General features: G+C 44.8%; 3 protein-coding genes across 12 annotated transcripts in view; all 3 read right to left on the bottom strand.

Annotated features, from left to right (window-relative positions):
* Positions 1 to 962, bottom strand: part of ZNF229 (zinc finger protein 229) — a 22,970-nt gene extending 22,008 nt beyond the window's left edge. For 3 of the 5 annotated variants that reach the window (XM_050768329.1, XM_050768333.1, XM_050768330.1), the window contains exons 1-2: positions 794 to 962; positions 39 to 126 (exon numbers count right to left, since the gene is read on the bottom strand). The gene's annotated coding sequence lies outside the window, so the exon portion shown is untranslated. The remainder of the gene's footprint in view (positions 1 to 38; positions 127 to 793) is intronic. The other 2 variants (XM_050768332.1, XM_050768331.1) reach the window with 1 other exon arrangement.
* A 19,630-nt stretch (positions 963 to 20,592) lies between these two features.
* Positions 20,593 to 45,112, bottom strand: ZNF180 (zinc finger protein 180). 2 transcript variants are annotated; one of them, XM_050772113.1, is made up of 5 exons: positions 44,865 to 45,112; positions 41,922 to 42,015; positions 28,946 to 29,020; positions 24,218 to 24,344; positions 20,593 to 23,080 (listed from the first exon to the last, which is right to left on the bottom strand). In XM_050772113.1, exons 2-5 carry the CDS (start codon positions 41,970 to 41,972, stop codon positions 21,336 to 21,338), a joined length of 1,998 nt encoding a protein of 665 aa, XP_050628070.1. In that variant the 5' UTR covers positions 41,973 to 42,015; positions 44,865 to 45,112; the 3' UTR covers positions 20,593 to 21,335. The 2 variants fall into 2 exon arrangements, with proteins under 2 accessions (XP_050628070.1, XP_050628071.1); XM_050772114.1 differs by lacking the exons at positions 41,922 to 42,015; positions 44,865 to 45,112 and having other exon boundaries at positions 24,218 to 24,552; positions 28,946 to 32,535.
* A 1,164-nt stretch (positions 45,113 to 46,276) lies between these two features.
* On the bottom strand, positions 46,277 to 76,247 carry CEACAM20 (CEA cell adhesion molecule 20). 5 transcript variants are annotated; one of them, XM_050772129.1, is made up of 12 exons: positions 75,919 to 76,247; positions 70,960 to 71,103; positions 69,841 to 70,116; positions 68,692 to 68,970; positions 66,529 to 66,807; positions 63,012 to 63,290; positions 58,867 to 58,984; positions 58,567 to 58,652; positions 57,721 to 57,782; positions 57,343 to 57,378; positions 56,736 to 56,861; positions 46,277 to 46,381 (listed from the first exon to the last, which is right to left on the bottom strand). In XM_050772129.1, the coding sequence occupies exons 1-12, from the start codon at positions 75,968 to 75,970 to the stop codon at positions 46,361 to 46,363; spliced, it is 1,758 nt and encodes a 585-aa protein (XP_050628086.1). In that variant the 5' UTR covers positions 75,971 to 76,247; the 3' UTR covers positions 46,277 to 46,360. The 5 variants fall into 5 exon arrangements, with proteins under 5 accessions (XP_050628086.1, XP_050628085.1, XP_050628088.1 ...); XM_050772128.1 differs by lacking the exon at positions 46,277 to 46,381 and adding an exon at positions 51,671 to 51,724 and having other exon boundaries at positions 75,919 to 76,134; XM_050772131.1 differs by lacking the exons at positions 46,277 to 46,381; positions 63,012 to 63,290 and adding an exon at positions 51,671 to 51,724 and having other exon boundaries at positions 75,919 to 76,134.
* Positions 76,248 to 127,578: the final 51,331 nt, after the last annotated feature.

Here is a 127,578-nt window from a genome sequence, read left to right on the forward strand (position 1 = left end):
CTGGGCATTGCCACAAAGAGAAACCAAAGTTCCCTCACCTGGAGCTCTAGTGTCAAGAGATGTGGGGTTATTTCTCCCTCTTTTATACAATTCTCTCCGAGAAAGGTACAATCCCAAGAAGGAAGCCTGTGAAAGAAAAATGAGCACCGGGCTAACATGATTTAATCCCAATTCCCACTATGCCACAGGGGGAATCTCTCAGTGCCAGCTGAATGTAATCTACCCCGCTACTTGCTTGAGGAGTCGAGGAAAAGAACCTCTTTTCCTACAGGACTCAGAGTAAAAGGTCCACGCCATTCCAAAGCAGCCGTCTACAAGCCTACTCTCACTGCCCCTTTCAGGAGACAAAGAGAATCAAGACAAAACCTCAAGATTTGAATTCAGAGCTATCTGACACCGATAGTGAAATTCTGCCTGTGCGTGCTTAGGCGGCTACGAAAAGCAGAGCCAGCAACGATACAGCAAACCAACTCTTAGGACTTGCACAGCCCTTAATACATTTCAAAGGATAAAACCAGAACACAGGGAATCAACTTTCTGTTTACAGAAATGACTTCGCAGAAAACTCTGAAATTACTCCACAAGTGGGTGGGCGGCTACCCTGAGAAAATTTATGTCATCGATCCGCCACTGCCCGCAGTGGACGCTCTCGCACTGCAGATCTCATCTCAAAGCCAGAGCTGGCCTCAAACTGCTTTTCCAAGCCTGGACTGCGAGGGCTGCCGACCCGGGCCCACCCCGCCCAGGCGCTCAGAAAGTTCGATACATGCGCCTCCTCACACCCCTGCCTCACCAGGCCGAGCTCATGGAAATTCGTGGGCTTCGACACTCCGCCGCACGTTGTCCTTTCACGTTGGTTCTATAGAGCTAATCCTAAATCCCGTGGCCGGACACTACACCCACATGGAGACGCACGCCTCTAACACGCCTCACCACTGCCTAAGAAGCAACCAAGATGGCCCGCCCAACGGAAACGGAAGTGGTCGACTCGACGTGTGGGACTACCTTTCCCAGAACCCTCCGCGGCGCAGTCCGCCCCTAGGTGCGATGGTGACGTAAATGCGCGTCCACCTCGAGTCCCGCCCACTGCGAGGCGGCAGGAGGTGGCATGCAAGGTGTTCCTGAGTTGAAGTTTTGGGCGCCGCAGATCCTTTTGAAATGTTTATTTCAAAAGTAGTTCACATTACATGTAAAGAATGGTAAAATAATAATATAATAATAATAAATTCTTACTTAATCCCTGGTTTATGTGAGTAAATATGATTTCTTAAAAATCCCATTCTCCCAAATGGCATCATAATATTTCGTAATCATTTCTTGCCCACAGGTCATATATCATGGATAGTTCTCTGTCACTACAGACGTAGAGATACGTAGAGATAATAATTAAAAAAAAATTTGCAATGCTTGCCTAGGATTCTTTAGCTTTTAGGGAAGTTACCCCCTTGTCCTCCATTGAACTTACGCTTCTAATTTTAGCATATCAAAACTAGACACAATCACTTTCTTTAATATTTTCCCAGTTTGATGGACAAAATATCCTGTCTCATTTTCCCAATTTGACAGACTAAATATGCTGTCTTATTGCCTATTGCATTTCATTGTCATCTTTTATTTAAGTACTCTCTGTGAATTAATGATATCGCTTCTGTTATGAGTGAACTGCTCCCCCAGTTTCAACATTTATAAAGTAGTTTAGGAAAAAAAAAAAACCTTCATCTGACAAGGTATATCAGTCTTTTCATTTGTGGCTTTTTTTTTTCCTCCAGTATGATCAAAAAGACATTTCTTAGCCTGATTCCCAATAAGTGCATCTCTATATTCATTTCAGATGCTTTCATTGTTCTTTTGAATCACCGTGTGATTCGTTTAAGTGTATGATATGAAAGAAGATGGAGTTTCCTGTTTCACCAAAGGATTGCCTACTTTTCTTAACAAAATTTACATAAAAAGTAATTATTTCCTTTCTGATTTAAATGGCATCCTAATCACTTACCTTGCTATATATATAAAATGAAATATTTTCTGGGATAGAAGTGTGTTCCGAAGATAGAGATGTCTTTTTCTGTGCCGTGATGAAAGGTTTCAGTTACAGTGAGAACTCATTTCCTTATCTCTCCCTCCTTGTTGTGTTTCAAAAATTTCATCCTGGAAGTTCTAGAACTCTCCCTTACAAACAGAGTATCGAATTGTTTTGATAAATTCTAAAAAATTGTCAATGACTCCAAAGCATCCAAGCCCGTCAGGCATTTGGTTCCAAACCACTCCTCTTTGCTTGGGTAGACACAGTCCTAGTTCTCAGCCCGTGTCCTCCAGTTTTACAAATGTCTGAATTTGCTGCTATTGTTCTTCCTTCTGTAAGTCCATCCTTTCCTGTGCTATTGAAATCTTACTCAATATTTAAGACACAACTTGAATATCATTTCCTCTATTGAGTGTTTTTGAACTCTATATCTATAATTCAATGAGCAGATCAGTCTGTGATTGGGAGAATTTCATGTGAGTGTGGTGGATGTTAAATATCATTCTCGGAACTTTCTCATTTCCCCGAGAAATCAATAAATTATATTACTCTGGGATCCAGCAACAAATGGTTTAAATCGCTGGTTACCACGTTTCACACGTGCTCCATGGTCAGATCTCTAAGTCATCAAAATAATTGAGTCTTCTTTTTCTTTATTTTCTTCATTTACTTTTCATGGCTCTGGCACATGGGAAGCACTTAAGCAATTCTATCAAGTGTCTTGGCCGGGCACGGTGGCTCACGCCTGTAATCCCAGCACTTTGGGAAGCTGAGACGGGCAGATCACGAGGTCAGGAGACTGAGACCATCCTGGCTAACACGGTGAAACCCCTTCTCTACTTAAAAAAAAAAGAACAAAAATAGCCAGGTGTGGTGGCAGGTGCCTGTAGTCACAGCTAGTCAGGAGGCTGAGGCAGGAGAATGGTGTGAACCTGGGAGGTAAAGCTTGCAGTGAGCCGAGATCGAACCGCTGCACTCCAGCCTGGGCGACAGAGCAAGACTCCGTCTCAAAAAAATAATAATAAAATTTAAAAAATAATAAATTTTTTTAAAAAGTGTCCTGACCTGGAAGCTGAGAGCCAACCTGGACAAGGTGTGGGTAGATGAATCCATTCCAAGGCCCAAGATGAACATTCAGCCCTCATCCTACCTCAAACAAGCTGCAAAAGATTGTAGAAACCGTGTGTCAACTGAATTTGAAACTGCTGTAATTTCCCACTCCCTAACAGTTTTGTTATTGTTGAGAAAAAATAACCAAATTTTAAGTAGGCAAGGGATTTCAGTAGACATATCTTAAATGAAAATAAACAAAAAAGCAAGAGACACATGAAATGACTCTCCACATCCTCAGTCATTAGAGAAATGGAAGTCAAAACAATGGTGCCGCTTCACACTCACTAGAATGGCAAGGATTGAAAAGCAGAAAATAGGCTAGGTGCAGTGGCTCACGCCTGTATCCCAGAACTTTGGGAGGCCAAGGCGGTCGGATCACTTGAGGTCAGGAGTTTGAGACCAGTGTGGCTAACATGGTGAAGCCCCGTTTCTCCTAAAAATACAAAAAATTAGCCAGGTGTGGTGGCATGCAGCCGTAATCCCAGGTATTTGGGAGGCGGAGGTTGCAGTGAGCCGAGATCACATCATTGCACACCAGCTTGGGCAACAAGAGAGAAATTCTATCTCGAAAAAACAAAAACAAAAAAGCAGAAAATAACAAATGCTGATGATTATGTAAAGAAGCTGTAACATTCCTGCACTGCTGGTAGGAATTTCAAAATCTACAGCCATATAAGAAAATAATCTGGAAGTTCCTAAACATGTTAAACGTAATAGAAGTTTCCAAATGACCCAGAAATTCCACACCTAGGTATGCACCAAGAGAAAACATTTGTCCAAACTGAATATTGAGGAAGGAAGATCACTTGAATCCAGCAGATTTAGACCAGCCTGGATGACATGGTGAAATCCTAACTCTAAAATAAAATTTTAAAAAAAAATAGCCAGTAGTGGAGGTAAGCACCTGTGGTCCCAGCTATGTGGGAGGCTTACATCAACGGTGTCACCGCCAGGTAGGAGGGTCATGCTAGCCATGTCACCAGTATTGTCGCCCAAAGGGACGCTGACATGCTGGAGGTCGGTGTCAGTACGGGCGCTGGCAACCACGTCGGCAAGCAAGAGGGTCCCGCTGCACAGCTGTGGGGCGATGATAGTCTGGGTGGTGATATCGGCCGTTAGAGGAGCCTCTTCTGCTGGCAAGAGTGTGACAGTAGCAAGCAGATGGACAGGCCTGTGTGTGAGGACGGAATGCAGGAGGGGCTCTTCTGCGGCTGGGTGTGGGGCCCTCACCAGAAATGTGGAGAAATGGCCAGGTAACTGTGTCATGTTGGCTAGTAGATTGGCCAGGCCTTCGAACTGAAGGACAATAACAGGGAGTAGCTGTCAGGCCCTGGAAGTGTCTGAGTGTAAATGGAGATGGGTTCGGGGTCACTGAGGGATACGTGGGAGCCATCCCTGTATAAACACAGGTCACAGGGAAATAATCTCGTGAGGCCTGTGAGTTTCTAGGGTTCTCCTGGGTGCCTGGGGCTGACTGCCGCAGAAATCTGGGGAAGGCGGGAGAGAAGCTGGGAGACACCGGAGAGTCCCTGAACGCTGGAGTTGAAGAGGTGAAAGAAATGGGGGAGGGTTGCAGTAAGGTCTGTGAGTTTGTAAGTGATTCTTGGGTGTGGGAAACTGACTCTAGCTGAAATCTGGAGACGGTTGGAGAGTAGCTGAGAGAGACAGAAGAGTCCCTGAGGGCTGGGGGTGAAAACATGAGAGAGACTGGGGAGGAATTCAGTGAAATTGGTGAGTTTGGTGGTGTGTCCCGGGTGCCTGGAATGGACTCCAGCTGGAATCTAGGGATGGTTTGAGAGTAGCTGAAAGAGACAGAAGATTCCCTGTAGGCTGAGGGCAAAGACCTGAGAGAGACTGGGGAGGATCTCAGTGAGGTCTGTGAGTCTGTAGGTGATTCCTGGGTGTAGGAGGCTGACTCCTGCTGAAATCTGGGCGTGGTTGGAGAGTAGCTGGGACAGACAGGAGAGTGCCTGATAGCTGGGGGTGAAGACATGAGAGAGACTGTGGAGTAACTCAGTGAAATTGGTGAGTTTGTAGGGGATTCCTGGGTGTCTGGAACTGACTCCCGCTGAAATCTGGGTGTGGTTGGAGAGTAGCTGGGACAGACAGGAGAGTCCCTGTGGTCTGGTGATAAAGACATGAGAGAGACTGGGGAGTAACTCAATGAAATTGGTGAGTTTGGTGGTGAGTCCTGGGTGCCTGGAACTGAGTCCCGCTGAAATCTGGGCGTGGTTGGAGAGTAGCTGGGACAGACAGGAGAGTCCCTGTGGGCTGGGGGTGAAGACAAGAGAGAGACTGGGGAATATGTCAGTGAGGTCTGTGAGTTTGTAGGGGATCCCTGGCTGCCTGGAACTGAGTCCCGCTGAAATCTGGGTGTGGTTGGAGAGTAGCTGGGACAGACAGGAGAGTCCCTGTGGCCTGGGGATGAAGATGTGAGAGAGATTGTGGAGTAACTCAGTGAAATGGGTGAGTTTGTAGGGGATCCCTGGCTGCCTGGAACTGACTCCAGCTGAAACCTGGGCGTGGCTGGAGAGCAGCTGAGAGAGACAGAAGAGTCCCTGAGGGCTGAGGGTGAAGACATGAGAGAGACTGGGGAGTAACTCAGTGAAACTGGTGAATTTGGTGGTGAGTCCTGGGTGCCTGGAACTGACTCCAACTGAAATCTAGAGAGGGTTGGAGAGTAGCTGACAGAGACAGAAGAGTGCCCGAGCGCTGTGGAGGAAGACATGAGAGAGACTGGGGAGGATCTCACTGAGCTCTGTGAGTTTGTAGGTGATTCTGGGGTGTGGGAGGCTGACTCCCCCTGAAATCTGGGTGTAGTTGGAGAGGAGCTGGAACAGACAGGAGAGTAGCTGAGGGCTGGGGGTGAGCTGCTGGATGATGGCAGTAAGAACATATGGTATATTATTGAGGAACGGGGTGACTGTGAAGAATCTCCAGAGGAGGACACGGGAGAGCACAATGACATCAGTGACTGTCCTGCTTGGTTAGCCGGGGGAAATGTAAAGTTGTGAAATTCCGCTGATGATGGATGTGCGCGTGGTGAAGTCCTGAGGGATGATGAAAGGTACTTCCACATCCCTGGTGAGGAGCTGCCCCTTGGGTCTGAGTTTCTGGGAGGGGAGAGGGAGAAGCTGGGAGAGGCAGGCATGAATCTTGAGGAGTCAGGGCTGGGGGACCGCTCAAAATCTCCTGAGACCTGTGAGTTTCTGGGGGACTCCTGGCTGCATGGGGCTGACTCCCGCAGAAAGCTGGGGATGGTTGGAGAGTAACTGGGAGACACAGGGGAGTCCCTGAGGGCTGGGGGTGAAGAGATGAGAGACACAGGGGAGGAGCGCCCTGAGGCTTCTGAGTCTGTATGTGATTCCTGGGTGTGGGGGGCTGACTCCAGCTGAAATCTGGGGTTGTTTGGAGAGTAGCTGGGAGACACAGGAGACTCCCCTAGAGCTGGGGATGAGCTGCTGGGTGATGGCAGTAAGAACATGTGGTATATTATCGATGAACGTGGTGACTGTAAAGAATCCCCAGAGGAGGACACGGGAGAGCCCAGTGGCTTCACTGATTGCCCATCACGGTTAGGAAAGGGAAATGGGAGCTTGTGGGTTTCTGGTGATGACGGAGGTGAGTGGGGTGAAGCCCTAGAGGATGGTGAATGGTAGCTCCAGATCCCTGGTGAGGAGCTTTCTCTTAAGTCTGAGTTTCTGGGAGGGGAGAGGGACAAGCTGGGTGAGGTTAGCATGGATCTTGGCGAGTCCGGGCTGGGGGACCGCTCATAGGAAGAGCCAGAAGAGACGCCACTGTTCTTAGAGGCAGACATGATTAGGAAACCTGCAGCTCCCAGGGCCCCCTACCAATTTTCTGACCCCCAGAATAAAGGAGTGTGTGTGTGTGTGTGTGTGTGTGTGTGTGTGTGTGTGTGTGTGTGGTGTGAGGTATGTGCTCCTTAAGTTAATGGAAATAAACAAACTAATGAGACAGACAGACAGAGATTCACTTACCCAAGTGTTCCGTCCTGTCGTCTGAATCCGCTTCCAAGTCGCAAGACGCTGCAAGCTCCAAGTCCACGCAGAGACCGCAAAGCGATCCGCAGGCTGCTCTCCTCTGCGAAGATCTGAGCACAGGCCCGCCAGGGCGGGCTTAAGTAGCCTGGGGCGCAGCCTGTCAGCGGAAAGGGCGGAGCTTCACTCCTCCTTTCCAGGAGTCTCCTCCAACTTTCCCAGGCTCCACCTCGTAGGAAACTGCTATCCTGTTGTGATGTCATATCACGCATTTGGAACAATCTAAGAACCTACGCGTTTTATTGACCAAATAGAGTAGGAATTAAATGCACTTAAATCAAATGTATTCATCTGATGAAGGTGATTGGGTTAGGAATATCAAGGTGTGGTTCCAGATAATTCAATCATCTAATTAAGTTTTCAGTTAAGCTAACCTGTTTTAAAATTCCGTTTGTGTAAATCCTATTACTCAGACTGAGAATGGCAGTGCCCCAACCCCAATTCCCAGGGAGGGTTGAGAGCCTGAGGTTGAGTTGATCACCAATAGCCTATGGTTTAACCCATCATGCCTATGTAATGAAGCCTCCATAAAAACCCAAAAGGACTGGGTTTGGAGAGCTTCTGGATAAAACTTCCTGGAAAGTAGGGTGCCCCTCCCCCTGTGCCAGGCCCCATGTATCTTTTTATCTGAATTTTTTGCGATATCCTCTATAATAAAATGGTAAATGTAAGTGTTTCCCTGCGCGCTGTGAGCTGTTCTAGCAAATTAATGCAACTAAAACAGGGAGTGGTGGAAACCTGATACGTAGCCAGTTGGTCAGAAGCACAGGTAAACAACGTAGGGCTTGCCGTTGTTATGAGAGTGGGAGGCCAGTTTGGCGGAACTGAGCCCTGTGGAATCTAATGCTATGTCCAGGTACAAAGTGTCATAATCGAATTAGAAGACACCCAGCTGGTGTCCACAGCAGAATGGATTGTGTGCTTGACTGACCGAGAGAAATCCCCAGACAGGTGGTCACAGAAATCTTCTGTGTTGATTGTTGTGATGTGAGAGCAGAGGAAAAACAGTTTTTGGTTTTTTCACTCAGCCTAAAATGTAAACGGGTCTATTTTCTCACACTATGGAGGATCACGTGAATTTATGATAACCATGTTTAATCTTTGTCAACTTGATATATAAAAAAGAGGTTGGTTTTCATTTTATTGCTAACAATCTAGGTGGTCGTAGTTGATGTCTTTTTGCCATTTTTCTTTTCACTGCCTCGTCATGTCTTTCACCCACTTTTTAATTATTTAATTTTTAATTTAAAAAAGTTTTTAGGCCGGGCACAGTGACTCACGCCTGTAATCCCAACACTCTTGGAGGCCGAGGTGGGCGTATCACGAGGTCTAGAGATGGAGACCATCCTGGCCAACATGGTGAAACCCCGTCTCTACTGAGAACACAAAAATTAACTGCGTAGTGGCGGGCGCCTGCAGTCCCAGCTACTCAGGAGGCTGAGGTGGAAGAATCGCTTGAACCCGGGAGGCACAGGTTTGAGGGAGCTGAGATGGCGCCATTGCACTCCAGCCTGCAGACAGAGCTAGATTCTGTCGCAAACAAAAAAAAAAAAAAAAAAAAAAAAATGTAGAGACAAGATTTTGCTGTGTCACCCAGGCTGAACTATAGTGGGCCAATCATAGCTCACTGCAGGCTCCAATCCCTGGGCTCAAACAATTCCCCTGCATCAGCCTGTTGAGCAGCTGAGGCCACAGGCACACACCACCAGGCCTAGCTGTTCACCCATTTTTCAAGTGTTCATTTTCCTCCCTTCATTGTTTTGTGACCATTCCCTCTTAAGGAAATTAGCTATTAACCGTCGTATGTGTTGAGAATAATTTTTCTAGTCATTTGCTATATGTTTTAATTGCAATATGTAATCAAATTCTTTGTCTTTACTTTATGGCACCTGGGTTGAGAACAATTATTTGAACCAAAAATTGGTCTGTCACTTTTTCAGTTTGAGACTTTGTTTATTTTGCCACTAGTGTTTTGTTTTTGTTTTATTTTGTTTGTTTGTTTTGTTTTTATGTTCTGGGGTATATGTGCAGGATGTGCAGATTTGTTCCATAGGTAAACGTGTGCCATGGAGGTTTGCTGCACCTATCACCCCATCACCTAGGTATTAAGCCCAGGATGCATTAGCTATTTTTCTTAATGCTCTCCCTCCCCCAACCCCACCCCATGTCAGGCCCCAATGTGTGTTGCCCTTCCTGTGTCCATGTGTTCTCATTTTTCAGCTCCCACTATGAGTAAGAACATGTGGTGTTTGGTTTTCTGTTCCCGGATTAGTTTGCTGAGGATAATGACTTCACATCACTAGTGTTTTTTTTTTTTAATGTCTGCATATTTCTAGGACTTTATTTCTCTGTTTGTTAATGCAAATTACATATATGTTTAAGATAATATTTGCTTATGTTTTAATTTATTTAAGTTGAAATGAATGTCCCCATTGCTGTATCAACCTCCTCTCTCGTTACTTTCATTTCTCTCCCAAAATTACCATTATTAACAATTTCACCTTCGTTGTTTCAGATCGGATTCTATATATTTACACACATATTTGTTTATAGTTAGGAATAGAGTTTGGGTTTTGTGTGTTTGTTTTTACTTAAGTGGTGCCATATTGACTATCTATTCTGCACCTTGTCTTGGTTTGGTTTTTTACATTGCCTCGGAGATCGTTCCACGTTCATACATATACATTACCTTATTCTTTTTCACTGTGCATAACATTTCATACTATGGGTATCTTAGGTTAATAAACTGCTATTGGTGAACATCTACTCTTTTATCTTAGTAACTCTGCAGTGAACTGTTTTTGTACATATTCCTATAAATGTGTATTTCTGTAGGATCGTTCCCTAGAAATGGTAAATTTAATAATTAAAAAGGAATTTTATTTTATTGTTTATTTTTAATTTTTACAATTTATTTACTTATTAGTATTATTATTTGAGACAGAGTTTCACTCTTGTTGCCCAGGCTGGCCTGCAATGGCATGATCTCAGCTGACTGCAACCTCCATCTCCCAGGTTCAAGCGATTCTCCTGCCTCAGCCTCCCGAGTAGCTGGGATTACAGGCATGTGCCACCACACCTGGCTAATTTTGTATTTTTACTTAAGATGGGGTTTCTCCGTGTTGGTCAGGCTGGTCTCAAATTCCTGACCTCAGGAGGTCTGCCTGCCTCGGCCTCCCAAAGTGCTGGGATTACAGGCCTGGCCACTGTGCCTGGCCTAGGAATTTTCTTTTAAAAGGCTGAACCAATTTATAGTCTAACCAGAGTAGATGAGATGTTCATCTCCTCAAGCACACAATAAAACTGGCTGTTACTTTGGGAGGCCAAGGCAGGAGGATCACTTGAAGTCGGGAGTTCAAGACCAGCCTGGCCACCATGGTGAAACCCCATCTCTACTAGAAATACAAAAATTAGTATAGCAAGGTGGTGATCGCCTGTAATCCCAACTACTTGGGAGACTGAGGCAGGAGAATCACCTGAACTTGGGAGGCGCAGGTTGCAGTGAGCCAAGATCACACGCCACTGCACTCCAGCCTTGAAGACAGAACAAGACTCCATCTCAAAAAAGAAAAAAAAATCCTGGCTCTTATTAATCCTTTTAATTTTTAATTTTGTTCCATCAGGCGGACAATTATGGCATTATATTACTGAGAATTTTTCCAGGTAGGAGATATTGGTCATCCTCCTTTTTTTTTTTTTTTTTTTTTTTTTTTGAGACGGAGTCTCACTCTGTCACCCAGGCTGGAGTGCAGTGGCCGGATCTCAGCTCACTGCAAGCTCTGCCTCCCGGGTTTAAGCCATTCTCCTGCCTCAGCCTCCCGAGTAGCTGGGACTACAGGCGCCCACCACCTCGCCTGGCTAGTTTTTTGTATTTTTAGTAGAGACGGGGTTTCACCATGTTAGCCAGGATGGTCTCGATCTCCTGACCTCGTGATCCACCCGTCTCGGCCTCCCAAAGTGCTGGGATTACAGGCTTGAGCCACCGCGCCCGGCCCTCCTTTTTTTTTGAGACAGGATCTCACCCTGTCTTTAATACAATGGTGGGATCAGAGCCTCAAGCGATCCTCAGCCTCCTGAGTAGCTGGAACTACAGGTGTGCACCACTGCACCTGGCTAATTTCCTTTTAAATTTTTTTGTACAGTCGAGGTCTCACTATGTTGCCCAGGGTTGTCTCAAACTCCTGGTCTCAAGCGATCCTCCTGCCTTGGCCTTCCAAAGTGCTGGGATTACAGGTGTGAGCCACCTCTCCCTGCCTCTTCATCCTCTTATAAGCTTATTTCTTTGTATTTCCCTTGCTATTTACTCCTTGTCTCTTTCTGGTTAGGTATTCATCTTATTTATGAACTCTTTTTGTGTATTTTTTCTAGGTTTTGATCTTTTTTCTTCTGTTATATGCATTAACAAGAAAATTACTTTCAACCTGTTGATTGACATGTATTTTCATGGTGATATGTTTTAGAAAGAAATATTTCTTAATAAGATGAATCATATTGCTAAAAGTAGTAATGATGAATTTCCATGCATTACTGTTTTACTGTAACAATTTTAATATATTGATGGATTTTGTTTGCTGCTTTTCATAAAATTTTGCAGTTCTATGCATTGAGACATTTTCCTTTAGTTTTCTGGCTTTTTTTTGTTCTGTTATGGTATAATTTGGTTATCAAGATCATACTAGGATTTGTGCTACTAATGTAAGAAGTTAAGAAGCTCCTAACACATTCTGCTCTCTGGAAAAGTTGATTATAATCACCTCATTGAAGGTTTGTTTTATTTCTCTCTTAGAGCATTCAGAACAGATTTCCTATTTGGGAATTAACCTTAGGTTTCTTCTGAGGTTGTTGTTTTATTTAGCATTTATACTGCTTGTTAAATATATTTGCTTTCTCTATATATTCCCTGAAAATTATGTTCTTCATTTCATTTACTTCTGTTTTTTCTGTATTATCTGCTTTCCACTTTCTCTGGTTTTGTTTTGCTGCTGCATATCTGAGACATAGATAGTTCAGTGTTAAGAGCATGGGGCTGGGCGTGGTGGCTCACACCTCTAATCCCAGCACTTTGGGAGGCTGAGATGGGTGGATCACCTGAGGTCAGGAGTTCAAGACCAGCCTGACGAACTTGGTGAAACCCCATCTCTACTAAACAGGAAAAATTAGCCGGGCGTGGTGGCTCATGCCTATAATCCCAGCTACTTGGGAGGCTGAGGCAGGAGAATCACTTGAACCCAGGAGGCAGAGGTTGCAGTGAGCTGAGATAGTGCCATTGCACTCCAGCCTGGGCAACAAGATCAAAACTTTGTCAAAAAAAAAAAAAAAAAAAAAAAAAAAAAAAAAAAAAAAAAGCATGGGGTCTGGAAACTTGCTCTCAGTTTGTTGTACTAGATTGTTTAGTAGTTGGTCTGCCTTTTACTAGACATGCTGTTCTCTGTACCTCAGTGTCCTCATGCATGCATCTGAGTCAAATTCTATGTTGACTCTGCATATAATAGATCTGATGCATCCTTGTAAACTGCACCAGCTGGGTCCTGGGGTGGGGTGGGGCCCTGAAATGGGATCTCTGCTCCACTTGGTCTTTTTTTTTTTTTTTTTTTTTTTCGAGACAGAGTCTTCCTCTGTCAGGCTGGAGTGCAGTGGCACTATCTCTGCTTACTGCAACCTCTGCCTCCCAAGACAGGTTCAAGCGATTCTCCTGTCTCAGCCTCCTGAGTGGCTGGGATTACAGGCATGTGCCAGCACGCCCAGCTAATTGTTGTATTTTTAATAGAGACAGGGTTTCACTATGTTGGCCAGGCTGGTCTCGAACTCCTGACATCAGGTGATCCACCTGCCTCGGCCTCCCAAAGCGCTGGGATTATAGACGTGAGCCACTGTGCCCGGCCTCCACTTGCTCTTATACTCCAGCAGGTCACAGGCTCACAAAGTCACAGCAGTCACAATGGTCCGAGAAAATGAACAGAGGTGTGCATTCTGTCAGCTAAAACAAGTCACAATGCCAGCATAGATTCAAGAAATGGAAAACAGTCTTCAGCTTTTGTTGAAATAAGGGGCTACAACATCACATTGTCAAGAGTGAAGGATTTGGTCACTTCTGCCATCTCCCACAGAAAGTAATTCTTGAGCTATCATATGTGCTCTATATTTTCTTGTTCATATTAGTTTCTCAGTGCTTTTTAATGTGTGATTGAAAACTGTATTAGTTTCCTCGGGCTGCTGTAACAAAGTACCAGAAACTGAGTAGCTTCAAACAACAGAGATTAATTATCTCACAGTTCTGGAGAATAGAAATCTGAAATCAAGCTGTCAGCAGGGCCGTGCTCTCTCGAAAGCTCTAGAGAAGAATTCTTCCTTTCCTCTTCCTACCCTCGGTTTCCTGCAATCTTTGGCATTCTCTGGCTTGTATCACTCCCGTTTTTCCTCCATCTTCACATGGCAGTCTTCCTTCTGGGTGTGTCTGTGCGCAAATTTTCTCCTCCTTTTTAGGACACGAATCATTGTATTAAGGCCCATCCTAATCTAGTGTGGTCTCATCTTAACTTGATTATATCTGCAAAGATCCTGTTGGTCAATAAAGTCACGTTCATAGATTCTGGGGGTGAGGACTTGAACATATTTTTGGGATGGGGGCACACAATTCAACCCACAACAAAAGCCATGCATTTTTTCTGGTCTTTGTGATATAAAAATTATGTATATATGTATATTTATAGCATTTTATATTTTAAAACCTTTGTATCGCCGGGCGCGGTGGCTCACGCCTGTAATCCCAGCACTTTGGGAGGCCGAGGCGGGCGGATCACAAGGTCAGGAGATCGAGACCACGGTGAAACCCCGTCTCTACTAAAAATACAAAAAAAATTAGCCGGGCGCGGTTGTGGGCGCCTGTAGTCCCAGCTACTCGGGAGGCTGAGGCAGGAGAATGGCGTGAACCCGGGAGGCGGAGCTTGCAGTGAGCCGAGATCGCGCCACTGCACTCCAGCCTGGGCGACAGAGCGAGACTCCGTCTCAAAAAAAAAAAAAAAACCTTTGTATCTTTTCATTTAATGTCACTGGCTCTGTCACTTTCTTAACGCAAATGATGTTCTTCATCACACTTGATCCCTGATCTACGTGAGTGCATGTCCATTCTTAAAAATCCCATCCACCCAAATGGCATACTATTTGGTATCTGTTTCTTTCCCTGCAGGTCATATATAATGGATAGTTCTCCACATCATTACATAACCAAATCATTTGCAATGCCTGCCTGGGATTCTTCAGTTTTTAGGGACTTTACCACCTTGTCCCCCAGTGGGCTTAACACTTTCCATTTCAGCGTATCCAATGTAGACCTGCTGACGTTCTTTCATTATTCTGTTTCATAGACTAAATTTGCCAAGGCTCACGTGTTCTATTATTCTGTTTATAAAAACTATCCAGACTGGGTAAATCTATGGAGATAGAGTGGAGATCTCTATGGAGCTGTGACCTAGGGCTGCGGTTGTGGTTGGGGGTTTGGGTTGGGGCCCGGAGACAGAATAAGAAATGACTAATGTTACAGGGATTTTCTTACGGGGTGGATGAAAATGTCATAAATCATCTTGCGATTTAAAATGGACTGTGCACAATTATGAATACACTAAAGGCGATACAATTCATCACCTTAATTGGGTGAATCTTATCCACGGCATCCACATGGAGACAGCAGCAGACACAGGGAAAGAGGACGAGTAAATGTCTGAAATGGAGGCCGAAAGAGAGACAAGGAGAAGGCCTGTGAATGGAAGACACCGACTGCAGGGAAAACGGTCATATGTATACATCAGGGATCTGAGAACAGGGGTTCACACCGACAGTGTCACTGCCAGGAAGACAGGTCAAGCTGGCGATGTCGCTGGTGGCGTTTCCCACAGGAACGCAGATAGGCTGGGGGTTCGCGCTGGCATGGGCGCCGGCAGCCATGTCGGCAGGCAGGAGCGTCCCGCTGCACAGCTGAGGGGTAAGATAACCTGGCTGGTGATGTCGGCCATCAGAGTGGCCTCTCCTGCCAGCAAGTGTGTGATAGTAGCAAGTAGAAGGAGAGGTCTGTGTGTGAGGCCAGAACGCGGGAGGGGCTCTTCTGCGGCTGGGTGTGGGGCCCTGAGCAGGAATGTGGAGTAATGGCCGGATGACTGCATCACATTGGCCAGGAGGCTGGCAAGGACTTCGAGCTGAATGATGATAACGGGGAGTGACTGTGAGGCTCTGGGAGGGTCTGAGTGTAAAAGAAGATGGGTGTGGGGCCCCTGGGGAGTATGTGGGAGCTGTTGCTGTGTAGATGGAAGTCGTTGGGGAAGAATCTGGTTAGCTCTGTGAATTTCTAGGGATCTCCTCAGTGCTGGGGGCTGACTCTTGCAGAAAACTGGGGATGGTTGGAGAGTAGCTGGGAGACATGGAAGAGACCCTAAGGAATGGCAGTACAAAGGTCAGAGAGGTGGGGGAGGAGCACAGGGAGGTCTGTGAGTTTCTAGGAGACTCCTGTTTATTAGGGGCTGGCCCCAGGAGAAATCTGGGGATGGCTGGAGAGGAGCGGGGGGACACTGGAGAACCTCTGAGGGATGGGGATGCAAAGATGGGAGATATGGCCGAGGAGCACAGGGAGGTCTGGGGGTTGCTAGGTGATTCCTGGGCATGAGAGGCTGACTCCAAGAGAAATCTGCGGATGACTGGAGGGGAGCTGGGAGACACAGGAGAGTCCCTGAGGGCCGCAGGTGAGGAAATGGGAGACATGATGGAGGAGGGCCCTGAGATTTCTGAGTTTGTCAGTGACCCCCGGGTGTGGGGGGCTGAGTGTTGCAGAAATCTTGGAATGATGGGAGAGTAACCGGGACACACACGAGAGTAGCTGAGGGCCTGGAGTAAAGAGTTGGGAGACATGGGGAGGGAGCCCTCTGAGGACCCTGAGTTTCCAGGTGTTTCCTGGGTGTGGGCGGCTGACTGGTGGAGAAAGGTGGGGAGGTCTGGAGAGACTGGGAGACATGGGAGTGTCCCCGAGAGCTGGGGGTGAAGAGATGGGACACATAGGGGAGGAGTGCAGGGAGGACTCTGGGTGTTACCTGGGTGTGCAGGCATGAATGTTGTAGAAATCTGGGGCCGGTTGGAGAGGAGCTAGGAGAAACCCGAGAGTCTCTGGGGGATGGGACTAAAGACATGGGAGACATGTGGGAGGAGCACAGGGAGGTCTCTGAGTTTGTCAGTGATTCCTGCATGTGAGAGGCTGACCCCGATAGAAATCTGGCGACGGTGGGAGAGGAGCTGGGAGACACAGGAGAGTCCCTGGGGGTTGCAGGTGAAGAGATGGGAGACATGATGGAAGAGAGGCCTGAGATTTGTGAGTCTGTAGGCGATTCCTGGGTTTGGGGAGCTGTCAGAGTAAGCTTGGGATGATGGCAGAGTAGCTGGGAGACACAGGAGAGTACCCAAGGGCCTGGAAGTGTGAGCCACCGCACCTGGCCAACATACGCTATTTCTTGATGTGAGCCATCAAACGTTTGCAGGACATTTTCCCTGATGGCCTCAGACTGCCCCAAGTTTTCCCATCTTTCTTGCTTATAGTTCTCAAGAATAATTGTAGGGCTGGTAAAGTCTTTGGACAAGCCTTGTACTCACTCATTTTTGTGTATTCACTTTGCATAAGAAGTTCTTCCTGGAACAGCCATACTTCAGGCTCTTATAGTTCTTACTGTTGATGTATAGAAGTATTTAAGCATTAACTCCTTCCTACTCAACAGTGAAGTCAGCTACAGGGCTGCTCACTATGCAGTCTAGCATTTGTTATTGTGCCATGGAGGTGACTGCTTCATGCAAATGTTTTTCTCCTGGTCATTCTCAGCCTTTTCTAGTTCTTGGAGATAGAATGACTCCAGGACAGATAATGTAGTTTGTTCTCCTAATTGTGAAGGATCTCAGTCAGTAGTTAAGGGCTGTCCACCTCACTTCAGAGAAATGTACCTGCTGAGGACATCTACTTCCTCCCACACTCCTGCTCAGTTGTTACTGATTTTGCAGTGTTTCCACCTTATTTTGTGATTTTTATCTTTCACTTTATGCCTAGGTTTGACAAAATTAAATATGCTTCTATTGATATTTTTGAGATTTCAGCTAGGAGGGGGAAATCTAGACTTTTTGAAGCTGTTTTTAGAGACATCTTTTATATTTAAAAAATTTAATGGATTTTATACATAATCAATGCCATCTATTCTGTATGTCTCATTTAATGTACTTGGTAAATCCTGTTAATCTTACCTTAGGCCCACAGAACTTTATCTTGAAAAATAAGTATTTTTCCAATTTGTTGATAAAAGTTGCACATGGACTCAGTTTCACTTGAGAAGCCTGTGAGGCGGTTCACAGCACTGATTACCAACTTAGATCTGAGTTCATCAAAACAGAACACACATGCGACAAGTTACATGAGATGGGTTTCCTACTTACAGGCAGCAAGGGGCATCAGAATCCTAAAAGTCATTGTGAGCTGGTCCCCCAAGGCTTGGGAAAGCTGCCTAGGGTGGATGGATGTGCAAAAGCACCAATTAAAAATACTGACAATGACAAATATTATTTAAAAATAAACAGAAAAGATAGGAAGCAGCAGTAATTCTGAAGACTTCCTCCTAGACAACTGAAACGAAGACAAAAGCAATTAAGCATTATGAAAGGTAGAATGTGGGGCTACAACACTTGTCAAACAGTTTCAAAGAGAATGCAAAGAAAAGCAATAGAAGACTGAAGAGGTCACTGCTGAGAAAGCTACATAACCTAGAAATTATACCAAGTTCCTGCTATTAAAAACATACCTGAAAGAAAGAGTATTTTTTTCTATTCTGAGTAGAAAAAAATCCATAGCTTGGATTACTCTATAAAGAAATAATGGATTATTCAAAAAGATTCTCTTTGGCATTAAATACCAGAAGAAAATATATTTTCAAAATGATGTAGGAAAATCATTGTTAGCTAAAATTGTCTTCCTGAGCCAAGTTACCATTCAAGAGTCCATGACCACTGAGGACACTTTCAGGCAGGCGCAGAAGTGAGCACACAAGGAAGACAGGAAAAAACAAACAAACAAACAATGTTAAATAGAATCCCCCTAGAAGAATACAACTCTTGACTCTATTTTGCTTTGTATTATGTTAAGCTTTTACATATTTCCATTTGTTAGTTTTTGTTGCTGTTTCTGTTGGTGTTCATTTATGTTATTGTTTCCATAACATCACCATGGGTCCTCATGTTTATTTGCCTTTCTCCTTTGATAAAGAAGTCATTTAAAGCTATCACCTTTCTATTTTATTCTGAGAACTGCTTTTTCTGTATCTCACAGGTTTGGGCATTAAGTGTTCTGATGTAGTACTTCCAAGGCGGTGTTAAAGTTCAGTTTTGATTTACCCTTTTAAAAAACTGGTTTAAGGAAAGCATTTCTTACCATCCAGGTATTGAAAACATTTTGGCACCTTTTATTTACAATTTTTCTGCAATAGGGTTAAATCTGGCCTATACAATCTCTATAAATTTTTCTATGGTATAGTTTGATTTTTGTGAATTTTACACAGCAAAAAATGTTTAGTCATAAAATGTTATGTATATATTCATGTGTCATATGTAACTAAAATCTAGTTATTGATCCTTTTTAACCCTAAACTTTAGGCCCAAGAGTTTAATTACAAATTTTTGGCCTGTTGATGCCTTATTTTTCATTCACCACTTTTTAATTATAATATCTTTTCTGCAAAGCAAAATTATTGAGCAAATGATAGCAATTACTCTGACATTTTTAATTATTGAAACTGTCTTGGCCACCATAAATCACCATCCACTTATCCCTCAGTATATTTGGGGAATTGGTGCCAGAAACCCCTGTACACCTAAATCCATGCATACTCAAGTCCCACAGTTGGCCCTGTGTAAGCATGTATATAAAACGTTGGCCCTCCATAGGGTGCAGTGGCTCATGCCTATAATCCTAGCACTTTGGGAGGCCAAGGCAGGCAGATCATCTGAGGTTGGGAGTTCGAGACCAGCCTGACCATCATGGAGAAACCCCGTCTCTACTAAAAATACAAAATTAGCCAGGAATGGTGGCGCATGCCTGTAATCCCAGCTACTCGGGAGTCTGAAGCAGGAGAATTGCTTGAAACTGGAGGTGGAGACTGTGCTGAGCCGAGATCGTACCATTGCACTCCAGCCTGGGCAAGAAGAGTGAAACTCTGTCTCAAAAAAAAAAAAAAAAAAAAAAGTTGGCCCTCCATATACTTGAGTTTTGGATCCTGCAAAAACTGTATTTTTGATCAGTGTTTGATTGAAAACCAATCCCCATATAAGAGAATCCACACACTTCAAATACGTATTTGGTTTTATCTATAACTTGTATTTTATATTATAAATTATAGAAAATATAATTTGTATTATATATAACTATATATAATATATAAATTATAATTTATCTATACATCATAGGAAAGAAGCCAATATAGGTCCCTAGCCTATTAGGGCTTTTTACAGTTTTATGTGCCCTTTCCAGGAGCCAATGTATGAATACTTGCTGTTCCCCTACCTGCACATTCATGAACTGACTAGAAATTCTCCTGGGATCGGGAGGCAGTTTTCTAGACATCAGCAACTGTTTTTCCAGACCTGGCACTGCCAGGTGTGCAACAATCTCTGGATTAATCCTCATAGAGATGGCTCCACTTAGGGTCATCTCGTAGGGACAGAATTTTACTAAGGATAACCCCATCAGTTACCCTTTAAGTTTTCCTTCCTGTCCCAAGGGTATCAACCTCTATTATCTGATCTCTCAGTTCAACTTTGAGCTTATTACCTTTCTGGGATCAGAGGCTTCAATATATGGTAATCCACAGGATTCAAGTTCATGATTCAGGGAAAAGGTCAGAAAGATATGTTAATCAAATCTTAAATATCAAAGAGTAACTAAAACCTTGCCTCATTAAAGCATTCTTGCAAGCATAATTTAGATGGTCAGCACTGAGTCAGGGAAGCACCCTTCTATTCAGAGTACTCTCACATCAGGGAACATATCCCAGAGGAAAGAGACAATACTACATGAGAAGAACAAAAACATGAAAACAGAGCTCCTTAATATTGCTTTGCATATATGAAAACAAGCCCACTTGCCCTCTATAGTTCCCACACATTCTCAATTCTTCATAGGAAACCATGTCTGGCCAAAATTTCTAGTTACCTATTTCCAGGGATCTATTTTATTTTCAGTGAGGAATGTTCCTAGGAATCTATGTCCTAAATAGTAATCTGCTCATGCTAATCCAAACATAAACCTCATTATCCTGAGGGATCTTTTGCTATTTGGTTGCTTAGTCTTTCCTAAATAGTCAAAGAAGGAAATCTTTGGATTTCATTTTTGTTTTTGAATAAGTTTTACTCGTTATATCATTTATCATAGCACAACAGCATACGTTCCAAAAAGGCCAAACATAAACCAAAAAACTGAATAGATATATCCATAATCCCTTTCTATTCTAATCCATACACAAATATTTTATCATAATGGTTATAGAAGTCAATATTATTTCTATATTATTTTTCCACATTTTTCACTACATATCGTAGACACATTCCTAAAATTTACAAAATCTTCACATAAAACAGCAAGTGCTGTAAGGAACAGATTACAAGCTATCTCATTGGAAGATCATGTAGTAAAATTAAGCACTAAAATATGGTTTTCCAGCCTAAGTTTAAACACTACAGCAACCTTTCAATCTTCTCAGTAAGTCCATTAGTGTTAGTATTCCATTTACTCTTTATGGAAAAAGGTCTAACACACTGGCAGCTGGCTTTGGCATATGATTTTCTCTGATTCAGGTCAGAGTGCTTTCTGCAAGGAAAAGTGCCAATATTTATTATTTTCGTAGGAATATGTCATAAGAATCAAGTTTAACGTTGTATATGGAATTGCTAGGTTGAAAAGTCATTCATAGATTTTCCCCCTTTCTTTTCCAGAACAAATTTCAGACGCACAATTAACAGAGGACTGGAAGTTTTCTCACATATATTGTTTTTTACAGTAGTTCTTCCCACAACATGTACTACCTTAAAATAAACTTTTTAAAAGAATAAAAGGGAATAAATCCCAGCTGACTTAGAAACTAGTTACATTCATAGAGTTTCTCTTCAGTATGAGTTGCCTGATGCCTGATAAGTTTATAGCTATTAATGAAAGCTTTTCCACACTGAATACATGTAAAGGGTTTCTCTCCAGTGTGAGTTCTTTGATGCACAATAAGTCGAGCACTCAAGCTAAATGTTTTTCCACACTGATTACATTCAAACGGTTTCTCTCCAGTATGAGTTCTCTGATGTTGAGTAAGGCATGAACTCTGTCTGAAGGACTTCCCACATTGACTGCATTCATAGGGCTTTTCTCCAGTATGAGTTCTCTGATGTACAACAAGAACATAACTCTGGCTGAAGGATTTCCCACACTGATTACATTCATATGGTTTTTCCCCAGTGTGAATTCTCTGATGCATAACGAGGTGAGAACTGCGGTTAAAAGATTTTCCACATTCACTACATTCATACGGTTTCTCTCCAGTGTGTGTTCTTTGATGTGCAACAAGCTGAGAGCTCCAGCTGAAGGATTTCCCACACTGATTACATTCAAAGGGTTTTTCTCCTGTGTGAGTTCTCTGATGAGCAACAAGTTTATAACTTTGACTGAAGGATTTCCCACACTGATTGCATTCATAGGGCTTTTCTCCAGTATGAATTCTTTGATGTGCAATAAGTTTATAGCTCTGGATAAATGATTTCCCACACTGATTACATTCATAGGGCTTCTCTCCGGTATGTGTTCTTTGATGTGCAATAAGTTTATAGCTCTGCCTGAATGACTTTCCACATTGATTGCATTCATAAGGCTTCTCTCCAGTATGAGTTCTTTGATGCACAACAAGGACATAACTCTGGCTAAAGGATTTCCCACACTGATTACACCTGTAAGGCTTCTCTCCAGTATGAGTTCTCTGATGGGAAACAAGGTGTGAACTCCGGCCGAAGGATTTTCCACATTCACTACATTCATAAGGTTTCTCCCCTGTATGAGTTCTCTGATGTGCAACAAGATGAGAGCTCCAGCTGAAGGATTTCCCACACTGATTACATTCAAAAGGTTTCTCTTCAGAATTATTTCTCATGCTTTGAGTAACGGAGGAACTCTGAGAGGTTTTACTACACTTATATTGACTCTCTTCAAAAGGAATTCTCTGTTGTTCATTATGGGATATGTTGGGGTTCAAAACTTGCCCACATTCTTTAAAATCAAAGGTTTTTCCTCCTCCATGAATTTTTTCATGTATATGTAGGGGTGTACCATGGCAAAAAGATTGAATACTGTCACTAAATCCATAGGATTTGTCTTTTGTTTGAGTTCTTGTAAACTGAATAAGGTGAATGCTCTGAGGGGGTTTTCCACATTCATTATTTTCATATAGAGTCTCATTCTCATTAATCTTCTGATGACTGTTTACAGCAGAATTAAGATGCCATTTTTTAGCATGTGATACATGTTTATGAAAATGGTTTCTTATGGATATAATTGGGGACGAAAATAGACTGGAATTCAGACCACTCTTCTCCCCAGGTTCATCACTTTTGCAGACTCTCTCATGAATAACTGCATTCCTTTCAGTGAATGCCACTTCCTGCAAAAGTATCTCTTGTTTTTCCTGTTGCTTCTCCAACTGGTCTTTATAATCACCAACTTCTTCACATGAAGATAACCAAGGATCATCCCTTGTAAGCCTTTCTATCTTCACTCCATTAGCTGGTTCTTCATCAAAAATGCTCTGCTTTGAAGTTGGATCTTTTTTTCCAACTGCAGTTGTCAAGTCTGAAAGAAAGCAATATAAGATATCTTAGCCAAAAACTATCAGAGCTTGAAAAATGGAATAAAGCTAACAAGAAAGTATGAAAAATATATATGGATTTGTTTTCAAATACTGATCAATAACCTAGGTTGAAAAAACAAAAGGGTGAGATAAAGCATTAAGTACAGAACTACCACAGCCCAATATTACAATAGAGCATTAAAATGGAACATTGTAATCTTGGTTTAATCTTAGTCCAAATAAATAAGACTCTGGATGTCAAATACCTGCATATTCCAAAATAAGATCATCTACGTAGAACCTACAGAATTGCAACCCAATTTTGCAATATGTAAAGAATAGAGTCTTTTCCACTCTTTAGTGCTACACAGGTGTTCACTAAGAGATTAGTGTCTACCTATCTAGGAATTTCTGAAGGCATAAAACTTGCTAAATACTCTACTCTGTGTCAGTGAGACACGAGGACACTACGTTTGTGAACAAAAGAAAAGGAATGGGGCATTATTATCCAGTTCCCTAAATACCTTAGGAGCTAATATAGCCCCATGAATTTCTGTGATTCCAACTGAAAGAGACTAGAAGTTTGCTCCCAGTAGCCTGGGTGGCTACTAAGTCAAGCAATAGAGAGTATATATGGAAAAAGTAGTCATATATACAGTCCATCAGGAGGTAGGAAATGAAGAAAAATGTGGCATCTTCTATGGGGATTTTTTCAAATGAACCTTCTACACCTGTAATGACCCCTATGTGTCTGGTTCTCACATGAACACATGTATTGGAAAATTCTTTTTATATTCTTTCCCTTGCTCCAACTAGGAGACTGTATCTGGTTCAAAAAGCTGATAAGGAAATATATAGGAATTTGAGTGTTCAAAACTGGGAACAAAAGAAAATTACTGCAGAATCTGGTCCCAGACTTTGGTCTTTAGGAACATGAAGACTGAAAATCTCAAGCCCAAGAATCTGCACTGTTTCTACCCTACAAACTAAAATTAATCTTCACTGAGGAATAAAAAGCACAAACACAATCTATATGCAGCCAAAATCATTCTGGCTGCTGAATTTCACAGTTCTTAATCAATCAGAATGTGAAATCATTTCAGTATATGGATCTTCATTAAAGAGGAATGTATTCTTACTCCAAGAGACTAGGTCCCTGTGGTTCTCCAGGATCACATCTCTGTCCAGGGTCCTCTGAGCAGGGTTCCAAGTACCCTGTTCCTCCTGTGTGAAGTCCACAGTCACAATTTTGAAGTTCACTCCTTCCTAAAAAAGGACACAAATTCCCGCTCAGCTGGGCGTCATTTCCTTCCAAAGTTTATGGAGGAAGAAAAGTCTGACAGACGGAAAAAGGAAAATCTGGTGACCTGGGAGTTGTCCTGAGATTGTCAGTGCCCAAAAGATTCCAGTCAAGATGTACAGGTGCCTTCTGGGTGAGCTCTTTGGGTTTTGGATGCTGGACCTGTTTTTACAACTCCAAAGAGGAACACCAGATAAGAACTGATATAAACTATTTTATCTTGTCCGCCTTATAAAAAGATGCTTATTCTGACTTTTGCACGGTGAATATAGAATTCCCACTTAGGAATTCCCTCGAAATTCCCAAGAAACTAATGAAACAAGGGTGGTTAATTTTTTTTCTGTCAAAGGCCAGATAGTAAATATTACACTTTACCAGTCACACAGTCTCTGTCACACTACTCAATTCTGCTGCTATAGCAAGAAATTAGCCACAGAAAATATATAAACAAATGGGTGTGGCTACATTACAATAGATCTTTATTTACAAAAACAGCCACAGGCTGTACTTTGCTAATGCATGAGACAGAAAATGAAATGTGGACCTCGATGAAAAGCAGTATGTATAGGTGAAGAACACTGGATGTAGAAGATAAAAAGACTTGGCTTTCTTACCTATAAAGGGCATATATCTGGCTTAAAAAATATATCTAACAATTTGTCTTTTTTTTTTCTTTTGAGACAGAGCCTCACTCTGTTGCCCAGGATGGAGTACAGTGGCATAATCATGGCCCACTGCAGCCTCCATCTTCTGGGTTCAAGTGATCCTCCCACCTACTCTCCCAAGTAGCTGGGACTACAGGTGTGTACCACCATGCCTGGCTAATTTTTAAATTTTTTGTAGAGACAGACCCTCATTATATTGCTTAGGCTGGTCTCAGACTCCTGTGTTCAAGGAATCCTCCCATCTCAGACTCCTACAGTGCTGGAATTACAGGAATCAGGGATGAGCCACCACACCTGACCCAATCTGTCTTTTAGTGGTGAGTTTATTCCCTTTCTATATATTAGGCCTAATAATACCTAACTCATTGGGTTGAATGAATAATTACAATGATCTATGAAAAGCCACTAGCAGGGTTTACTGATGAAACAACAAAGGCCAGCAATTACAGGATGAGTATCCCTTAGCCAAAATAATTACAACTAGAAGCATTTTAGAAGCATTTTGGATTTCAGAGTTTGAAATATTTGCATTTACATGATGAGATGCCTTGAAGATGGGATCCAAGTCTAAACACAAATTCATTTATGTTTCATATACACCTTAAACATATAGACTAAAGGTAATTGTATGCAATTTTTAAAAATTTTTGTGTATGAAACAAAGTTTTGACTGTGACTGGTCACATGAAGTTAGGTGTAGAATTTTCCACTTGTGGCATCATGTCGGGGCCCTAAAACCTTCAAATTTTGGACAATTTCAGATTTTTGGATTGGGGTGCTTAGCCTATACTGTTACACGAGTAGGTCTCAGGATCCTGAAAGATTGACTGAGAGTCAAGGTGACCTTTATTCTGAACGCTCAGCCTTCAAATAACAGTTCTGTTTCTATCCATATCCAGCTGCATGGCAGAGCCTTTTAGGAGACATTCGCTGTTATTACTGCCATATAAATGGGGTCTCTTGGGCTGCCTCCTCTAAGCAGGAAAGGGCCTGTTCTTAAGATAACTGGGCAGGAATTTTAATCCAAAAAAGAAGTGCTAAGGGTGATCTGTCCTTATCCAGGAGCAGCAAAGGCAAGGGGAAGTTGAATGCCTCTTGCCACTAAAGGCTCTTTAAATAGACCAGGCATTCTTGAGCTGCAGTTCATGAATAGGATACAGGGTCCTGAATGTCATGAAAACACATGCAAAATACTGCTGTATATGCCTCTTTCTAAGTTTGAGCCTAAAAATGTCACTGAAACCTCAAATGTTTTCATGATTAGCCCAACGTGAAATTCAAAAAATAACTTGCCAACTGCCACCTGTATTTAACATTAATCTTTAAGGTGTTGTCTTTCAATCTGTAATGCATGCTTCTTTTTAATAAACACTCCCCCTTTCTGTTTAATATAGGTCTCTTTAGTATAAAGCTTGTTCAAATGTCAAACAGATAATACTCAACTAGATTAGCACCCCCACTCCACTCCCAACTATATACTCTCAAAGTTCCATGGACTTCTATCATCACACTTTCCTATTTGCATAATAGTCATCTCTGTCACTAGGCCATGATCCATGAAGGCAGAGACAAGGTATTTACAGTTTGCAAATGTAACTCCAATGCTTAACATAGTATTTATATATAGTAGATATTACATTTATATTTAGTAAATTATTTCAGTAAGTGAATCAACAGTATCAATAAACCTTCTAATATATTAAAATAACCCTCACCCAGATTGATTTAACTCATCTTCCCTCACCTGAATCTCACAAGCTGTACCACATACCCATTTGAAAAGTCTCCTCAATGTGCAGATACTAGCTTTTCTGGACTTCTATCCCACTTATTTTATTCTTTTCACTTGTCCCAAACTCCCCATGCCTGAAAACTCCTTCCTAAAACCTTCAACCGTGCCCTCGAAACTCATCTTTTGTAACAATAAAATAGGCCAGGTGTGGTGGCTCATGCCCATAATCCCAGCACTTTCGGAGACCAAGGTGGGTGGATCATTTCAGCCCAGGAATTCAAGACCAGCGTGGGCAACATGGTGAAACCCAGTCTCTACTAAAAACACAAAAACTTAGCTTGATGTGCTGGTGCGTGCCTATAGTCCCAGCTACTCAGCAGGCTGAGGTTTGGAGAATCACCTGAGCCTGGGAAGTCAAGGCTGCAGTGAGCCATGATCACACCACTGCACTCCAGCCTGCAGTTTCAATATCCTTCACCAAACATTCCCTATACATCCCTGTGTTACTGGAGACTTACACTTCCCACTGACAACTTCCCTCCTCCTCAGTCCTCAGAGGCTAAGAATGCTCATACTCTCCAATCCTAGGGATTTCAGCATCGAAGAAGGAGTGCATGCCCTCCCAGTTACTCTGAAACTCAAGCCATTTACCTCACTTCTTGGAGCTCTGTCCTACCCACCTCCTGAACACCACCCCCACCCCCATTCACTGAAGATTCATACTTGGGATTTACCCTCTACTATAAGAACTTGTACTGTCTTGTCTCATATTGTCTATAGCATCCACTTATATACTCAGCTGATGAGAATATAAAAATAACTGACTTTAATGAGTTTGCATGAAGCACCACCACAGTGTCAGGCATTGTGCTAACATGTCACATAGATTATCATTCATTTAATTCTCATAGGGCTCCTGTGAGGAAACACTATTAGCAGTACTACTTTTTTCTTATGAAGACCAAGGGAGTCAGAGAAATTAAGACATATGCCTAAGGTTAGTAGTTGGGATGTAACCTCAAGCTTGTACATTTCAGAGACTGTGTTCTCAGTCATCAATTCATATGGCTAACCCAAGTCTCATATCCTGAAGCTGCTCTTCATCAGCTCACTCTTAGGGGGACACCCCAGACCTTGAAATTATCATAAAACACTCCACCTTTTGAGTCACAAATACAAAACTGCCCATGTTTCACTACAATGTCAGATTGCTCCACTGTATTGGCTCAACTGTCTCCCTTTACTCTTGTTCCTTGATGGTTTAGGGCCATTACGCTACTGAAATGTCTACTATTACCACTACCAGCCTATATTCTTGTCATTTCTACTTAGTGGACTCTTTATCACTTCCATATTAATTACTCAATTTAAGGTCCATGGATCATTCTTTTTAATCTTTCTACTTGAGATATTTTTAAATTCCCTTTCAAATATTCCCTTGATCTTTGGAGGGTCCACTCCATAGGAAGTGGACCTGGCAAATTACAAAAACTAAATTAATTTGAATGTCAATCTGCTGTCTGTGGAAAGTGGACTACAAATTGCCACTGCAGGGAAAAAATCCACAAAAGCAGCAGGATAGAGTATTATAAATTAATGGCCAATATCTCTGAATGAATCTTTCAGATTGACCAGCAATCCTATTACATTTACTGGAGCAGCCTGTTTCCTCTCATAATCCAAAATTGCTATTTTAAGCCTTCTCTACCTTGTCATACATCTCTCCATTCCAGTTCCCACCAACATGCTCATCTGATTTTTCACAGTGAAAGATCAAGCTTTCAAATAACTCCCTCAACCTCACTGTTCCTATACAAATCCTTCTCCTCATATACAGCTAATTTATTCAAGATGTTCTGAATTAATTTCTCTGATGCTAACCAAGGACTCTGCTTTACAGTTTCTCTCTTGTCTCCTGATCAATAACTTTTTTTCCTCTACTAACTCCTTCCTGCAATCATTTAAACTGAATTCAATCTTTTCAATCCCTTTAAAAAGAAAAAACCCTCAATCTCAAAAGTCCTTGAAGTTTTCACTTTCTTCTACCTTTCACACAACAACCAAACTTCTTGAAAAAGTTGTCCACTCTTATCTTCATTTCCTCACTTTCTACTCACTTCCCAGCCATGCACGTTTCTCAGTGCAAAGACAGAGGCCTTGCCCAACCTACCTGAGATGGGATGGTCAGTGACCCAGTGTCTTCTCCCTCGACTTTGATGATAATCTCTTGAGGAAGGAAAGAATCCTGAGAAGGCAAAACAGATGAGAAAAAGGAAGACAATCAGGGAGCTAAGTGGCAGCTCAAATCTCCTGTCAGTGGGCTAAGATTTGACATACCACCTACTTTAACGCCTCCCTCCCACCGTATTTCTGCTCCCTCCTCCCAGTATAAGCTCAGCTAACCATGTGGAGAGAGACAGGAGATACCTGGAGGAGCATCAAGGCCTACAGAGACCTGGGCATGAGGTTTTTCTGGGTCTTCTGGCCCAGCCCAGTTGCAGCTAAATGCAGCTGACTGAGTGATCCAAGACACTAAGGAGCAAAGAGCTGTCCAGCAGGCCCTGCCAAAATTCCTGGGTCACAAAATTATAAGCAAGTAAAATGGAATACAGCATGACCAATGCCAGAATCATAAAGAAAAAGATCAACAAATTAATTTCATAAGATGTTTAGCAGGCCGGGTGTTGTGGCTCACACCTGTAATCCCAACACTTTGGAAGGCTGAGGCAGGCAGATCACTTGAGGTCAGGAGTTTGAGACCAGCCTGGCCAACATGGTGAAACCCCATCTCTACTAAAAATGCAAAAACTAGCCAGGCATGGTGATGCGCACCTGTAGTCCCAGCTACTTGGGAGGCTGAGGCAGGACAATCACTTGAACACAGGAGGCGGAGGTGGCAGTGAGCCAACGTCACGCCATTGTACTCTAGCCTAGGCAACAGAGCAAGACTCTATCTCAAAAAAAAAAAAAAAAAGTGTTTAGCATAAAGTGCCACATGATCAGTTAGAATCTATACTATTAAGACTTTTTCCAAATCAGTAAAAGGTAGCCTCAACAGAGAAACAGACAAAGAAAAATGCACACGCAACCTTGAAGAAACTGCCGTGAATATACAAACAGATGCTCACCTCTTTACATCAGAATCAAACATCTATTTCTGTATCTGTATATATTAGAGACCATAAACGCACTGGGATACCTCCAATTACAATTCAATAACACATTTTGTTCTATCTAGCTTTTCTCCTTTCTTTATGTATACCTTCTTTCTCTCACTCCCATTTTCCTCTTTATATTTACTTATTTGCTTAAGCCCTGTACATAACCACCATCCTGACCACATAGGGTGTTTTTGTGACAGTCACAGTCATTAGTCTGTTGCTAACGACTCCAGCTCTGGCGATCCACTGGCCAAGAGCTTCATATATTCTTAGAAGAAGTATAAATTGATAGAACCATCCTGTATTGGCTATATATTAAATATTTGTATTTATAAATAATGCTTTATTTTGAAATCCTTAAAGATTCACAAGAAGTGGCAAAAATAGAGCCACACTCAGCTTTCCCTGGTAATATCATATATAACCACAGTGCATTGTCAAAACCGGGAAATTGACATTTTGGTCCGATATTATTAATTCATATACAGAGTTGATTCCATTTTTATATACATTCTTTTATTTTTTTTAAAAAGGCAGTATTTTTTAAAGTGTAATGTAACATCCAGTAAGTCTACTTGTAAGTACTTATCCTTAGGAAATAACATAAAGTACATCAGGATGCATGTACAAGAAATCTCACTAGCAAGTTATATTATCATAGCAAGCTGGGAAGGGAGATTAAATGTCCATTAGGAAGTGCCTGGTTAAATAAATTATGCTTTATTCAGATGACTGAATACTATTTAGCAGCCAAGAGAAGAAGACATAAATTTGCATGTACTAACACACACAAATAATAGAAAGATGTAATATATTGAGTGAAAAAATTAAGAACATTATACAGAAGATGAACAGATTTCTATAAAATATAAATATGCACGGAAAAGTCTGGAAGGATGTTCTCAGAAGCATTAAAAGGAGTTATTCTTCGAAGGGGTAGAACTGAGGAGCAGGTTCACTGTCTCTCTTTTTATACTGCATCTATGTTTTTCAAAAGCGCTTATTTTAATTAAATATTTGGAAACCAGAAAAGGTGTTTCCCTCTTTAAAAACAACACAATTCCTTTGTAGTGTCCTCAGGTTTTTTCCTACAGGATACAATAATTCAGTCTGTTAAATGAGAGTCCATTCAAGTACACTTTGCTCCTTCTCAAATCAAACACTGAAAAGCAACTACTGCTAATTTTTGATAACTCATTTATTTAGAAGCCATTGGATCAAAAACTAAAAGAAAATAAAAGTGGCCAGGTGCAGCAGCTCATACCTGTAACCACAGTGCTTTGGGAGGCTGAGGTGGGAGGATCACTTGAGCCCAGGAGTTTGAGGCCAGCCTCGGCAACATAGCGAGGCTCCCCTGTCTATACAAAATATATAAAATAGGCCGAGCATGGTGGCTCACATCTGTAATTCTAGCACTTTGGGAGGCCGAGGTGGGCAGATTGCCTGAGATCAGGAGTTCGAGACCAGCCTGGTCATGGCGAAACCCCATCTCAACTAAAAATACAACTAAAAATACAAAAAAAAAAAAATTAGTTAGGTGTGGTGGCACACACCTGCAGTCCCAGCTACTAGGGAGGCTAAGGCATGAGAATCACCTGAATCTGGGAGTCGGAGTTTGCAGTGAGCTAAGACTACGCCATTTAACTGGGGGACAGAGTGAGACTCCATCTCAAAAAATAATAATAATGAATAAATAAATAAATAAATAACCTAGGCATGGTGGTACGTGCCTACAGTCCCAGCTACTTGGGAGGCAAAGGTGGGAGGATCACTTGATGCTGAGAGGTCAAGGTATAAGTGTGTCCATTTTTTCTCCTTATCTATCTAGAAAATATTTTACTATTACAGTAGGAATGGTTTTAAAAATGGCTAGCATTAATGTATTTAAAGGTAGGAAAGGATTCTCCAAACCTAAAAACACCACTGTATATTTACTGGGTAGGTTGTGAGGGTCACAAGAAGTATCAAAGAGCCAGAGCTACCGCAATGTAAAGAAGGCCCAATGTGAAAGCCAAGAGGTGGTGTTGCTTGCATCACCACCACACATACTACAACAGTTAAACTATCTTTTTATTTTTTGTAGAAGACAGGATCTCATCATGTTGCCCAGACTGGTCTCAAACTGCTGGTATCAGCGCCATGACAGTTTACAAATGCCATGGCAATGTCAGGAAGTTACCCTATGTGGTCTAAAAAGGGGAGGAACCCTCAGTTCTGGGAATTGTCCACCTCATTCCTGGAAAACTCATGAATAATCCACCCCTTGTTTAGCATAAAATCAAGAAATAACCATGAAAATGGGCAACCAGAAGCCCTTGGGGCTTGCTCTGCCTATGGAGTAGCCATTCCTTATTCCTTTATTTTTTTGTTTGTTTTTGTTTTTGTTTTGAGACGGAGTCTAGCTCTGTCCCCAGGCTGGAGTGCAGTGACGCGTTCTCAGCTCACTGCAACCTCCACCTCCTGGGTTCAAGTGACTCTCCTGCCTCAGCCTCTTGAGTAGCTGGGACTACAGGCACATGCTACCACGCCCAGCTAATTTTTGTATTTTTAGCAGAGATGGGGTTTCACCATGTTGGCCAGGATGTCTTGATCTCTTGACCTCATGATCTGCCCACCTTGGCCTCCCAAAATGCTGAGATTACAGGCATGAGCTACTGCGCCCGGCCTACTTTTTAAAAGAAACTTGCCTGAAAGAAAAGAAAAGAAAACAAAAGAGAGAAGAACAAGAAGGGAAGGGGAGGGAAGGGAAGGGGAGGGGAGGGGAGGGGAGGGGAGGGGAGGGGAGGGGAGGGAAAGGGAGAAACAAGAAAGAGAAAGAAAGAAAGAAAGAAAGAAAGAAAGAAAGAAAGAAAGAAAGAAAGAAAGAAAGAAAGAAAGAAAGAAAGAAAGAGAGAGAAAGAAAGAAAAGAAAAAGAAAGAAGAAGGAAGGAAGGAGAGAGAAGGACAGACAGGAAAGAAAGAGGGGAAAGAAAGAACAGAAAAGAAAAAGAAAGAAAAGAAAGAGAGAAAGAAAGAGAAGGACAGACAGGAAAGAAAGAGGGAAAAGAAAGAACAGGAAAGAAAGGAAAGGAAAAGAAGAGAAAGACAGGAAAGAAAGAGGGAAGGGAAGGGAAAGAAAGAGGGAAGGGAAAGAAAGAGGGAAGGAAAGGGAAGGGAAAAAGGAAAGAAAGAGGAGAAGGAAGGAGGGAAGGAAGGAAGGAAGGAAGGAAGGAAGGAAGGAAGGAAGGAAGGAAGGAAGGAAAAAGAGAAAACAAAGAGAAAAGAAAAAACAATACAAAAAACTACTGGTCTTAAGCGATCCTCTGGCCTCAGCCTCCCAAAGTGGGATTACAGGCATGAGCCACCACAACTGGCCTAAACTGCCTTGAAATTGCTGCATGAACATTACAAAATAACCCCAAATGCCAGAAAACAAAAATAAAACTCACAACGCCAAAAAATAGCCACAACCAAACTACAGACGGTACAAGGGAGCCAAAAGTTTTGACCCCAAACTGTTAATGGATTCAATCTTATCTGGTCTGAAAGAAAAATTCCATTCCTGATACACACCCATGACAAACACATCTTTTCTTGAAAAATGCCTGGGAAATGAGAAAAGCTACTCAAGAAAGGAAAATTTGTAAACATTAACCTGTATTTTAAGTTATTACAGACTCCTTCAGATAACATCACACTCTAGGCCGGGCGCGGTGGCTCAAGCCTGTAATCCCAGCACTTTGGGAGGCCGAGGCGGGCGGATCACAAGGTCAGGAGATCGAGACCACAGTGAAACCCCGTCTCTACTAAAAATACAAAAAATTAGCCGGGCGCGGTGGCGGGCGCCTGTAGTCCTAGCTACTCAGGAGGCTGAGGCAGGAGAATGGCGTGAACCCAGGAGGCGGAGCTTGCAGTGAGCCGAGATCGCGCCACTGCACTCCAGCCTGGGCAACAGCGTGAGACTCCGTCTCAAAAAAAAAAAAAAAAAAAAAAAAAAAAAAAAAAAAATCACACTCTGTCGGTTAATTTTAAAAAAAAAAACAACTACTATCAGTTAAGAAATAATACCAAGAATGGGACAACTTAATGTTTTTCTCAGCAGGTACTTGGCAGAAACAAAATTCCAAAATGTTACTATCTGCCATAACTGCTAAAACTATTTTACTTGGAGAATATGGTTATACCTCCTCTTGAATGAAAACTGTTTTCAGCACCTTTTTGTTTAAAAAGTTTTCACAAGAAAACAAAAGAAAGCTCATCTTTCCTCAAGGCAGACTCTGGATGAAATGTCCTTCCTTGCCCCAACCCCAGCAGTCAACTCCATCACTTCACCCTGCTTTCACATCTTCACATCACATATATTCTTCTACCTTTGGCTTTTCATTTAACTCTTCCACTAGAGGGAGCTTCATAAGAGCTGAGATCTTGTCTGTCCTGTTTACTGTGGCTCCACCGTGCTTGGATCGCTACTGACACACAGTAGGCTCTTCATAAATGTGTGCTGACTATAAACAGCCACTAGGAGAAGGGACATGGAATGTGCTACCTGTACCTTTGCATTTGTCCCTGGGGTCCCTGGAGGCACTAAAGCAGAGCTGAGCTCAAGCCCCTCCCTTGGTTAGAGGAAACCTGTGTTGGGTGCCTTTTCTTCTCAGAAAATTCCAAGTGTCAGCATCCAGAACCTGCTCCCAACTTACCCTTACAAACTAAATGCTCAGAAATAAGCTTGTGACAAATGCACGTGAGCCCATGAATGCATGCACACCCACACACCCTCACTTTTTCCCTAGGTTCTACTCACTTTGGATTACTGACCATTTTAGGAATATCTCCTGAATTTACATCTTAGCTTTCTCAGTTTCCTTCAGATAATGTCAATGTAGTCTATCATTTGCCTAGTATTTTTAGTAATACATAGAGTACTTCAACTCAGAATTTCCATCTCACAAAATCATCTAAACTTTTTTTTTTTTTAAGAGCTAGGGTCTCATTTGGTTGCCCAGGCTGGAGTGCAGCGGCACCATCATAGCCTACTATAGTCTTGAACTCCTGGGCTCAAGCTATTCTACTGCCTCAGCCTTCCAAGCAGCTGGGACTACAGAGGCACGCCACCACAGCTGGCTAATTTTTTTGTTTTTATTTTTTGTAGAGGTGGGAGTCTCACTATGTTGCTCAGGCTGGTCTTGAACTCCTGGCCTCAAGTGATTCTCCCACGTTGGCCTCCCAAAGTGCTGGGATTACAGGTATGAGCCACTTTACCCAGCCTAAACTTTTTTGAAGGAAAGAGTAATATGTCTATTTCACCAATGCAGACATTAATGGTAATAAAGTTTAGTAAGCTCATTTAAGTCCACTGATTGCCTGACACAAACTCTTCTGCTTTCCATTGTCTTACCAAGGTCTGTCTAATCACCCAAGTCCCAGATCAAATGCTACCTCCTCCATGAAGCATTCCCAGATAGCGGAAAGCTTCATCTCTTCTTCTCTCAGGACTTCTTAGCTTTGCTGACCCTTTACTATACCAGTAAAATTATTCTTTTCATATTACTTCCATTTCTATATACCTCTCCCCTGGGTCCTGGGTTCTATATTAGAAAGCACTGTATATTTTTTCTTTACATTCTCCTCAGTATTGAGTAGGAGCACAATAAAAGTTCTCTGCATTTGACAAGACTAGAGACACGTGCAGAGTTTGGCACATAGGAATAGAATTGAAAACCTTTACTTTCTGTATGCTCTGGAGCATTTTTAAATTACCTTCTTGCTCAATGGTCACCTTTCTAGGTCATAAAGGAGTATTTCCCTTTTTCTTTGCAGACTTTACAAAATGGGAACAGGAATTAGACTGTTGACTTCCACAGAGAAAAGGGTTGTGGGCAGGAGATAATAACTGTTCCTTCTGTAACGTAGGTGGGACCCCAATGGACCCAAAGCAGGGGAAAAGAGACAAGCAGAGCTATCACGGAGTGACCTGTCCACTTCATAGTGACACAGTGGTCAAGTCAGACCTAGGGCTAGGGCTGCTTGCTCACCTATAAATAGAGACGACCAAATATTCCTTTCCCAATGTGAGGCATTCTTGGGGCAATAAACGAAGTTTCTAAACAAATCACAGAAGTATTACTGGACTCAATTCTCAGAGCTCTGCTTTGGGGATGTACTGGCAGGAAACCTTCTCTATCTGTGAGGACATTTAGAAAACACAGGCGTTACACAGGCAGACTTCTTGGTATGTTTCCATCTCTTCCTGCCCTGGGAGCTGGAAGATGGAGCTCACATTTCAGCTCAAGGGATGTGGCATCCACAGAGCCCATGTGGCAGGTCCTGAGGTTTCTTAATCACCAAGTCTAGAAGGCATAAAACCAACCTTCGCAAACTACAGCACTGGAAAGAAGGTTCCCCTCTCTGATTTTCTCAGAAATCATCCTGACAAGAAGATCCCTTCAGTCCTTATGCACAAGAAAATTCCCTCTCCGGCCCCACCTTATCATCCATGAATAATTCTCACTGTCCTCAAATATACAGAATAGACCATCCACATGGGGCCACCAACAACCTGCACGACTTTTTTTTTTTTTTTTTTGAGACGGAGTCTCGCTCTGTCGCCGGGGCTGGAGCGCAGTGGCCGGATCTCAGCTCACTGCAAGCTCCGCCTCCCGGGTTTACGCCATTCTCCTGCCTCAGCCTCCTGTGTAGCTGGGACTACAGGCGCCCGCCACCTCGCCCGGCTAGTTTTTTGTATTTTTTTTAGTAGAGACGGGGTTTCACCGTGTTCGCCAGGATGGTCTCGATCTCCTGACCTCGTGATCCGCCCGTCTCGGCCTCCCAAAGTGCTGGGATTACAGGCTTGAGCCACCGCGCCCGGCCAACCTGCACGACTTTGAATGTTGAGAATGACAGTGGATGGGTGAGATTCCACCACCTACTTGGCAGCAGTTTTGGTCTCAGTCCCTGAAGGCAGGTAGGGCTCAGAGTTGGCTCAAGGCCTTCCCTGGACCAGCTGCTACTTCCCCTTGTATAAGCCACTAAAATCGCTACGGTGATGCTCCAATATCCAGATGGTTTCTTCCTAGATCGGCTCACTGGACTCATGGCCTTCATTCAAAGCAAAGGCTTGGGTTACCTTGATTTTTCTCTCCTTTCCAGGGTTCTAATATTCTTCAGGTCCAAATCAAGTACTTGTTCATCTTCTGATAATAATTAAAATTAACTAGAGGACATTCAGAGTTGAGAAGTGTGGTAGCCAGACTCTGAGATGGCTCCCAAAGACCCTTACTACCTAGTATTCATGCCTTTGTGTAGTCCTTGTCCAATGGTACCAAGGTGGGTCTGTGTGACCAACAGAATATGGAAGAAGTGATGGTGTGTCACTTCTGAAATCAGATGATAAAAGACACTGTGGCTTCATCTTGATTGTGTGCAACTAACTGTCTTGCTCTCTCTTGCTCTCTGTCTCTCTCTCTCTCTCTCACTGGGATAATTTGCTCTGGCAGAAATCCACTGCTACGCTGTGAACAGTCCTGGAGAGAGGCCTCTCTGGTGTAGAGCACCTCTTACCAAGAGCCATCTAGTGAGTTTGCAACAATATCCTCCCACCTAGTCAAGCCTTCAGAAGTCAGCAACCCAGACAACAACTTGCCTGCAACCTCATCAGGGGCCCTGAACACCAGAAATAACCAGTTAAGCTGACCTGGATTCCTGACCCTCAGAAATTGTGTGACAAAATAAACACTGGCTATTTTAAGCTGCAAAATTTTGGGGTACGTAATAACAGAAAACTAATACAAGAAAGAGGATGTTTCTGCTTTTCCTATGTAGCCTTGGAAAGTATAAGAAGCACATTTCTGGTTGTGAGAACTACGTCATGCAGAGCAGTGTTGTCTGCCTCATCTTTCCCCACAGTGCTTCACACTGGGCCTTACACTGGTTAGGCAGTCAATAAATATGTGACGAAAGTCATATAATGAACAGACTTCTAATTCAGCTCACAAAAAAGAAAATGGCAAAAGGACCATTACGAGTCCCAGAAAACACCTAGTGCCTCACTTAAATTAGAACACCAATGGCCACATCAAAACACATTCTACCAGCCAGGCACTGAGGCTCACCCTGTAATCCCGGCACTTTGGAAGGCCAAGGTGGGAGGACGGTGTGATCCCAGGAGTTCGAGAGCAGCCTGAGCAACAGAGCGAGACCCTGTCTCTACAAAAAATAAAAAATAAAAAAAATTGCTGTGTGCACCTGTAGTCTCACCTTCTCAGGAGATTGAGCTGGGAGGATCACTTGAGCCCAGGAATTCCAGGCTGCAGTGATCTATGTTGGTGTGCCATGTACTCCATACTGGCTGACAGAGTGAGACCCTGTCTCTTAAAAAATAAGATAACAGGCCGGGTGCGGTGGCTCAAACCTGTAATCCCAGCACTTTGGGAGGCCGAGACGGGCGGATTACGAGGTCAGGAGATCGAGACCATCCTGGCTAACACGGTGAAACCCCGTCTCTACTAAAAATACAAAAAAAAACTAGCCGGGCGAGGTGGCGGGCGCCTGTAGTCCCAGCTACTCGGGAGGCTGAGGCAGGAGAATGGCATAAACCTGGGAGACAGAGCTTGCAGTGAGCTGAGATCCAGCCACTGTACTCCAGCCTGGGTGACAGAGCGAGACTCCGTCTCAAAAAAAAAAAAAAAAAAAAAAAAAAAAAAAATAAGATAACAAAAACCCACACATTTTACCTGTAGTTTTGATAAAGATATAAATGTAAACTTATATTTGCATAACTCTTTCTAAAACAATTGCACATGTATACAAGGAATCACATACAAAACATTTACATCAGTGCTATTTGTAACAGCAAAAAAAATTACCACTGAAGAGCCATTAACAATAAACCCGGCCGGGCGTGGTGGCTCAAGCCTGTAATCCCAGCACTTTGGGAGGCCGAGACGGGCGGATCACGAGGTCAGGAGAGCGAGACCATCCTGGCTAACATGGTGAAACCCCGTCTCTATTAAGAAATACAAAAAACTAGCCGGGCGAGGTGGCGGGCGCCTGTAGTCCCAGCTACTCGGGAGGCTGAGGCCGGAGAATGGCATGAACCCGGGAGGCGGAGCTTGCAGTGAGCTGAGATCCGGCCACTGCACTCCAGCCTGGGCGACAGAGCGAGACTCCGTCTCAAAAAAAAAAAAAAAAAAAAAACAAACAAAAAAAAACAATAAACCCATAAAACCTGTAACATATTTAGAAGGTGAAGTATGGGCGCTAGGTATGTATAGTGGTATTGGGATGTCACTGCTCCCGGCCCTCCACGGACAGACAGGCAGTCTGTGTGCACACATACGCACACAGACACAGGCACACATCTCTATATATTTCTAGATTAATGTGTACTGAAAGCCATGAGCCCACATTCAAACCTCCAATTCCCACTGCACACCAGAGTCCACTCAAATGTTCTTTCTTGCCATATCTGTACCTTCCTGATTTGATGGCAAAGCACCTGGCTCCAGTCCCTTATTACACACTTACTTATCTGATCTGGCCCCCTGGAGGTAGCTCCGCTCCCATTTCCACAATGATGCCCTCTCCCCATGGATGCTTTCCCCAGACTCCCTGGGCTCTGCCATTGCACACTAGGCCACCCTCTGCCAAGAGGAGCTCCTCACCCTGCTTAGGCTTTGACTCCCCGGGCTAGGCTGCCCCAACTCTCAGACTCACTCCTCTGCCACTTGGACTTGGACAGCCCACATGAGGCCAACCCACTGTGTCCGTACCCTCCACATGCTGCTGGGCTCTGACACCCCTGCAGGCCACCCTCATGCATGATGCCCCCAACATGCTCATGCTCTGACATGCCACACCAGGCTGCACCTGACCCCCAACGCAGCTGCACATCTCACCTCACTCTGGCTCCAACACCCTATCAACCATGGACACCTGCTCACCGCACTTGGGCTCCAACTGCTCCCAGTGAAGCACCCCATCTCTAGAGGCCTTGCTCACCTGCTCTGACCCCGTCACCCCACACCAGATCTCCATATATGGACACTGGCCTCACCCACTTGGGCTCTGACACCCACATTGGGCTGCCTCGCGTGCACAAGCGTGGGCTCTGACTATGCTGGGATGTCATTCCGTGCAGATGCAATCCTCACCCTGCTTGGTCACTGACCCTGCACAGGGACACTCTCTTCACAGCAGGCAGCCCCGACAACTGTAGGTGCCACCTAGCACTGCCCCCACCTCATGGCTTCAGGGCTGAATTGTTCAGGAAGAGAAAGGAGAAGCTCTAATTTAACAGTTTTAAGAAATTAAGAGTTTTCAAAGAATATTTGCAGTAGGAAATGTTCTAAATTGGGAACTTGTTTTTTAGAGACAGAGTCTTACTCTGTTGTCCAGGCTGGAGTGCAGTGACACAATCATAGCTTACTACATCCTAGACCTCCTGGGCTCGGGTGATCCTCCCACCTCACCCACTCAAGTATCTGGGACTATAGGTGGGCACCACTATCCTGGCTAATTTTTAAAAATTTTTATAGAGACAGGGTCTCACTATGTTGCCCAGGCTGGTCCTGTACTCCTGGCCTCAAGCAATCCTCCCACCTCGGCCTCCCAAAGTACTGGGATTATAGGTGTGAACCACTGTGCTTGGCCAGTTGTTAATGTTTTTACCTTAAAGTGCACTGTACAAAAATATGAAAATACAGGCCAGGTGTGGTAGCTTATATCTGTAATCCTAGCACTTTAGGAGATTGAGGTGGGAGGATGGCTTGAAGACCTTCAAGACCAGCCTGGAAAACATAGTGAGATATCGTTTCTACAAAAAAATTTTAAAATACACACACACAAAAATATTAGCCAGGCTTGGTGGTGCCCAACTGTAGTCCCAGCTATTCAGGAGGCTGAGGCAGGAGGATGGCTTGAGCCCAGGAGTTTGAGGCTGCAGTGAGCTAGGATTGTGCCACTGCACTCCAACCTGGACGACAGAGCAAAATCCTGTCTCAAAAAAAAAAAAAAAAAAAAAAAAAAAGAGAAAGAAAGAAAGAAAGGAAGGAAGGAAGGAAGGAAGGGAGAGAAAAAGAAAAATACTGATAAATGATAAAACAAAGTCACTTATAAAGTAACTACAGATAATGTTTGTTAACTGACTGCTATATTTATATATAGTCTTCTAACGTAATTTCCATATACACAAAAACTATATCCCTTTTTAAAAGGTGATGATTTCTAAGTGCAGTTTACTTTTTTTTTTTTTTTTTTTTTTTTGAGACAGAGTCTTGCTCTGTCACCCAGGCTGGAGTGCAGTGGCCAGATCTCAGCTCACTGCAAGCTCCTCCTCTCGGGTTCACGCCATTCTCCTGCCTCAGCCTCCCGAGTAGCTGGGACTACAGGCGCCAGCCACTTCGCCCGGCTAGTTTTTTGTATTTTTTAGTAGAGACGGGGTTTCACCGTATTAGCCAGGACGGTCTCGATCTCCCGACCTCATGATCCGCCCGTCTCGGCCTCCCAAAGTGCTGGGATTACAGGCTTGAGCCACCGCGCCCGGCCTAGTGCAGTTTACTTAACGTAGGTAATAAATAACTTTTTCTGTCATTAAATTTGCATTATCCTATCAGTTTCAATGGCTACAGTGTATTCTATTTCACGGTCTTACCATAATTCATTCGGCTATCCTCTTGCATCACACATTTAGTATATTTCCAATTGTTCATTCTCCAACAAAGCTGTGAATTGCTGGCCAAAAGGGAATCAGTATTCTAAGGGCTTTTGATTCAGGATGCCAAATTCCTTCCAGAAAGAGTTACCTAGGCTAAAAACGTGAGGCAACCAGCAGGGAGATTCATAAAATATATAGTGTGTAAGTGTTGGAAGCCTGAGAGCCATGAGGGCCCCAAACCCCCTAAAAGGCTGCAAAGTGAGTCAGGGAGGAGCCACAGCCTCCCAAGCCCAGAAGGTCAGGCTGCAGACAGACCCCAAGCTCTGGGTCTCTCTGGGAAAGGTGGCTCCACTTACCTGTGCACAGGCCTTCGGGGGCTCTGGGGGCTTCTCATCCTGCTCTGCCATGCTCTCCTCCAGGCACAGCAGGGTGCTGACGTCTTGAGCTGCACTGAGAGAAGCCCCAAGTACAGCATTTAGATGCAGGTCTGCCAGAACTGCTGGGCCCCCACCCCCATTAGTCCCTGCTCCCAGGATGCAGGATGCATTCCCATAGCAAATGCACTTCTGGAGGTTCCTGCCGGCTTCCTGCCCAAATACCCGTGTATGTACTGAGAGTCCCTCAGTCCCTCTCCCGGGCCAAGTTTCTGCAGCTCCAACCTGGTTCCTCCACTATCTTGGGCCCCTGGACCATCTACCTGTAAGCCCAGCTTATGCCCAACATGGCCTTCTGCCCACCACCAAAGTCTGCAGCACCAGTCCGTCCCTCTCCTATCCCACTGGGCCCTGGGATCCCCACAAATATCAGGCATATCGAGGACCCCCTGGTATTCACCCCATCCTACCCCTACCAACCTCAATCTACAGCCCCAAACCAGCACTTCTTCCTAGGGCCAGAATCACACTCACTGCATGAAGCTGGTGACACAGCTCCACTGACTGCTCCCAGGAACTGATTCAACAACTAAGACTGATCCTACCCTTCCTAAATCAGCCAGGCCTGTCCCTCCAGCAACCCAGCGCAGAGGGCCACCCACTTCCTGCTCAAACAGCCAAGTGTATATGCACAGAGCTCAGCTGTACTCACATCCTGTTCCCTCCACACTTCTGGGGTCCACTGGCTCCTACTCCAACAGCGCCAGCCAAATTCCTACCCCAACACCCTCCCAGGCCCTGAATTTGCAGCTCTAAACCAGTCCCTCCACCAACTTGGGTATACTCAGGCCTGAAACTGTAACAAGGCCTGCATAGGACTGGGGGCCTCCAACAGACACCAGCACAAGTCAGACAAAAGCAGCCCTACCTGCTACCTACAGCTCTAAATCCATGTCTCAGAAGCTCAGGTGTCTCTGTACCAACTAGGTGTTTTGGGATCCAAGGCTAGAGCAGCCCCTGGCAAATCCTACCCTAGGCAACCCATCCCCTGCACCCCATCTCTCCTACTTACTCTCTCTCCTGCTCCCACCATATTCTCACACGGCATAGTGTAGGTTCACAATGGAGCTGTTTCCTGAACTTGCACCCAAACTGTTTCCTCCGCCTTACTCCACAGCCCCCTGCTTGAGCCACACCTGCCCAGACTCTGGCCAAACACCTTTCGGGGCACCTGTGGCTCAGGAAGATCCTGTCTTTCCACCAACCTGGGCACCATTAGGCTGTGATCAGGGTTCCAATCACGCAAAGACCCCAGCACCCTCTGTCTAAAACTCATCTCCGGCCTCCTGTTTTCCAACCAAACACCTGTGTGTGTGCACAACGGGTGCCTGACACAGTCCCGCCCCTCTGCAGCTGCTTCCTCCACACACCTGGGCATCCTCAGGCAGAACCAGGGTCCTAGGACTGCCCATGCCTCCCCAATCTGCCCGAATGCCAGCACATGTGCAGAGTGCTGCTGGAGCAGCCCCTTGTCTCCTAAGACCAGAGCCAAACTGGAGCCCCCAGACCTCTATTCAGCAGCCACTGCACACAGGCCACCCACCTAGGCTCCCTCCTCCTACTGACACAGCCACAGAGCAGGCTCATGCTCACAATCTGCATCCAGGACCTGGCTCCTCTGCCAGACTGGGGGCACACCCTGTTCCTGAGATAAGAAGCTACATCCCTCACCCTGTGTCTCAACCTGCCTGGGACATCTAAGGCACCCACAGCCTCTGTGTGGGTTCGGGGGTCACCTGCCCCACTATTTGCCTGCAGCCAGAACACTACAACAACTAAACAGTAGCTTGAGCATACAGCTCCACAGTCAGCCCCGGGACTTGGGCACTCGCCAGCGTGGGGGTTCTCAAGCCCATGATACAGCAGCTCAATAGGAACTAGGCCCTTTGGCCTTCTCTTGCCCAAACACGAGGGCCTGGGTATCATGCGGTCAGCTCTTCCCAGCACCAAATCTGCAGCACAGACTCTGTCCCTCTACTAACCTGTACATTCTCATGCCTGCAAGTAGCATAGCCCAAGTAAAGGTCTCAGCAACACCTGCTTCATAACGATGCTGGCGGCATACTGCTTCCTCCCCAGCTACCAATTTGATGGCAGCTGTTGCAGCTCTGTCCTTCCTGGACTCAAATTCTGTATCTCCAACCCGGAGTCTCTACCCATCTTGAATGCCCTAGAGCTCTGCACTATCCTACATAGGTCCCTACTATCCGTTCCAGTTTCTGTTTTCCATTCAGACACCCCCAGGACGTGCAGGGTGCCCTCTGCCCACAACCTGTTTCTAGGCCCTGATACCCTCCTTCAGCCTGCAACTCCAACCTGGTCTCTCCACCAACCACAGCGCCCCCCAGACCTTGGAGAAGCGCGCTGTCTGCTCCAGAGGCCCAGGGGCCCAGGGTCACCTGCTCGGAATCTTACCTACCACCTCTTGCTTCCTACCCAAATACTTGCTCAAGAATAAAGGGACAGTGGCACAGCCCTTCTTCACCAGAAACCACAATCTGCAATGGAGTACTCCATCAACCCGGACATCCTCAGGCCTCCACTAAATATGCCCGGCATTGGAGGAGGGGAGTTCTCAAGATGTCCCCTTACATCAATTCATGTGCCCTGTGTTCCAGCCACCTGGGCATCCTCAGGCCCCAGACAAGAGCACCACCTGACCAAGCACCTGCGCATGCACGCAGAGGACAGTCGCAGAATACACAGCTGCCTCGGTAACTCCATCAATCCCGGTGACCCCAGGCTAACGCGCCACCCGCACAGATACCAGGTCTCCCCGCTACACTCACCACCTCTTCCAGCTTCCCGCCTAGACTCTGCGCATGCGCGCATCGGACACCAAGAGCTGCCCCACGCCCCACCAACCTGGGCGTCCGCTGGCCCGCAGCCCAGGCTGGGCCTGTCACCGCCTCAGTGCCTGGCACGGCTCTGCGGCAGGACGAACTCGGGTTAAGCAACCCCCTGCCCCGATTCTGCCACACGGTCGACTCGGGTTAAGCTAGTTCGGTCCCCTCCCCTAGTCAGCATCCGCAAGGTCGCTGGGGGTTAACTCTGAAGGGCCGAGCTGCTCGGCGACAGCAACCGTCCGCGCGCGGGACAATGGCTGCGCTTGTGGCCGAACCCGGAAGTGCACTGAGGCTCGGCGAGCCAGAACTACAATTCCCAGAAGCCTCCGCGGCGCGGGCGGTGAGTGGGCGGGGTTCCGGCTCCTCCAAGGAAGTGGGGCGGTGGACCCGGTCAGAAGCTGAGCGGGCGTCGGCGTCCGGTGCCTGGAGGGGTGCTGCACCTGTGCTTGTGCAGGTAGGTCTAGGGGAGCCCTAAGACCAGACGCGGGACCGGGAGGCCGAAGCCAGTGCATCGACGCGTAGGGAGTCGCTCTGGCATGACTTCAGAACGAATAGAAAAGGCGGGGACCCTTCCTGGGTGCCCCTTCCTGTGAGACGCTGCGCGCGACCCACTGTCTCCTCTAGTCCTGGGGGAAACCTGTGAGACAGTTGCGACATCCCCATTTTACACAGGAGGGAGCGTCTACCGAACCCTTCAGGAATCTATGTTTTTACATTTAATAATAGTAAAATATAAAGAATCATTTTATTTTTAAATTTTAAGTTCTTTGTCTGCCTATAAGGCCTGAATGATCAGTTCCCCCACCTCTCCCCTTTTCTCTGTTTGTTTGTTTTTGTTTTGTTTTTGTTTTGAGACGAAATTTCGCTCTTGTCGCCCAGGCTGGAGTGTAATAGCGCGATCTCGGCTCACAGCAACCTTCACCTCACGGATTCAAGCGATTCTCCTGCCTCAGCCTCCTGAGTAGCTGGGATTACAGGCGCCCAGCTAATTTTTGTATTTTTAGTAGAGACAGGTTTTCACCACGTTGGCCAGGTTGGTCTCCAACTCCTGACCTCAGGTGATCCGCCCGCCTCGGCCTCCCAAAGTGCTGGGATTACAGGCGTGAGCCACCGCGCCGGGCCCCCTTTTCTTTTTGCCCTCATTTCTTGCCCATTTGCTTTGCACATTTTCCCCATTCTCCAACAGATCCAGCAGACTGCAACCCCCGGGCGTTTGCATGTGCTGTTTGCACTCCTTGGCAGCCTGTCCTGAGGGATTCATTTGGTTCTCACCGTCTGCTCATTAGGGGAACATCATCTTCTCATTAGGGATTACCCCACTACCCGTTGTGAACTTGCAAGCAAACCCTTCCCTCCCCATATGCTCCCTGCCTCCTCCTTCATCTTTTATTTTTTTCTCTAAAGAACTTTTCACTATCTAGCACACTATATATTTTAAGTATTTATTTGGTCTACTGTCTGCCTTCACCACTACAATGTCAATTCCATAAGGAAAAGCATTTGTATCGATGTTGATCACTGCTGCATCACCAACACCTAAAAAAATAAAACAGAGAGACCTTGCACATGATAGATGCTCAATAAATGTTTGTTGACTAAATAAAGCTTCCTGTCTCTGTATTAAACACTTTGATATCTCATTATCCAGCCCAATCACCCTATGAGGTAGTTGTGTTAATTTTCGTCCTACCAGGGAGGTAGCTGAAAATTGGAGCCCTGCTGTATGAAAATACATAATCTTAGTTTTTTAAAAATGCTTGTCAAAGCATTCCTGTAGTTTTCTTCACGTAAATTCTGACCTTTAACAATAACGAATTACTACTATTTGAAATGTAATCTATTCCCAAAGCTGTTTTGTTTTGTTTTGTTTTGTTTTTGAGACGGAGTCTCGCTCTGTCCCCCAGGCTGGAGTGCAGTGGCGCAATCTCGGCTCACTGCAAGCTCCGCCTCGCAGGTTCACACCATTCTCCTGCCTTAGCCTCCCCAGTAGCTGGGGCTACAGGCGCCCGCCACCACGTCCAGCTAATTTTTACTTTTTTATTTTATTTTATTTTTGTATTTTTAGTAGAGACGAGGTTTCACCGTGTTAGCCAGGATGGTCTCGATCTCCTGACCTTGTGATCCACCCGTCTCAGTCTCCCAAAGTGCTGTGATTACAGGCGTGAGCCACCGGCCCGGCGCCAAGTTTCTTATTATTAGTTATTGTGGTTGATCTTTTAAAAAATACTTATTTTGTATCTGGTTAACCTACTGCAATGTTATTAATTCTTATAATACTCCAGTTGTCTTGGATTTTCTATTGAGACAGTTATCTACAATTTCATTTTTTCCTTACCAGTATTTTAAATTAGACTTTCTCTTTCATGTTGGATTATATTGGCTACCATTTCAAAACAGTATTACTAAAAGAGGCATTCTTGTTTGTGTTCTTTTAATGGGCATATCTCCGAGGTTTGAGGGTTAAATGTGACGTTGGTTTCTAAATTGAAGTAAGTAGCTTATTTTTTTTAACCTTTTATTTTGTAAATTTCAAAACAAAAGTAGGGACTCAATGAATGACCCCCTATGACCTATGTCATCCAACTTAACTATTTTCACTCAGTCTTGTTTCATCTGTACTTCCACCTATATTGTGCTTTCCACTCTCTTCATCTCTCAGGGATTTTAAAGCAAATTCTACATATTATTTTATTTTGTCTGTGAAATGCTACATTTCAGCGTATGTCTAACGAGAACTGGTTTTAAAAAGAAAACTTCAATACAAAATAGATATATGTTATAACTACTGGGTACAAACAATACAAAATTATTTCCAGATGTTATTAGCAGAAGACCCAAGAGAGTTAACTAAAAGCAATTAACATCAAGGAGAGTTTAAAAGTAATTAAATGTGATACAAGTAATAATAAACATTTATGTTACACTCTATGCTAATAATAATAAACCTTTATGTGAAACTCGGTGCTAAGCAGTCTTGTAAGATCCATATTTTATATACAATATATTAAATATATAATATGTATTACATATATACATATATATTACATATAATACATATTATATATTTAATATATTATATATAGCGTATATTATTTTTTCTCATTTAGTCCTCACCACAACTCTTGTGAAATGAGACTGTTATTTACATTTTACAGAAGACAAAACTGAAGCCTAGAGATAAGTAACTTACCCTAGACTGTATTAGGATAGAGTTGGAATTTGAGACCAAGAAGTTGAACTCTAGAGTCCACACTCTTAACTTTTACATTATATTGCCCCTTGTCTACACGTCAATATCTTTCCTCTACATGCAAGTAATACTAAGTTTGCAAACAAGACAGAAAAAGCAAAAAAAAGAAAAAAGCCTTATAAAAAAATTTAGTAAGATGAATATAGGTCATCTGAAGAAACCCTCAAAACCTTACTGAAAGAGAAAATGGACACATAGAAATGCCGTGTTGCTAGCTGTGTTGTAAATATGTAAAATCTTGCAGATTGATCTGCAAATACAAATATGACAAAATCAGAATGGGATGCCTTGAGTGTTAGCTCATCTTCCTTTTTTCACTTCATTTATTTTTCTGCTAATTGTTTAAGATATTCAGAAAATAGGCCAGGCGCAGTGGCTCACACCTGTAATCCCAGTACTTTGGGAGGCTAAGGCGGACCAATCATGAGGTCAAGAGTTCGAGACCAGTCTGTCTAACATGGCGAAACCCTGTGTCTACTTTAAAAATACAAAAATTAGACAGGCATGGTGATGCATGCCTGTAATCCCAGCTACTCAGGAGTCTGAGGCAGAAGAATCGCTTGAACCCGGGAGGCAGAGGCTGCAATGAGCCGAGATCGTACCACTGCACTCTATCCTGGGCAACAGAGCGAGACTCTGTCTCAAAAAAAATTCAGAAAATAGAGCATTAGTACTATAAAATGTAAAACTGACTTTGTTTATCTGTCTTTTGTTTAGTCTTTTTTATTTTCTTTCAAAATGAACAAAGTGGTAGTGTTTACTTCCAGGAACCTATAAATCCTAACTTAACCTAATATTACAGGACTTTAGAAGAATTACCACTGCTGGGGGCAGTGGCTCATGACTGTAATCCCAGCACTTTGGGAAGCCGGAGCAGGAGGATCACTTGAGCCCAGGAGTTTGAGACCAGCCTGGGCAACATGGCAAAACCCCATCTCTACAAAAAATACAAAAATTAGCCAGGCCTGGTGGCACAAGTCTGTAGTCCCAGCTATTCAGGAGGCTGAGGTAGGAAGGATTGCTTGAGCCAAGGAGGCAGAGGTTGCAATGAACCAAGATCACGCTACTACACTCCAGCCTCAGTGACAGAGCCAGACCCTGTCTCAAAATAAATAAATAAATGAATAAATAAAAAAAAATTAAAAAAAGAAAAAGAGTTACCACTCAGGAACATTCTAGAAAGAATTCTAGAAAGATGCCCATCTAATCTAGAGATTTATCTATCAACTGTCTGGGGAAGAGCTGACACCAAAGTTCCATATTAAGGTTCTGTTTATTGGCCAGGAATTGGGTAAGGGCTCAACATACAGTGAAGAGCAAGAAAATTATGAATCCATTTACTATAAATAATAGAAGACAAAAGTAAGAGTCACTAGAGGGTAGAAGGGCATGATCTGTCTCTAGGATGTCGGGGGAGGGGGACATTTCTTGGCAGGGAAGAGGAAAGTTCCCAGCATTCAAATAGGGTGGTGTTTCTGGCACTACTGAGTGCAACCCTTAGGATCCTAACTCTAGTCTCTTGTATCACATCTAATGATTAATTTTTAAAATCTGAATTAATGTTATCATCATCATGATAGCCATTCAGCTCCAAGGATAGCAACAACCCATTCTGAAAACTCTTTCTTCATTTCCAGGAGTTTTCAGTATTGGTTTCCCCCGTGTTAACAGTCCTTTTCTGTCTCCTTTGCTTGATGTCTCCTGTAAACATCAGAGGGACCCAGGAATCAGCTGTCAGCCTGTCCCTTGCCTTGTCTTCATCCACTCTGCTTGGGGTTGACATACAGGCCTATTGCTCAAACCCTGTAAGTTCCCAAGAAAAGTCCTGTTTTCCTGACTAGCCTTTGGGCAGCTCTGGGAACTGAGCTCTCATAATATCCTATCTGGTAAGAGTCCTTTTGTTTGCCTGAGGCCTCGAGCCGTGCTGTACCAGTTTGTCCAGATGGTTTATACTAACAGTGTGATTTATGGAGGAACATCTGGAGTCTGGAGCGTCAGTGACTGACCCTTTACAAAAAACCATGGACACCCAGGTTTAGGTGAGTTTCCCTCGATGTCAATGCTTCACACACGTCATCACACATCATTGCTGGGGGATTTCCCATGTGCTATGGTTTGGATATTTGTCTCCTCCAAAACTCATGTTGAAACTTAATCCCCAGTATGGCAATATTGAAAGATGGGGGCTTTTAAGAGGTGATTGGCTCACGAGGGCTTTGCCTTCATGAATGGATTAATCCATTCATGGACTAACGGATTAACGGGTTATCATGGGAGTGGAACTGGTAGCTTCATAAGAAAAGGAAGAGAAACCTGAGCTAACATGTTACCACACTCAGTCCCCTTGGCATGTGAACCCCTGCACCCCTTCAGGATTCTACAGAGTCCCCACCAGCAAGAAGGCTCTTACCAGATGCAACCCCTTGACCTTAGACTTCTAAGCCTCCATAACTGTATGAAATAAATTTCCTTTTTAAAACAAATTACCCAGATTCAGATACTCTGTTATAGGCAACAGAAAGCAGACTAATACACCATGTGACTCCACTGAAAGAGAACACTTGGAAGCTGGTGCAGGGTATCCTCCAGACTTCACCCCATGCACCTTTTCCCTTTGCCAATTTTATTCTCCATCCTTTTGCTGTAATAAACTATAACCATGAGGTTAACAATTGGGTCCTGTGAATTCCTCTAGAAAATCTTTGAGCATGAGGTGCTCTTGGGGACCATCCTGACAGAGGAGTTCATCCAGCCCCATAACTTTAAATCCCACTGACAACTCTCAAATGTGTATCTCCAGCCATGATCTATCTAGACTTTTATGAACAATTGCCTACTTGATTCTCCAACTGATTCTTGACATGTCTAAATTCTTGACATGAAGCAAATTCTTCATTTCTCTCCTTATCCCAGAGTTGCTCAGAAAGTGACCTGTCAGTCATCCAGTTGCCCTGGCAAGAAACCATGGAGATATCCTTGTCTCCTCACTCTCTTTACCTTCAGCAAATCTCATTCTGACTCTCTCCACCCCTGCAATTCCCAGGATTCTAAGCATTTCATGCCTACCTCTCCTAAGGAGCCTCAATCCCTCACTTCACTATGTGTTTTCTCCTTTTATTAAGAGCTCTTAATTTCTTAAGAGCTCCTTGTTCCTTATCTTCTGCCATGATTTGAAAAGCCACTTCTTCTCTGACCCCTGCCTTTGTCACCTGCTCCTCTCTGGCTGACTCAGACTTACTCTTCTCCCTGGAGTCCATGTCCACCAACGGTGTTTGCTCAACCTCAACCTGCAACTATGATATCCTATGCTGTTCAGTCTCAAACCTCGGCCCTCTAACTCTAGATCCACGGGCTGTCATTTTTACCGTTACCATTGCTTTGAAAAAAAAATATGAGTCAAAATCTAAGATTCTGTGGGAGCTAGGGCCTGACCAACCCATTGCAATAGAACATCACAAGGTATACAGAGATGACAGAGAATGACTGGCTTATAATATGCACTTAATAAATATCATTAAATACATGATCGAGCATGGTTTCTCTAGGACTCCTGGAGAAAAAGAGCTCTGCTTCCGTTAAACCAAGGAGTTGATTTGGACGTAAGTGTTGGGCTCTGGATTCACAAGCTCCTGTTAAACAAAAAGAAAATGTGAGCTCCATTTGCTAGGTGGACCCTCCCAGTCTACTCACTGTAGTCTGTGGCCCAAACAGCCTGGTACTTTCCTTTCTTTGGAAATTCCAGAAATCTTCCTCCATTCTCATCACACTTTAGTAACACTGACACCTCTCTGTTCCTGGAATGGCCCATGTACTTCCCCACTGTGGTAAACAGACTCTAAAATGGTCCCCATAATCCCTGCTTCCTGGTATTCATTCCTCTATGTAATCTCCTCACCTTGAGGGCAAGACCTGCATCTAACCTTGCATCTAACCAATAGAATATGGCAAAGGTGGTAGGATATGCATGATTGCATGTATGTGATTCTGTTACACAAGATTATGACTTCTGTCTTGGCTTTGAAGAAACAAGATGCAATGTTGTGAACTGCCTATGGAGAGGGCCACATGGCAAAGAACTGAGGATGACCTCCAGCTGACAGTAAGAAACTGAGGCCCTCATTATGACAGCCTGCAAGGAACTGAATGCTGCTAATAACCACGTGAACTTGGAAGTGGATCCATCCCCAGTTGAGCCTCAGATGAGACCAGGCTTTGACTGACACCTTGATTATATAGCCTTGCAGAAGAGCTGTCTAAGCAATGCCTGAACTCCTGACCCACGGAAACTGTGAGATAACAAATTCATGTTATTTTAAGCTGCAAAGTCTGTGGTAATTCATTATACAGCAACGGATAACTCTACACCCACTTCTGGGCCTTTTCTCCTGATGCCTCTCAAGTTGGACTGTTTCTCTCCACACTGTTTGCATGGTTTGCTCCTTCTAATCCCTTCAGAATGTAGCAGACACTGAGTTGACTGACCTAGCATTCTTCCCCACACCACCTCCCTCGCTTGCTTCTATTGAAGAGACTGGGAATGTTAATGTATCACTTTCTCAGCCTCTGTTGCTGCAAGGAGCACCATATGACCTTATTCTGGCTGAGATATAAGAGGAAGCTTACTGAGTGGGATTTCTGGGAAGACCTTTTGCCCTACTAATAATAGGAAACAAACATGGCTCCCCTACACAGACACTGGTGAAGAGAGGGACTCAGGTGGCTAAGGTTTTACCAGTTCAAAGCTGATTACAGAGCTGACAAACCTAAACATGATACCGTGGCCTGAACCAATCTGATTCTCCTATGGAGAATTTGAACCTAGAAATGCTTGAAGGGCAGCAGATGTTATTATATATACTCTGAAGTTATAGAGAAGCAATGACCAGTGACTTACATAGAAATTCAGTCTGAATTGAGAGAATGAAATGAATTCATAGATTAGTGAAAATGAGAAACTGCGTAATAAGAGAGAAACAGCTTCTTTGTGGCATTCGAGTTGCCAAGAGGCCCAGGAGTAATTTCTGAAATTGAGTTATCTGATATTTCTCAGTGTTCTCTCAATTAATCCCCATTCAAACTATATTCAAAGGGTTTAATGTTCTTAACATTAAAAATTCTTGACTAAGATATTAATATATGAAACATTCAGCCAGGTGCAGTGGCTTGCATCTTAATCCCAACACTCTGGGAGGCCAAGGTGGAATGATTGCTTGAGCCCAGGAATCTGAGGCTGCAGTTGGCCATGATCACACTACTGCACACAAGCTGAGCGAAAGAGCAATACCTTGTCTCAAAAAAATACAAAGGTATATAGGATATTCACATTTTTCTTTTTTCTTTTTTTTTTTTTTTTTTTTAGACGGAGTCTCGCTCTGTCGCCCGGGCTGGAGTGCAGTGGCCGGATCTCAGCTCACTGCAAGCTCCGCCTCCCGGGTTTACGCCATTCTCCTGCCTCAGCCTCCCGAGTAGCTGGGACTACAGGCGCCCGCCACCTCGCCCGGCTAGTTTTTTGTATTTTTTAGTAGAGAGGGGGTTTCACCATGTTAGCCAGGATGGTCTCGATCTCCTGACCTCGTGATCCGCCCGTCTCGGCCTCCCAAAGTTCTGGGATTACAGGCTTGAGCCACCGCGCCCAGCAGGATATTCACATTTTTCAAGAATAGTTCATCTGTTAGGCTAAAATCTACCCCTCTTTTACTTATCCTCCATGGTAATTTATCTGCCCTCTGGAACAACAAGGAACACATTTATCCCTCTACCTGAAGCCTGTCAGACACTAAAATAATGGAGTCCTCTGTCCCTAAATTTTCTCTTTTCCAAACCCAATAAAACCCTGTCAGTAGGACATGGATTTGAGCCCATGTTCCGGCCTCTCACTTATTCCTCCTCTGGATAAATTCTGACTGGTCACTGACTTGTTCAGAATATAGAATCTAAAGTCCATTCTTGGAAATGGAGTAATCTGGCTGTCCTGATGACAGGGTTAAGATCACTTGCATTCTCTAAAGTAATTCTACTAGTCCTTAGAACTATGGAGCCATCACTTGACTGCTCTAAACTTGTTATTGGAACCTTTGCTTATGCCTGGATGAACTAACAGTTTTCTTCTTTTTAATTTTTTTCTGAGACAAGGTCTTGTTGCGTTGCCCAGGCTGGAGTACAGTGGCTGGACCTCAGCTCACTGCAACCTCTGCCTCCCAGGTTCAAGTGATTATCCTGCCTCAGCCTCCCAAGTAGCTGGGATTACAGGTGCCTGCCACCATGCCCAGCTAATTTTTGTATTTTCAGTAGAGACAGGGTTTCACCATGTTGGCCAGGCTGGTCTCGAACTCCCGACCTCAAGTGATCTGCTCACCTCCACCTCCCAAAGTGCTGGGATTACAGGCATGAGCCACCATGCCTGGCCCAGTTTTCTTCTTTTTGAATAATGTAACTAATCATACCTCTCTGTTTTATTGTTACCAGGAAGCTTAGAGACACATAAGAGATATAGGGGCAGATATCATGTAGGCCCAGCATATATTTTTTACTTTTTACCCATATCTTGACTTCTTGCTATTGTTAAAAATATTTTTTCTGATTGTAATTTCTATTTCTAATTTAACACCATTTTGTAATGTTGTATATAAACTGCTTCAAATCTTCCACAGGAAAAACTGCTTCAAATCTCCCATGAGAAAAATGTGGGGAAGTAAATATCATGAATGAAATGAAAGATTGGAAAGGAAAGGAAGGGAATGAAAAGGAATAGACTGTTTAGGAATGTAACTGAAAGAGATGGCAAAAGCATAAATGAAATGGAGGGAAACTGAATAGGACAGAAAGGAATACAATATAAATTAAAGGCAGAGAATGGAGTGAAATAAAATGGCATGATGTCCAAAGAAGTGCAAATGAAAGAAATTAAATGAAAAGGAAAATTGTAGTGGAAAGAAAGAAACAAAGGAAAATCAAATGGAGCAGAAAAGAGAGTAATAAAATAAGGTAATGAGCGGGAGAGAAATGGAGAGGAAATGGGAGAAAAGTAATATAGTAGAAGGAAAGTCTAACATTAAAGAACAAAAATAAAGCAACAAAATTAAAAAAAAAACAAAAGGGATGAAATGGAATGCCATGGAATATAAAATAATGAGATGAAATGAAACTGAAATCAATGGTGTAAAGAGTAGGAAATGCAAAGGACTGCAAAGAAATGGAAAGAGCTTAAATGAAGTGAAAAGGAGTGGAATGGAATGACTTGAAAAGAAGAAATTAAATGGAAAGATTCAAAAGGAAAGTAATAAAGACAAGGGAATGAAGTGCCATAAAGGGCATAAAGGGACAGGATGAAGTGAGAAAACATGGAGTAGAATGGAATGGAATAGAATAGAGTGGGATGGATTGGAGAGAAATGAAAAGGGAAAGGAATTGAAGAGAACAGAGGGAGAGGAATGGAAAACAGTGAAATAGAATTGAATGAAAGGGGAGGGGATGGAGAAGAGAAAGTGAATGGAAAAGAAAGAAGGGAATGGGAAAAAAGAAAAAGTGACTGGGAAAGGAATATAAAGAATAAGAACTGGAATGCAGTGAAATGAAATGAAAACCAATCAAATGGAAATGAATGTAAATAGGGACATTGACTAGGAAGGAATGGAGAAGTAGAAAACAAAACGGATGAAATGGATTAAATATATGGATGGAAATAAGAGGACTGAAATGGGATGGGAAGAGTAAGACTGGAAATGAAATAAAGTCGTGGGATGGGAATTGAGTGGGCTGGAATAAAATAGAGTGTAATGGAATGTAAAATAAATGAATTGAAATGAATTAAAAGAAAAAATAAAAATGGATAAAATGTAATAGAAAGAAAGGAAAAGAATGAAAAGGAATGAAATAAGAAAGAGATGGAAAGGAGTGTAAAGGGATCAAACAGAGCTGAGTGGGATGGAATGAAAAGGCATGGAATGAGCCAGACATGATGGCTCATTCCTGTAATCTCAGCACTTTGGGAGGCCAAGGCGGGCAGATCAATTGAGGTCAGGAGTTCAAGACCAGCCTGGCCAACATGGTGAAACCCCATCTTTACCAAAAAATAAAAAAATAAGCTGGGTGTGATGGCTCAAGACTGTAGTCCTAGCTACTCAGGAAGCTGAAGTGGGAGAATCCCTTGAACCTGGGAGGCGGGGGTTGCAGTGATCAGAGATTGAGTCACTGCACTCCAGTCTGGGTGATGGAGCAAGACCCTGTCTCAAAAAAAAAAAAAAAAAAAAAAGAAAGAAAAGAAAAGGCATGGAATAAAGTAGAGTGAATGGGAAGAGATAGGATGGGGGGAAATAGAGTGAAAGGAAATAAACCAAATGGGATGGAAAGAAAATGGCAGAGTGAAGTGATATGGAAATACAGAAAATGAATAAAGCTAAATGGATAGAAAGGAAATGGGTGGAGTGAAACATGGAATGCAATAAAATGGAGTGCATTGGAAAGGAATGAAGGAAAACTAACTAGAAAATGACACGATGGAAATGGGTAGGATGGAATTGAGAAGATTTTTAAAGGGAAATTTTCTTTATAGTTCATCCTACAGACCTTTTAGTAGGGAAGAAAAACCAGATTGATGACAGATTTCCACCTGTCCAAAGACTCAGTGTGGCATAAACATACCTCATAGATTGACTCCGTGTTTTTTGGCACAGTGGAGAGCAATCTGAGTGGGGGCATCAGAGGTTTGGGTGGTGGCTTCCACGGGCTGAAGGAATTGCCTCCAGGGCTTGCTGAAGGCAGCTTTGTCTGCAAGTAAGCAGAGAAATCAGGCAGGGCCTACAGTCATAGATTGCCAGGAATGTACCAACTTACACTCGTCAGAGACCCAGAGAGTGGAAGGAATCTGTTCAGATTCTTGCAGAGAATCAGAGGTGGAAGCAGGGTTAGAACCCAGGCCCTTGCCCTGGCCCAGAACTCTCCTTTTTCCTGCTGGCTCTGCAACCTTTACTCCCAGCCTCCTTTTCACCCCAGCATGTGCTGGTCCAGTACCACCTCACTGGCAGTCCAATTCCAAGCCCTGGAGGTGGAAGGAACAAAAGAGGATCCAGGGTCTTGGCATCTGACCCAGCTCCCTGTGAGGCCTTAGGCTACTCTCTTCCCATCCCCGGCCCTGTGCTGTGCCATGAAAGCTTTAGACAAGATCATCTCTCAGGCTTATCACACATAAAATTCTCAGACTGTCTTTTCTCCACAGATTCTTTAACCAAACCCAGCAGGGCCAATGTACCTCATAGGTCTCCTCTGGAAGGTCTGGTGGTTGCATCTGGGGAAAAACAAAGTTGCAGAGAGGTCATAGGGCTTGGAACAGGGGCACCCCAAGAGATTCTCGGAAATAGCTTTGGCCTCAGAGGCAGTTATAGCTCTTCTGATTCCCAGAGGGCTCAAAGCTAGGAACTGTCATGTCAAGGAGTAAGAAGACAAGGAGAAGAGATGAAAAAACTCGGAAGGGTCTTAAGATCCTCAGAGAAGTCAAAGGAGGAGATGCAGAGAGACTCAACCTGGCACTGGGTTTTCTCAAAATATCATGCCAGTCCCCACCCTAAGAAGTAAGACTACAGCAGCCTGGTCGGCGGATCAAGGAGGGTCCCTCTGCAGCATCACTCACCTTTTCGACTCTGATCCGTCCCTGAAGCTGGGATATGTTGCAATACTCAGGACTCAGGCTTTCTAGAAAAAGTGAATCTCAGTCAGGAGCTGGAGTTAGAAAGAGATATGGGGCAAGGGGCTGTTTTTCCAGGACCCCTGTCCCCAGAAAGGAAGTGCAGAAGTCTTCCTTCCCAGGACTCCCTGTCGTATTTCCACTGAGCTTGACCTGGGAATGTCCTGGAAGTCAAGTTCTAGGTTAGGTAAGGCTGTCTGGTGACACAAATGAGGAGAGAAATCTAAGTTCTAGCCCCAGTTTTGACAGTGGGTCCTCTGTAGCCTGGGTTTAGCCCTTTATCCCTCACGGCCTTGGTTTTCCTCTCTGTAAAATGGGGCTGGATTGGACAGTTTCTAGAAAGCCTTCCATATCAAAAGGCCTGTCCTTCCAGAATCCCAGACCTAGAGATGGCAAATGTTTCATTTTGTCTTTGGTTAACTCTAACCCATCAGTAGAGGGCACTCGAGGCACTCTATTGAGATATGAGGCTGGATTTGGATTCAGCAGGATGGAGTGTTGTGATTGATTCATTCTGTCTACAACAATCAATTAACAAAGTTTTCTGAGATTGAGAAAGGAGAGCATTCCAGCATGTTGTCCTGCTTTTGCCATGACTATTGAAACAGGCAGAACCCGTTAGAGGGCTTGACTCCAATCTCATCCATATTCCAGATGGGAACACAGAGGCTCAGAGTGGGCAGGGTTTGCCCTGATCATACAGTGACCTGGTGGCAAAGCTGGGAGCCCCCAGCACCAGCCTCTTCTCCAGCCCTCACCCCCGCCCCAGGCATCATCCATAGAGTCACTCACCGGAACTGGGCTCTGTGGGGTGCTCCTCCTTTGGAGTGGGTTGTGAGGTCTCATGACTGGGGTCCTCTGCTGTTTTCCTTGAGGGCCTGAAACCCCAAAACCCTCATTCTTCTGTGCCTCTAGTCCTTGCCCATCTCCACAGGTTCTGTCCGTATACCATGTCCATTCTTGGACAATGCCCCCAGCCCTCTGAATTCCCCAGGTGCCAGACACGACTCAGCACCATGGTCAGCAACACGCCAGGCAGGCGCGCCCCCTGCTGGCCACACCCCCATCCCCCACCCTGTATCCCTGTATTACCGTCTGGCATTTCTGATGTAGAGAAAATAGCCCAGTTCTGAGGCCACAGCAATGACAGCCAGGATCCCGATGACAATACCAGCAATGGCCCCTGAGGACAGGGAGGAGGACTGGGGACCTGGGCAAGGAGAGAGAATCAAGACCCAGGCCTGACACACCCTCATCCCTGCCCCCAGCCCATTCCCAAGCTTGCAGCTTTTTCTCTACTGACATTTTGTGAGCACTGGTTTTCCAGTCGTTGGGAGGCATCAGATTGTGGTTCTTGGTTTTTGGTTTTGCTTTTTTTTTTTTTTCCAGACAGAGTCTCGCTGTGTCACCCAGACTGGAGTGGAGCGGCGCGACCTCAGCTCACTGCAACCTCCAGGTTCAAATGATCCTCCCACCTCAGCCTCCCCGAGTAGCTGGGACTACAGGTACCTGCCACCATGCCAGGCTAATTTGTTTTATTCTTTGGTAGAGAGGGGGTTTCACCATGTTGCCCAGGCTGGTCTGGAACTCCTGACCTCAAGTGATCCATCCGCCTCAGCCTCCCAAAGTGCTGGGATTACAGACATAAGCCACTTCACCTGGCCTCAGTCTGTGGTATTAACAGCATCATTTCTAAAATAAATATCCAGTTTCTGGGTCCAAATTTCAGCAGTGACTTTGGGCATGCTACTTAACCTCTCTATGCTTCAGTTGTCTCTTTTGTAAAATGAGAACAACAGGGTTTATAGGACTTCCGGAAAGATTAAACATATATGTATTCATGTTCTATATATATAGTGTTTGTTTGGAACCATGGAAAGTGATCAGTAAATGTTGGCCATGATGACAATGCCAATAAGCATAATGGATCAAATATGGCTTTGCCTTTCTTTCCTCCCAGAAAAGAGGCACACACCAGAGAAAAGAGCTTTGGCAACCAGAAACCCGGCTTTGACTTAGAACCCCTTGACTCGCTGGGTCCGTGTGACCGTGGACAAGTGAATTCATTTCTGAGTCTCATTTCTTCATCTGTAAATAGCACAGGATGTTTGCAAAGATGAGATGAAATCATGAATGTTGACACCTGGCACATAGTAGGTGATTAATAAATGGCAATTGTTTTCATTAATCAGGTCTGCCAATTGCCCATCTCACTTCTGCCTGAACCTTTCTCAAAAGGGTGAAATCGAGCCACTGGAATTAAGAACACAGCCACAAGGGTCAGGAGTGTGAGGAAGGAGCTCTGCTTTGGAGGGGCAGGAGGGAACTTCCTGGGGTGCCTCAGGGATTCTTAGTTTCATTCTTTGCACCTCCATTTTTCTTTCCCCGCACCCCCCCCCCCCCCGCTTTTTTTTTTTTTTTAGATGGAGTCTTGCTCTGTTGCCCAGGCTGGAGTGCAGTGGCGCAATCTCAGCTCACTGCAACCTCCACCTGCCAGGTTCAAGCAATTCTCCTACTTCACCCTCCCAAGTAGCTGGAATTACAGGTGTGCACTGCCATGCCTGGCCATTTTTATGTGTGTGTATTTTTAGCAGAGATGGGGTTTCACCATGTTGGCCAGGCTGGTCTCAAACTCCTGACCTCAGGTGATCCACCCACCTCAACTTCCCAAACTGCTGGGATTACAGGTGTGAGCCACCATACCTGGCTGCATCACCATTTCTTTCTTTCTTTTTTTTTTCTTTTTTTTGAGACAGAGTCTCTCTCTGTTCCCCAGGCTGGAGTGCAGTGGCACGATCTCGGCTCACTGCAAGCTCAGCCTCCCAGGTTCACGACATTTTCCTGCCTCAGCCTCCCAAGTAGCTGGGGCTACAGGCACCCGCCACCACGCCTGGCTAATTTTTTGTATTTTTAGTAGAGACAGGGTTTCACCATGTTAGCCAGGATGGTCTCGATCTACTGACCTCGTGATCTGCCTGCCTCAGCCTCCCAAAGTTTTGGGATTACAGGCGTAAGCCATCAGGCCCGGCCTCTGTTTCTTTGTATCTCTAGCAAGAATAAGAATTCCAAACTCTACAGACTCTTTAAAATTTTTTTTGAGACAGAGTCTTGCTCTATCACCCAGGCTGGAGTGCAGTGGCATGATCTTGGCTCACTGTAACCTCTGGCTCCTCTGCAACCACTGCAACCTGGCTGCCTCCCAAGTGATTCTCCTGTCTCAGCCTCCCAAGTAGTGTGATACAGGCGCCCACCACCATGCCCGGCTAATTTTTGTATTTTTTAGTAGAGATTGGGTTTCACCATGTTGCCCAGGCTGGTCTTCAACTCCTGACAATATGTGATCCACCTGCCTCACCCTCTCAAAGTGCTGAGATTACAGGCGTGAGCCACTGTGCCCGGCCTCTATAGACTTTTGAAGGGATTAACAAGATCATGTATAAAACTACCAGCACAGTGCCTGATACATACCAGATGCTTGACAAATAGTGGTGGTGATGATGATGATAATGATGATGATGATGATAGAAGCAAGCTCTAAGCACCAAGAGGCCTTCATACATGATCTCATTCAAATCCTACAATATCCCCGTGAGCATCAGCTGAACTCACCACTTCCTTCCCTGAGCCTCTGTTGCTCCATCCATCAAATGGTCTTACCAAGACCACAAGATTGCTCTGAAGATTAAATGAGGTAATTTGGAAGTTGATATAAATGGTGTTCTAGGCTTAGTGAACAACTTGAGGAGGCCAGCCTGGTTTTAAACCTCGATGACAGGATTTGAGTCTATAGATCTCAGTTTCCCTTCCTGTACAATGAAGAAACCAACAGGCTCACCTCAAAACTGACTGATAGAAAGTACCCAAGAAGTGTCTGCTGATATTATATATGGGAAAGTTGGATTCAGACATGTGGCACAGGCTCAATAAACAATAATTTTAGGCTGAGCGTGGTGGCTCAAGTCTGTAATCTTAGCACTTTGGGAGGCCGAAACAGGAGGATCACTTGAGCCCGGGAGTTGTGCAACATAGGGAGGCCATCTCTACCAAAAAAATATAAATAAAAAATTAGCTGGGGGTGGTGGTGCACACCTGTAGTCCCAGCTTCTCAGGAGGCTGAGGTGGGAAGATGGCTTCAGACTGGGAGGTTGAGGCTTCAGTGACCCATGATCTTGCCACTGCACTCCAGCCTGGGTGACAGAGTGAGACCCTGTCTCAAAAAAAAAAAAAAAAAAAAAAAAAAGAAGGAATAATTTTATTTGTTTAACAAATACAATATGCCAATCACTGCCCTAAGAACTTTACAAATGTTAACAATCTTCAACAACCCTAAGAAATAGGCAGAATTATTATGTTTTTTAGATAATAAATCAGAGGCCCAGAGAGGGTAAGTAACTTGCCCAAGGTCACACAGCTAATAAGCATTGGAGAAGGATGTGAATCCCAGTGAACAGTAACACTGTTGCCTTCTCAAGAACTAAAGACAGAGATACAGGGACTCCCTGCCAGTCATGTCCAGTTGCTATTAACATCATTTCTGATTCCCCATATAGCTCACTCCTTCCCTCACTGGGTATGTCTCTGACTCATTGTCCTAAATGACTGAAAGATAGGCGTCACGATATGATTTGCCTGTGTCCCCGCCCAAATCTCATCTTGAATTATAGCTCCCATAATTCCCAAGTGTTGTGAGAGGGACCTTCTGGGAGATAATTTCATCATGGGGGCGGTTTCCCCCATATTGTTCTTATGGTAGTGAATAAGTCTCACAAGATCTGAGGGTTTCATAAAGGGTTTCCCTTTTTGCTTGGTTCTCATTCTCTTGTCTGCCATCATGTAAGACATGCCTTTCGCCTTCCACCATGATTGTGAGGCCTCCCTAGTCACGTGGAACTGTGAGTCCGTTAAACCTCTTTTTCTTTATAAATTACCCAGTCTTGGGCACGTCTTTATCAGTAGCATGAAAACGGACTAATACACGTCACAAACCGAATTTACAGGCAAACAAACTGAGGCTCAGAACAGCTTGGAGAGTTTTCCAGGGAACATAGCAGGGAGTAGAGTTCCTATGTTCCCCTGAGCATTAGGGGTTAGGATTCAACAGCTGTGAACTGAGAACCTGCTCAGGCAGTGTAGAGACTGCCACACTCCAGCCCTCGGTAGGGGTAGACTAGGTGGCTGGGACCAGCATCAGGAAAGGCCCCTCGGGTCCTAGGGGAAGGCAACCCTGAGAGACTCACCTACCACCTTGACCAGGACTGAAGCAGAGCGGGCCAGGCCGGTGAGAGGGTTGGAGGCTGTGCAGTTGTAGATCCCGTTGTGTTCCCAGGTCAGAGCCCTGATGATCAGTTGCTCTCCCAGGTGCTCCCAGGTGGAGTGTTCAAGAGTCCAGCGATACTCAGCGCCTGGCTTGGACTCGGCACAACACTGCAAGGTCAGGCTGGAGTTTAGCTCTGCCTCGATGGTGCTGACCATCTTCGATGCCGACTCCCTGGTGATGTTCACTTTGTCAGGACCATCTGTGTGTAAAACCAAACGTGATGCACCCTGGCCCCCATCAGCGAGCCATTCACTTTCACCTTGGAATTTCAGTAAAATAAACAGAACATGCTCCCTTTTGCTCCTTAGCTGTCTGACAAGCACAGTGTGGTCCACAACACTGTGGGTGGGGGAGATCAAAACAAAAACAAGGGCCGGGCGCAGTGGCTCACGCCTGTAATCCCAGCACTTTGGGAGGCCGAGGTGGGTGGATCGCGAGGTCAGGAGATCGAGACCATCCTGGCAAACACGGTGAAACCCCGTCTCTACTAAAAATACAAAAAATTAGCCAGGTGTGGTGGCGGGCACCTGTAGTCCCAGCTACTTGGGAGGCTGAGGCAGGAGAATCGCTTGAAACTGTGAGGTGGAGGTTGCAGTGAGCTGAGATCGTGCCATTGCGGTTCAGCCTGGGTGAGACAGCAAGATTCCATCTCAGAAAAAAAAAACAAAAAACAAAACAAAGAAAACCCCTGCCTTTGCAAAAGTTAATTCAAAGAAGAGTTTTAGGTCACTTGGGCATCAGAAATTGTTGCTAGGCCAAGCGCAGTGGCTCACACCTGTAATCCCAGCACTCTGGGAAGCTGAGGTAGGTGGATGTGAGTGGAACTCCTGAGACCAGGAGTTCAAAACCAGCCTGACTAATGTGGTGAATCATGTCACTACTGAAAAATAAAAATAAAAACCAGCTAGATGTGGTAGCACATGACTGTAATTGCAGCTACTAGAGTGGCTAAGAATCGCTTGAACCTGGGAGGCCGAAGTTGCAGCAAGCCAGCAAGCCAAGGTTGTGCCACTGCACTCCGGCCTAGGAGACAGAGTGAGAAGGAAGAAAGAAGGAGAGAAAGAGAGAAAGAGAGGGAGAGGGACGGAGGGAGGGAGAGAGGGAGGGAGGTAGAGAGGAAGGGAAGAAGGGAGGGAGGGAAATTGTAGCTGTGTCCTGTGCATATAATTCCTAAGGGAGGAAGGGAGGAAGGGAGGAAGGAAGGGAGGGAGGGAGGGAGAAGGAAGTGGGGGAGTGAGGGAAATTGTGGCTGTGTCCCGTGCCTATAATTCCTAACTTCTAGTCCTGTGTATTCTCAATGGTATAAACACGTGCAAATTTTCTTTGTAATGTCAGAGGGGATCATTGTCACTTTTCTCTTCTACCACATACCAGAAGGAAACAAATGAAAGTAGTTGTTGGATTTCTCATATAAATTAAAAGAGTTTGGGCCTGGAGCCATGGCTCATGCCTATAATCCCAGCACTTTGGGAGGCTGAGGCAGGGAGATCGCTTGAGCTCAGGGGTTCAAGACCAGCCAAAGCAACATAGTAAGACCCTGTCTATTTTGTAAAAAACCTAAAAGAGTTTAAGAGTCAAACTTTATTTAAATTAATGTAAAACACTAGAAGGGATGCAAAAGGTTGCTAATTGAGATATTCCAGGAGGGGAGGAATACTCCTTCTCTGCTCCCTCCCAAACATCCTTTGAACCTGTTCATTTCTCCCTATCCTGACCTCATGGCCACTTGGATCCCTCACCTGCATCCCGGCTCCTCCTGGTCTCCCCATTCCAGTCTCATCCTCCACACAGTAGCCAGAGAAGTCTTCCTAAGTACTAAATTGTCACTGTCCCTCCTGTGTTTAGAACCCTCTGTGGCTCCCCAGTGCCCTTGGGACAAAGCCTGTGGCTGATGAGGCCATTTACAATTTGATCCTTACAGACCCCCTCCGGTCCCACCTTTCCACACCTCTTGCTCTCATTCAGGAATTAAATCCCACTCGGAGATTCCATCCTTGTTACACTCTCTCTTGCCTCAAAGCCGTCGCACACTCTCTTCCCTCTGCCTGGAATGCTCTTCTCTGCCTCTGCTCTAACCAGCCTACTCCAACTCATCCTTCAGCTCTCACGGTGGACATCCCCATTCATGATGAGCCTTCGCAACATGCCTCAGATGGAGGCTTCCTTTGGGCTCCCCATACCCTCCCTTTGTCCCCCAAGTTCCCATTTATCATGCTGTGTTTTATTTGCCTACTTAGTGACCTCGCCATCTCCAGCAGGCTGTGAAAGCTGAAAATCATGGCAAGTATCAAATGCTCAACATGTTGCTTACCACAGAGAGAGCACAAAATATATATTTTTGGTTTAACGACTGAATTGAGAAGGAAAGAGGAGAGAGCAACAGAGAAGTGTAAAGAGGAGCAAAGACATGTACTTAACCCCTACCTCTGCGTTCCCTGCTACTTCGCATGTACAAAAGTGCACCCCTCCTTTCTCTCCCAGCAGAAACCTCTTCTCCCCCAATCTTCTCCATCTTGGTTCATGACTCCTACATCCTTTCAGTGGCTCAGGCAATAAACCTTAGAGTCATTCTTGACTCCTTTCTTTCTCTTTCACCTAATATCAGTCAGCAGCATATTCAAAATACATCCACAGTGCAACCACTTCTCAACACCCGATAGTGGCCATTCTGGACAGCTGCAACACTGGACAGTTGCCATTGTGGCCACCAGGAGAAGCTCTTCAAAGACCTCCAACAGCAGAAATGTAATTGACCAAGGGCCCAATTGCTGTGCCCCCAGATCTACTCCCAGCCCTCCCACAGGCTGCACCCTGCCAGTACCTGAGTGCATCCAGGAAACTAAGGCAGGCCCCTTCCTGGGAGACATGGGAGGTCCCAACAGCCTTGATGGGTGTTCCTTCAACTGCATGGTTATCCAGGTGCTTCTATTCAAGTCTCTGTCCCTCTCCCTGTCACTTGGGGTCACACTCGCATCTCAGTCTCTCAGTCTGATGGCTCTCCCCAACCTTCCTGCAGCTGCCTCCCTAGTTATCCTCACAGGAGCATTTCCCCTAATAAAACCCTTGCATGAATAATCCCGTTAATCCCACCTTGGGGTCTGCTTCTCCAAGGATCCAGACAAATACAGCTCCTCTTACTCCCCTTCTCCCTGGCTTCTATGTTTGCCTCCCCGTAGACAAGGGCCAGTGAGACCCTGAGAAAGCTTAAATCTGGTGGTGTCCCTAAGCCTTATCCCGTGCTTCTCTGTTTATGGTCTGGTTTCTCCACTAGAACATAAGCCCCCTGAGGGCAGGCGCTTGGCCTTGTCCAGTGCCCAGATTCATGCCTGGCACAGAGCAGGAGCTCAATAATCATAGCATGAATGATTGGAAGGAAGAACTTAAAGAGAAGGAGGGAAGCAGGGAGAAGGGGAAGGTCCAGGCCCCGGCTGACTCACAGTTGATGGTCAGCTCAAGGGGCTCACTCCGGGCCCGGCTGCCCCAGTTCCAGACCTCACAGGCATAGGGCCCCGTGTCATTCCGCTGGAGGCCGTGGATGATCAGGGTTCTGTTTCCAGCTGACAGCTGCAGGTGCTCACTGGGCAGGAGGGGCTGGCCACTCACGAACCACTGGACATTCACAGTCTCATTGACGGTTTGGCAGGTCAGGTCCACGGACCTGGCGTTCTCTACAAGGTTCAGGCTTGAAGGCACGACTCTTGGCGTGGTCAGTTTTTCTGGAAACACGTGGAGGTACAGGGTCAGGTTCAGGAAGATTTCCCCCATCTCTTGCCCTTGTGGGGCCCACAAGTTTTTCCAGGAGTGTGTGTGTGTGTGTTGTGGGTGGTGTGTATGTGTATAGGATTTGCATATGACTGGTGTGTGGGGTACATGTATGTCTTTTGTGGATGAATGTGTGTTGTGTGATTTTTCATGTGAATATGTAATGAGTTTTGTGTATACGGAGAGAGTGTGGTGCGCGTGTGTTTTGCATTTCTTGTGTGTGTTGGGTGTATGTGTTGAATATGAAGTATGTGTGTGGTACACATGTGCACTTTGTACGTGAGTATATGTTATGTGTATTTTTTTGTATATGAGTGTGTGTTCTGTGTCTGTGGTATTGTTTGTGTTATGTGTTTGTGTTGTGTGATGTGTGCATATGCACTGAGTATGTGCTACATGTGGTATGTGTATGTATTTTGTGTGTGCATTGTGTGTCTGTTGTATGTATGTGTTGAGGGTGTTGACTGTATGGTATGTGGTGTGTTTTCCATGTTGTCCATCTTGAGTGTCTGATGTTGAATGGCTGTAATGTTTAGCGGGTGCTGAATGTCAATGATATATGTTGTGTGTGTCCATTAGTGCATATTAGGTGTATATATGTTTTATGTGAGTGTGTCATGTATATGTGATCTTGTTTGTTGTGTAGATGTATGTGAGATATGTGTGTCTGTGTTTTGCATGTCATGTGTGTTGTATATGTGTTGTATGTGTGACCATTTTGCGTGTGTGTTGTGAGTTTGTGTGTATGTGTTACGGATTTGTATGCATATGCTGTGTGGATGTGTGTGCTATGGGTTTGTGTGTATGTGCTGTGGATTTGTATGTGTTGTGGGTTTGTGTGTATGTGTTGTATGTCTGATGTGTTATATACTTTGTGATGAGTGAGTTGTACGCCTCTGTTGTGTGCATGCTGTATGTGTGTATGTTTTGTGTGAGTGTGTGTTGTATGTCTGTGGTATTGCACAGTATGTGTACGTGTTATATATGAGTTGTGTTTACTGTGTGTATTGTACATGTGCGTGAGTGTGCTGTGCATGTGGGGTTATTATCTGTGTGTGTATGGAGTACGTGAGTGTTGTGTTAGTGTTTTTAAATGTAGACAGTTAACCTCCCCCCATCTTCAGAGAATCAAATCATGGGCACCCCCTAGAGAGCCACCAGGGTCTCCTGCAGGATGTGCCAGGCCAGGCAAAGGAGCCAGTGTGCCCAGCCTTCCCTGCGGTCGGAGCCCTGCTCAGTCACCAGCTGCATTGGATATCCCCCTGGTCCTCCTCAAACTCTGGGGTATTGATGCAGCTCAGTGGCTCTTAAGATTTTTTTGTTTTTTAGGCAGAGTCTTGCTCTGTCGCCCAGGCTGAAGTGCAGTGGCCCGATCTCAGCTCACTGCAAGCTCCGCCTCCCGGGTTCACGCCATTCTCCTGCCTCAGCCTCCCGAGTAGCTGGGACTACAGGTGCCCGCCACCACGCCCGGCTAATTTTTTGTATTTTTAGTAGAGATGGGGTTTCACTGTGTTAGCCAGGGTGATCTCGATCTCCTGACCTCATAATCTGCCCGCCTCAGCCTCCCAAAGTGCTGGGATTACAGGCGCGAGCCACCGTGCCCGGCCTCTTAAGGTTTTTTTTTAGAGTTCAAGATCCCTTCAAAAATCTGATGACAATCCTGGACCCTTCCTCTAGAATACGGCGCAAACATTATGCAAGCAACTCAATGTCATGCAGGGGTTTCTCCCTCACACAGTATCCAAAGGCCCTGGATTAAGAACTCTTGGTTCCTTCTGACATGGCCAGCATCTGACTCTCAGAAGAACAAAGGAGAGGAACCAGGAAAGGAGACTTACCGAGGACTTGAACCTTCAGAGTACCCAGGCGGGACAGGTGGGTGGCACTGTTGGACACCAAGCACTTGTACAGGCCCTCATGTTCTCTGGACACAGCATGGATGGTGAATGTGTTCGTGGTGTGAGACAGAATGGAGTCAAGGAGAAACCAGGTATAGGCAGAGGGTGGGTGAGACTTTGTTTCCGCCAAGAAGGTCACGTCAGAGCCCTCCATCACCTCAACCACCTCCCCACTGGCAACACCAGACATCAATTTGATTTCAACAGGATCAGGACCATCTGAGAGGAGAGGAACAATTACAGCAGTAACAATAGCATCAGCAACAGGTCTCTTATGGAGGTCTTTAACGGATCAATAAATACTTTATTTCCCTCCTCCCCACTCAAAGGCTAGATCAATTACAAACGAGGTGCAGTAGTCAGATGGAAATGAAATGTCAGCCTCATCCCTGGGTAAAGCAAGGTTGAAAGATACGTCTAAAGTATGCCAGCTGAATGGTTAAGGTAGCTCACACCTGTTATGTTTTGTGTGAGTGTGTGTTGTATGTCTGTGGTATTGCACGGTATGTGTACGTGTTATATATGAGTTGTATTTTGGAAGGCTGAGGCAAGAGGATTGATTGGAGCAAGGAGTCTAAGACCAGTCAGGGCAACCTATCAAGATCCCATCTCTACAAAAAATTTAAAAATTAGCCAGGTGCAATGGCTCATGCCTGTAGTCCCAGCTACTCGGGAGGCTGAGGCAGGAGGATTGCTTGAGCCCAGGAGGTCGAGGCTGCATTGAGCTATGATTGCACCACTGCACAACAGCCTGGACAACAGAGTGAGATCTTGTCTCAAATAAAATGAATGAATGAATGAATGAATGAATGAATAAATAAATAAATAAAGTGAGCCTGCTAATGCTCTTTGCTCACCCCTATCCAGGCAAGGTTTTGGATCAAACGTCTGAGGTTTGGGAGCTCAATTTTAGACACATTAAGTTGGAGGTTTCCAGTAGAATCCAAGTAGAGATGTCAAACAGTTATACATCTGAAGTTCAAAGGTAGACAAGTCCACATCTGGATGGTATTTCAAGCTGTGAGACTGAACGAGGCACTAAGGAAGTGAGTGTTGGTGAGGGGTTGGAGAGAATGGAAAGGGACTCACACTTCACGTCCAGGAAGATGGGGTCGCTGCTCTGGCGCAGAAGGGCATCTCGAGCTTCACAATGGTAAGTCCCCGAGTCCTCCCGCTGGACAACGAGGATGGTGAGGTTCTTGCCATCCTTGGACAGCTGCATGCGCTCATGGAACACGAGGGAGAGGTTGTTGGAAACCCAGTGGATGGTAATGTTGACATCCTTGGTGTTGCAGTAGAAGGTCACCATATCCTTCTGCTCAATGGCAGTGCCCGGGCTGACTGCAATGGTAGGCTTGGCCAGCTCTGAAAGCAAGCGAGGGAGACAGAGGCAGAGACACAGGTAGAGGAAGAACAAACAAGATGTAGTCACAGGGGGACCCAGAGAAACAGGACTAGACTGGAATTGCTGGAAGACACTCTGGAGTTGGATGCCTGGGCTTGAATGCTGGATCTACTGCTCATTCTAGGCATCATCTTGGGCAAGTTACTTCCCTTCTCCAAGTCCCATTCAAAGTGATTGTGCAAGTGAAGCAAAGGGTCTGGGACCTGACCAGGAGTCAATCAATGTCAACTGCAATGACAATCAAGCTTATGACACGGGTGCCAGCGAGGGCCCCCTACCCACTCTTTTTCTTTATTGATATAGGGTTTCGCTCTGTCACCCAGGCTGGAGTGCAATGGTGCAATCATAGTTACTGCAACCTTGACCTCATGGGCTCAAGCGATCCTCCCACCTCACCTTCCCAAATAGCTGGGACTACAGGTGTACACTACCATACCTGGTGAATTTTTTTTTTTTTTTTTTTTGTAGACATGGTGTCTCCCTATGTTGCCCAGGTGGGTCTCGAACTCCTGGGCTCAAGTAATCCACCCATCTCAGCCTCCCAAAGTGCTGGAAATGACAGGCATAAGGAACTGCACCCAGCCCCCCCACCCACTTTTTAGCCAACTTTGCCCACCCCAGCCATGACAGTCACAGCCCTCCCTCTTTACCCCGACCCCTGGCACAGATGACTGGACCAGTTATTGCCAGACTCTGGCTGAGCCAATCAGATTCGTCCTCTTGGGACTTTGGGTGTGAGGCCCGGATGGGGGATCTCCATGGAGGCAGAGATCAACATGACCATCTTGTTTTCTGGCTCCCACCTCTGGATCTGCCATGAATCTGGGGTGTCCTGGGGGTCCCAAACACAGACAAAACAACATCCTCACTTTGGGTGGCATCAAGTGGGTTGGCATCAAGGGTGAGCTGGGCTGCAGCTGGAGGATTCCATAGGGTCCAAAGCGAGGCTAGAAGGGGAGAGAGGAGGCATTCAGGGAGGGAGAGGTGTGTTGGGGGGTGCCTGACTAGGGTCTTCAGAAGCACAGGGAGCTCTGAGGTCATAGGCTGGCATTCCACCCATGGAGACCTGAGTCCTACTCATTACTTACCAGCTATGTGACCTGCAGCATGTTTTTTGTTTGTTTGTTTGTTTGGTTTTTGTTTGTGTGTTTTTGTTTCCTGAGGCAGAGTCTGGCTCTGTCGCCCAGGCTGGCATACAGTGGCACAATCTCAGCTCGCTGCAACCTCCACCTCCTGGGTTCAGGTGATTCTCCAGCCTCAGCCTCCTAAGTAGCTGGGATTACAGGCACAGGCCACCACGCCTAACTAATTTTTGTGTTTTTAGTAGAGACGGGGTTTTGCCATGTTGGCCAGACTGGTCTCGAACTCTTGACCTCATGTGATCTGCCTGCCTCAGCCTCCCAAAGTGCTGGAATTACAGGCATGAGCCACTGTGCCCAGCTGCAGCATGTTTTTGTCCTCTCTGAGCCTCAGTCTCAACTGTAAAATTGGTGTACTATCACCTGCTTCCTAGGGTTGTTGTGGGGGTGGTAATCAATATTGGCAAACTTTAATTGGGCTGCCTGATAGTCACTGTGTTCTCTCCAATGATGTGCCCTCTACTGGAGCCACATGATGGTCCCTGTATTCCACATAGAGGAAAACCGATGCTCAGAGAAGTGATGTCACTCACCAAGACGGTATTATCAATGGCAGAAGCTAAAAACCTGGCCTGCCAGGCCCTGAAGACTGCGCTCTCAACACTGTAATTCCTCCTGTCAGCCCAGAGATGGCCACAGAGCCAGCCCTTGATTAACAGGTACTTCTACTGTGATCTTGGTGAAAAATATTGACTTTTGGTACTTCCTCTGATGTGCCCCTAGGCAAGATTTCACTTGCATGGGGAGGAAAGGAGAACAAGATAGCAGAAGTTCCCAGTTTTTGGCGGGGTATGGTGGCTCATGCCTGTTATCTCAGTACTTTGGGAGGCTGAAGTGGGACGATCACTTGAGCTAAGGAATTTGAGACCAGCCTGGGCAACATAGTGAAGCTTTGTCTGTACTAAAATTTTTTAAAATTAGCTGGGGGTGTTGGCGTACATCTGTAGTCCCAGCTACAGTCTGAAATGGGAGGATCACTTGAGCCTGGGTGTTTGAGGCTGCAGTGAGCTGTGATGGCACCATTGCACTCCAGCCTGGGTGACAGAGCAAGATCCTGTCTTAAAAAAAAATACAAACACACACACAAAAAATGAGTTCCCAGTTTTCCATTTGATCATTCTGCACACCACTATGGAGGCTGCAAGAGACTATGGGACCTGGCACGGTGGCTCATGCTTGTAATCCCAGCCCTTTGGGAGGTCGAGGCGAGCGGATCACTTGAGGCCAAGAGTTTGAGATCACCCTGGTCAACATGGTGAAACCCCGTCTCTACAAACAAACAAACAAATACAAAAACTAGCCGGGTGTGGTGACAAGCACCTGTAAACCCAGCTACTTGGGAGACTGAGGCACGACAATCTCTTGAACCCAGGAGGCAGAGGTGGTGGTGAGCCGAGATAGTGCCATTGCACTCCAGCCTGGGTGACAGAGCTAGACTTTGTCTCAAAACAAAAACAAACAAACAAAACATGAGACTTTGCTGGGGCCCAACCCCAGCAGCTGTGCTCACATGCAACTGACCTCATCTCTCCCAAGAGCCCCATTAACGCAGACCCTCTGCCCCTCTCAAAAGGGCCCCAATGTGGCCCTAACACTGCCCCATTCTCTGCCCAGTCAGTGAATAAGGGCACGAGCTCTTAGGAACAAATATGAGCTCTGTCACTTACTAGCCCTACTATCATGGGTAAGGGACTTTCTCTTTGTGCGGCTCAGTTTCTTCAACTGAAAAATGGAGATAATAGTAGAACTCAGCTTATCTGGTGGTTGTGAAGTCTGAGTGAGATTATCAAATGTGACATGCTTAACAGAGTTCATAGCAAATATTCAGCCACCATGATGGCAACGATGATGACGATGATGGTAGTCTTGATGACGGGTTCTCGTGTCTGTGGTTTCTCTGCCTCAAATGCTATTAGAGGCTAGGCCCACAGCCTCAGAGCCTGACCACCTGGGTTTGAATCTCATTTTTGCCATTTATTTGGGCAAGTGATATCCCCTATCTGAGCCCCAGTTTCCCCATTTGAAAAATGGAGGTAGTAACAGTTCCAGCCTCACTTAACTGTCGTAAGGATAAGTGAAATGATGTGAGCGAAAGCATTGATAGGGGCCTCATCATATCCGCCCGAGACAGGAAGCCTCCCTCCGTGGAAAGCCTGCCGTGGCCCCTTCCCTCTGGCTTTCTTCTCACATTGCCCTGCCTTTGTCCCATCAGGAAGAGGCAACACTCACAGAGACACCTGTGGATGCGGCTGATAACTCTCAGCCTCCCAGGACTACGGAGCCCCTGCAACCTTCCAGGGTCAGCCAGGAAGCGCCGGCCCAGAGAAGGAGAAGCTGGTCTCAGAGACACACAGCAAGGCTGGGCTGAGCCCTCACCTCTGCACATGACCTGTTGCAAAATAATGTCTTCACTTCCAAAATACTTTTTTCGTCAAAATATTCTAGTTTCTTCCTTTTGTCTCAGATGCCTTTTAGGCAGAAATTTCACATTCATCCCCATCCTGATCCGTGGACCTGGCCACCCAGGGCTGGCACAGCCTCCCTCCGCCTATCTCTCATCTGCTTGTCTGAATCTCCGTGATACTCCCTCTCTCCCCGTGTCTCTGAATATATTTCTGTCTGTGTCTTTACACAGTTCTCTCCCTGTCTCTTTGTTCTCTGTCTCCATCTCTCTCTGCCCCTCCCTGTTTTTCCCACTGGTCTTTCTTTTCTTTTCTTTTTTTTTTTTTTTTTTTTTTTGAGACGGAGTCTCGCTGTGTCGCCCAGGCTGGAGTGCAGTGGCCGGATCTCAGCTCACTGCAAGCTCTGCCTCCCGGGTTTTTACGCCATTCTCCGGCCTCAGCCTCCCGAGTAGCCGGGACTACAGGCGCCCGCCACCTCGCCCGGCTAGTTTTTTGTATTTTTTAGTAGAGACGGGGTTTCACCGTGTTAGCCAGGATGGTCTCGAACTCCTGACCTCGTGATCCGCCCGTCTCGGCCTCCCAAAGTGCTGGGATTACAGGCTTGAGCCACCGCGCCCGGCCTTTTCTTTTCTTTTCTTTCTTTCTCTCTCTCTCTCTCTTTCTTTCCCTTTCTTTTTTTTTTTTTGAGACAGACTTTTACTCTCACCCAGGCTGGAGTGTAATGGCACAATCTCGGCTCATTGCAACTTCTGCCTCCCGGGTTCAAGCAATTATCTGCCTCAGCCACCCAAGTAGCTGGGATTACAGGTGCCCACCACCACACCCAGTTAATTTTTGTATTTAGTAGAGACAGTGTTTCACCATCTTGGCCAGGCTGTTCTTGAACTCCTGACCATGTGATCCACCCACCTCGGCCCCCCGAAGTGCTGGGATTACAGTCATGAGCCACTGCGCCTGGCCTCCACTGGTAACATTTCTAAGGTTATTTTTTTACCTTTTGTCTCTGTCTCCCTGTGTATCTCTTCTTCCTGTATTTCCCTCTCTCTCTCTCTTTCTCCCTGGGTCTCTGGTTCTATGGCTCTGACTCCATCTTTCTCTCTCTCTCTCTTTCTCTGTACACACACACACACACTTTGGCTTTCTCTCTTGTCTCTGTTTATGTCTCCTTCTGTCAGTCTCTTGCATCTGTATTTGTTTCTGTCTCTGTCTCTGTGTCTGTTTCTCTCTGCCTCTGTCTCTCTTTCCTCAAGTGTGTACACACACACACACCACTGACAAATATACATATATTTTTGTCTCTTTGTCTCTGGTCTGTTTAGGTCTCCTTCTGTCAATCTCTTTTGTATCTGTCTTTATTTCTATCTTTCTCTTTCTTTCTTTCTCTTTCTTTCTCTTTCTTTCTTTTTTTTTTTTTTGAGACGGAGTCTTGCTCTGTCACCCAGGCTGGAGTGCAGTGGCCGGATCTCAGCTCACTGCAGCCTCCGCCTCCCGGGTTCACGCCATTCTCCTGCCTCAGCCTCCCGAGTAGCTGGGACTACAGGTGCCCGCCACCTCGCCCGGCTAATTTTTTGTATTTTTTAGTAGAGACGGGGTTTCACCGTGTTAGCCAGGATGGTCTCGATCTCCTGACCTTGTGATCCGCCCGCCTCGGCCTCCCAAAGTGCTGGGATTACAGGCTTGAGCCACCGCGCCCGGCCTCTCTTTCTTTCTTTCTCTTTCTTTCTTTCTTTTTCTTTCTTTCTCTCTCTCTCTCTCTTTCTTTCTTTTTTGAGACAGGGTCTTGCTGTGTCACTCAGACTGGGGTGCTGTAGTGTGATCTCGGTTCACTGCAGCCTCCGCTGCCGAGTTCAAGGTTCAAGTGATTCTCCTACCTCAGCCCCCCAAATAGCTGGGACTATAGGCGCCTGCCACCACACCCGGCTAATTTTTGTATTTTTAGTAGACACATGGGTTTTGCCATGTTTTCCAGGCTGGTCTCAAACTCCTGGTCTCAAGTGATCTGCCCACCTCAGCCTCCCAAAGTGCTGGGATTACAGATGTGAGCCACCACGCCCGGCCCTATCTTTATATCTGTATCTGTCTTTATTTCTGTCTCTGTTTCTGTGTCTCCATTTTTTTTTTCTCTGCCTCCATCTCTTTCCTCGAGTGTGCGCGCATGCACACACACACACACACACCACTGACAAATAGATGGATACAACCCCCCTCCACCCCCACTCACCTGAGAGCAGGATTCCCATCCAGTGGTGTCCCCATAAGTCAGCAGGCCCCATGGGTCCCAGCACCTGACTTCAGTGTGCCAGGCCGCCTGTTGTCCCGGCTTGCACACACAGACACAGTCCTCACTGCAGCTGCAGCCCCTCCACCTCCCTTCTCTCCTCTCCCCCACTGCTACAAAGTCACACACACTGTAGTGACTGCCGCTCTCGGGACAGACAGGGGTGGTGGCAGGGAAGTAACTTTGACCCCACCTCTGCCCTCCACCCCCAGGGCTGACTTTCCTTCCCTGCCCAGCGTGGAGAGCGGAAAGTCCAGGAACCCTGGAGACCGGGAACTGAGATTACGATGGTCAATAGCAATGATAAGAAAAAAACAACAATGACCAGCTCCTTGTTTCTGAGAGCTTAATAACCAGGCCCAGTGCCAAGTTCATTATAAGCAGCCAATAAATATTAAATGAGCTGGAATCATGCTTGTGATATAGATCCCAGTCATAAACGAAAGCTCTGGAGTCAGACCGGCAGGAATTACAGACTGAGCAGGACTGGGGGAACTCCAGGAGGAGCTCGACGTGGTCTTGGGAGAAGGGGCAGGGAGGGCTTCCTGGAGGAGTGGACATCTGAGCTGAAACTTGGAGAACATAGTAAAGGTTCTATACATAAAAGTTACTTTTAAAAAAATCTCTATGAGCAAGACAAGCTGTTGGTCTTTGAGAGTATATAGACCCAGACCCAGAAGATTTAACAGAACCAACCAGCTGAGGGAACTATCATTAATCCATGTATCATGTATCCATCCACTAATTTATTTAACAAATACTTCCTGAATTCTCTTCCTTTTTTTTTTTTTAGATGGAGTCTTGCTCTGTTGCCCAGGCTGGAGTACAGTGGCATGATTTCAGCTTCCTGCAATCTCCACCTCCCAGGCTCAAGTGATTCTCCTGCCTCAGCCTGCCTAGTAGCTGGGACTACAGGCGTGTGCCTCCACACCCAGCTAATTTTTTTTTTAAATTATATTTTATGTTCTAGGGTACATGTGCACAACATGCAGGTTTATTACATATATATACATATGCCATGTTTGTGTGCTGCACCCATTAACTCGTCATTTACATTAGGTATATCTCCTAATGGTATCCCTCCCCCCCTCCCCACCCCACAACAGGCCCTGGTGTGTGATGTTCCCCTTCCTGTGTCCAAGTGATCTCATTGTTCAATTCCCACCTATGAGTGAGAACATGCGGTGTTTGGTTTTCTGTTCTTGCGATAGTTTGCTGAGAATGATGGCTTCCAGCTGCATCTATGTCCCTACAAAGGACAAGAACTCATCCTTTTTTATGGCTGCATAGTATTCCGTGGTGTGTATGTGCCACATTTTCTTAATCCAGTCTGTCATTGATGGACATTTGGGTTGGTTCCAAGTCTTTGCTATTGTGAATAGTGCTGCAATAAACATACATGTGCATGTGTCTTTATAGCAGCATGATTTACAATCCTTTGGGTATATCCCCAGTAATGGGATGACTGGGTCAAATGGTATTTCTAGTTCTAGATCCTTGAGGAATCACCACACTGTCTTCCACAATGGTTGAACTAGTTTACAGTCCCACCAACAGTGTAAAAGTGTTCCTATTTCTCCACATCCTCTCCAGTACCTGTTGTTTCCTGACTTTATAATGATTGCCATTCTAACTGGTGTGAGACGGTATCTCACTGTGGTTTTGATTTGCATTTCTCTGATGGCTAGTGATAATGAGCATTATTTCATGTGTCTGTTGGCTATATAAATGTCTTCTTTTGAGAAGTGTCTGTTCGTTTCCTTTGCCCACTTTTTGATGGGGTTGTTTGTTTTTTTTTGTAAATTTGTTTGAGTTCTTTGTAGGTTCTGGATATTAGTTAGCCCTTTGTCAGATGAGTAGATTGCAAAAATTTTCTCCCATTCTATAGGTTGACTGTTCACTCTGACAGTAGTTTCTTTTGCTGTGCAGAAGCCCTTTAGTTTAATTAGATACCATTTGTCAATTTTGGCTTTTGTTGCCATTGCTTTTGGTGTTTTAGATATGAAGTCCTTGTCTATGCCTATGTCCTGAATGGTATCGCCTAGGTTTTCTTCTAGGGTTTCTATGGTTTTAGGTCTAACATTTAAGTCTTTAATCCATCTTGAATTAATTTTTGTATAAGGAATAAGGAAGGGATCCAGTTTCAGCTTTCTACTTATGGCTAACCAGTATTCCCAGCACCATTTATTAAATAGGGAATCCTTTCCCCATTTCTTGTTTTTGTCAGGTTTGTCAAAGATCAGATGGTTGTAGATGTGTGGTATTATTTCTGAGGGCTCTGTTCTGTTCCATTGGTCTATATCTCTGTTTTGGTACCAGTACCATGCTGTTTTCGTTACTGTAGCCTTGTAGTATAGTTTGAAGTCAGGTAGCATGATGCCTCCAGCTTTGTTCTTTTGACTCAGGATTATCTTGGCAATGTGGGCTCTTTTTTGGTTCTACATGAGCTTTAAAGTAGTTTTTTTCCAATTCTGTGAAGAAAGTATTGGTAGCTTAATAGGGATGGCATTGAATCTATAAATTACCTTGGGCAGTATGGCCATTTTCACGATATTGATTCTTCCTATCCATGAGCATGGAATGTTCTTCCATTTGTTTGTGTCTTCTTTTATTTCATTGAGCAGTGGTTCGTAGTTCTCCTTGAAGAGGTCCTTCACATCCCTTGTAAGTTGGATTTCTAGGTATTTTATTCTCTTTGAAGCAATTGTGAATGGAAGTTCATTCACGATTTGGCTGTTTGTCTATTATTGGTGTATAAGAATGCTTGTGATTTTTGCACATTGATTTTGTATCCTGAGACTTTGCTGAAGTTGCTTATCAGCTTAAGGAGATTTTGGGCTGAGATGATGGGGTTTTCTAAATATACACTCATGTCATCTGCAAACAGGGACAATTTGACTTCTTCTTTTCCTAATTGAATACCCTTTATTTCTTTCTCTTGCCTGATTGCCCTGGCCAGAACTTCCAACACTATGTTGAATAGGAGTGGTGACAGAGGGCATCCCTGTCTTGTGCCAGTTTTTAAGGGGAATGCTTCCAGTTTTTGCCCATTCAGTATGATATTGGCTGTGGGTTTGTCATAAATAGCTCTTATTATTTTGAGATACGTTCCATCAGTACCAAATTTATTGAGAGTTTTCAGCATGAAGCGCTGATGAATTTTGTCAAAGGCCTTTCCTGCATCTGTTGAGATAATCATGTGGTTTTTGTCTTTGGTTCTGTTTATATGCTGGATTACGTTTATTGATTTGCATATGTTGAACCAGCCTTGCATCCCAGGGATGAAGCCCACTTGATCATGATGGATAAGCTTTTTGATGTGCTGCTGGATTCGGTTTGCCAGTATTTTATTGAGGATTTTTGCATCGATGTTCCTCAGGGATATTGGTCTAAAATTCTCTTTTTTTGTTGTGTCTTTGCCAGGCTTTGGTATCAGGATAATGTTGGCCTCATAAAATGAGTTAGGGAGGATTCCCTTTTTTTCTATTGATTGGAATAGTTTCAGAAGGAATGGTACCAGCTCCTGCTTCTACCTCTGGTAGAATTTGACTGTGAATCCCTCTGGTCCTGGACTTTTTTTGGTTGGTAGGCTATTAATTATTGCCTCAATTTCAGAGCCTACTATTGGTCTATTCAGGAATTCAACTTCTTCCTGGTTGAGTCTTGGGAGAGTGTATGTGTCCAGGAATTTATCCATTTCTTCTAGGTTTTCTAGTTTATTTGTGTAGAGGTGTTTATAGTATTCTCTGATGGTAGTTTGTATTTCTGTGGGGTCGGTGGTGATATCCCCTTTATCATTTTTTATTGTGGCTATTTGATTCTTCTCTCCTTTCTTCTTTATTAGTCTTGCTAGTGGCCTATCAATTTTGTTGATCTTTTCAAAAAACCAGCTCCTGGATTCATTGATTTTTTGAAGGGTTTTTTGTGTCTCTATCTCCTTCAGTTCTGCTCTGATCTTAGTTATTTCTTGCCTTCTGCTAGCTTTTGGATGTGTTTGCTCTTGCTTCTCTAGTTCTTTTAATTGTGATGTTACAGTGTCAATTTTAGATCTTTCCTGCTTTCTCTTGTGGGCATTTAGTGCTATAAATTTCCCTCTACACACTGCTTTAAATGTGTCCCAGAGATTCTGGTATGTTGTCTCTTTGTTCTCATTGGTTTCAAAGAACATCTTTATTTCTGCCTTCATTTCGTTATGCACCCAGTAGTCATTCAGGAGCAGGTTGTTCAGTTTCCATGTAGTTGAGCAGTTTTGATTGAGTTTCTTAGTCCTGAGTTCTAGTTTGATTGCACTGTGGTATGAGAGACAGTTTGTTATAATTTCTGTTCTTTTACATTTGCTGAGGAGTGTTTTACTTCCAACTATGTGGTCAATTTTGGAATAAGTGTGATGTGGTGCTGAGAAGAATGTATATTCTGTTGATGTGGGGTGGAGAGTTCTGTAGATGTCTATTAGGTCTGCTTGGTGAAGAGCTGAGTTCAATTCCTGGATATCCTTGTTAGCTTTCTGTCTCGATCTGTCTAATGTTGACAGTGGGGTGTTAAAGTCTCTCATTATTATTGTGTGGGAGTCTAAGTCTCTTCGTAAGTCTCTAAGGACTTGCTTTATGAATCTAGGTGCTCCTGCATTGGGTGCATATATATTTAGGATAGTTAGCTCTTGTTGAATTGATCCCTTTACCATTATGTAATGGCCTTCTTTGTCTCTTTTGATCTTTGTTCGTTTAAAGTCTGTTTTATCAGAGACTAGGATTGCAACCCCTGCCTTTTTTTGTTTTCCATTTGCTTGGTAGATCTTCCTCCATCCCTTTATTTTGAGCCTATGTGTGTCTCTGCACGTGAGATGGGTCTCCTGAATACAGCAAACTGATGGGTATTGACTCTTTATCCAATTTGCCAGTCTGTGTCTTTTAATTGGAGCATTTAGCCCATTTACATTTAAGGTTAATATTGTTATGTGTGAACTTGATCCTGTCATTATGATGTTAGCTGGTTATTTTGCTCATTAGTTGATGCAGTTTCTTCCTAGCATCGATGGTCTTTACATTTTGGCATGTTTTTGCAGTGGCTGGTACTGGTTGTTCCTTTCCATGTTTAGTGCTTCCTTCAGGAACTCTTGTAGGGCAGGCCTGGTGGTGACAAAATCTCTCAGCATTTGCTTGTCTGTAAAGGACTTTATTTCTGCTTCACTTATGAAGTTTAGTTTGGCTGGATATGAAATTCTGGGTTGAAAATTCTTTTCTTTAAGAATGTTGAATATTGGCTCCCACTCTCTTCTGGGTTGTAGAGTTTCTGCTGAGAGATCTGCTGTTAGTCTGATGGGATTCCCTTTGTGGGTAACCCGACCTTTCTCTCTGGCTGCCCTTTACATTTTTTCCTTCATTTCAACTTTGGTGAATCTGACAATTATGTGTCTTGGAGTTGTTCTTCTCAAGGAGTATCTTTGTGGCATTCTCTGTATTTCCTGAATTTGAATGTTGGCCTGCCTTGCTAGGTTGGGGAAGTTCTCCTGGATAATATCCTGCAGAGTGTTTTCCAACTTGGTTCCATTCTCCCCGTCACTTTCAGGTACACCAATCAGATGTAGATTTGGTCTTTTCACATAATCCCATATTTCTTGGAGGCTTTGTTCATTTCTTTTTACTCTTTTTTCTCTAAACTTCTCTTCTCACCTCATTTCATTCCATTTGATATTCAGTCACTGATATTCTTTCTTCCAGTTGATCGAGTCGGCTACTGAAGCTTGTGCATTTGTCACATAGTTCTTGTGTCATGGTTTTCATCTATATCAGGTCGTTTATGGACTTCTCTGCATTGGTTATTCTAGTTATCCATTCATCAAATCTTTTTTCAAGGTTTTTAGTTTCTTTGTGCTGGGTTTGTAGTTCCTCCTTTAGCTTTGAGAAGTTTGATCGACTGAAGCCTTCTTCTCTCAACTTGTCAAAGTCATTCTCCATCCAGCTTTGTTCCGTTGCTGGCGAGGAGCTGCATTCCTTTGGAGGGGGAGATGCACTCTGATTTTTTGAGTTTTCAGGTTTTCTGCACTGCTTTTTCCCCATCTTTGTGGTTTTATCTACCTTTGGTCTTTGATGATGGTGACGTACAGATGGGGTTTTGGTTTGGATGTCCTTTCTGTTTGTTAGTTTTCCTTCTAACAGTCAGGACCCTCAGCTGCAAGTCTGTTGGAGTTTGCTTGAGGTCCAGTCCAGACCCTGTTTGCCTGGGTATCAGCAGTGGAGGCTGCAGAAGAGAGAATATTGCTGAACAGCAAGTGTTGCTGTCTGATTGTTCCTCTGGAAGCTTCATCTCAGAGGTGTACCCTCGGAGACCGTGTGAGGTGTGAGGTGTCAGTCTGCCCCTAGTGGGGGATGTCTCCCAGTTAGGCTACTTGGGGGTCAGGGACCCACTTGAGCAGGCAGTCTGTCCGTTCTCAGATCTCAACCTCCATGCTAGGAGAATCACTACTCTCTTCAAAGCTGTCGGACAGGGACGTTTACATCTTCAGAGGTTTCTGCTTCTTTTCATTTAGCTATGCCCTGTCCCCAGAGGTGGAGTCTACAGAGGCAGGCGGGCCTCCATGAGCTGCGGTGGGCTCCACCCAGATCGAGCCTCCAGGCAGCTTTGTTTACCTACGTAAGCCTCAGCAATGGCAGGCGCCCCTCCCCCAGCCTCGCTGCCACCTTGCAGTTAGATCTCAGACTGCTGTGCTAGCAATGAGGGAGGCTCCGTGGGTGTAGGACCCTCCAAGTCAGGCGTGGGATACAATCTCCTGGTGTGCTATTTGCTAATACCCTTGGTAAAGCGCAGTATTAGGGTGGAAGTGACCCGATTTTCCAGGTGTTGTGTCACGGTTTCCTTTGGCTAGGAAAAGGAATTCCCTTCTCCCTTGCACTTCCAGGTGAGGCGATGCCTCACCCTACTTCGGCTCTCGCTGGTTGGGCTGCACCCACTGTCCTGCACCGACTGTCTGACACACCCCAGTGAGATGAACCTGGTACCTCAGTTGGAAATGCAGAAATCACCCGTCTTCTGTGTCGCTCATGCTGGGAACTGGAGGCTGGAGCTGTTCCTATTCAGCCGTCTTGGCACCCAATCCCCTAATTTTTGTATTTTTAGTAGAAATGGAATTTCACCATGTAGCCCAGGCTTGTCTTGAACTCATGAGCTCAAGCAATCCACCTGCCTCAGCCTCCTGAAGTGCTGGGATTACAGGCGTGAGCCATCGCGCCCACTCCTGAATTCTCTTCTGGGCTAACCCCTGCTCCTGGTGGTACTGGGGACACAGCACTAAGACAGCCCCAATCCTGTTCTCACAGAGGCTCACAGTCCAGTGGGGGAGACAGACCTGTCCCCAGACGATAACAACCCAGAGTAGGCAGGGCTGGGATGGAGGAATTCAAAGGGGGCACCTGGCTCAGCTTCAGGATCAGGGAAAGCTTCCTGGAGGAGGGGACATGGTAGCTGAGACCTGAAGGGCATAGAGGTGAGCCAGGGGGAGCAGCACGTGAAAAGTTTTTGAAATTGAGGCACAGAAGGAAGGTCAGGTGGGTCTAGAATACAGGAAGTGAGAGAGGATGGGTGATTCAACAGGAGGCTTAGAAAACTCTGGAACTGTTACTTAGGGTATAAGGGGCAGCTTGGCATTGCAAGAAAGAGATCGTGACTCACTCAGCTGCCTCATTTTGCTGCCCTGCTTGTGTCTTACTGCTGCTACACGCAGTCACAAAGTATCTGCCCTGATAAAGCATCAGGCTGAGCCAGCTGGCTCTGGAGCCAGAGTGCGTGGGTTCAAATCCTGACCCCCACTTGCTAACTGGGTGGCCTCAGTAGGTCAGCTCCCTTCTCTAGGGACCACTTTTCTCAGCTCTAAAATGGAGATGATGCCCAGGCATGGTGGCTTACACCTGTAATCCCAGCACTTCGGGAGGCTAAGGTGGGAGAATCACTTGAGCCCAGGATTTCAAGACCAGCCTGGGCAACATGGTGAAACCCCATCTCAATTAAAATAAAATAATAAAGCAAAGTAGATGATGATGCTTTTGCCTCCTAGGAAGCTCTGTGGTTATGAACACCTGACTTCAGTGTGCCAGGCCATCTGTCACCCTGGCTTGTGGCACCAGTTATGAGCACAAGGCTATCTGACTGCCTGGGCCGGCAGGACAGTCCTTTACATCCCAGCCATGGTTCATTGGGAAAAATTTGTCACCCTTGCATGCTTCCATGTGCCCCATCTGCAGACTAGGAGAAATCACAGTCTCTCCACACAAGACAGTTGTGAGGATCGAATGAGTCAGTGCCAGGAAAGTGCTCAGAACAATGCCTGACACAGCATAAGCCATCAACAAATGCGAATTCCCACTGGATGTCATGACTGCCCTGCGTCGTAATCTCACTGCCGCCCTGTGACGGGGTACGCATTCACTCACTCTGTCACTGCTGTGGACTGAATGTTTGTCTCTCTGTCATTCAGATGTTGAAATCCTGACCCTTCATGTGATGGTTTTAGGAGGCGGAAACTTTGGGAGGTAATCAGGTCCCTCCCAAAGGGGTTAGTGCCCTTATAAAAGGGACCTCAGAGAGCTCTCTTGTTCACTTTCCACTATGTGGGGAATGCAACAAGAAGACGGCAGTCTGTCACCCGAGAAGAGAGGCCCCACCAGAATCTGACGATGCTAGCACCCTCATATAGGCCTTCCAGCCTCCAGAACTGCATGAAATAGCTTTCTGTTCTTTACAAATCATCCAATCTGCGGTATGTTCTAGCAGCCCGAACTGACTGAGAGCCACTCAACATATATTTCCTGAGTGCCTACCATGCCTATTCTAGGTGCTAGGGACATAGCAGGTAAGAAGACCATCAGACGAGGCCAGGTGCAGTGACTCATGCCCATAAATCCAACACTTTGGGAGGCCAAGGTGGGGTGATTGCTTGAGCCCAGGAGTTTGAGACCAGCCTGGGCCCCCATCTCTACAAAAAAATAAAAATAAAAAAATAGCAGGCATGGTGGTGCATATCTGTAGTTGCTGCTACTCAGGAGGCTGAAGTGGGAGGATTGCTTTGGTCTGGGAGTTTGAGGCTGCAGTGAGCCATGATCACACCACTGCACTCCAGCCTGGGTGATGGAGCAAGACTCTGGAAAGAAAGGAAGAAAGAAAAGAAAGAAAAAGGAAAGAGAAAGAAAGAAAGAAAGAAAGAAAGAAAGAAAGAAAAAGAAAGAAAGAAAGAAAGAAAGAAAGAAAGAAAGAAAGAAAGAAAGAAAGAAAGAAAGAAAAGGAGGGAGGGAGGGAGGGAGGGAAGGAAGGAAGGAAGGAGGAGGGAGGGAGGGAAGGAAGAGGAAAGGGAAAGAAAGAGAAGAAAGAATGAAAGAAAGGAGGGAGGGAGGGAAGGAAGGAAAGGAGGAAGGAAGAAAGAAAGAGGAAAGGGAGAGAAAGAAGAAAGAATGAAAGAAAGGAGGGAGGGAGGGAAGGAAGGAAGGAGGGGAAGAAGGAAAGAAGGAAGAAAGAGGAAAGGGAAAGAAAGAGAAGAAAGAAAGGGGTGAGGGAGGGAGGGAGGGAAGGAAGGAAGGAAGGAAAGAAGGAAGGAAAGAAGGAAGGAAGGAAGGAAAGAAGGAAGGAAGGAAAGAAGGAAGGAAGGAAAAAAAGGAAGAAAAAAAGAAGGAAGGAAGGAAGGAAAGAAGGAAGGAAGGAAGGAAAGAAGGAAGGAAGGCAGGAAGGAAGGAAGGAAAGAAGGAAGGAAGGCAGGAAGGAAGGAAAGAAGGAAGGAAGGCAGGAAGGAAGGAAGGAAAGAAGGAAGGAAAGAAGGAAGGAAGGAAGGAAGAAAGAAAAAAAAAGAGTAGGGTAAGGAATATGATTATGCCATCCCATAGTTAAAAACACTGAAGCTCACAGAGGTGAGATGATTGGGTAAAGTCACAGGGCATCTCAGACCCTGACTCTCAACCTCCATGTGTGTGTGCCTTTTTCCAAGGGCCCTTTGCTACCCCCAGTCCCACCTTTCTGTACACCCAGATCAATGAACACCAATGTGGCCACATCACCCCGCCACGCCTTCAGACTCTATGGGTCCCTGTACTGAAGACGCCTGACCCAGACCAGCCCAGCATTCAAGACCTCTGCCACCCACCTTGTTCTTCCCAGAATGTCTGAACCTTCTGACCACCCACCTTCTCCTAAGCCAGCTTCCTTCCCCACCACCTCTGCCCTGAGGCACTCTCCCCTCTTCCCCTCCTCCCCACCCAAGACGACAGAGCTGCTGCTGGAATGGACTTCCCAAATCTGCCCCTTCATGCAAAGGGAGGATTTTCTCTCCTGAAATCCCCACCAACTCACCCACTCAGCCCCCAGGGCAGATTCCATCTTTTGCTGTCCCAAGGAGAGAAAGGGACTTTCTGGGCCCCTCCCTGTAACACAACTTCCAATTTATTTCCAACAGGTGAAAATAAACCAGGTCCTCTCCACTTCCCACCCTTACCTCCCAGTATGGTACCTTACCTACCATACAGGCTGGTTCAAAATTGAGTCTTCCCAGGCGGGACTGACCTCCCAGCCCAGGCTGCTGCCCTATGACTGTGCCCTCACTGAGTCCATTCACTCAGCAAAGATTTGTGTGGCCCTACTCTGTGCCGGGCACTGTTTCAGGTATCAGGGCATGCCAGCAAATGAAACAAATAGAGATCTCTGCCTTTATAGAAATGACATGTTATGAGTGCTGGGAGGGGACGGGGGAAACAGATAATAATTGAGATACATAAGAAATAACTGGCTGGGCACGCACGGTGGCTCAAGCCTGTAATCTCAACATTTGGGGAGGCTGAGGCAGGAGGATCACTTGAACCCAGGAGTTTAAGACCAGCCTGGGCAATGAAGCAAGATCCCGTCTCAAAGTAAATAAATAAATGTGCTTTTTTAAACATTTAAAAATGTGAAAATATTAAAAATAAATTTAAAAAAATTAGAAAACGTGGCCAGTCACAGTGGCTCATGCCTGTAATCCCAGCATTTTGGGAGGCTGAGGTGGAAGAATCACTTGAGCCCAGGAGTTCAAGACCAGCCCGGACAACATAGGGAGACCCCCATCTCTACATAAGATCAAAAAGTTAGCTGGGTATGGTGGTATGTGCCTGTATTCCCAGCTACTCAGGAGGCTGAGGCAGGAGGATCACTAGAGTCTGGGAGTTTAAGACCAACCTGGGCAATATAGCAGGATCCCACCTCAAAGTAAATAAATAAATGCTTTTTAAAAATTTAAGAATGCAAAAACATTAAAAATAAAAAATAATAATTAGGAAATGTGGCCAGGCACAGTGGCTCATGACTGTAATCTCAGCATTTTGGGAGGCTGAGGTGGGAGAATTGCTTGAACCCAGGAGTTCAAGACCAGCCTGGACAACATAGGGAGACCCCATCTCAGCACAAGAGCAAAAAGTTAGCTGGGTGTGGTGATGTGTGGCTGTACTCCCAGCTACTCGGGAGGATCACTTGAGCCCAGGAGTTTGAGGCTGCAGTGAGCTATGATTATGCCACTGCACTCCAGCCTGGCTGACAGAGTAGCTGGGACTTTGTCTCTAATATAAATAAATGAATAAATAAGTGGAAAATTACTAAACTATCTATGACATTGGAAAGTGATGTGTGCCATGGGGGATGAGGGCAGGCAGCGTCAGAGTGCCAGAGTGGGCACGCAGAATTCAATGCTAAAGCAGGCAGTCTGGGTAGACCCCATGGAGTTTTAAGCAACGAATTGAAGGAGGTGAGAGGGCAAAATATACATACATTTGGAGGTTTCTAAGAATTAATTCACTTCTGAAAAAATTTAAAAATGCAGGCAGAGTCCCAAGGAGCCATTCCCTGCTTCCTGCATTTAAATAACCGAGTTTCCTATTGCTGCCACAATAAATTCCCCCAGACTTGGCAGCTTAAAACAACGTAAGTTTATCCTCTTGCAGTTCTGTAGATAGAAGTCCAGGTTGGCTAAATGGCTTCTCTGCTCTGGGCTTTATGAAGCTAAAATCAAGGTGTTGGCAGCTGAGCTCTTAATTGGGGGGCTTTGGGAAGAATCTGCTTCCAAGCTGTCATTCAGGTTTGGGTTGGCAGAATCCAACTCCTTGGTATTATGAGGCTGGAAACCTGTTACTGCGCTGGTTGTTAGCTGAGGGCTGCCCTTAGCTCCGGAGGCCTCTCTCCTGTCCTTGCCTTTGAGCCTGTACATCTCAGAGCCAGCAACACAACAAATCCTTCTCCGGCTTGGAATCTCTCTGGCTTCCCTGTCTGCTGCATCTCTTCACAGTTTTTTTTTTTTTTTTCTTTTAAGATATAGTGTCTCCCTCTGTCGCCCAGGCACTGGTGCAATCATAGCTCACTGCAGCCTTGAACTCCTGGGCTGAAGAAATCTTCCTACCTTCGCCTCCCAAAGCACTGGGATTACAGGCATGAGCCACTGCACCAGGCCCTCTGTCTGCCGCATCTCGCTTCTGCTTCCAGCTGGGGAAAGTTATCTGCTTTGAAGGGCTTGGGTGATTAAACTGGACGCACCTGGATAATCCAGCATACTCTCCTTATTTTGACGTTTGTAACTATATCAGTCCGTTTTCACGCTGCTGATAAAGACATATCTGAGACTGGGCAGGTTACAAAAGAAAGAGGTTTAATGGACTTACAGTTCCACATGACAGGGGAGGCCTCACAATCGTGGCAGAAGACAAGGAGGAGCAAGTCACATCTTACATGGATGGCAGCAGGCGAAGAGAGAGCTTGTACAGGGAAACTCCCCCTTATAAAACCATCAGATCTCATGAGACTTATTCACTATCATGAGAACAGAACGGGAAAGACCTGCCCCCATGATTCAATCACCTCCCATCAGGTCCCTCCCACAACACATGGGAATTCAAGATGAGATTTGGGTGGGGATGACAAAGCCTAAACATATCAGTAACCTTAATTACATCTGCGAAGTCACTTTTGTTTTTGTAATGTAACATATTCACAGGTTCGTTCATTTTTTATGGCTGAGTAGTATTCCATGTTGAATATATATCACAGGTTTGAGGAACTAGGATGTGGGCACCTGTGCAGTGGGGGGGTCATTATTCTGCCTACCATAATGACATGATGTGAAGACAGGAATGTCTAGAGTTCAGGCAGCCATCTTGAGACCATGAAGCAGCAATGCAACACACTGAGGACGGAGGCATGGATGAGAGGATATCACTAAGCCATGGAATAAACCTAGGGCATCTTGTAAAATGACAATTATGATTTTTGCCACTGTGATCCAGGTTATCTTTTGTTTGCAGCTGAATGCATTCTACCTGGCTCCTTTCCAGGTCACCATTGGAAGTGCTTATTGGAAGACATCGCATCAAAACCCTGATCTTTCAGAAGCGTAGAGTTTGTAGTAATGTTCTTTGTCTTAAAGGGTGCTAAAACTTGTAAAATTGACTTTAAGAAAGAGCCTACTCAAAATTACTCCTCTGTTTAAACAGAGATTCCAGTCTAAGCTCCCTTTTATCCCATATGGGGAAACTGGGGCCCAGAGGGTACAGTGAAGTTTTTCTCCAGGGTCATAGAACTGAGTCTTCTTGGAGCATCTCTCTCCCCTCTAAAAAGAGAGGCTTGAAGACCCCCAGCTGACCCTACAAGAAGTCTGGGATGCTGCCGTTCTTTCCTGGTAAATCCCCTCCCATGATCCCTTACTGTCCATGGGGTGAACATGTAATTCCTCAGTCTGGCATCTGAAGCTTACTGGTCTGGCGCCTCCCTCTCCAGTCCTCATCCTCAGCAACCCCCTGCGCACACAGCAGAGGGCCCTCAGAGCCATTTTGCCCAGATACATTTTGAAGACTATTCTTCCTCTGAAAGAGTATTTCACCCTTACCTTGCTGAGCTGAACTCCACAGGATTCCTGGACTGGAGAGAAGGAAAGAAGAGTTAAGTCCCAACAGGCGAGTGGAAAAGGTGTCTTCCTCTGCAGCTAAGCCAAAAGCAGGCTGAATTCATCTCACCTTCAGAGGGAAGGAAAGGGGGCAAAAAGATGAGATCTCTGCTTCCTAGGTGAGCCCAAGGTCCCAGAGAACCTTGAATGTAGAGCCAACCTCATGTTATCATGGTGAATAATATTGGGGTCCATCCCAGCAAATGGAGCTGATGCAGTCTCTGCCCAGATGTGCACAGGGATGACACACCACGAGCGATCTTGGTCCCATCCCACCCCTATTCTGCTCCAGGCTTCAGGTAGCACAGTGGTTAAGGACCCAGACTATACAGTGAGAGAGAAATGGGTTCGAAGCTCCCCCAGCTCCTCTGCTCACCATCTATGTGACCTCAAGCATGAGACAGAGCCTCTTTAAGCCTCAGTTTCTTCTGCATAATGGGTGTAACCCTAGCTCCTCCCTGCTCCATGAGATGAGGAGATGCTAAATGCAGTGGCTCAGCAGTGGGTGAAATGCAGCAAGCTCCCAGGACATGGGGCTGCTGCAATTTGTCTTTGCACAACTGGTAGTAGGATGGAGAATGGCCACCCAAAGATACCAGCTCCTAATCCTTGCAACCTGGAAACGTTACGCCATAAGGAAACAAGGTTTTTGCAGATACAATTAAGGATCATGAGATGAGGAGGTCATCTAGATGATGCGAGTGGACACTAAATGCCATCACGAGTTTCCTCATTAAAGAGTAGAGACTGGACACACACAGAGGAGATGGCAATGTGAAGAGGAGCAGAAGGTGACCCAGACACAAGTCACAGAATGCCACCAGCCAGTAGAAGCATGACTTCAGCAGACCCAGGGTCCCACTCCCAGAAACCTCCAGAATCCCTCAAGGGAGTTATAAACCAGCAAGAGATAGCTCTTTTCTTCCCTTCCTCCCTCTCTCCCTCCCTCCCTCCCTCCCTCCCTTCCTTCCTTCCTTCCTTTCTTCTTTTTTCTCTCTCTCTTTTTCTTTCTTTCTTTCTTGAGACAGGGTCTCACCCTTTTGCCCAGGCTGGAATACTGTGGCGTCATGATGGCTCACGGCACCCTCAAACTCCTGGGCCCAAGCGATTCTCCCATCTCAGCCTCTAGAGTAGCTGGGACCATAGGCATGTGCCACCACATCCAACTAATTTTTTATATTTTTGGTAGAGACAGAGTTTCACCATGTTGCCCAGGCTTGTCTCCAACTCACAAGCTCAAGTGATCCACTTGCCTCGGCTTCCCAAAGTGCTGAGATTACAGTAGTGAGTCTCTGTGCCCAGCCTAGGTAGTAATATTTATGATTAGCCATGCCATAATTATAATATGATATTATACCTAGGATTTAGTAGACACTATATAAATGTTAGTTATAACTAATAATATTGTTACTTTAACAATATTATTAATAGACAAATTTAGTTACCATTTACCACGTACAGACATTAGCTAAGTACCGATGATGCTGGTGAATTGTCACCACAACCTATGAGGTAATGGGTACCTTTATCCCCATTTCCCACAGGTGAGGAAACTAAGGCAAGAGTGGTTAGGACACCCTTCCAAGGTCACCACTGCAAGGAGCTGGTGACAGAGGGCTTTGAACCACTTCCGTCTGACTCAAGAGCCCAGGATTTAACTCAGGACAAATGGGTGGTGCCCCAGCGCCAGCCCCAGCCCCAACTGCCAGTTCCTGAGCAGGTTCTTCCCCTGCAGACTCACCCACTGATCCTCAGTGCCCCTGGTCCCTGCCAGTGAAGCTTGCAGCTCCCAGATAAGTAGCCCCCTCTGGGATCTCCAGACACTCAGTCCTGGCTCCGTGACCTCTGAGGGGCCCAGAGCTGGTACCTGGGACCTTATGACCCCAGCAAAGTAGCGGGCAGTCCCTGTAAGTGCCATGCCGATCAGGACACCCAAGGCAATCCCTGCGATGCCTCCAGCAGGAATGGCGGTCCTGAGTAAGGCCGGCTGCAGGTCATCCTCAGGAGCCTCTGCAGGAGGGGGAGAGAGAGAGAGAGAGAGAGAGAGAAAGAGAGAGAGGGAGGGAGGGAGGTAGAGGGAGAGAGAGGTGTCAGTGCTGGGGCTCTGGGTTTCAGGTCCTCAGAGCTGTTCCATCCATGTACTCAATTCAAATCCTCTTCTCCCCCTGTTTTAGAGAGTGGAAAACTGAGGCCCAGGGAAAGGAAGAGTCTGGACCAGATAATAAATATAACACAGATGACAGGAATAATGACTGGTAAACTATATTATCTCATTTATTGCTCAAAACAACCCTATGAGGTAGGCTTTGTTAATATCCCCATTAAAGAAACAGGCACTGAGAGGTTAAACTACCCATTCACCATCACACATGGGGTAGAGTTGGAATTTGAAACATGTTGATGCCAGAGCTTACACTCTGAACCCCTGCACTATGTGGCCTCTGAGGATCATATTTATCTATTCCTCATTCAACAAACATTTACTTAGCACATACTGTGTGTGCCAGACACCTTTTTAGGCACTCGAGGGATATTGCAGAAAACAGAGCAGACAAAATTCCTGATGTCCTAGAGCTTACACTTCAGGAGGGAACTGAGACATAAAACACACAATGAGGGCCAGGTGCGGTGGCTCACGCCTGTAATCCCAGCACTTTGGGAGTCCGAGGCGGGCAGATCACCAGGTCAGGAGATCGAGACCATCCTGGCTGACACAGTGAAACCTTGTCTTTACTGAAAACACAAAAAATTAGCTGGGCGTGGTGGCACACGCCTGTAGTCCCAGCTACTCGAGAGACTGGAGCAGGAGAATCGTTTGAACCCAGGAGGCGGAGGTTGCAGTTGGCCAAGATCGTGCCACCGCACTCCAGCCCAGGCAACAGTGTGAGACTCTGTCAAAACACACACACACACACACACACACAAAATGGAGCAAATATATAAAGTGATGACAAGTGTTATAAAGGAGTAGCGTAAGATGCTATTCGAGGATCTCACAGGAGGACCAGACTTAAGTCAGGGGAAATCAGGGAACGCATCCTGGAGGAAGTGACATTTAAGCTGAGATCCAAAAGACAAGTCCAAGATCAGCTGGCAGAGGGGTGAGTCTCCTGAGCAAAGTGGCCAGCATTCATTCATTCATGTATTCATTCATCAAACTGTTCCAGGCACTGATGATACAGCAGTCAACAAAACAGACAAGGGCTCAACCCTCAAAGATCTGGCCACCTAGATGGAGAGATTGGCGATAAATAATCAATATAATAATTAGGGCCTGGCATGGTGGCTCACGCCTGTAATCCCGGCACTTTGGGAGGCCAAGGCCAGTGGATCACCTGAGGTCAGGAGTTCAAGACCAGCCTGGCCAACATGGCAAAACCTCATCTCTACTAAAAAACATACAGCCAAGTTCAGAAGGACCACCCAACTGACCTGCAGACTTACAAGCTGCAACAAACTCTTATTGTCTTGAGCCACTGGGTCTTGGGGGTCATGGAGAGATTGGCAATAAATAATCAATATAATAATTAAGGCCTGGCATGGTGGCTCATGCCTGTAATCTCAGCACTTTGGGAAGCCAAGGTGGGTGGATCACCTGAGGTCAGGAGTTCGAGACCAGCCTGGTCAACATGGCGAAACCCTGTCTCTACTAAAAACACAAAAATTAGCCAGATATGCTGTTGCATGCCTGTAATCTATTTCTTATAAATTACGGAATATGCATTTTCCTTTATAAAGAAGAGTTGTGCTATCTTGCTCCAAATTTTAAAAAATATTGGTATAAAAGTTATTTAGGGATGAAAATGTTTGCTCTCGATGGTTACCCTTCTGAGATCCTTTTCTTATTTGTATGGTGTGATTATGACTTAGCAGAATAAAAGGATGTTATAGCACAGTGCATCTCAGCATCAAGGTGATTCATAGGAGCTACAGAGGGTACAACTCAGCTGTGTGGGAGGTCACCCTGGGTGTGATGCAGGTCATTTCTTACATTTGTATATAACTTCAAGGGGTTATGGGGCACTCTAAGGACCAACTTTAGAGTTCAAGTGAGGACTCTTATACCTAGATTACAAATTAGTAAATATCTTTCTTTTTTGAGACAGTGTCTTGCTCTGTTGCCCAGGCTTCAGTGCAGTGGCACTAACATGGCTCACGGTAGCCTCGACCTCCCAAGCTCAAGCGATCCTCCCGCCTCAGCCTCCTGAGTAGCTGAGATCGATGCATGCCACCATGCTCAGCTACTTTTGAAAAACTTTTGTAGAGTGGGGTCTTGCTGTGCTGCCCAGGCTGGTCTCAAACTCCTGGGCTCAAGTGATCTTCGTGTCTTGACCTCCCAAAGTGCTGGGATGACAGGTAGTAAATACCTTTCTTGAAGTCAACTTAGAAATACAGGTTGAAGGTTACCCATGTTTCTATAACTTTTGACCCAATGGTTACACTTTTAAAAACAGTTTTATTGAGGAATAATAAGCAAATAAAAATGTTATATGTTCAAAGTGTACAATTTGATGTTTTGATAGTTGATCTCTATAATCAAGCTAATTAATATATCCATCACTGACTGGGTGTGGTGGCTCATGCCTGTAATCCCAGCTCTTTGGAAGGCCGAGGCAGGTGGATCACCTGAGGTCAGGGGTTCGAGACCAGCCTGGCCAACATGGTGAAATCCTGTCTCTACTTAAAAATACAAAAATTAGCCAGGTGTGGTGGCACGTGCTTGTAATTCCAGCTAGTTGGGAGGCTGAGGCGGGAGGATCTCTTGAACCTGGGTGGTGGGGGTTGCAGTGAGCCGAGATCATACCACTGCACTACAACATGGACAACAGAGTGAGACTCCATCTCAAAAAAGAAAGGAAGGAAGGAAGGAAGGAAGGAAGGAAAAGAGAGAAAGAGAGAAAGGAAGGAAGGAAGGAAGGAAGGGAGGAAAGAAAGAAAGAGGAGGAAAGAAGGAAGGAAGGAGAAAAAAACTGCTGGATGCTTGCATGCATTGCTTGCATTTCGGGTACTGAGTTTTGTTCATCAAATGCATTATCTCATGTACAACTGGTACCACCCTGTGCTGTAAAGACTATTAATATCCCATTTTATAATAGGTAAACTGAGATTTATGTTGGGTAAGTGAGTTGTGAAAAGCCAAGTTGTAAGTGGGTGAATCATTTTTAAACTCAGGGCTATGTGACTCCAAACTTCATAACCACTGTGAAATAAATACTATGTAGAAAAATCTAGTTTTAAAAAATCTCAGAAAATGAAGCAGGCACAGTTTTTTCTACTCCATCCCCTGAGCACAGTTAAAAACCTTGGATATTATCACTTCTACACTGCTAGTGGGAGTGTAAACTTGCACAGCCGTTATGGAAAACAGTGTGGAGATTCCTTAAAGAACTAAAAGTAGAACTACCATTTGATCCAGCAATCCCACTACTGGGTATCTACCCAGAGGAAAAGAAGTCATTATATGAAAAAGATGCCGGGCGCGGTGGCTCAAGCCTGTAATCCCAGCACTTTGGGAGGCCGAGACGGGCGGATCACGAGGTCAGGAGATCGAAACCATCCTGGCTAACACGGTGAAACCCCGTCTCTATTAAGAAATACAAAAAACTAGCTGGGCGAGGTGGCGGGCGCCTGTAGTCCCAGCTACTCGGGAGGCTGAGGCCGGAGAATGGCGTGAACCCGGGAGGCGGAGCTTGCAGTGAGCTGAGATCCGGCCACTGCACTCCAGCCTGGGCCACAGAGTGAGACTCCGTCTCAAAAAAAAAAAAAAAAAAAAAAAAAAAAAAAAAAAAAAAAGAAAAAGATACTTGCACACGTATGTTTATAGTAGCACAATTCACAATTGCAAAATCATGGAACCAACCCAAATGCCCATCAATCAATCAACGAGTGGATAAAGAAACTGTGATACATATATATGATGGACTATATATATGATGGAATATATATATATATATGATGGAATACTACTCAGTCATAAAAAGGAAGGAATTAACAACATTTGCAATGGCCTGGATGAGATTGGGGACTATTATTCTAAGTGAAGTAACTCAGGAATGGAAAACCAAACATCATATGCTCTCACTGATCTGTGGGAGCTAAGATATGAGGACACAAAGGCATAAGAATGAGACAATGGACTTGGGGGACTTGGGGGGAAGAATGGGAGGGGAGCAAGGGATAAAAGACTACAAATACAGTGCAGTGTATACCGCTCAGGTGATGGATGCACCAGAATTTCACAAATCACCACTAAAGAACTTACACATGTAACCAAACACCACCTGTACCCCAATAACCTGTGGAAAAATAAATAAAATAAAGCAATAGAGAAAAAAATCTGACAATATGAACAGAACATCATTGTTCTATGGGAATAATATCAAGCAGTCTGTCAAAGGTGTAGCTAAAGAATAAACAAACAAATACAAACAAATAGATGACTCGGAAAGGAGGAGAGAATATGGCAGACTGGCTACGGATCTCAAGACCAGAGAAAGGACACGGTGGTGAATTTTCTGGGCTTTCTTTGTGCCTCACAGATCCCAGACTGGGAGCTGGAGAACCTGGCAATCCAGAAATGCCAGTGAGTGTAGACCCAAAAGAGGCTCAAGCAAAGCCTGCTCTAGCCAAAGGACAAGAAGGGGCGGCCTGACAAGATTTGCTAAAGACAGCAAATCTTTAGGAGATAATCACTTTGCTGCCCCACAGAAAAAGCCTGGACATTTACCCTTACTAGCTGTACAGAGACACCCATTCCCTCCACCAGGCTGAATAAGCAGCTGGGACTGTCATCTTTGCCCAGCAGTAATGAGCATCGACCCCGCAGTGTCCATTGAGGCCACTAGGGAGCAGTAATGAGGCGTCTCTGCCTCTTGCTGGCAGGATGGTATCAGAGGATGTCTTAGTGGGATGCCTGAACTCTCCTAACTGCCCAGAGTAACAGATGCCCCGCCCCACCTGGAAAGTCAACAGAGGCCAAATGGGGAACCTGGAGCTCCATCCCCACTGGTGGTAACAAGATGGTGCCCCTTTTGCCTCACCAGCAAGATGTCAGAGGAGACCTGCTATAACAGAAGATTTAAATGAGATACAGCATCTCATAATATCCAAAATGTCCAGAGTGTCATTGAAAACCACTTGTCATACACCTGTAATCCCAATACTCTGGGAGGCCAAGGCAGGAGGATTGCTTGAGCTCAGCAGTTCGAGACCAGCCTGGGCAACATAGTGAGACCCCATCTCTGAAAAAAAAATTGACTGAATGAGAAAGACATTCCTTAAATTAAATGAGGAAAGACAATTAATAGAGATGACACAGATTGTTGTTGATGTTTTCTAACTTGGTCTTGAGTTTTCTAGGAGATTTAGTTATAGATGTTTGAAGGGTAATTTTCACTGGTTACTTCTTTATCTTGGTGGACGGCCTAATGCCTACATGTCTGACATGTGACCAGGTGTCCCTCTCACAGTACACTCGTTTGTTTTGTGTGTGTGTGTTTGTTCTTGAGACAGAGTCTCACTCTGTCACCCAGGCTGGAGTGGAGTGGTATGGTCTTGGCTCACTGCAACCTTCACCTCCCAGGTTCAAGCAATTCTCATGCCTCAGCCTCCCGAGTAGCTGGGATTACAGACGTGTGCCACTATGCCCAACTAATTTTTTTATTTTTATTTTTTTAGTACAGATGGGGTTTCACCATGTTGGCCAGCCTGATCTTGAACTCCCAGCCTCATGGGATCCTCCCGCCCCAACCTCCCATAGTGCTGGGATTACAGGCATGAGCCATCATGCCTGGCCCACAGTACACTTGTTTATAATGGCAGACATTCCTAAGTCTTTTGTCTGACCTGTGTCCAGTTTATTTCTACGAAGAGAGCCATGCTTTAGGACAGCCCTGACCAGGAAAGACGTTAGGTTTGGATGTGTCTGTCAGGTGAGACACAAAGGAGGCAGCACGACAAAACACATGAAATAACAGGGGCAGTTTATTACTCAGGTTCCAGAGAAGACAGAACAGCACATCTCGCAGAGCCAACAGGAAGAAGAGAGTTTTCTGGGACACACACACTCAACCAGCGGGTGGGGAGCAAGAAAGAGAAAATGAGAGACCTGTGGGCTGATGCCTTTATTGGGGCCTCAGGGAGTTTTCCAGAGAGAATTCTAGCTGGGTTTAGAGCCAGCAGGCACAAGTTGCATGGAGTCACACTGACTGGGAGGTGATCACTGTGGCATATCCGCACAGCCTATGCAGGGTCTGGGGGTCAGAGGGACAGTCAGGTGGCTTGTATCTAGCTGTTGCATAAGGAGGTGGTTAATAGGAAGTGGTAGTGTAAGGCAGATATCTGGATCTCCCACATTAAGGATCTGGGGGAAGGTGGAGACCTGGAAACTGTGTCAAGGGTGACTAAGCCTTTCTTCTGGTATGAGAAAGTCCAACTTATATTCAAAATAGATACTGAGACAGGCACAGGGGCTCACATTTATAATCCCAACACTTTGGGGGCTGAGGCAAGAGGATTGCTTGAGCTCAGGAGTTTGAGACCAGCCTGGGCAACAGAGTGAGACCTCCGTCTCTACAAATAAAATTTCAAAAACTTAGCTGGGTGTGGTGGCACATGCCTATAGTCCCAGCTACTCAGGGGACTGAGGTGAGAGGTTCACTCAAGCCCAGGAGTTTGAGGCTGCAGTAAGCTGTGATTGCACCACTACACTCCAGCCTGGGTGACAGAGTGAGACCCTGTCTCAAAACAATAAAATTTAAAAAATCGATACTGAGTTTCTATAAAATTATAAGAATTCACTACACTGATGTTAGAATTGTTTTAAAAGAATCTTAAAGCAGCCATCATAAAAATGCTTCAATGAACGATTATAAACACTTGAAATAAGTGAAAAACCAGAAAGTCTCAGCAAAGAAATAGAAGATATGAGAAAGAACCAGATGCAAATTTTAGAATGGAAAAGCACAATAACATAAATTTTTAAAAAACTTAATGTTTGAGCCCAGCTGCAGAATGGAGACGACAGAGAGAAAAATCGGTGCAGATAAAAATTACCAAATCTGGCCGGGCGCGGTGGCTCAAGCCTGTAATCCCAGCACTTTGGGAGGCCGAGACGGGCGGATCATGAGGTCAGGAGATCGAGACCATCCTGGCTGACACGGTGAAACCCCGTCTCTACTAAAAAATACAAAAAACTAGCCGGGCGAGGTGGCGGGCGCCTGTAGTCCCAGATACTCGGGAGGCTGAGGCAGGAGAATGGCATGAACCCAGGATGTGGAGCTTGCAGTGAGCCGAGATCTGGCCACTGCACTCCAGCCTGGGCGGCAGAGCGAGACTCCGTCTCAAAAAAAAAAAAAAAAAAAAAAAAAAAAAAAAAAAAAAAAAAAAAAATTACTAAATCTGAACAACAGAAAGAAAATAGACGGATAAGAAATGAAGAACAAAACTTTGGGACTTGTGGGACTTTAACAAAAGAGCCAACATTCATGTCATCGGAGACCTAGAAGGAAAAGAGGAAGTGGGTATAATGGCCGATTTCCCAAATCTGGTAAAAGACATAAATCTAGAATCAAGAAACTGAGTAAACCCCAGTGCCAATGTGGTAATCAGAATCTAAACATAGTCCTTCCAGATTTCTGTTCCGGGTTGTTCAATCAAATGCTAATCTAGGTATTGCTCTGAAGGGATTTTGTAATGAAAGCCCAAGTCAGCTGATCTTAAAATACAGAGATTATCTGGGTGGGCCTGACCTGATCCGATGAGTCTTTTAAAACCAGAGCAGATGAGAAAGTCAGAGAACCAGAACACAAGGAGGATTCAATGCATCCTTGCTGTCTTTGAAGATGCAGGGGTCAATGTGTGAGGAGGGTAGAGTGGCCTGCAAGAGCTTAGAGTACCCGCAGCTGACAGCCGGCAAGGAAACAGACCTCAGTCCTACAAGTGTAAGAACCTGGATTCTGGCCAGGCGCGGTGGCTCATGCCTGTAATCCCAGCACTTTGGGAGGCCGAGGCAGGTGGATCACGAGGTCAGGAGATCGAGACCATCCTGGCTAACACGGTGAAACCCTGTCTCTATTAAAAATACAAAAAATTAGCCGGGCATAGTGGCACGTGCCGGAGCTTGCAGTGAGCCGAGATTACCCCACTGCTCTCCAGCCTGGGTGACAGAGCGAGACTCTGTCTCAAAAAAAAAAAAAAAAAAAAAAAAAACCAGGATTCTGCCACCATTTGAATGAGCTTAGATGTGGGTTCTTTCCCAAAGCCTACAGATAAACCCCAGCAAACTCACATCATTTGGCCTGGTAAGAGAAGCCAGTTGAGCACACTTGGTCATCTGGGGTACAGAAACTGAAATAGTAAATGTTATTCACTGTCTTAGTTCAACCGGAATCAGACTCTGAACTAGAATGTAAGTGCAATTAGTTTATTTATTTATTTATTTATTTATTTACTTACTTACTTTTTTGGAGACGGAGTCTCTCTCTGTCGCCCAGGCTGGAGTGCAGTGGCCTGATATTGGCTCACTACAACCCCCACCTCCTGGGTTCAAGCGATTCTCCTGCCTCGTCCTCCCAAGTAGCTGGGTCTATAGGCACACGCCACCACGCCTGGCTAATATTTTGTATTTTTATTAGAGACGGAGTTTCACTATGTTAGCCAGGATGGTCTCGATCTGCTGACCTCATGATCCGCCCGCCTCAGCCTTGCAAAGTGCTGGGATTACAGTTATTTTGGAGAAAGCATTGGCAGAGGTGTGGGAAAGTAAGTAAGGGAAAAGAAGGAAGCCACATAGAGAAATTAGCTCTATAGAAAACTGGAGCTCACCTCTGAAAACTGGTATAAAACACACCTCTGAGGGCTGGGCGCAGTGGCTCATGCCTGTAATCCCAACACTTTGGGAGGCCGAGGCGGGCAGATCACCTGAGGTCAGAAGTTCCAGACCAGCCTGACCAACATGGAGAAACCCCCTCTCTACTAAAAATACAAAATTAGCTGGGTGTGGTGGCACATGCCTGTAATCCCAGCTAATCAGGAGGCTGAGGCAGGAGAATCGCTTGAACCTGAGAGGCAGAGGTTGTGGTGAGTCAAGATCGTGCCATTGCACTCCAGCCTGGGCAACAAGAGCAAAACTCCATCTCAAAACAAACAAATAAACAAACAAACAAAAAACACCTCTGAGTTGTTCCCCTAAGTTCTGGGGACTATATCTACCAGTTCCTTCTTGGTGTTAGTTAATGGTCACTCCCAGGATGTTAATTTCTCTGACATTTTTGGCCTGCTCTCAGTTGGGGCTTGCATGTTCTTATACTCAGCGAAATCATACAGAGAGGCACAGACACTCATGGAAGGGGTTGGGGGAGTACTTACCGCTTTCTTTCAGTCATTTCCATAATTTCTCTTCTTTCGTCATTCACTTGTCCTAAAAGTCCTGTGTGTCAATAATAAATTACACCCACTGAAAGGAAGACATATATTTCCATTTCATGGACTTTCATTTTCTATTAGTGTCTCCTTCATTCCACTCCATCTTATTATTAGAATGATTCTACCAGTGTCCTTCTGGAAAACAGGTGCAGGAATAAATTTATTCTAAAAAATAAAACAGCATCTATGCAAAGAGGTCTTCAAACCTTAATAATTAGTTCTATAAAAATTTAACTCAAAGAAGTAATGCTGGACACTTTCCAAATGCATACTGACAGTAAGAAAAAATTATCAAATACCCACATTCGCATTTTGTCTAGACATGGTTACAGGCCTAAATCCCTCAGTTGATCAGCTTGAGGGAACAAATCTCTGTTATCGGTATAGCAACAGCACTTTCTTGTTTTGTAGCAGTGCATATCGAAATAAGATCCAATAAAAAATGGAATCTCAAGAAATATATTTTCTCAAGGTAAACCCTCACTAAATTATAATTGAATGATTAGTCTGGCATAATTTTAGTAGACAAACTGTAGGAAAAAAAAGACAGGACAAAATACAATAATTGAGTTGACAAAGACCAACTCCTAAGCAGTTAATTTAGTGTTCGATTAAACCCAAAAATGCAGAAGCATGATTTTCCCATTTATAGTATGCTCACATACTATAAATGAGTTATTTTAACCAATTTAGAAGTAAGACCTGGCCAGGCACGGTGGCTTACACCTGTAATCCCATCACTTTGGGAGGGCGAGACAGGTGGATTGCTTGAGGCCAGGAATTTGAGACCAGCCTGGCTGACATGGCCAAACCCAGTCTCTACTAAAAATACAAAAATTAGCTGGGCGGGGTAGTGCACGTCTGTAATTTCAGCTCCTCGGAAGGCTGAAGCACGAAAATCACTTGAGCCTGGGGTGGAGGTTGCAGTGAGCTGAGATGGCATCACTGCACTCTAGCCTAGGCAACAGAGGGAGACTCTGTCTCAAAAAAAAAAAAAAAAAAAAAAAAAAAAAAAGGCCCGGCACAGTGGCTCATGCCTGTAATCCCAGCACTTTGGGAGGTCAAGGCGGGTGGATCACAAAGTCAGGAGTTCGAGACCAGCCTGGCCAATAAGGTAAAATCCGGTCTCTACTAAAAATACAAAAATTAGCTGAGCATGGTGACACATGCCTATAATCCCAGCTACTCAGGAGGCTGAGGCAGAAGAATTGCTTGAACCCGGGAGACGGAGGTTACAGTAAGCCGAGATCACGCCACTGCACTCCAGCCTGAGCGACAGAGCAAGACTCCATCTCAAAGAAAAAAAAAAAAAAAAAAAAAGGAAGTTAGACATGAGTATTGTATTGTATCCTAATAAAGCGATTATTTGGCATTACACCTTAATGAATTTTATCCAGTCAATTTGCCCTTGTAGACACAGAGTGATTCATGTAATATGACATGTAGCATAATCAAGTTTAATCTCTATCATATTGGTTGTTTATCGGTAGGCTATGGTTGTAAAAGAAGAATAAATAAATAAAGTAATCTATCAATCTTGATCAAACAACATAGGCCACAGTTGATTCAGATGTTACAATGATGTAGTTGGTACAACTCACTGGGCAGCATAAACCATGAGCATTAAAGAAAAATGATAATCATGGCAAGACGTGATGGCTCCTGCCTGTAATCCCAGCACATTGAGAGTCAGAAGTCGGCAGATCTTCTGAGGTCAGGAGTTGGAGACCCAGCTGGCCAAATGGCGAAATCCCATCTCTACCAAAAAATACAAAAATTAGCCAGGCACGGTGGCGCATGCCTGTAATCCCAGCTACAGGGAAGGCTGAGGCAGGAGAGTCGCTCGAACCCCAGAGGTAGACTGCAGTGAGCCGAGATCACGCCACCACACTCCAGCCTGGGCAATAGATTGAGACTCTGTCTCACAAAAAACAAGAATGCAAAATGAAAAATGAAAATCAACTGCATGAAAGTCAATTCAGTTTATGCCTAGCCTTCATTAAAGACCAACAAGAAAAAATAACAAAAATAAATAAATAAATAAATAAATAAATGTCTCGGTGAAAAATCGCATTTAGGCTTTCATCTCCAGGGCAGAGTATAGATGGAAAATATATGTTTGATGTAATAACTGATTTTGTGATATGCCTTTATGATTGAAAATAGTTGACATATTAAAAAATAATAATAGTAAAACAAATATTATTTTAAGCCTCCACATTTGTGATAATGTTGTTAGGCAGCAATAAAAAAGTAAAAAATAGGCCGGGCGCGGTGGCTCAAGCCTGTAATCCCAGCACTTTGGGAGGCCGAGACGGGCGGATCACGAGGTCAGGAGATCGAGACCATCCTGGCTAACACAATGAAACCCCGTCTCCACTAAAAATACAAAAAAATTAGCCGGGCGTGGTGGCGGCGCCTGTAGTCCCAGCTACTCGGGAGGCTGAGGCAGGAGAATGGCGGGAACCCTGGAGGCGGAGCTTGCAGTGAGCCGAGATCGCGCCACTGCACTCCAGCCTGGGCGACAGAGCGAGACTCCGCCTCAAAAAAAAAATTAAAAAATAAAATAAATAAATAAATAAATAAAAAAGTAAAAAATAAAAATACACTCAAGCAAAATAAACCCAAATGAATCTATACCAGGACATATCATAATCAAACTGTTGAAAGCTAAAGATAAATTCAAAATCTTGAAAGCAGTGAAACATAAATGATACCTTACCCATAGGAAGAAAACAATTTTAATGAAAATAGATTTCTCATCAGAAACTGCGAAAGCCAGAAGGAAGAAGCACAACATTTTACAAGTGATAAAGAACCGTCAACCCAGGATTCTATAACCAGTGAATGAAAGAGATGTACATTTATATGTATACATATAAAATATGTATATATGTATAAAAATGTATATATAGAAGCCCTGAGGTAAGCCTTCTATATTTCGTTTGAACTAGTAAAATGTCAAAACCAGTAGGCTGTGCTAAAGTCTATATGTAATACCTAGAGCCACTGGTAAAACGTCTATACAAAGCGACACCTTCAAAAACATTAAGATAAATCAAATGAGATTCTAAAAAAATGTTGATGTGATCCATAAGTAGGCAGGAAAAAGAAAACAGAAAAACGAAAACCAAAAACCAAACATAAGACAAAAAAAAAAAAAAATGAATTGGCAGACCTAAGCCCTAACACAACAACAATTACATTAAATTTAATAGCCTAAATATACCAATTAAAAGATTTATATTTACAGACTGTATTTTTTAAATGAGCCAGTTAAATGATAGCTACAACAAAATTACTTCAAATATAATCATACACATAGGTTGAAAGGATTAAAAAAAGATATACTATGTCAATATTAATAAAAGGAAAGCAAGAGTGGTTATATTAGCATCAGATAAAGAGCAGAGCAAAGATAATTAGCAGGGACAGAAAGGAGCATAATGATAGAAGAGTCGCTCCACCAAGAAGACGTGGAAATCCCAAATGTATACACACCAAACAACGGAACTGCAGAATATGTGATGGAAAAATGGACAGAACTGAAATGAGAAACGCATAAATTGACAATTATGGTTTGGGACTTCACCACTACTCTTAACTATTGATAGAAAAACCAGAAAAAAAAAAAAATCAGCAAGGATGGAAGAACTCAACACCACCGGCAATCAAGATCTAACTGACATTGACAGGACATTTCACCCAACAACAGCGAAATACACATTCTTTCCAAACATTCACAGAACATATACTAAAATAAGCCATGTCCTGGGCTAGAAAACAAACCTCAACAAACTTAAAAGAATTGAAACCATACAGTGTGTTCTCTGACCACAGTGGAATACAACTAGAAATAATAAGAGCAACATCTCCAGATACTTGGAAGCTGAACACCACACTTTTAACGAAGTCATAGGTCAAAGAAAAAGTTTTGGGGGAAAACAAAAATACATTGAACTGAATGAAAAAGAAAACACAGCACATCAAATTTTGTAGGATGGAACTAAAGCAGTGCTCAGAGAGAAATTTATAGCACAAAAATGCTTATAGTAGACAAGAGGGAAAGTATCAAATTGATCATTTAAGCTCCCAACTCAAGATAATAGAAAAAAAGCAAAAGAAAGCCAAATAAAACAGAAGAAATAAAATAATAAATGGCAAAAATCAATAAAATTGAATAGAGAAAACCAATGAGACAAAAAGTTGGTTCTGGCCAGTTACAGTGGCTCACACCTGTTGTCCCAGCTAGTTGGGAGGCCGAGGCGGGAGGATCACTTGAGCCTGGGAAGCTGAGGCTGCAGTGAACAGTGATTGCACCACTGCACTCCAGCCTGGGTAACAGAGTAAGATCCCCTCCCCCTAAAAAAGATGGTTCTTACAATCAAAATTGATGAACCTCTAGCATTATTGACAAATAAAATAATGAAATTACTTGTCACCAATTTATCAGAAAATTAATCAATCACCAATGTCAGGAAAGAAACAGTGGATATCATTACAAGCCTTGCTGACAACAAAATGATAATAAGGGATTGTGACAAACAGCTCTACACACATAAATTTGACAATTTACATAAAATGAACCAATACCTCAAGAAAGCAAAAACTACCACTATTAACCCAATATGAAATAGAGAATTTGAATAACCCTACAACTATTAAAGAAACTGGTTTTTAAATTTTAAAACTCCTGAAAAGGAAATTCTCCAGGCCTCAGTAGTTTCACATGAGAACTACCACTTGATCCAGCAATCCCACTACTGGGTATCTACCAAGAGGAAAAGAAGTCATTATACAAAAAAGACACTTACACACACATGTTTATAGCAGCAGAATTCCCAACTGCAAAAATGCGGAACCAACCCAAATACTCATCAATCAATGAGTAGATAGGGAAACTGTGATATATACATATATATATGATGAAATACTACTGAGCCATCAAAAAAATGAATTAATGGCATTCGCAGCAACCTGGATGGGATTGAAGACTATTATTCTAAGTGAAATAACTCAGGAATGGAAAAGCAAACATCATATGTTCTCACTGATATGTGGGAGCTAAGCTATGAGGATGCAAAGGCTTAAGAATGATACAGTGGACTTTGGGGACTCGGTAGGGGGGAAAGGTGGAAAGGGGGTGAGGGATACAATACTACAAAGTGGGTTCAGTATATACTGCTCTGGTGATGAGTCCACCAAAATCTCACAAATCACCACTAAAGAACTTATACTACCTGTTCCCCAAAAACCTGTGGAAATAAAAAAAAAACTTAAGAAAAGAAAAAAAAATTAAATGTGAAAATATAGGCTATAGACTAGAAGAAAATATTTGCAAATCATAAATCTAATAAAAGATACCTATCTATAATATGCAAATAACTCTCAAAACTCAACAGTAAAAACAAAACCAAACAACAACAACAATCTATTTTTCAGTGAAATCTCTCTTCACAGTACCACATAGTCATGATTACTGTAGTTATATAATAAGATTTGAATCAGGGAGAGTGCTACCTCCTACTTTATTCTTTTTTTTCAAAATTGTTTTATTCAGTTCTTTTCCTTTGCACACAATCTTCTCATCATCGAAGAGCGATTTCATTGAAAAACATACACAAATGGCAAATAGGCACAGGAAAAGATATTTAATCAACATCATTAGCTATTAGGGAAAAGCAAAGTAAGACCACGATAAAATATTAGCTACATACCTATTAGAACAACTAAACTTGAAAACAATCATAGCGATGATATGAAACACTGCCAAGGATGTAGGGACACTGCATCTCCCACACCTTGGCGATGGAGATGTAACATGGTACAGCCACTAGGGAACATAGTTTAGCAGTTTCTTTAAAACACTAAACAGACACTTAGCATATGACTCAGCAATTGCCCCCCTGAGCACTATCCCAAAGAAATAGAAACTCAAGGCAGGCACGGTGGCTCTGCCTGAAATCCCAGAACTTTGGGAGGCCGAGGCAGCGGATCACTTGAGGTCAGGAGTTCAAGACCAGCCTGGCCAATATGACAAAACCCCGTCTCTACTAAAAATACAAAAAATTAGCCAGGCATGGCAGCACGTGCCTGTAATCCCAGTTACTCAGGAGGCTGAGACAGGCGAATCGCTTGAACCCGGAAGGCGGAGGTTGCAGTGAGTAGAGATCGCACCACTGCATTCCAGCTTGGGCGACTGAGTGAGACTGTCTCAAAAAAAAAAAAAAAAAAAAAGGCAGGGCGCGGTGGCTCACACCTGTAATCCCAGCACTTTGGGAGGTCGAGGCGAGCAGATCATGAGGTCAGGAGATCGAGACCATCCTGGCTAACACCGTGAAACCCCGTCTCTACTAAAAAAAAAAAAAAAAAAATACAAAAAATTAGCCGAGCGTGGTGGCGGGCACCTGTAGTCTCAGCTACTCCGGAGGCTGAGGCAGGAGAATGGCGTGCACTCGGGAGGGGGAGGCTGCAGTGAGCCGAGATGGCGCCACTGCACTCCAGCCTGGGCAACTGAGCGAGACTCGTCTCAAAAAAAAAAAAAAAAAAAAAAAAAAAAAACCAGGTCCACACAAAATCCTATAGGTGAATGTTTATAGTAGCTTTATTGTAATACCCAAAAAACAAAAACAACCAAGTTGTCTTTCAATAACTGAATGAATAAACAAACTATAGTACATGAAAAAGTGCTCAGTAACAAAAAGGAACAAACTATTGATATGTAACTACACTTGACCCTTGAACAACATGGGCTTTAACTGTGCGGGTCCACTTACAAGCAGATTTTCTTCTGTCTCTACCACCCCTGAGACAGCAAAACTAACCCCTCCTCTTCCTCCTTCTCTGTGTGAAAACGACGGGGATGAAGACCTTTAAAATGATCCACTTCCACCTAAAGAATAGTAAACATATTTTCACTTTCTTATGATTTCAATACATTTTTTCTAGCTTACTTTATTGTAAGAATACAGTATATAATACATAGAACCTACAAAATATGGCTTCCGTTCAACAATAGGCTATTAGTAATTAAATTTTGGGGCAGTCAAAAATTATTTTCAACTGGATGGAGTTCAGCACCCCTAACCCCCACATTGTGCAAGTGCCAACTGTATTTGAATGGATTTCAAGGGCATTATGCATGAGTAAAATATTGAAGTCACTCTCAAAAGGTCACATACTGTACAATTCCATTTATATAACATCCTTGAAATGACAAAATTATAGAGATGGAAAACAAATTGGTGGCTGACAGGGGTTAAGTATGGGGGAAAAGAGGGAAGTGGGTGAGACTATGAAGAGGTGGCACCAGGGAGAACTTTGTGGCAATAAAATCGTTTTGTAACTTGATTGCAGTGGCGTTTACATGATCCTGTGATCAACTGGAACTACACACACAACTACACACACACATTGTACCAGTATCATTCCTGATTTGTGACATTGAACTATAGCTCTATAAGATGTACTCATTGGGGGAAACTGGATAAAGGGTACATGGGATCTCTCCATGATACAATTTCTTTGCAACTTCCTGTGAATCTATAATTATTTCAAATGTTAAAAAGAAAAGCAAAATTAAAGATTTTACAAATTAAATCTGAAAGGAAATAAAATTGCCTCTTTGGGAGGTGGAAATACATGAGGTTTTTCTGTTTTGCAAGTATTTTCTACAATGAACATATATGTTACTTTGTTTTTATCACAGTAGGGTTTTTTTTTTTAATCTTCTTCAAACCATGGTCATGAGAGGTCTACTCAGCTGCTTACGTGGTCCCCTCCAGTGATGGCACAGGGGATGGTCTCTCCTAAGACAGCCCTAGGAGGATGGCCTCACAGGTGAAGGAACTGGAGAGAGTAGAGCATCTCCTAACTAGGGAACTCTGAGTCACGCAGCAAGCATCAACCATTTGCAACAAAAAAACATGAGAAACAGATGCTTATTCACAATGCTGGTAGGAATGCAAAATGGTATCATTGCAATGCAGCAGGGGTGGGAGGTATCTAACAATTTATGTATGGCTCTGCTTTTGAAACCAGTTACCCTATTTCTAGGAAGTTCACCTGAAGAAACACCTCTGGCAATATGAAAACACATGTCCACAAAGTTATTCATCACAACACTGCTTGTCACTGAAAAATATTGGAAACCACCTACATGCCCAAGCATACGAGAGTAGCTGAATGAATTATGGTACCTTCTACACAATGGAATGCTGCTGTAACAAAAGAATGAAGAAGATCTCCATGGCCTGATAATAAATGATTTGCAGGACATTCTGTCAAGTGAAAAAAGCAAATTGCAAAAGAGCATATACAGTATGCGATCTGTTGTATAAGAAGGAATGATGAAACATACACATATCTATCTTTACTCGCACACACACGAAGGATAAACCAGGAAGCAATGAAGTTGGTTACCCATAAGAGGTGGGAGGAAAATAAAGTGGAAGGAATATGGGAGGGAGTGACCCTTCTCTGAAATGTGTTTATAACAAGGTTTGACTTTTGGAAGCATGTTAATATTCTAAATGTTCAAAAATTAAAATTAAGCAGAAAAACAAACTAAACCAAATTAACCTAATTGTATTTCAAATGAATATTATAATTATACTGAAAGGGAAGGAAGGGAGGGAGGGACGGAAGGAAAGAAGGAAGGAAGGAAGGAAGGAAGGAAGGAAGGAAGGAAATGTGGGAGGGAAGGAAACAGGGAAAGAGGGAGTAATAAAAGGACTAACTCTAGTAATTTGTGTATATTTTACTATATACCCATAGTCTTTAACAGGGTTGGAAGATGGGAACTGCAAACAAATCCTGAATTCATTTCAGTAGAGCTGTTTTTTGTAGTGGTATGGGTGATGCAATTGTAAGACTACGTTAAATGTATTATATTGTTATAATGTATATAGATATATCAAATTATTATATTAAGCAAATGAGTAAATGTGTTAATGTTGGGAGCCAGGATTCTCACTGTGGAAGAAGGGACATGCAAATATAAAGTGGGAAAAGCAAAAAAGAACCTGGGATTAGGAGTGGTGGTGTAAATGCATGATTTCTCAAATATGCATAATTACGTGCAAATGTGGGCATATGTGTGTCTGTGTGTATACATGCACACATTTTTCTAGTTCTATCCACTGAAAGAGCCTAAAAGCAAAGACACACAAGTAGCACCTAGCTCCCAGATCTTTGGTCTCTAATACCATTCCATGTTAAAAGGAAGCAGTGCTCTCCAGAGAAATGACTTATTCCAGGAGAGGAGCAGAATATGTACAAACATGAGCCCCGAATATCTTATTATGCCAGGCATGGAATGCTTTTAAAAAATGAGCATGTCCCAGGGGAGATGAAAAGGGCTCCCACTAGTCAACTTCAGAATAATTTAAGCACCCAAATATTAAGTACAGTAACAAGTTATAAACCATTAGAAAATATAAATTAATGAGTCTTTACTGATAATAGATAAATTAATAGGTAGATGACAGATAGATAATAAGTAGATGATGATAGATAGTTTTAATTTTTAAACGGGGAGGTATATTCTTTAAAAATGGCAACACCACTAAAGATAAAGAAAGGCCATAGAGGCCAGGCATGGTGGCTCACTCCTGTAATCCCAGCACTTTGGGAGGCTGAGGCAGGAGGATCACTTGAGGCCAGTAGATTGAAACCAACCTGGGAAATATAGCGAGACCACATGTCAATGAAAAAGAAAATTTTGGTTGGGCGCGGTGGCTCATGCCTGTAATCCCAACACTTTGGGAAGCTGAGGCAGGTAGATCACCTGAGGTCAGGAGTTCAAGACCAGCCTGGCCAACATGGCAAAACCCCATCTCTCCTAAAAATACAAAAATTCACTGGGCATAGTGGTGGTCACCTGTAATCCCAGCTACTCGGGAGGCTGAGGCAGGAGAATCACTTGAACTCGGGAGGCAGAGGTTGTAGCAAGCCGAAATTGCGCCTGGCATCTCTCTTGCCTCTCTTTCACTAGGTGATACTCGGCTTCCCCTTCCCCTTCTGCCATGATGATAGGCTTCCTGAAGCCTCACTATGAGCTGAGAAGATGCTGCCATGCTTGTACAGTCTGCAGAACCATGAGCCTAATAAATCTCTTTTCTTTGTAAATTACCCAGCCTTAGGTTTTCCTGTATAGCAATGCAAAGCAGATTAATTCACAGTGCCCCCTTGAAGAGGAGCTGAGAGGACTAGACAACTATTTATATCAAGCTCCTGGAGCAGGGCCTGGCCCATTCTCTGTGCTCGGCAAGTATCAGAGAGTATCATCAGTTACAGGACTATCCTACATTCCTACCTTCCTTATCATTTCATCATTTCTGTTAATCATCACCTGCCTACTACTCTCCAGGCACTCAAAATGGGGTTTGTTTGATTTTCATAGCAGCCCCAAGGGGAAGTACAATCATTTTGCAAATAAGGAAATTAATCAAAGAGGTCAAGTGACTTACCTCAGGTCACACAGATGTCAGGGGTGGAGCTATAAATTAATTTGGCTGGTCCTACTCAAAGCTTCCCTGCCCTGCAACTTCCCCTTTAAGACATGATTGTTTCATAGAGTGGGTCTGGGACAATGAACATTTGTCAGGACACAGGTTCTGGGAAGCTGGAAATGGGACCAGCCAAGCCTTGATCTCTGATATAACCTCTGAGAAATGCCCTCCCCAACCCCAGTTCTCAGCCACACCCTCACCTATGAACAACGCTCCCATCCAGGGCTCACCCCAGCCATGGGGAGCAACCAGGAACCAGGCCAAGGGTCCTTTAGGAGTGCTTCCTACTAGAAGGACATTGGTTTGCAGAGAACAGACTGTGAGAACCCCAGAGTGAGCCGATTTGTGTGTCCTGCCCAGAACCTCAGCCCAGACAGGAGATGGCCCAGCCTTCTGTCCCCATGATGAGGACCATGCCCATGGGGCATTGGTGGCCAGCCGGGGAGGGACTGGCACAGTCCTCTTCGGTTTACAACTGTTCAATGTCTCATTAACTTCTCTTTGGTCGTGTCCCTGGCCCAGAACTCGTGCCCTTTGATCCTCCCAATCATCCCCATGGTAGGCAAACGTGGGAGGGCAGGGGACTGCATGTTCCCCTCCTGGCTTCCTGCTGTATAAATGGGGAAACAGAGGCCCCAGGAGAGCAAGTGATCCCCCCAGGACCACACAAGGAGTCTGCAATCTGGCCCTGACAGGATTCCAGTCTTTGGCTCAAGCCTCAGCCAGAAGTCTCATCCTGCATGTCTGGCTCAGTCTGAAGACTCAGGTGGGAGACAGGAAATGAAAATCTTCAGGAGCCTCAGGGAGGCTTACTGGAAAGAAAAGGAAATTTGTATTTACTAAGAAACCAGCTTTGCTGATGCAACAGCAAATCCTTCAAAGTTCTCCAGAATCCAACCACTTCTCACCAGCTCCACCTGCACCAGCACCATTTCCCACCTGGACCATTGCAGTATCCTCCGCAATGGGCTCCCTGCTCCTGCCCTCCTATTAATGCCTAAGTTGTCTCATGTCCCTTGCCTGCTCAGAGGCTTCCTGTGGCTTCTGTCTCACTCAGGAAAATGCCTAAGTCCCAACACTGGCCTGCAAGGTCCATGGTCTGGCCCCATCCATGCCCCACCCCTATCTCCCACTTCCCCCCTACTCCCCCCACTCCAGCCACACTGGCCTCTCCACTGTTCATCAACACTCAGGCACAGTCCTGCCCTAGGGCCTTTGCACTTGCTTTACTTTCTGCCCCAAACACTCTTCCCAAGATAGCCACATGGCTTTCTCCTTCACCACAGTCAGGACCCCGTTCAGATGTCACCTTTTCAGAGAGGCCTTCCCTGACTGTCCCGTGCACAGCCTAGCACTTCCTGTCCCACCTGTCTGGTTTATTTCTTTCCAACACACTCATCGCCATGTGACACTCTCCACTGATTTGTGTTTGTTGATTGTCTGCTCTTTTTAATATCAGCTCCTTGAAGGCGGGGATTTCTACCTGGTTTTTTTTGTTTTTTTTTTTTAGAGATGAGGTCTTGCTATATTGCCCAGGCTGGTCCTAAACTTCTGGGCTCAAGCGATCCTCCCACCTTAGCCTCCCAAGTAGGTGATTCTACAGGTGTAAGTGACTGTACCTGGCCCCTCTGCCTGTTTTGTTCACTCTTGTAAATTCCCAAAGCCTAGCACAGTGCCTGGCACATGGTAGATGTTCAATAAACATTTTGTGAATGAATGTGTGAGACTCTGCACTGAGCAGTTTAATCCCAATTAAGTGCAAGTTTCCATCCCCATGGCCATCAGGCAAGAACAAGAGAGGCTCAGAAAGCCTCCCAGCCACACAGCCCATAAGGGGAGGAGTTGGAATTTGGACCCACATCTAATGCCAAAGCCTGCATTCTTAACCACTGCACTACACTGCTCCTGGATTTAGGGATTTTACTGATGAGACCCATAGAAAGTGATAATAGCCATCCCCACTGATGCCCCTCCCTTAGTAAACCAAGAAATCTCAGAGATAGGAAGCAAAGGGCCAGGCGGGGTGGCTCATGTCTGTAATCCCAGAGGTAGGTGACCGAGGTCAACCTTGGTCCGAGGGAGACCGAGGTGGGTGGACCACCTGAGGTCAGGAGTTTGAGACCCAGCCTGGCCAAAATGGTGAAACCCTGTCTCTACTAAAAATACGAAAATTAGCTGGCATGCCTGCAATCCCAGCTACTTGGGAGGCTGCGGCAGGCGAATTGCTTGAAGTAGTGGTTTCAGTGAACCAAGATCGCGCCACTGCACTCCAGCCTGAGTGACAAAAGCAAAGTTCCATCTCACAAAGAAGAAGGAGAAGGAGAAGGGGAAGGGGAGGAGGAGAAGGAGGAGGAAGAGGAGGAGGAGGAGGAAGAAGAAGAGAAGGAGGAGGAGGAGGAGAAGGAAGGAAGAAGGAAGAAGAAGAACAAGAAGATGATGATGATATAGGAAGGATATAAGGACCCAGAGCAAGCCCAGGCACAAGCAGATACCTTGAACATTCCTCCCAACTCTGAGCTGAGAAGTCCTCCACGCTTGGCCAAGGGCAGCTCTGTCCCTTGGTGGTCAGTCATGTCAATGGCCCCATTGGTGTCCCAGGACAACAGCGTTGACAAGGATAACCCAACTGGCAAGTGCTCAAAATCCCTAATATACACACAGCTCCTGAAAAGCAACAGGAAAAAAAGAGACAACCCATTTTTTCTTTTAGATACAGGGTGTTGCTTTGTCACCCAGGCTGGAGTGCAGTGGTGTGATCATGGCTCACTACAGCCTGGATCTCCTGGGCTCAAGTGATCCTCCAGCTACAGCCTCCCAAGTAGCTGGGACTTCAGGCACGTGCCACCATGCTGGGCTAATTTTTAAAACTTTTTGTAGAAATGAGGTCTCACTATGTTGCCCAGGTTTGTCTCAAACTCCTGGGCTCAAGCGACTCTCTTGCCTCAGCCTCCCAAAGTGCTGGAATTCAACACATTTTTTTTAATTTGCAAAGTACATGAATAGGCAACTGACAGAGGACATCATCCTCAAATGACTATCAAACTTAGGAAAAGAGAGCAGCTTCACTAGTGATGGAAATGTATTTTAAAACCACCTTGGGATACGAACGTTAATACGTAGATGGGGCAAAAAAAAAAAGTGGAATATTAATTATATCCAGCAGTGGGAAAGAGAACTGTTGTAAACACTGTTCAAGTATTTGGTGGCCATTCACTGGCACTGGCTTGTACTCCTGCTGAACTTGGGGGGACAAGAGCCACAGCGCAGAGCTTCGGGTATCCCAGTCCGCACTTCTGCCTCTGCACTCTTTTATTCCTGTGTGTGTGTTCCTCTGTTGTAACACCCTAGCTCTCAGCAAGTGACAGGAAAGAGTGTAAGAGGCAAAGTTAGGGACAGGACAAGACCCTGCACCTGTGTTAATCATACCCCTTCGCCCTCCAACAGGGCAGGAGAAACTCTCAATGCTATACTGCCTCTCCTGGCTTTGGCTGCTATTTTTGTTTTGTTTTGTTTTGTTTTGTTTTTGTTGTTGTTTTTTTGAGGCGGAGTCTTGCTCTGTCACCCAGGCTGGAGTGCAATGGCTCGATCTTGGCTCACTGCAACCTCTGCCTCCTGGGGTCAAGAAATTCTCCTACCTCAGCCCCCCGAGTAGCTGGGACTACAGGCGCCCGCCACCATGCCTGGCTAATTTTTGTACTTTTAGTAGAGATAGGGTTTCACCATGCTGGCCAGGTTGGTCACAAACTCCTGATCTCATGATCTGCCCACCTAGGCCTCCCAAAGTGCTGGGATTACAGGCGTGAGCCACTGCACCCAGCCTGACTGCTGTTTTTTAGGCTCCCTGTGGTGGCGGGGAGCCTGTGTTGGTAGGGAGTGGTCAGGTAATGCTAATGGAAGAAAAGGGCAGACCCCAAATCTCTCCCCACCCATGGCACCAGTCTTTCTACAATGGAAATGCTCTCACCCATGACTTCAGCCCCATCCAGAACCCAACCACCTTCTGTTGCCTCATTAGTCCTTCTTCCAGCTTCTGAGGCATCTCCAGGGTTAGTGCAGGGGAAAGAGCCAGCAGACAGGCCTGGACTGCCATGGTGCATTTTACCTTGTTTGTAGACGTGGACTGAAAAGCTGCAAGACCAGCAATTATAAATGAGAATACCAGCTAACCTGTGAGTGGTTACTCTGTACCAGGCACTTTGCTAGGCATGCCACATACATGATCTCCTTTAATAACATAACCCATGATAGGCCAGGTGCAGTGGCTCATGGCCTTAATCCTAGCACTTTGGGAGGCCGAGGCAGGTGGATCACCCGAGGTCGGGAGTTCAAGACCAGGCAGGCCAGCATAGTGAAACTCTGTCTCTACTAAAAATACAAAAAATTAGCCAGGTGTGGTGGCAGGCACCTGTAATCCCAGCTACTCAGGAGGCTGAGGCAGGAGAATTGCTTGAACCCAGGAGGCAGAGGTTGCACTGAGCCAAGATCGCACCAATGCACTCCAGACTGGGCGACAGAGAAAGACTCTGTCTCAAATAAAATAAAATAAAATAAAATAAAGTAACACAACCCACGAAAAACCTATATCATAATCTCCATTTTACAAATGAAGAAACAGAGGCTCAGAGAGGTACAATAATTTGCCAAATGTCACTCTGCTGGAAAATGGCTGAGCCAGAATTCAAACCTAGAGTTTGTACTTTGAAGCATTTCCAATTTTCTCTTTGAACCAATTTGAAGGCTTTCATTTCTGGAAGCCAGGCTGTTGACAGCTTTCACTTCTTATATTCTTTCCCACCTAGAAAGGTCTGGCCAAGTGCAGACCAAATATGATTCTGGTATCAATTTGAATAGACTGACCTCAAGTCCACATGGAAACTTCAGGATGGTCCATCTGGGAGAAGCCCTGAGGGTCACACAGAAGGGCTTCTCCACCTTCAACAGGTCTCCTGAGGATGAGAGCAGTGCAGTTACCACTCAGCAAAGCCTCACATGCATCCTCATTAGAGGGGCACCCTCTCTGATGGAGAATAGGCAAGTTTCAAAACTGGGGCTTAGCCCAGGAGGGTTCTTGCCTTTGCCCAGGGAAGAATTCAAGAGTGAGCTGGTGGTGTTAGACAGCAATCTTTTATTGCACAGTACTGTTCCTTGCAGAGCAGGGCTAATTCATAGGTAATGTGCTCAGAGCAGGCAAGGTAGGGACTGTTGCCAACTGTATTTATACCCACTTATACCCACTTTCAATTACATGCAAATTAAGGGGTAGGTCAATGCAAATTGAGAGATGGGTCATTTACAATTTTCTAGGAAAGCGATGGTAAATTCTGGGTGATTGCCACACATTTGTAAACTGTCATGGCACTGGTGAGAATGTCTTGTGCTAATGCACAATGAGGGCAGCTAAGTATTGCTTTTGTTGCCATCTGCTGGCTCCTGCCAGTTTTTTCATTCTGACCCTTCAGGACTGAGAAATAAGTCCTGCCAAGCTATCTCCTACCTCATCTTTCCCTCAGCCCAGTCAGGGATGGTGGGTGACTTAGAACCAGACTGGTTAGAAAAACATGCTCTGATTAAAATCTGTAATCTCATTCTGGATTTTTAAAGCAGACAAGCCAGTTGGACATGCCCAGTGTTTTTGCCATAAAATCCCAATGTGCAAGGGAGACCAGACCGACTCCACTCTAGCCAAGGAGCCCCTGGCTGGGCTGCCTCTCGTCCATAATATGTAGCTCCTTATATCAAGTCTGAGCATTATCTTCCAACCCACAGAGTTCTTGAATGATGGAGCCCAGCCTCTTGATGGGTATTGGCACTCAAGTTGGGCTCCTGGGAATCCCACATGCCCACACCCCTCTCCCATGATGGGGGAGAATCTCCTCTCTGGACCCTCTCTGTGGAGGCATCGGAATCTCTGGAGCAGCAACAGGGCTGCAAGAGAAGCTTGGACTTCTCCGGAAACTGTGTCTGCATGGCCAGTACATGTTTTCACTTCCCATGGGTGTTTATATGAGTGAAGGGCAGAAGTAGAGTATTAAGAGAATAAGCATCCTAAAAGCCTCCCTGAATCACCAATGTCCTCCACAGTCCCTATGACCTTTAACTCCTCAGCTCCCCTCACCCAGGGAAATTCCAGTAAAGTGGACTGAACCACACGAGTTGCCAAATGACTTCAGGGAAGTTTAAGCCCCTTTCAGATGCACTAGTTAATCATGTATTGCCAGTTATCCTCAAGCTCCCCAAGCCTTCCAGCCATCTCCAATAACTTCATAGAAACCATTGGTTGCTAATGATCACGGAGTCCGGGACTCCCTTGAAAATGCAGTGAAAGTTGTGTGATCCTGGACTGAAGCTTCAGGCCCTTCCTCAGAATATGCAGATGCATGCACAACTCTTCACCCAATGTCAGGGATCCTTTCCAAGGAAATTTATATCCAGACACATCATCATCCAACTGTGGAAAATCAAACACAAAGAAAAATCTTGAAAGCATCCAGAGAAAACTAAACACATGACTTATACCAAAACAACAATTCAGATGATGGCAGATTTCTCATCAGGAACCACAGTGGCCAGAAAAAAAGTGGCCCTTTTTTTTTTAAGTGAAAGTAAATTTATTAAGAAAGAAAAGGAATAGGCCAGGTGCAGTGGCTCACGCCTGTAATCCCAGCACTTTGGGAGGCCAAGGCAGACAGATCTCTTGAGGCCAGGAGTTCGAGAGCAGCCTGGGTAACATGGAGAAACCTCATCTCTACAAAAAATACAAAAATTAGCTGAGCATGGTGGGGCATGCCTGTAATCTCAGCCACTTGGGAGGCTAAGGCAGGAGAATTAGGAGGCAGAAGTTGCAGTGAGTCAAGACTGTTCCACTGTAATCCAGCCTGGGCCACAGCGTAAGACTCTGTCTCAAAAAAGAAAGAAGAAAGAAAGAGAGGAAGAAAGGAAAAAAGAAAAGAAAAGAAAAGACAGAGAGAGAGAGAGAGAAAGAAAGAAAGAAAGAAAGAAAGAAAGAAAGAAAGAAAGAAAGAAAGAAAGAAAGAAAAGAAAGAGAAAGAAAAGAAAAGAGAAAGGGAGAAAGAGAAAAAGAGAAGAAAGGAGAAAAGAAAGAATGAAGGAAGGAAGGAAGGAAAGAAAGAAAGAGAGAGAGAAAGAAAGAAAGAAAGAAAGAAAGAAAGAGAAAGAAAGAAAGAAAAGAAAGAAAGAAAGGAAAGAGAGAGAGAGAGAGAAGGGAAGGGAGGGGAGAGGAGAGGAGAGGAGAGGAAAGGAAAGGAAGAAAAGGAATAAAAGAACGGCTTACTAGGCCGGGCGCGGTGGCTCAAGCCTGTAATCCCAGCACTTTGGGAGGCCGAGGCGGGCGGATCACGAGGTCAGGAGATCGAGACCATCCTGGTCAACACGGTGAAACCCCGTCTCTACTAAAAAATACAAAAAACTAGCCGGGCGAGGTGGCCTGCGCCTGTAGTCCCAGCTACTCAGGAGGCTGAGGCAGGAGAATGGCGTAAACCCGGGAGGCGGAGCTTGCAGTGAGCCTAGATCCGGCCACTGCACTCCAGCCTGGGTGACAGAGTGAGACTCCGTCTCAAAAAAATTAAAAAATTTAAAAAAAGAATGGCTACTCTATAGGCAGAGCAATGGCATGGGCTGCTCAACTGAGCACTTTGGGAGGCCGAGACGGGCGGATCACGAGGTCAGGAGATCGAGACCATCCTGGCTAACACGGTGAAACCCCGTCTCTACTAAAATACAAAAAAAAACTAGCCGGGCGAGGTGGCGGGCGCCTGTACTCCCAGCTACCTGGGAGGCTGAGGCAGGAGAATGGCGTGAACCCGGGAGGCGGGGCTTGCAGTGAGCTGAGATCCGGCCACTGCACTCCAGCCTGGGCAACAGAGCCAGACTCTGTCTCAAAAAAAAAAAAAAAAAAAAAAGGATGGCTACTCTATAGGCAGAGCAATGGCATGGGCTGCTCAACTGAGTATATTTACAGTTACTTCTTGATTATATGCCAAACAAAGGGTGGATTATTCATGAGTTTTCCTGGAAAGGGGTGGGCAATTCCTGGAACTGAGGGTTCCTCCCCATTTTAGACCATATGAGGTAACTGCTAGATGTTGCCATGGCATTTCTAAACTGTCATGGTGCTTGTGGGCATATCTTTTTGCACGCTAATGTATTATAATTAGCACATAATGAGCAATGAGCATGACCAGAGGTCACTTTTGTTACCATCTTGGTTTTGGTGGGGTTTGGCTGGTTTCTTTACCACATCCTGTATCATCAGCGAAGTCTTTATGATCTGCATCTTGGTGGCATATTTTTTAAGTGCTGAAAGGAAAGAACTGTCAACCAGAATTCTGAATCAAGTGAAAGCATTCTTTGGGTTTAGGAGTGAAGGCGAACATTGTGGTTAGCTCAATTTCACCTTGAATATTGCTTAAATCCCCTATGCATGCAGTGAATGTGGTTTTATATATAAAATGTTGTACAGCAGTAGCTGTGTGCATATAGTGTGTACAGAGATGCTCAGTACCCAACAGGACAAATCTGCAAAATACAGCTTCACCACTGAGCCATAGATGGAGCTGCCGCCTCAAATTAGAGCTCTCTTTCCACCTGTTTCTATAGTTAAAATTTCGTGAATTAAATGTGTGTATGATGCAAGTCTACTGCATTTCCTTTACTAAAGAGAAGCTGCAAGAACCAGTGATCCTGTCTCTTTATACTCATGCCCTCATCTAATTCCTTCCCCCTGAGTTGTGGGCTGCACCTAGTGACTCATTTCTAATGAATGAAGTACAGCAGAAAGTGATGGCTGTCACTTCTCAGATCGGGTCACAAAATGGCTGTTGCTTCTATTTTCAACTTCTCTCTCACTCTGTCTTGAATCACTTTCTGAGGGGAAACCTACCTGCCAGTAGCCAATGCCATCTGAGTGAGCTTGGGAGCAGAACAATCACCCCATACCCTCATCTCAAGTTGAGCTTTTGAATGACACTGCAGCCCCCGTCCAGTAGCTTGATTGCATCAGAGGGAAGAGACATGGCTAAGCTGAGCCCAGATTCTTGATTCAAAGAGACTATAAAATAACAAATATTTTATTGTTTTAAGCCACTACATTTTGGAGTAATTAGTCATACATCAATAAATAACTAAAACAGGTGGCCTCCTGGGACACAGAGGAGGATGGAGAAGGTTGAATATCAGAGAGCATATCGTAGGGACAAAAGCACAGAGTCCCCATCACAGGTTATCATGCGAGCCCAGAAACACAAGCATCTAACATCTCATCAATAATACGTTCCCACACACCACCAATACTTTTACCAAAAAAAGTCCTAATAGCTAATAGGACTATTAGCTTGCATTTTCTAAAATTGACTCCATATGGCTCTCCTTTGGTGGGAAAGGAAAAAGAAAAGTTGTCTCTGTCATTAACTTAATGTGATGTGTCCAATTTTATTTTATTTTATTTTATTTTATTTTATTTTATTTTATTTTATTTATTTTTTGGAGCAGGGTTTCACTCTGTCACCCAGGCTGGAGTGCAGTGGCACAATCTCAGCTCACTGCAACTACTACCTCCTGGGTTGAAGCAATTCTCATGCCTCACCCTCCTGAGTAGCTAGGATTATAGGCACAAGCCACCATGCCCGGGTCATTTTTTTGTATTTTTAGTAGAGATAGGGTTTTACCATGTTGGCCAGGCTGGTCTCGAACTCCTGACCTCAAATGATCCACCCGCCTCAGCCTCCCAAAGTGCTGGGATTACAGGCGTGAGCCATCACGCCTGGCCGATGTGTCAAATTTTAGATGAGGACACAGAGAACAGGGTAGAGGAGCTGAACTTTAATAATCATTCTCATATCAAATAGAGAAACCACATCATTACGGTTTAAATGCTTGTCTCCTTCAAAATTCATGTTGAAACATAATAGGCAATGTGGCAGTATAGAAAGGTGAAACCTTCAGGGGCGATTGGGTCATGTGTGTTCTGCTCTGATGAATGGATTAATCCATTTATGGATTAATGGGTTAATATATTAATAGGTTATTATGAGAGTGGCATTAGTAGCTTAAAAGAAGAGGAAGAGAGACCTGAGCTAGCGTGGCCCCTTGTCATGTGATGCCCTGTGCTCTAAAGACTGCAGGGAGTCCACACCAGCAAGAAGGCTCCCACGAGATGTGGCCCCTTAACCTTGGATTTCTCAGCCTCTATGACTGTAAGAAATAAGTTTCTTTTCAGATATTATGTTATAAGCAACAATTAGAAAATCTTTACATCCACCTAGGACCTGGCAGCCCACTCTGTGGCTTCAAAATGTCCCGCCTTTCTGAGCTAAACCAGTGTATACCTTACATGTACCAATTTATGTCTTTGCCTATAATTTCTGTCTCCCTAAAATGTATAAAACTAAGTTATAACCCAACTGCTTGGGCACATGTTCTTAGGATTTCTTGAAGCTGTGTCATGGATCATGATCCTTAACTGTGGCAAAATGAAATTCTAAATTGATTGAGACCTGTCTTAGATACTTCTTGGTTTGCAGCTGCAACCAAACGTCAGTCAGAGTTGCCTCTCATATGAGGCTCAACTGGGGAAGTATCTGCCTGGAAACCAGGGTGTTGGTAAGGGAGGAGACCACTCCTCTGTAAAGAAAAGAAAGAGAGATCAGACTATTACTGTGTCTATGTAGAAAAGGAAGATATAAGAAATTCCATTTTGATCTGTACTAAGAAAATTGTTTTGCCTTGAGATGCTGTTGATCTGTAACTTTAGCTCCAACCCTGTGCTCACAGAAACACGTGCTGTATGGAATCAAGGTTTAAGGGATCTAGGACTGTGCAGGATGTGCCTTGTTAACAATATGTTTGCAGGCAGTATGCTTGGTAAAAGTCATCGCCATTCTCCTTTCTCGATTAACCAGGGCACAATGCACTGCAGAAAGCCGCAGGGACCTCTGCCCAAGAAAGCCTGGGTATTGTCCAAGGTTTCTCCCCACTGAGACAGCCTGAGATATGGCCTCGTGGGAAGGGAAAGAACTGACCGTCCCCCAGTCCGACACCCATACAGGGTCTACGCTGAGGAGGATTAGTAAAAGAGGAAGGCCTCTCGTGGTTGAGGTAAGAGGAAGGCCTCCATCTCCTGCATGCCCCTGGGAACAGAACGTCTCAGGGTAAAACCCCATTGTACATTCGTTCTATTCTGAGATAGGAGAAAACTGCCCTGTGGCTAGAGGCGAGATATGGTGGTAGCAATGCTGCTATGCTACTCCTTACTACACTGAGATGTTTGGGTGGACAGTAGCATAAATCTGGCCCACATGCACATCCAGGCACAGTACCTTCCCATGAACTTATTTGTGATACAGATTCTTTTGCTCACATGTTTTCCTACTGACCTTCTCCCCACTATCACCCTGTCCTCCTGCAGCATTCCTCTTGCCAAGATAGTGAAAATAGTAATCAATAAATACTGAGGGAACTGAGAGACCAGGGCTGGTGCGGGTCCTCTGTATGCTGAGTGCTGGTGCCCTGGGCCCACTGTTCTTTCTCTACACTTTGTCTCTGTGCCTTATTTTTTTTCTCAGTCTCTCGTCCCACCTGATGAGAAATACCCACGGGTGGGGGGGCGCTGGCCCCCTTCAGACAATAACCCAACCGCTTAGGCACATGTTCTCAGGAATTCCTGAGGCTGTGTCATGGATCATGATCCTTAACCATGGCAAAATAAAATGCTAAATTGACTGAGACCTGTCTTAGATACTTTTGGTTTGCAGCTGCAACCAAATGTCAGCCAGAGTTGCTGTCTCATCTGAGGCTCAACTGGGGAAGGATCTGCTTGGAAACCAGGGTGTTGGTAAGTGAGGAGACCACCCCTCATATTGTCTTATGCCCAATTTCTGCCTCTAAAGAAAGAAGAAGTAAAAACTAAAAGGCAGAAAGGAAATCCACAGGCAGACAGCCCAGCACCACACACTGGGCCTGGTAGTTAAAGATCGACCCCTGACCTAACTGGTTATGTTACCTATAGATTGCAGACATTGTATGGAAAAGCATTGTTAAAATCCCTGTCCATGACGGGCCCCTCATGGCGTCTCCCAGAATCCGGTTCCCATCTTTATCAAACTTAGAGTGACACTGATTAGCCCAATGCTTTTCTTTTTTACCTTTTGGACATATTTCAGACTCACCAGTTTTCTTTTTTCCCCTATCTGGCAGCCTGACTCGCTGATTATTTCTACATTCTTTTTCAGTATGAATAGCTTATTTAAATTCTTTGAGCAATTTAAAAGGAAAAGGCTCAAATGTAGCTATATTTCCCTGTTGATCTGTGGGGTGTATTCTAACAGGGAACTGCCAAGCCTCTAAATCACCTTCTCTTCTAGCTTGCTGGATTCCTGCCTAAATAGAACTGATAGTGGTTGCTCAAGGCACTGCTCAAACAGTCACTGGGGCGACTACTTTTCGCCCAGTGTCCTCCAGAATAGAAAGATCTGGAGGGTCAGGCCACTGTTTATGGCCAGTTTTGGGGTCGGTTTATGGCCAGATTTTCGGGGGCCTGGTACCAACAGAATCACTTGAACCTGGGAGGTGGAGGTTGCAGTGAGCCAAAATAGTGCCACTGCACTCTAGCCTGGGCAACAGAGTCAGACTGTCTCCATAAAAAAGAAAAAAAAAAAAAGAAAACCAGGGATATGATTATACTTCCCTCCAAAGACAGGAGTGAGGATTAAGTAAAATGGTGAGAGTTATGAGCTATTAACAGTGCCTGGAATATGATGAGCCTTCAATAAACCTCAGCCATGTGATGATGATGATTGTATTAGTTTGCTCCAGCTACTGTAACAAAATGCCACAGACTGGGGGGCTTAAACAACAAAAATTTATTTTCTCACAGTTCTGGAGGCTGGAAGTCCAAGATCAAGGTGGCAGCCAGTTTGATGTCCCATAGTGCCCCTCTCCATGGCTTGCAGAAGGCCACCTTCTTGCTGTGTCATCACGTGACCTTTTGTCTATGTTCATCCCTGATGTCTCTCTTCTTATAAAGACACCAGTCTTATTGGATCAGGACCCCACTCTCATGATCTCATTTAACTTTATTGTGTCTGAAGAATCTATCTCCAAATATAGTCACATTGGAGGGCTAGGAGTACATATTAATTTGGGGAGCAGATAATAATTCAGTCGATGATTCTCATTCTCTCTCTCTTCATCTCTCTCGCTCTCTCTCCACTGCAGGACTGACAGGCAGAGAATAGGAATATGCAGCTGAAATGTGGGCAACTCTCCTGTCAACTGAAGAGGTAATACCAGGAAGGGTGTGAAGGAAATCCTAGGTTTGGGAACAGAATGAGGTTCCCAGGCAGATACTCCATATGTGACTTCCTCCCTCCTGGTTCCCTGTTCATTTGCCTGTGAGATGTTCCACTCCTGTGGAGAGCTCCAGGAGCTGCTTTTCTCTCCATTTGCCGACTGCCAGCACCCCATCTGCCCAGCTCATCTAATTCCTAGAAGCTGCCTAAACAAGCAGCCTATATTTCATAAACCTCTTGGGATCCATGCAAAAGAAACTCACTGAAGTAGCTCAGGAAAAACTAAAATGAACAGTTTCATCTAAGGACCTATGAAATTTTTCAGCAATCCATAGGTGTGACAGTCAGCATTTGCTTTGTAACAAACTACCTCCCTAAAACTCAGTGGCCTGAAACAACAGCCATTTATTTAGCTTGGAATTTCATGAGTTATCCATTTGGGCTGGGCTCAGCTGGATAGTTCTGGTCTCTGTAGGGCTCACTCCTGCATCTGGGGTCAGCTGGCAGATTGCCCCGGGTCTGTCTGGACTAGGATAGCCTCATAGCTGGGACAACTGGCCTCTCCTTCATGTTGTCTCTCATCCTGTAGCAGGGTGACCCAAGCTTGTTCACATGGCAGAGGCAGGATTCTAAGAGTAAGAGCAGAAACTGCAAGGCCCCTTAAGTCTCAAGCTCAAAAGGGACATGCCATCACTTCTGCCACAGAAAGGACTCCATTGGCCAAAGTCACATGACTGGCCAAATTCAAGGGATGGGGAAGTTGACTCCACCTCTTACTAGGAAGGGAAAAATCTGTGGCCATTTTTGCAATCTACCAAGAAATGTGGAAGTACACACAGCTCTCTCTGCCAGCCTCCCCGACCCACACACTTCACCCCCACCTCAAGCCCTTACAATTCCTTTCCTCCTGCACGTGGAATTCACAGTTCTCTGTCTCTCTCTGCAGATGGGCACTTTGTACTTCTCTATCCACGTGGGAAAAGACCCCATCCCACAGCTTCCAAGTCTACAACATCCAACATCTCTGTTCAAGGGAACAACCCAACTTAACCAGACTCCCTTTGCCCTGTTTCTGAAACACTTCAAGAAAGCATCTGATGGGTTGACTCGGTGCCATCCTTGGTCCCATCACTGTGACACGTTGTGCAAGCAAAGCATCAGAGGCTCATCCCTGTCTGTGGGAGCTCAGTGCTCAGCAAACAGGGGGGAGGTTTTACCTTGGAAATTGGCCAGACCCCAAAATATGTCTTTTACACATACTGCTCTTTTTTTTCTCTTTTTCAAAAAGAACCAAAAACTAAATAAAAACACCACCACTTCTGAGTGGTTTCTCATGAAGCCTCTCTTCCTGAGAGTGGGAGAGGCATGTTTGCAAATAAGATCAACCTTTGAGCTTTGCGCTGTTCGAGTTTAATACCTCTCCATATGAGGATGGCAGGCACAGGGCACACAAATATGGCTGAAACTCCTCTGGGGGATATATCTCACATTTGAGGAACATTCGGTACTTCTGTGACCAACGCAGAGCCACCTAACATGGCATCTGCTTAGCAATAATAGTAGCAGAACTGAGTCCAAGTCTTGTCTGTTGAGGGTTCTCCATGTGCCAGCCACTGACTATTCACCTTACATGATTAATATGTCATGCTAGGCCAGGCACAGTGGCTCACACCTGTAATCCCACTACTTTGGGAGGCCGAGGCAGGTGGATCACCTGAGGTCAGGAGTTCAGACCAGCCTGGCCAACATAGTGAAACCCCGTCTACTTAAAATACAAAAATCAGCCGGGCATGGGGGCACGTGCCTATAATCCCAGCTACCCAGGAGGCTGAGGCAGGAGAATAACTTGAACCCAGGAGGCAGAAGTTTCAGTGAGCCGAGATCGTGGCCACTGCGCTCCAGCCTGGGTGAGGGAGTGACACTATCTCAAAAAAATAAAATAAAATAAGTAAGAGATGTTAGCCAGGCACAGTGATTCACGCCTATAATCCCAGCATTTTGGGAGGCCAAGGCAGGCAGATCACCTGAGGTCAGGAATTCAAGACCAGCATGACAACATGATGAAACCCTGCCCCTTGTTATCACAGGAGTGGGGATGTGGCTTGCGTGCTGCCTAATCTTGCCTAGAACTAAGTATACCTGCTGTTCTTTTGCTTCTGGCTTAACCTTTGGTTACCCTAATTCCCTATTCTCCTGCCTCAAGAGGTGGCCACAGCAGCCCTGGACCTGCCCTCCTAGGGCTTATAGTAAAGTGAGGAGACAGACCTGTTCCCAGTGATGACCCAGAGTCATCACTCCCCTCTGGGAGGCCAGCAGGGGAGTCTTAATCGAGACTGGAGGATCCAGGAGGGCTTCCTGGCAGGGGAGGGGTCAGCTGTACTAGAGAACACATTAAGATCATTAATAATAAGAGCAGCCAGATGGCCAGGCATGG

This window comes from Macaca thibetana, chromosome 19, assembly GCF_024542745.1.
Source record: "Macaca thibetana thibetana isolate TM-01 chromosome 19, ASM2454274v1, whole genome shotgun sequence".
In the NCBI taxonomy this organism is placed as follows: Eukaryota; Metazoa; Chordata; class Mammalia; order Primates; family Cercopithecidae; genus Macaca; species Macaca thibetana.

Excerpts from the sequence above, each read along its gene's own strand:
- ZNF180 (XM_050772113.1), bottom strand. The coding sequence starts at position 41,972 with ATGGCAGAGCAGGATGAGAAGCCCCCAGAGCCCCCGAAGGCCTGTGCA. Across the intron at positions 29,021-41,921 it reads CCCCGAAGGCCTGTGCACAG|GATTCTTTCCTTCCTCAAGA; the intron begins GTAAGTGGAGCC and ends TTGCCTTCTCAG. Across the intron at positions 23,081-24,217 it reads CAGGGACCTAGTCTCTTGGA|ACTTGACAACTGCAGTTGGA; the intron begins GTAAGAATACAT and ends GCTTTCTTTCAG.
- CEACAM20 (XM_050772128.1), bottom strand. The coding sequence starts at position 75,970 with ATGGGGCCTGCTGACTTATGGGGACACCACTGGATGGGAATCCTGCTC. Across the intron at positions 71,104-75,918 it reads GATGGGAATCCTGCTCTCAG|CCTCGCTTTGGACCCTATGG; the intron begins GTGAGTGGGGGT and ends CTCCCCTTCTAG. Across the intron at positions 57,783-58,566 it reads CCCCACAGAGCCCAGTTCCG|AAAGCCTGAGTCCTGAGTAT; the intron begins GTGAGTGACTCT and ends CACTTTTTCTAG.